This window comes from Hetaerina americana, unplaced genomic scaffold (genome assembly GCF_022747635.1).
Source record: "Hetaerina americana unplaced genomic scaffold, ioHetAmer1.1.p SCAF_31, whole genome shotgun sequence".
Lineage (NCBI taxonomy): Eukaryota > Metazoa > Arthropoda > Insecta > Odonata > Calopterygidae > Hetaerina > Hetaerina americana.
This window is the reverse complement of record NW_027286886.1, coordinates 4,841,413-4,985,591: the sequence shown is the minus strand read 5'-3', so window position 1 is coordinate 4,985,591 and position 144,179 is coordinate 4,841,413. Positions and strand designations below refer to the sequence as shown.

General features: G+C 39.8%; 1 protein-coding gene across 1 annotated transcript; it reads left to right on the top strand.

The window, feature by feature from the left end:
* Nucleotides 1–94,521: 94,521 nt before the first annotated feature.
* On the top strand, nucleotides 94,522–143,030 carry LOC139691249 (leukocyte elastase inhibitor-like). Its single transcript, XM_071588993.1, has 4 exons — nucleotides 94,522–95,210; nucleotides 131,283–131,487; nucleotides 137,854–138,020; nucleotides 142,838–143,030. The coding sequence occupies exons 1-4, from the start codon at nucleotides 94,522–94,524 to the stop codon at nucleotides 143,028–143,030; spliced, it is 1,254 nt and encodes a 417-aa protein (XP_071445094.1).
* Nucleotides 143,031–144,179: the final 1,149 nt, after the last annotated feature.

Here is a 144,179-nt window from a genome sequence, read left to right as displayed (position 1 = left end):
GTGAAAGATAACAAAGAGTTGTATAGGAGGCGGAGTATGGCTCCAGTTTCCTCTTGACTTCCAGCAAATGTAATTATGTTTGATATTTCCTCATTGTGCAGGGGACAATGTGAAGTGCTAAAAACTTATCTATTAATTTACCCATTTGTTTGCCAGAGTTTACCCAATGACAAGAAATTTTACAAAGTCTAATATGTGATTCGTACCAGACCCCATAAGGGTTAAGGTGTACATGCTTTACTTGTTGGTGTTTTCTAACTAATTATTAACCTGATATAAGAAGTGATAATTACTATCTATTGAAGAATAACAAAACATTTAACTTTCATTATTTCACTGTTACACTTATTTTGTGTTAATAGTCATAAACACTGAATTCTTAAAAATTGCCTTAGTAAGGAAAGGCAAGAGTAATTCAAACAATTAACTGTCATAATTTTCAAATATATACATTATTATTATCATCAAAGATAGCCAAAAAAGGTAGAGGAGTGCAAATATGAATTCAGTTTGTGTGTCTACTGAAAAAACGAGGCATTCATTCATTTTTTTTAGACAGAATTTTTATTGTATATAGAACATTCCATTGAGCTTTTCAATTTTTGGCTTAGTTGTTTCAAATGGAATGTGCAAGTCTATGAGTTATAATTGACTTTCAATTTGGTGTCAATGCCTGTCCTTATTTTTTTCCATAAAATCTGAAATTCTATATAAACCTTGTTACCTAAATTTTGAACATTCATTTAAAGTGATTGGAGAAATAATGAAATCACTAAATGTAGATGTTTAATTCAATTTAGTAATTAATATGATTTGGGCTTTTTGGGGCACATTGCATCAAATAAATAAAAAGAATGATTAAGCTGCAGCCACTCTGGGTGATGATGTGGGGTGAGATGAAAAGTTATGACGACTTTTGCATCATATGTCAGTTTAACCAACTTTTCTAATGGTTAGGTTCAACTAGCCGTAATTTCTCCGGTTATTCTTGCCATTTTTTGGGAATGGGTGAAAATGCTTTAAAGATTATTGCTACATGCGCAATAGCTGAGGATAGCCAAAGAAATGATAGATTGAAATCCTGAAGTAGACCTAACAGAACTTCTTAGTATGATATGCATTTATTCCTTAATGTTTTATTACTATTAAATACACATGAATAAATTATCATAAATCTCTTTGCAATTCATGATAAAGATATCAGTTGAAGATCCATGAGGTAAGACTCTGCAGTCATCACCTCACTATCTAAATGTGGAGTACATCTATAAGAAAGCTTTCAAAACTCTCCATTGGGTAATGAGAAACCTCAAAGGGAGCGTTAGAGCAACCAAGGAGAAGGCTTATCAGACCCTAGTAAGACCAATTTTAGAGTACGCTTCTCTTGTATGGGACCCTCATGAAGAAGGTCATATTAAAAAACTGGAAAAGGTGCAAAGAAAGGCTGCCCGGTATGTACTGGGGAAGCATAGGAGGATGGAGAGTGTGTCTGACGTGCTAAAAACGCTGGGCTGGGAACCTCTAGAAACTAAAAGGAAAGTAAGCAGACTTTGTGGAATGTTCCGCATTCTGAAGGGGGAGAAAGCTTGGGCATATCTTAGGAAAGAGGCGGGGAACCCAAATTTTATAGGCAGAAATGATCACAAATTTAAGATAAAATGCCGGGCACAGAGAACAAATAAAAAAAAATTTTCTTTTCTAAATAGAACAATTGTTGAGTGGAACACCTTACCTGCAAAAATATTCGAGCCCTTTCCTAACAGAGTGTATACTTTTAAGAATAGATGTAAGGCATATATGTAATAATTTGATTGATGTGTGGTGTATGGTATTATATGTAATAGCTTAATTTTTTTTAATTTATCTTTTTTTTTCTTGCTGATTAATGGTTGTAAATGGGATGGGGATTCACTTGTTTTGTTAAAGAGTTTTGTGTTTTGAAGTCTGGTTTTATGTATTATCTTTTGCAATTATTTGGGACTTGTGTGCCACCTGACAATGTCTATCAGCACATGTGTATTTTTAATAATAATAATAATAATAATCTACACCACGGCCAAAAGTATGTATGTTCAGTTTCTATCTTTTTTTGATTCGTTAGGAGATAGAGCCATGAGAAGTAACTTATCATCTCATGTTGTGCTTTTCAATAATTGTTACTGAAAAGTATTAGGCAACCTTGAAACAAGCAAAAATCCGGATTTCAGTGGTTTTTTGAAAAACAGGAATTATGGCGTACTGAAGAGTTATGAATGATGTGCAGGAACATGTTTGCACATTTTAATTACTCAATTAGCATGATGTAAATGGGGTCTACTGAAACATCATTTAGATGAATAAATGGTTTTATAATGTAATTGCAAGCTGGAAATAATTAGTGTTGGAGATCAGTTCCTGACCTAATATTAAAATTATCATTTTCAAGCATTATTTTTACATGATTTGCATGAGACAAAATTAATGAATAGGATGGGATAAGTGTTTCTTTTGAATACGTGGCTCAATCTGGACCAAATCTATAGAGTGCAGTACAAATTAATCCAGTCCAGTTTTAAGCCAGCTCAGTTATGGTATTCCAAATACTCCAGAGTTACTGCCCACTATATGAAGGTTAAACACAACCCAGTTTCCAGCTTAGTAATGGACAAAATTGTTTTACCTTAGTCCCTTCATTTTTGTATTTCATGCATACGCATAAGTAAAAGATCATATTGATATATGAATCTTGAGATCTGTGTTTTCATGACTCAGCTTGTGATTGCTGTTATATAATAGATCAGCCTGAAAATCTCTGCGGCCAGTCCCAATCCTGGAAACAGGAGTTGGTCTATATCGAACTGGTAACCTCATCAGGTGAATGAATAAAATCATCTTTACAAACCTTAACCATACTTCCATTGCTGATTAACCTCCATTCAGCATAGGCATTAAAGCCTCATTGAGCATTAATTATATAATTGATTTGGTCTCTTTTGCCCTCAAATGTGTGTGTGTCAACCATGCCTTCAACAACTTGACACAAATCTCTGGAAGTAAGGAACATCTCCCTCCAAAATCTCTAATTGCCAGAGTTGCTCCTTCCATTGAACTTCTTAAGCATTCCCATTCCTCCTTGTGTTGCTACAATATTGCTTGTGCTGTCACTGTATTGGATACATTTCATGTTTTCGGGCAGTAAAACTTCTCAAAAATATCCTCCTCTTTTTATTGCCTCAGTTAATGTTCTGCTGATGTATTTTACAACTCTAGGAGGTTCTGGTTTCTTTTGCACTGGAAAAACCACAAATCCCATAATGCGGTGTGCAATCATATATAGTTGCATTCAAATCAGCCAAGGTCAATACCTATGATTTCTATTAAATGACTGAAGGATGAAGCATTGCTTTCTAATTACTTAAGAGAAAAATCTTTCTTTGTGAGTCATCTGTGAGGTTCTATGATAATGGAGTAATCCTAAATGAAGGAAATCACAAAGTAACCCCAATGAAAGAAGCCATTTCCTTCGCACTGTTCACTAATGATTTTGATACCGTCTCCTGAGATAATATTATCTAGGACCTCTATTGTTTTACCACTAATTCATTATTTATATTTAATGAGAGATCCCTTTTCTTAAAAGTAATCAGTACCTTTTCAAGTCCCTCATCATGAAACTTTTCATTTCTCCATGCAGTACCTCATTAGCAATTAAGTAACATACACACCTTCACTAATCTGCATCTCCTATGAAATAAAAAGGCAGCATACCTCACGAGAACAGCTAATTCCAGCGATCTACCTTTATACACTATTAGAGGCACAGGAAGGTGTGACATACCGAGACTTATTTAAATTTATATTCAATGGTAATTTCAAAATAGGTCAACTTTATAAAAAACCTTAGCCCTCTCAAATATCATTTAGCTATTTTTCTATCATTACTAATGAACAATAATGTCTAGTAATTTGCAAGTTTCCTTATCACACACCCACCAAAATTCATTTTATTTGCTTGGGATTATTTGATCAGAAGAAACCAATGGTGCTGAACTTCCTAGAGCTTGGAATCATTGGAATCATCACATGATTTTCCTTTTATTCACCAGCAAAATTAAAGAATTTGAAGTATTTTTGTTCCCATTGTGAACTCAGATTTTTAACAAAGGAACTATTACAATTTTCAATATATCAAGCTCCATTGAAGGAGTCTTAGAAAAAATATATAGGCACAGCACTTGAAATAAACATTCAAAATAAGGAAGGTTATTACTAAATTCACTTTTGCTCTAAGCACCATTGGAATTTTTTTCGTCCTTTAAAACTTTAGCATAACATTTCTGACAAGTAAACAAGATATACAATTAAAGTCATTTTGCTTTAATCTTGTCCACTCATTTATATCAATCTAATTCACAATGTCACCAGAATTAAGTAAGAATTTTGCAGATTTAGAACCTAATTTGACATCAATTGCCTTTCCTTATTCATGAAGGCAACATAAATTTTATTTAAAGCATTAAACCTTTGTTTGACAGTAATTTAGTCATTTGGGAAACTTTCCAAATAACCTCCTTCAATCATTTTGTTAATAACTTGTTTTTTTGATTAGTTATGACCGTTTATGTGAAGGGGTGTTCATGGAGTGCAGCAAAAAAAAGATCTGTGGAAATGAGCTCTTTGAAGGAGAAGAGTTGTACCATGAAATCTTGTGTGAAACTTTGCAAATCCTTCCCAGAAATTTTTAAATTGATTACCAAGGCTTATGGTGAGGATATAATGAAATGTACCTGGTGTTATTAGTGGTTTAAAAAAGGGTGGCAATCAGTGGAAATGATTAGGGCTCCAGAAGACCGTCAACGTTTACTAATGACCCCCACATTCAGAATGTGAACGATCTCGTTCCTGCCAATCAATGTTTGAGTGTCAGGGAACTTGCAGAAGAGAGTTGCATCTCGATTGGTTGGTGCTATGAGATCCTTACTGACGACTTGAGAATGCATGGAGTCACTACCAAATTCGTGCCTCGCCTGATGACAGCAGACCAAAAACAACATCAAGTTCAACACTATCAGGAACTGTTTGATCGTGCTGAAGAGGATGGAACCTTCTAGTCCAGAACTATTGAAGATGATGAGTCATGGTTTTATGGATGTGACACCAAAACAAAAGTTTAATCTCCACAACGGATCGGAAAAAAATTCCCTGTCACAAAAAAACTTGACAAGTTTGCCCAAATGTCAAGGTGATATTGACTGGTTTTTAGGTGCAAAGAGGATTGTGCATCAGGGATACTTACCTAAGGGCCTGACAGGTACTATCAGGGGGTTATAAAACTCCTAAGAGAAGCAGGTGGATGAGACATGAACTCTGGAGAAGCAGCAAGTGATGCTTTCACCACCATAACAGGTTGGCTCATTCGTCTCTTAGCACTCGTGAGTTTTTGCAATAAACAGGACTTCTGTACTTCTTCACTCACCCTAATCACCAGACCTGGCCCCATGTGACATTTTCTGGATCACCTAACCAAAACGCCACTCAAAAGAAGAAGATTTGCCACCATTCCAAAGATAGAGAAAAATTTGATGGAGAAGATTATGGGCATTCCGGAAGAAGCATTTCAGGAATGTTTCAAAAAGTGGAAACACCATTTTGATAAGTGTACACGTTGGGGAGGATACTACTTTGAAGGGGATCCTGATCAATATTGGTATTGAAATATTTTTATAAATAAACAGCAAGGGAAATTTTTGAACAGACCTCATAATGCACATTAACTCATGACATGCTTCTGAGACTTTTTTACTGATTTTCTTTCAATAGGTACCATTATTGCCACTACCCAATTTACTTTTCAAATTATAGTCTTGATCAACAGATAAACTTGATGCTGCAGGCAACTGTTGAGTAAACCTCTCTAGGGGAGTGAACCATGGGTACGTATGCTTTACATAATGCCCCACAAGCCTCCGCAAGGGCATGTGGCGGCTTTGGGGGTTGTTAGGTCACCACCCAGAGAAGGGAACAACCACATTCAAAACCAACACATACATGCAAACCCATACCCACAGTGGGGTATGCATTCATGCAAAAATCCTTTCATTTTACTCGCATGCAAATTCATACACTATCATCTAACACATTATTGCATCTTAGGATGCAGTTATAAATCGGCCCAATAATGTGCAAGCTAGAATTTGAAAAGCAAGAAGGCGAAATTCCACTAATACATGAACAAGCAACATACAATTGTCTCCTCCGAAAGGACACAGGTAGAGATTGTGACTCAACACCGCAGGTAGCGGGAGGGTCCTCCCACAGAGAGAGATGAGGGATGGAAGAAGAATAATCCTGCCCTCCAGAGGGCATGATTATTCTTCTATGTAGGGTAGTTTGATTGCTCAAACCTGTAAAACAACTCTTTCTACGAAACCATTAATTGTAGCTTAGATAACTAAAGATGGATTTTCAAAAAAACCTAAATGGATATTCGATTAAAAGCTCAGTTTGATTTGAAATTTGTTGATATTAATAGTTCACGAAGGCCACGAGAGATGTCCAAAGTGAAGCATAGGTTGATCTAATAAATAGTAAATAGCCCACAAAACCAGGAGTGATGTCCAAAATGAAGTACAGTGGAACCATGAATAGCGGGCTTGATTCATTCAGGAATATTTATTTTTAAGGGAAACACTTGTAAAGGGAAACAATTTTCCCATATAAATTATAGCAAAATACAGCATATGTAACAAAATAAATACAAAGTATATAAATAATTAACTATTTATTTTCATTCTTTTTGTTTTAAACAAATCGAATTCATATTCCAGGTTCCTTCATTCAGTATTAGAAAGAAAAATGATGAGATTTCATGCTCCTAAACCATATTTAGTTCTGAGATTCGGCCCGGGTTTGAATGCTGGAGACAGCAGATCTTTTCCAGTAGTATCCCGTTCCCTACTTGAGTTGCTTTGTGGAGAGCATTTTGAGTGAGTACCCTGTCTTTCGGATGAGACATTAAGCTGCGGACCCCTTGGCGCCTTTCGTCAAGAGTGGGCTCATGCCGAAGCCGGGTTTCTCTGCATCCCTCATCCTTTCCCATCCATCCCTAATGGTGCAAACCTCAGCTGTCGGTCGCCTCCCCAAATCTACTACTGCTTAAAAGTAAATATAACGTTAAAAATGACTATTGAGTAACATAAACTAAAATTTGATATTACATTTTCCATTATATCAGAAGGTTATAAAAGAGTTTAAAACTGAAATTACAAAACTCACTTCTCTGTAACAACGGCCTAGTGCACTTAGGTTCTGCGATGCACAATGTTGTTTACACATACAGGTGTAACGGCAATGCTTTAAATATTTTCGAATACAATTTACAATATACTTACAATATTTTAAAATATTAATCACTAAATGTTCAAGAGCCTCGTTTTTTACTTAACTCAATGCCATTTGCATCACACAGAGTGTTGTTATTTTACGTGATATGATGTATTGGCATTAGTCTTATTTATTCAACACATTTTTGGGGCGAGATTGAGACTTAATGGTCCCTTCTTTCACCTAACCCCTACACATCACAATAAAGATAATTGCAAACATCCATTCCCCAGCTTGAGGAAAACCAATCTAGACGGGACTCGAACCCGCGACCTTCGGATTGGCAGGTGAGGAAATTACCCCGCCGCCACCGGAGGCGGCAAATGTTTGGAGGCGCCGGCTAACGATCGCGGTACTTATCGCATGCTGGGGATGTGGAAGTTGCGGTGGCTAATGTACTGGCTTCTCACTCAGAGGGCCCAGGTTGGAATCCCGGCAGCGGCAGATATTTTTCAGCGGTATCCCGATCCCTACTTGAGGTGCTATGTGGAGGGCACTTTGAGGGAGCACTTCGTTCGTCGAATGGAACGTTAAGCTGCGGACCCCTTGACGCCTTTCGTTAAGAGTAGGCTAATGCCGACGCCGGGTTTCTTTCCACCCTTCATTCTTTCCTGCCCATCCCTAATGGCGCAAATAACCTTAGCTGTCGGTCGCCTCCCTCAAATACTACTGTCACGTGGTTGGCGGCCGAGACATCATTGGTGGGAGCGTAGCACAAAATGAGAGAGTCGCATTCGGTTTGTGAGTCTTCATTTAACCCTTTTTAAGCTATTGGGTTCAGGTACCAGGGAGTAGGGATGAGCGAGCGGGGCAAGGCTGGGCATCTCTGGTATGGTCGACCGACGGACTCAAAGGTGGCACGGGACGTCTGGAGAGGTGCAGGGCAAGGCTAGGCGTCTCTGGTGTGGTCGTAGGCTCGACGGTTGGACTCAGAGGCGTGGTATCGGGGGAAGAATGGGGTCCTGCTTCAGTTTCAGTTTCAGTTTTAAAGGTTTTTATTTCCGTATAGCACAGTTTTACAAGAATTTATGTAAAATATACATTGAAACATGATAAAAACTATACGGAAACCACGTTTTAGGATATACTCCTCTTCGGGGTGGAAAAATTAAAAAAAGGAAAGGCTACAAAGATGGTAGCGGTTGCGGAAAAACCTTTGATATCTTTTCAGCGGGAGCGGTATCGGCCCGGCATTCTCCCATGGGAGGAGGGAAACCCGTAAAACCTCCGCCAGACCACCGGAGAAGAGAGATTGAAGAAAAGAACAGAAGGATACCAGTAACATCAATGTTAAACAGTAAAATAGAATATATAAGTAATAACAAAAGTAGTAATAACAAAGAAAGTTTTTTAAAAGTTCACTGGCAAATTCACTTTCACTTCATAGTTCACTGTACACTAGCACATTATTCTTTATTTTGTTTCTTCGTTCTTCGGCGAGGGGGGCGGAAGAGCGGCAGGTCGGGGTCAGGGAGCAGACATGCGGGAGTAGGCAGCTCGGTTCGGACCCGGTGAGTTGGTAGGGTGACCTCTAGATAGTAACTCGGGAAGATGGTGTGGATGACGCGTTCCGGCGACTGGAGCTTTGTAACGGGCCGGCGACAGGCAGCAGGCCTCCCATGTTGCTCATGATGGTGGTGAGCAGCTCCACGTTGTAGTCCGCGAGGCGAGCCGCTGTTCTGCTGCGGGTGCGGCACAACCTGTGGAGTATGGGTTCAACATCAGCACGGTCATATATATATTCCCTAGGGGCATCGGGTGGGAGGAGGAGCAGTCGCCGCAGGGCCCTGCGCTCGAAAGACGCATAGCGCTCGATACCATTGCCCATAGGCAGGACCGCGAGCGCGGCGTACTCCAGCACAGGCCTGACATAGGCCTTGTACAGAAGCACCCCGCAGCCCTCGGAAACCCCGTGACCATTTTTCCGGACGGCCCGCAGAAGGTTGGCACGGTGGCTGCACCTCGCCCTCACGACACCCATGTGTTGCCTAAAAGAAAGATGTTTGTCAATTTGGACACCTAGGTAGGTTACGGATTTGGATGGGAGGATGGCTCAGTTCCACAGAGAGATCGAGGGGGGTGAGATGCCAATTCCACGGGTATCGTGGCTCCCGGAAACACCATGAAGATGGATTTGAGTTGGTTTGGCCGCAGGCGCCATCTCTGAAACCATCCCTCGAGGGTCGGAGTGGAACGCTGAAGATGTTTCACGGCCGTCTCAACCCACTGCGCCTGCAACCACAGCGCCGTATCGTCGGCATATTGGGCGAGAGTGACTCGCTTGCCGTGGTTCTTGTCTGTGGGTGATCGGTGAGGAGAGGTGTCTGTTGACTATTACCCTCGCCTGCCTGCCAGAAAGGAAGGAAGATATTAATCTAAGGAGAGGGAGGATCACGCCTGGAGTTAGAGAGAGCTTCCCGATGAGGCCGTCATGCCACACCCTGTCGAAGGCTCTCTCTATATCCAAAAAGAGGGCTGCAACGTATTGTCGTCGGTTGATTGCCTCGGCCGCCATAGTAGTTAGAAGACACAGAGGGTCCGTCGTGCACCTATTGGGGCGGAAGCCAAACTGATGGGGCGGTAGAACGCCGTTATTGTTAAAATGGTCCGTGAGGCGCCGGGTGATGATCTTCTCGAACCATTTACCGAGGACGCCGGTGAGGCATATGGGGCGGAAGTTCTCAGCTCTGGTTCTATCCTTCCCCTGTTTAGGAAGCATGACAATGGTCATGGATTTCCATGCCCGGGGATAGTGCCCTAAAGAAAGTAAGGCGTTGAAAATTAAAAGAAGAGCCTTGTTACAGGCTGGGGCTCGTTGGATGTGGCGTGTGGTGATCCCGTCTATCCCTGGAGCGGTATGTCGGCGGGGCCTGTGTGTTGCCATTTCCTCCTTATCAATAGGGAAAAAGGGGGTCATCCGAATCTGCTCTCTCAGCTGCCTGTAAAGGAAGTAGGGAATAGGGCAAGGAATCTAGATGGCGTCTGCAGGCTTCCTTGTGGCCCTCATCGAAGGCCGGGTCCTCCTGAGGGCGGTACACCTCCGTCAGAGCTCACCGAAACTCCTCCGCCTTATCCCTTGGATCGGCGATAGAGACACCATCCTTATTAATAAGAGAGTAGGGTTGGTCTCCTCGCTTCCCTGAGAGGATTCGGAACTGACGCCAGAATTTCGGCCCGTTCTTGCTATCGAGCTTGGAACAGGCGATCGCCCAGGATTGCTCCTTGTATGCTATCAGCCGTCGCCGGATGATCGCGTTTGAGCGGTTCCATTCTGTCTTCAAATCCGGGTTCCCCGTGCGGAGCCATTGCCTGTAGAGAGAGCGTTTTCTTTTTATTAGTCTAACTACATCCTCGGGAAGGGGTGGGCGGGACGGATCGATCTGCTTCGTGGGTAGTCGCGCCGTCGCATCCCGCAACGCCTCGGTGAGCCGTGTTAGGGCGTCATCGACGTCGCTCGTCGATGGCGGGGCGATAACTTCCCCAGTGGCCTCAGGAATCGTCTTGTTGAATGCTGCCCAGTCAGCGTTCTTATTTTCCGTGACTGTGAAGCTCCCTCTCACTGGCCGACGTGTGCCCTGGAAGGAAAAAGAGAAAGGGAGATGATCGGACGTGATGCAGTCCCCAATGGTCACGTTATGGTGAGGGAAAAAAGGCTAGGGGAAACCAGAGCTTGGTCGGGAAAGGAAGGTCCTCGACCCACGAATGTGTGGAAGGGGATGTCAAGTCGGATTAGGGGATTAGAAAGGAGAAGGTGGTCCAACCGGCGAGCTTTGCCCGTGGTGACCGCATCACGAAACGACTGGCTCCGGGCGTTAAAATCACCGAGGATGATGCACGGCTTCCCTAAAGAAAGAATATGAGTCAGGAGCGCGGTCGGTAGAGGGTCGTCAGTTCTGGAATAGAGCGCGCAAACGGCGATAGTCTTGCGACTAATGCGGCACTCCACAAGGACCGCTTAATTACCTCCTGACATAACGTCCGGAGGTATGAACAACTCCCTGGCTCCGATGTCCTTGCGGACAAGGAGAGACACTCCCCTGACCTGGGCGCAACCTTTGGTTTTGAGAATTCCTGGAACTGCGGTATATTAATGTGTAATGCCGGGTGCAGGAATGTCTCTACCAGACCTAGAATGCAAATTGAATCTTTGGAAATGAAATCAAGGAGAAGCCGTTTCTTCTGCTGGATGCCCCCGCGGATGTTCACGAACCCCATACTTACAGCATTCAACTACAACGAGAAGCGTAGGAGGAAATGGCAGGAAAGAGGGTGTTCCTAGAATATAAATGTAATATGTTGAACCCGAAGACGGACCGCGCAGCCGTATTAAGGATATTCTCCATGGTCTGGCGGTGTCCCGGGGCGGCGTTGGCGTATACCAAGGAGATGAACCTTAAAAGGTCTACCTTGGTAACGGGCTCCTTGGCTTCCGGAACGTCCTCCTTGGCTGCTTCTGGAAGAGAGGGGTCAGGGAGAATGGGGGCTGTTGTGGCAAGGGAGGAAGGGGCGGCGGGGCGTTTGGGACAGCGCCAGTCTCCGGCATGGTGACCGCCGCCGCAGTTAGGGCAGCGGTAGGACGTTGCGGAGCACTCAGAAGCCCGATGGGCTGCTCCGCAGTGGGCGCATTTGGCGGGAACCCTGCATTCTCCTGTAGGGTGCCCAAAACCTTGGTACCGCAGGCATCTTTGGGGTTGGGGAAGGGGTGGGTGCGACGGCTCGGATCGATACATCCGGCCGTAGCAGTCAGTGCAAACCGTTCCCGATGACTACAGATGCGCTATAAGCCTCCTCGGTGATGCAGCGGATGATGGTGGTGAGTTCATTGGTACTCTGGAGGTTATCCGCCACAGGGATGTGACTGGGACTCCAGCGTCGGCAACGGCGTCCTTGATGTCCGCGATGTCCATGTGCAGGTCCTGCTTCAGGATCATCTCGCTTTATAAGGCATCGAGATAGCGCGGCCACCGCGCCTTCGGGGGGAGGGATGACTTCATAGTAGCTGAATAGTAGCTACATTGTAGCAACAAGGGAATTGGGTAGCGGACATTGTCTTATCTTGGTTGCCGAGAAACTCGCCCTACATCACCATGTATTGTCTGGTATGCTGGGGGTACTCTTCCTTGGGAGAGATATCCGTTAGTGGGGGTTTCCGAGAAACCCACACTACACTACTACTACTTCTCGTGTGCTATGCGAGCGCTTTACCATCTGAGCTACGTTATTAATATTGTGGTCTGATACTATATATTTGTATACTGAAGTGTCATTAAAAGAAAGAGCAAACGACACAATATTTTTATCAAATACTACCTCGATCAAAAATTTCCCGGAATTTATTCAGAAAATTAAAAATACAAGTTTATTCATCTAAATCTATATTGTCCCCTTCAAAGTAATCCCCATCGACTGCAACACACTTATGCCAGCGCTTGATCCAATCCTCGAAACATTTTTTATATTCGGTTTTCGGTATGTCCATCAGTGCTTCCTGCGATTTTTCCATTACTTCCTCTCGGCTGCTAAAACGCGTTCCCCGTAATGGTTTTTTAACTCGATTGAACAGAAAGAAGTCACAGGGAGCCAAATCAGGTGAATTCGGTGGCTGTTGGATGGTATTTGTTGCATTTTTCGTCAAAAAATTACGAATAATGATAGCACTGTGCGACGGTGCGTTATCATGGTGCAAAATCCACGAGTTTTCTGCCCACATTTCTGGTCTCTTTCGGCGAATTGCTTCACGCAAACGTCTCATAACGCCCAAATAATACTCTTTGTTTACTGTCTGGCCTTCTGGCAAAAATTCATGATGCACTACACCGTTGTAATCCATGAAAACCGTCAGCATTGCCTTCTTTTTTGACTGAAAACGACGTGGTTTTTTTGGTCTCGGCTCATTTGGTGAACGCCATTCACTTGCCTGATGTCTGGATTGCGTGTCGTACTCATAAACCCACGTCTCGTCTCCAGTAATGATCCTTTTGATGAATGTGGGATCGGATTCAGCCTCGCAAATCATGTCTTTTGCGACGTCAACACGGTCTCTTTTTTGCATGAAATTGAGGTCTTTTGGCACCAACTTTGCTGCTACACGACGGAAACCCAAATCATTAACCACAATGTCTTGGGCGGATCCATAGGCAATGTTCAAGTCCTCCGCTATTTCTCTGATGGTTAATTTGCGGTTATTGACCAACATTTCTTTTACTTTATCAATTTTTTCACCGACTTTCGATGTCGATGGTCTGCCACTGCGTTCATCATCTTCGATTGACTCACGACCACTTCTGAACCGCTCGTGCCACTGGTAAACGACCGTTTTTTTTAGAGAATCGTTGCCGAAACACTTTTCCAACATTTCCAACGTCCGTGCGCCACTAAATCCGTTTTTTACGCAAAATTTAATACAAGTTCGTTGTTGCAAATTTAAATCCATTTCTGAAATTGTAAAAAATCGCCAACACACACAGAGATAGATGTACTCTTGGCTACGTAACTTTTGCAAATGTCAAGTTATGACACTAAGATTTAAAGGGAATATCAACAACAGATGTACCAATTTAACAAAAAAAACAGAACTCAAATCGGAACGATGGGAGCGCCACACGGTGGTTATTCCGGGAACTTTTTGATCAAGGTCGTATATCCATGTAAAGGGTAAAGACGCACGATCACAGAATTTGTTGCGAATAGCCGGGTCACTTTTATTATCGATCAGCAATTTGTAAGCTGGGATAACTTAAAACATAACTGACACATTAAAGGTACAATTAAAGCATTGATATTACATTACAGCGACAATTGCCTTGCCTTTCCTAAAAAACCCCACCTGGCATTCAGCACTAAAATAAGCCCCTCTTCAATTCCGCATACTTCCTTCAAAGGAAGTATGCGGATTTCATTCCGTCCAAAACCCCGATATTATTATCTACCCCTTCCCCGTTTGCCTAACAGTCTTCCATCTTTTACAATCTTCAACATCCCAATGCCAATCAAAATGCTCTGCAGTCATTTTTCCTGCCTCCTTTTGATTTCTCCTAACAATCCTCTTTCCTTCCCCACCATGCATAGCACTTCCTTGCTTGTTTTCCTTCCTGTCCACTTCTCCTTTTCCATCTTCCACATTCACATTTCGAAAGCCTGTCATTCTGCTTTAATAACCATGTTACCACGCCGTACAATACCACACCATCAGAGTTTTATCGAGCCTCTTATTAACATCGTTACTCAACGTCCCTGTCATCAACTCCCTCCTCCCTGTGAAAGCCTCTTTGCCTAGCGCAATTCTTCTCCTCAGGTCCTTACTACTTTGACCGCGTTGGTCCAAAACACTTCCGAGATAGGTAAACTGTTCCACCCGCTCTAGTTTATAAACTCATATTTTAATATTAATCTTTAACTTTCTCTTTCTCGAAAATTGAACAACATTTATTTTGTTTACATTTATTCCCATCGCATACCTTACGCACTAACTTTCCGATGCATTCATCGATGCTTGTAAGCCTTTGGCTGACTGGCAAAATAAAGGTTTATCATCAGCCAATCTAACTGATTTTATGAATTCCTCACTTTCATTCCTATCTCCAGTAGTTCCCATGTCTCTTTAACCACTTCCTTCACATTTGCGCTGAAAAAAACGGGTGATAAAGGACACCCCTGGATGGATGTCTTACTCTTCTTAACACTGCCCGTTTGAACTCTCCATCCACCACTCCCACCTGAGCAGTTTGAGACAGCTCAAGTAGTACCTCTGTCAGCACAGGTTTCGGATAAGTTTCCTATCCCTCCAATCTGCTCCTATTTTATGAGAGACATTCATCAATTCTACCCAATTTATTCTATTGAACGCCTTTTCGATATAAACAAAACAGACAAATACACCCTTAATGAATTATATTCTCGTTTCTATTAGTGACCTCCATAACATTATGACGTCACCCTTACCTATCCCCTTCCCGAACCCAAACAGATCATCCCCCCATTCGCCCGGCTTTCCATCTTCTTATTGATAACCATGAGAACCACTTCAGCTGTATGCATAATCAGACTTATCGTTCGAAATCCTCACCTGTCTGCCTTTCCATTTTTTGGAATAGGAGCTAGCACTTATCTGACGAAGTATTCCGATCAAATGCTTCCCTCATAAATGCTTCGCATTAGTCAATAAAAACTCTACCTTCTGCCTTTTCCTAAACATTTAAGCAGTTCTGCGGGAATTTAGTCTATCCTCACGGCCATATTTGATTTCAATTCCCTTAATGATCTTTATATCTCGCCATCGAGTAAACCTGGATCTAAGCTATCATGATCCACGTCAAATTCTCTTTCTATGTCTAACCCTATTGGCCTAGTGCTTTTACCATAGAGTTCCTCTATACATTCATTCCATTTTTCTTGAATCTTCTCCGGTTCAATTAGTATTTTTCCAGGATGTAGGTTTATTATTGATTGAACTGAGCTCTTACGGCTAATAGTATTGAATAAATAAAAAAACTCCAATTGCCGGAAACAGTTTACCTTTCAAAACAAAGTACAAATGAGGTTAGTTGGCTAACGACACAAGTCAAAGGAAGGGGTAAGGGTTAAAAAAGGAATGGGTTGAGAAAGGTGAATACGAATAAGCGTGTTTCGGCCACAAAGGCTCACTTCAACTTGCGCTGTCGTGACGATTCACCTTCCGTGCGCTGAAGAGGGCTACTTCGTGGCCGAAATACGCGTATTCGTATTCTCTTTCTCATCCCTTTCCTTTTTTACCCTTCACCCTTTCCTTTGACTTGTGGCGTTAGCCAACTAACCTCATTTGTACTTTGTTTTGAAAGGTAAACTGTTTACGTTTATTCATTTATTAATGGTAATTTTATTGTTTTCACCGTTTTACGTTCCAACTTCCCGACCGTGTTTTAACATTCCTACATAACGCCCCAATTTTACCCTTCCTTTGAAAATTTCCATACCTTCGCACTGCGCTTTCTACCACGCTTCTTTTTATCGATTTGCTACCCGCCTCAATTTATTTCTTAGCTCTTTATGCTTCCTTCTACGCATCTCTGTATGAACCATCTTCCATAACCTTCTCTCGTCTACCTTGCTAATCATATCATCTGAAATCTATGGTTTCGTTGCCCTTTTCCTATTTACTGTTCCTATTGTTTGGTTTGCGGCTTTCGATATCCCTCTTTTGATATTACGTATATTATACAGATTTCTGTCATCAACTTAAGTTTCTCTAAAGCCTGCTGATACTCCTTTCTTGGGGTTCCAATAAATGCTTCCAAATTCTTTTTCTGAACAGCCTTCCCTGATTTATGTTTTTCAGTCAGATTTATGCTACACTGCTTTTTACTAAATTATGGTCAGAAGCCGCATTCACTCCCGGGGAAACTGCGAATGAGCCATATTGTTCCTAAATCCCTGCCTAACCATAATACAGTCTAACTGTATCATGGGAATTTTCCATATATACCTATGCCTTTTGTGGTGTCTATACCAAGTGTTCGTTATGATTAACTCATGTTTCCTGCGGAGCTCTAATGGTCCCTCCTCGCGGTCATTTATCGCCCCGTACCTCGCTACCATCTCTTCCTACGCCTACCGTTGTGTTCCAGTTCTCCATCACTCTGAAACGTTTCCCTTCAGGACACCCACAATTATCCCCTCGAATGAATTGTACACATTGCCGACTTCTTCCCCCCGAGGATTGCTTGGTGGTATGTAGTCCTGAACAACGACCAGGTTAGTTATTTTTTTTACATCTACTAATAATATTCTATCAACGGGTTACTCTAAGTTTACTAAGTATTTTCTACCTTTTTTATTAAATACCAACGCGACCCTCTCTGGCTCCCTTCTCCGCTCTATATTACTCCATAGCTATAATTTCAGTCATCCCCGCATTTCTTCCATTTCACCTCACATTGCTCTGAAATATTTATTTTCCTCTTATCATCCCTTTCTTGTGAAGATAACACAATACTGTCGGTGATGCTGCATTGAGCAAGGGTACGCCAACGCAGTGCACACGGCGCACGATGAAGCATTAAATACTCCGGCGTTGTACGCCCCTAGTGCTCCGACGGTGAGGTTCGATAGCATTTACCAATTCCATTCCGATTATTTCGTGCCCGCCTGCAAATCGATTAAAAGCAATGAATCCCTCCTCTCACGTTCTCCTAGACCTCGGCAACGAGCGATAAAAAAGTGCCGGACCACTTGACCCGTATATAATTGGCCCAAGAATAATAATTTGTTCCCAAATCCACAATGATCCTTCATTACGGCGCCGCCGACACGACTCCGTGCATATCCCTCTCCGCTAAATCCGTCATTCAATCTAATTTTATGGTATCTCTGCCACATGTTTGCACGGTTTGAATAGCGTCTTTACCTGTACCGGATGGGCAACTTTTTTGTCCAAGGATAAGAAAATTACAGACCGGGCAGCTTTCAGCGGAGGGCGGGGGTGAGTTGTTTTGAAGAGGGTGAGGTGAAGGAAGCTGGGCGGTAGGGGGTTGGGGAGGGAGGGTGTGGGAGGAGGAGACGGCGGCTTTTTCGGAGTCGCCGCCTCCCCCTCACTCCACCCTCCCCACTCACCCCCCCCCCCCCCCCCCACCCCACCCAGCCCTCCATTCAGTCAAGAAGTCGCCTCTCTACCAGCCAGCCCTCCGGGCGGCCCCGCCACGGCGCGCGGATTGATAGCCCAACGCCGCCTACGCCCCCTCCCCGCGACCCACCCTACCAATAGCCCACCCGCCCACCCACACGCGGCAAGGGGGGTGGAGGGGGAAGGGGGTGTGGGGCGACCACCAACACTACCACCATCATTCACGGCGGGCGAATCCTGGGTGGGGGTTGGGCATGCGAGGGGAGGGTAGCCACCCACCCGCGTCGGGAGGGGGGGAGTGGGAGATTGGCTGCTGAATGTGCTCACGAGCCCAAGAGGCGGGAGGGGGCCCCGCCCCCTCCCGCCGACACGGCTCTCATTTTATTCCGATTGCGAGAATCGGATTTAAGAGCCGTAAAATATTCCCCATCTGCTCGTTGACGAGGGTGCTGCGAGCCGAAAAGATTTTGAACTCTCGGTGCAGGTGGGTTCACGACGAGACGACTCGCCGGCTAACGTTAAAAAAAAAAAAATAAGTCGCGAGTTCGAGACCCACTCGGGGCATGGGCGTTGCTGCACTGCGTGGTGATTCGACGATGGCGTCTGGTGGTGTGGAGACTTATTTATGGAGCAAAATGTCGGAGTATCGAATGAACAGAGTTCTCATAAACAACGACGATGCATATTTATCAGCGGTATACGAGAGTGGATACTCGGGGACGTCTTGGCTCTCCGTTCCTCCTTGTCCCCGTGTTGGTCATTACTTCCTAAATCTCAGGGGGTGGAATATCACCCACTCTGAACGTTTCTTCCTTCGTGGTGGGCCGGTCCTCTCGCCTATACAAGTATGGGTATTAATTTGAAGAAAAACTTCTGTCACTCAAAAACAGGAAATCCTCATATGCTCGAGCACTTTCTCGGTAAAGTTACACCACGGTTCACCTCCGGTAAAGATAAAAGTCTGCGAAAGGAAGAGACTCGATGAACAGTGTTGCAACGGTTTAAAAGTGCATTCGGGTTAAATTGAAATGATTCGTTTACAATTGCAAACTCAGATGCATAGCAATCATAATATAATGTTTATTTTTATCGATTTATTTCCTAACTGAACCAATTACGTTACATTTGATGGTTTCTATCCATTACGTTCATTTCATTGAATAGATAGCTATGAAATGTTTGACGGCATAGTAATAATATGCCCTGCATCATTTTATGGACACGCAGATAACAAAGAGCAAATCCCTACGTCCAGAACACCGCAACTAGGCGGGAAAACAAAACTACGACCCACAAATCAGTAAGCAAGGCCGACACTCGAGTTTTCACTGAAAATCTAAATGAAGTGGAAACTTTGTGTGGAAGTTGTCTGTCTAGCGTTAAATGTTGCGAATATCCTCTAATAACATTAGCATTCAGAGACCGTATAATATCTTAAAATCTTATTCTCCCTTCAATACTGTTACGCAACTATCCTGAGGGTTTTGACACCTTTGTAGGTGCATCTGCGGACTGCCTATTGTGTATTTCTGCCCCTAAGTGCGCATAAACAACATTTCAACCCCGTAACCATATCGGAGGATGAAAATCGCGGACCTGTGATGAAAATGCAAACACTCAACTAGCTGCATTATGACAAAAATCTCTTCAACCATTGAGACTTGGAGAAGGATAGCAGATACGAGTGGACGAGGCAATTAATATTTTGTCTAGTGAAATATTGAAGGACGGACCCGGTCTGCGTGTTCCGCTAGAAAGTACAAGTATTGGCGGGTTTTTCTTTGTAATTATTTTCTTAAAAAAATCCACGGCAGTCTCATAACTTATTTTACTGCTGCCCCATGTTTGTAATTCCTTATTGAGCTTGTCTACTCAATGGATGTATATTCCTCCAACCTTAATATTGTAAACTCGAATCCTTTGGTGACCATTACGCTGAAAAGAGGGATAATAGCAGCTGCCTTTTCATTATGCTCTTAACTTTATGGCTAAGCTATAAAAAATTAGATGGCGTAATATTCTCACATTTATTTCGGCCGAAAGTGATAAAGTTTTCACAATATTTGACCCAGATACTCCTCAAATAGCAACACGCTAAGTTAGGCTTAGGATTATAAGATTTTCGCGGGCCTTGAAATATTCAATGAGACCAAGATGTCACTTTTGTACGCAAAATAAAATTTTCAGTTAATTGGGACGCGTAATCCTCAATCAAGTTTTGTTAAAAACACTGTATCAGTCGTGGAAAACTCGCAATTTATGCACATTTGTATCGTTTCTTTCCTGCATACATTATTTTTCGGTTACATTTTTAATGTATCGTAAGATATTTGTCAACATAAATCTAGGCTATTACAAGTTTTGTCAATTGTAAACGCCTTATTTGTTGCTATATTCTCAAATAGAGAGTCGAGTTTACAACCCGGAGTTACAGGGCCTTCAGTAATTAGTTTTCCTAAGTTTTCTTCCATCACTTAAAACCAGCATCACCAATTCCCGCTCTCCTTGTACTTGACGTCACTTGTAATTCAAGTCAAAGAATATTCAACTGCATAGACTAATACGATCCGTCCTTCGGAATCGCAGTAGTAACTATCAAATTCTAATGTTATTTATTATAAACCATTAACGTATGATACTGTACATTTTAAATCAATGATTTATACATAAATTGACTACCTCCTTAATTTTTCTAAATGTAAAACATCGATGATAGCCAGCTTTTTTATTTCCAGTGCGTTGAGGAGTGAGATGTACTTATTCAATTCCAACTGGAAAATCTAAATAATGCCCAATTTACCAGGCTAGTCTTGGGTCATAAAAATTCACTACAAAGGTTTTCTACGGTTTTTCCTGTTTGTAGTTTGGGGAAGTAGGATAATGTAATTTGTAAAGAGATGCTATTTTAGAAACGATTATCTTCAGACAATCTCTGTGCCACCGAAAATGTGCACAAACACCAGTCGCCAGCGGAAGAATCGTGTAATATTTTCAGCTGTACATATATGTGAGGCGTGTGAGTTGGTCAGCGTCTTATAAGCACCATGTGCCATTTGGTTCGCCGGGGAGAGCCGCAAGGTCAGGTGCCACCACCTTGAATGAAGGCGTCGGCAACTCGGGCCGCCGAAAGTTCGATTCTCGCCTCGGGTATGGGCGTTGCGAGATGGGATTTTTATGAATCAAATGTAATACGTCATGCGGAATAAAAAAGGGAATCCGCCGTGAGCGCAGCCGCCCTGTGCACCGGATTATAAGTTCCACACCCAAGCGAATTTCTCGATTTCACGCCGCGATGTCAGTTATGATCCGCGACGTCTCATTTCCGGATGTCGATGGACATCTGCTGCGGCGCCTTGCAGCCCCCGCTTCTAGTGCTGTTCCACTCGGTTTCACCGTCTACCAGACTTGGTCGACTAATAGCTCCAAGGCTTGTACATTTATAGTTGTCCAGTGCTCCAGAATCCCTAATATTTTTGGAATTAGTATTTGGAGGTTAGGAGGCTGCCAGCCGCGCTCGAATCCACTGAATATATTACTTTGGTTCTTCGAAAGGAGAACGATGCCATCTTGAGGCTTATCCAAATTCGTTTGTCATACATTATCTGACAAACTTTAGCGGTGGCCCCTTTTATTGCCCCAGAAAAGAGATCGTCGAGTGTTTTCAAACTCGTAATGCCAATTATTAATACTATTTCCCATTTCCACTATTGTAATCACAAATATGATGCGTGGTGCCCGTTGAGAGAACTTATAGAGTCCGGTGATATCCTGAAAGTTTAACACGTAAGTATTTGTCGCCCCGTATGATCTTTTAAATCTTCATATAGAACTTATGTGAATAATTGATCATATATATAATTCCTAATGTATAAATGACATTTGATTTTTCAATGAAAATATCTATACTATATATCAGGGTTCCTCCTCCGCAAAAACAGTTAGCAATGTACGCTAGACTTTCATGTAAGGTATAAGCAAAAAGAGCGCAGGTAGGAAACAGGTTTAACTCTTATAAACTGGCATTGTATTTGAGCTAAAGATTACTGCCATAAATCTTCATTTCATCGTAAGTCACCGTCACATAATCTCCCTATTTCAAATATTCCATCATTTCTTGGTCACTTAAGAATCTCTATGAATAAGCCCTTTTATGGAATCAGAAATTCATGCGTATCGGTATGTTATATGATTAAAGACCCTTGCTAGAGTAAAGATTAAAAAGGAATTATCATGCAAATTGATGATTTGCGCTATTTACCAACAGGCCGATTTCGGGGTTCAAGTGTCCATATTCTAGCTTTGGTTCTTGTATTAAATGTCATTATGATAAAGTAAAAACTCTTTCGCTGGGAAAAGTACGGTTCTACTTGAACCTATCATTTTAGCCGAACAAAAAAATTGGAAAAAAATTTTATTAAAGCTAGAATTTTTTAGGCAGTCAAGGTTATGAGAAAACATGAGAGAAAATTTGTGATGAAAAAAAGGAAGGGGTAGGAAATTACGTGATAGAGTCATAAAAGCCGCTGGCGTGTTGTAATTGGAGGAGTGGGCTGCAAACCTGCAAGCTCTCGCACTCACATTCCCAGGGCACTGAAAAATCATGCCACTTGCATGTGCAAAACTTTATGACTTTTCGGTGAGCAAAATTTATAATTTGTAATAAGACAGACGTCAAAGAGAAAGTAGGTAATTTAAAATTGATTTGGTTCGAGGTGAGTTCTATATTCATATTCGTCAAATCACCATTTTAATGGATGCTCACTACTCTTATCGTTTGTAATAATACTAGCGATAAAGTGCCAGTCATAGTTACATGCATTTGACTACATTTATCATTAATTATGTACTGTATTCAAAATATTTAATGGGCTCGCAATCAGGACAAACTTGGGAAAAAAAGTGGGCTTTAAACGGCATTGAAGAGATGGAATCGTTTCATTAAAATATCCCTCTAATTGGATACTAACATCCCAGACGTAAAATGTATTTTAACATCCCTGTAATTTGTTTTATTTTCATCATTTCTAATGCCTTCAATTTAGCCCCGGAGGTAATTGTTGCGCAACTTCTTGGACAACTCAAAATGAGGATGTTTATGAAATTACTACCTATAATTTCCTCTAAAATAAGCCGAGATAATTGGCAATATATAACTCGAATAACCTAGTGTGAAAAGAAATACAGCTATACATATTATTATCTATATCAATGGTTAAATGTGTTTAGGCAAATATTTACACTTACTCACCATAAAAATACAAATGACTAATTATTACCGCATGGACTTTTTAATATCTGAATTAGCAAGTGCAAAAGTTCACAAAACTAGGATTCCTCTTGATACATTGCTCAACAAACCCACCAAGCCTTGCTTTCCACTATCAAGAAAAGTTATTAATTTATCGCTGCTCTACTGGTTAAGGTAGGTTTAGGGTGAACATAGCCTATACAATTGTGCAACAAATGTATACGCTGTGGCTAGCAACAAATGTATAGGCTATAATAGGCTAACAAATGTATAGCCTATACAACTGTGCAAACAACAAACTTACCTCTCCTAACAAAGCACAACATGACATCCGACAGAAAGATCCTCTTCAATTACGCATACTTCCTTCCTCCCTTCATTCCGTCCAACATGCTCATTTTGTCCCTACCCCTTCCTCTAGGACACTATCTCAGGCTGAATTATGTGGCATTCTTCCTTGTTCCAAGGAATTGAGAAAAAACTCTGCAATTGTACAATTTCCAATTTATTTATCACGAGACCATAGCTTCATTCCCATGTAGAATCGTCAGGTGAAAAGTCCGAACAAGGTTACGTTAAATTAATAATATTCCAAGGAGATGGGATAAAAAATGAGTCAAAGCTGCAAAGTAATATAACCCATGACACATGCCAAAGGAAGTAGGGAAGGAGGAAGGATGGGAGGCGGTTGCCCCACGGGGGGAGTGCGAGCGGGGAAAGGGATAGGCTACGCTTCGGGTCCGTACCAAGAGTTAACTATCTAAGGTTGCCTTCGCAATTGTTTGGTGTTTTCTCACCTGCTTCGTACCCAAAGTGGAAAAATCCCCCTTCGCATTCGAGCACTTTCTTCGTTTAAGTTGCCAAAACAAAGGGAACCCTGGGCCGACCTTTTCCTTCTTCGTGTCGACTCCCTTTGAAAAAGAGAGCCTAGCAACTCTCGCCCAGAAATCCTTCCTTCATTCTCGCCTGTGCCTTAGTAAAGGCTCTCTTCGAAGGAAAGTCTCTCGGCGCGGGCCTTAGTGTTTGGAAAGTGGACGAGGTGGGAACGGTGAGGGTATTATGGCTCATTTTGCAAAAATTCCTTTTTGGATTTACCTTTTAACAATATCTCCAACTCCTCCAGACTGCCTAACCCTGGTCCTTTTCCTTCAACCCTGAGTCTAAAATCACTGTTCTGTTTGTTTTTTACCATATTATTTTACAAATTATGAAGTGTCTCTCTTGTCTAAGAAGCACGCCCGATGTTTTTTGATTCTGGCGTGGGAACCTTCCCTTTCTGCCAACTGTAAACGCCATTGAAGTCGTTACAACGAAGTTCGTATACAGCACTTACTGTTGAAATATCAACGTTTCCCTTTGTTGTCCTAATTCCTTGATTGTTTATCGGCTATAAAACGTGATTTTTACTTCCTTCTTGGGGAGCATTCTTTAAATTTTGATTGATATTCAACCCAGGGAAGAGAGCCTCATCCACTTTGGCTCTTCTACTTCTAGGTGCAAGTGTATAAATTCATTTTCTAGCTATGTGCTTGCTTCCGTCTGTTCATGGAGTGAGCCCAAAAAAAGTGCGAGGTATCCGTTGTTTTCCTCTATTTGTTTCATGGTTTGAAGTTCCTTATGTACGCTTATCATTAAAATGAAAATGCTTCATAATCTGTGTATCATTGAGTGGAAGGCGACCAGTCTGAGACATGTGGTGTCTTGAATGAATTTGTATCACTAGCCATTATTTTTTCATATATTAGCCGAATATCTGGCCTTAAGATTTTACCTTTGTAATACTCGGCAGGCAAGAGAAGGACATGGTACAACAGCAAAGTTAGTGCATGCGACGTTTCCTTTGCTCAAGAAAGGGGTAAAGATGAAATGGTGACCTGAGAGCATTTTTAAATAAATTTTTTGTGGCTTCCCAAACTTTGGTAATGCAAATAATCAGATAAGACTACATAAAGTAATCATGAGAAACAGTGAATGCAATCTACAAAACTTACATGTATCTATTGATATGTTAAAAATACATTCAATTATGAATTCAATCTTGCAGTCAGCTATTATTGCTTGTTACTTACGTTTGCTATCGTGATCTTGTTTTAATAAAAGTTTAATTCTAATTTAAAGATCCGAGGTCCACTTCAAAGTTCCTGTTATTTGAAGTAAGAGAGTTTTCGATTTCAAAAAGCTCGAGTTACCAGTATCTGGAGATGAATCAAAATCAGCGAGGAAGATTTGGTCAGATCAGTGTTAGCTCCCACTCCGAAAAAGATGACCAATTTATGCTCAGGAAGGGGAGAGGCACGGGTGATATCACAGCAGTACAAGGTGTGTCCCAAAAGTAGTAGGACTGAGTCGATTAAAAAACATTTTTTTCCAAACTTGATACATTCACTTCAAAATCTTCGAAGCAGCACCCTTACGCATCCACACACCGCTGCCAGCGGGTTTTCCAAGCCTCGTACGCCCTCTGGTAGGCAGCCCCCGTAGTGCTGCTAAGCTCCCTCGTCAGAGGCTGCTGTAACGCTTTCACCTATCCGTGGTGACGTCCTTTCATCATGGATTTGTGGAGGGGGATGGAGAAGTCTGTTGCGGCTGAAAAAAATTTGTATCATCACTCAAATGATCGAGAAGCTCTTAGCAGAGCCTTGTGCGGGTTTTCTTTTGTTCGTTCGAGATCATTCGCGGCACCAGATTAGCACACACCATTCTCATGCTAAAGTTTTGCTCACAAGTCGATGCACATCACTTTAAGAGGGGCCAGGATCATCATAAACCATGCCAACACCTAGTTTGCGATCCCTGTCCAACAACACCTTCACTTTTGCGAGATTTTCGTCACTTTTTGAGGTCGAAGGGCGTCCTAAACATTCGGCGTCTTAACATCTTCTCTACCCTCACGAAACAACTTGCGCGACTCAAAAACACCAAATCTACCCATGGCGTTATCATCATAAGCTGCCTTGAGCATGCCATGACTCTATTTCACGGTTTCACCCCGTTTCACACAACATTTGACGGCGTAGAACTGTTCCAATAACCAGTTCATGGCGGAGCGTAACGAGGTAACGTTAAGGAGATTTTGCAAACGAACGATCCGTACTCCGTAAAGGCTGGGAGCCAACTATTACCGGTATCCAGCCTTTCTTGTGACTCCTCTCCCCGAACCCAGGCATAAATACCGCCACCAATCCAGCCGTCTACCCGGGGAAAAATAAGTCATACTACCTTTGGGGCAGACCTTGTGATTTGGTCACCAATAGAGAGGAATATAGACTATGATGAGGATGTGCATATTTTCTCCAGGAATTTTGATAACTATATGATAGAGTGAATGGGCTCTAATTAATGAATGTATTGCAGAAAACAGAAATAGATGAAAGAGATGGGAGACTAATACGCAATCTGTACATGTCACGGACTGCTCAGGTACGTTTGAGAGATGCAGATACCGAATGGGCAGCGTTAGAAAGTATATTAAGGCATAGTTTTCCATTATCACCTGTGTTGTTCAACGTATATGTGGAGTCAATGATTAAGGAGGCATGGGAAGAACTGGAGGTAGGAATGAAAGTTGACGAGAAATATTTTAAATCATTTCGGTTTCCTGATGATCAAGCTTTCGCTTGTCATTCAGCCAGGGGGTTGCAAGCATTGCTAAGAGAATTAAAAATTCATTACCATAGATATGGGATGAGAATAAATGTAAATAAAACAAAGGTTATGTAGGTTTCCAGGAAGAGGCTAACTTAACGTATCTCGAAAGTGTGTAGGGCCAAAATGTTCAAAGTAGTAGGGAGATAAGGAGAAGGCAAATAAGCTTCCATGAGGAGGAGAACATTGATGACTGGGACGTTGAGACAGAATGTTAACTAAGGATCGTTGAAACTTTGATACCAATCGTAGTTATGTACGGCGAGAATACAAGGTTTTTGAAGCAGCACGATTGGCGAAGATTGGAGGCTTTTGAACTGGACAGAAAGGAAAATAAATGAGGAAGTGCTAGGTATGGTGGGTATGGAGAGGGAATTGTTGGGAGAAATCATAAAAAGACCGGAAAAATATCAAGGTATATCAATTGGCAGTGGTATGTTAAAGATCTTGATAAAGGAGAGAATGTCAGGCAAACGAAGGAGAGGCAGGAATAGGATAGGGATGTTGGACGGAATTGATGGAGGAAAGAAGTTTACGTAATTGAAGAGGGGATTGTTGCAGGGCAAGAAGTTGGGTTGTTTTTTGCTAGTAGAGACTAGAGAATACTTAGGTAGCTGTGTTCCTGCAAAATTTAACATTAATTCAAACCTGCATTAACTGGTAGATTACCTCTAATAATAATTTATAAATCATAACACAGTAATCAACCCGAAGGTTGGTTTGATAAACGATGGTAGTGTTCACCCAATACTAAGCCCAACGACGTGTGAAATTCACACATCGTGGTATGGGAGATGAACCATGTACTTATATAAAACATATGTAAATGAAAAATATACATATATATATATATATATATATATATATTAACAAAGCTATGTGATTTTTCGCGTACCAAATCTTCTTTGGAAACTACAACCGGTAAAGGAAAGGAACTGGCCCCCCTACCCCGATGTGTGAATTTCACACGCCGTATAGGGCTTAATACTGGGTGAACTCTACCATCACCTACGAAACCGACCTTAGGGTTGATTACTGTGTTGATGGTTTATATATATGCACCAGGTCAGTCAGGAAACTATCAAGCCATGCAATATTTTAAGAAAAATAATCTACTTAGAAAATGAGGGCTTAGTCTGCTTCGAAGTACTCCCATTAGGACCTCACACACTTTTCCCAGCGTATCTTTTAGTTTTCAAAACAATCAGCAATGTTCTTTTACGGAATCTCCATCATCTGCCTCGTCACATTCGCCTTTATATTGTTAACCGACTGTTGGGAAGACTGAGTTTTTGTTTCGGGGTCATAGCCGTAGACCCATGAATTCTCTAACATGATATACGAGTACTAGTATCTCTACTATATTCGTATCTAGTTATGACCTTTTTAGAAAACCTGGGTCATCGTTGCAGGGGACTTGATCCAAGCAAGCGATGCCCCAGGCTTGCTTGGAGCAAGTCCCTTTCAACTGCAACACGAAATTCTTGACGTTGACGAGATAAAAGAGAGTATGACAAGGCAGCTGATGATCATTCTGACAATGCGTGGAATAGCCGCTGGATTAAGTGTGTAAGGCTCAAATGGGAATACTTAGGAGGGGACTAAGGCCTTACTGTTATAGGTACGTTATTTTCCTCAAAATATTGCATGGCTGAATCCTTTCGGGATAGACCTCGTATATCTATAACATTTTTCCATTTTGCCAAAACTAAGTGTGTCAAATATTATTATTATTCTACGACAATTTCCATGGAGCAATGAATAGATTATATTAAAGCTTAGAATATATATCGAGGGAAAGGTTTTGAAGGAAATGGTTCTTCAGATTTGAACTATTTTGAATATTATTAGATCTTTTATTAAAATTGATATTCTTCAATATTACTAAATAACCCATCCCAATTACTCCGCCTTCGAGTTGGTCCACATTTTCTTTTGAAACTGCACTTATAATTCTCATTATAGATGAAATATTCCAAAGCAATCCAGGTTCAAAGTATTAAAAATATACCCGTATAACGTTTACTATTGTTCTGCTGTCCAGCGTGGCGTGCTCCAACCCACGTATTTTATACCGCATGAATCTGGGCGTCTATAAAAAGATTTATTTCCCGATTACTATTTTTTAAACTTGTATTAAACGCTTTAAATATTATGAACACTATTATCACCAGGAACAATAATTATTTGTAAATTATTATGTGAATGATCGGGAAAAAGTTGCGAATAAAATTGAAATGTTCCCGTTGAAATGTGCGAGTTATTCCCCAGATTCTTAAAAATTATCACGTAAATGAGTAATTAGCTTTCTTAAAATATTTCTAATGAATGGTCACCACAAAGATCAAACGTTGAATTCGGCGATAAATGAAATTATATAATTTGATAATTGATATTCAAAAATAAAGTACTATGTGATCGCTTCATTCTAATTATTAAGTAGCATTAAAATGGTAATAATTATTTAGGCAAAAATTATGTATGGTCTATTTGGGACTAAGTATCTACACTTTGTAGATACTTAGTCCCAAACTCTGAAGAGAGATCGTCCATTGTATTTTAGGGAAGAAAAACCATACAAATAGCAAGATAGATTGAGGGCGAGATTGAGACTATGGAGTCTCTTCCATTACCTAACCCCTCGTCAGATCAAATCAAATTACTGCAAGTGTTATATTATTAAATTACTGCCATTGTCCTTAATTTTCAGTAATGTTGGTCTCCAAATGTCCTTGAAAGTACTTCGATTGGATTGGTACGCTTTCTCGGAATAACCTTGGCCGATCAATATAAAACACGTCACAAACACAAAATAATGAGTATAGGCAAAGTGAGTCTTTGGTCTAACCGTAAAATAAAGTTACGCAGTGAATTCCTGTTCCTGGCATGTGTCTGAAATCCATGTGTGAAAGAGAACAAAGAAAATGAAAGAGAAAATACATAACATTACAAGTATCAAGGGAATTTTTTGCATAAATTATTTTCTATGAGCAAGCAGTGATTTGGCCTAAGGTAACCTACCTCATCTTGCGGTGTTTCGGTTAAACTTTGTATCGGGGGCGTGGGGGGAGCGTGAACGAAATCGCATGTGTCATTCATTTCTGGAAAGGAGTGGATCAGCCGTAATCCGCTTCCATCACGCACCGACGCTGTCTATTCCTAGCCACACCAATTTTCTCCGTCCAAGTGGGCGATGAACCCACCGGTAATCGCAAGTGTTCACTCTATCCGTCCGTCCACCCGAAAGTGGTGGACTGACGCAATGCGAATCGGCTCCGCGGCGGCGGTTGAGTGTGCCTGCACTTTCCTCTCCCCAGGGTCGTTCATCTTACAATTCCGGTGTTATTCACCCCCTCCGCGCCGTAGACCATAGTGTGCTAGAAGATGGGGGGGCAGCACCCAGACGCCCGGCCCGGCCGGCGAGGGACGGCTAACCACCCCCCCCCCTCCAAGAGGCGCGACCCCCCGGGGCCACACCGGAAGCAGCAGCGTAGCTCCCCCCCGTCTCCCGCGGGGGAGGAGGGGCGGGGCTATTCTCTCTCCCGCATGAGGGAGGGAGAATAGCCCGACCTTCCCGAGGTCGCGGACGGTCGACCCCGTCGGTGGCTCCGGGACCGGATGGGAGGGTTGAGAGGCGCTGGGGAGGGAGAGACGAGCTGGGAGGGGGGAGTACCTACGTGGGAGGGGCGGGCGGCCGGAGCGACGCGCTCCAACCAGAGTGGGGTCTCCCGTGCTGGGAGCCATTCGTCCTTCCATAGTGCACCGACGCCATGATAGATTGTTGAGACAGCCATTCCACCCCTCATTCTAACCTCCCCCACCTCTCATCCTAACCTCCCATCCCCTCCCCTCTCGTACTACCCTCCCCCCCCTCCAACTCCAACCCACCACGCCCGCCTCTTCAAACAGCACGACCTCCCCTCCCTCCTACCTCCAAGAACGAGAGACTGCCTTGGGTGAGGTGGAGGGCGCGGGAGGTTCCGGCGAGCACTCCGGGGGACCGCGGTAGGGCGCGTGTCTTCTACCTTTCACCCCTCCCTGCCCTGCCTACAGGCCAGAGGCGGATCGACTCTTTAAATAAAACGACAGCGGGCACTGGCTCGGCCGCGTGCTGCATGTGTCGTCCCCGACGATGCACTCGACTCGCAATTGGAGGTTCGGATGGCGGTGGCGTGCATGCCCCGAGCTCCTGCTCGCTTAAACCGCCGAGCTCAAGGCTCAAGGTCGTCGTGCGTTTTGCATGCCCTTAAAATTTCCGCTCGATTCGTTTTGGCCGGGCCCCGAGCCACCGACGACCCTCGTTCTCCGTTGCTCGTCGTCATAACGGACGAAAACGATATCGCTACGCGTCGGCACCTCACTCCGCCGGCGGGCTGCTGTGGATTCTTTCCCATATTCCTACCGTAGATGACTTACCTATTAAGAAAATAAAGGTTAGAAATTCAAATTAAAAAGACTTTTCTAAAGAGTTAGGAGGAAGCAGAGATAAAATACGTCACGTAAGCGCTGAGAGACACAATACTATTGGGTGCGCAGAGTAACTAAAACTAAAATGACTAAATAATTAAGCAGAATATATTGCCATAATGGCGCATTTTAAGCAGGATATGGGATTTTAAAGCAAAACTTCTCCTGTTTCATTTAATGGGAAACGCAAGTGAAGAAACTGTTTTGATGAATGTGTAACAAGATGGAATACATTTACGACAGTCACTAGTTAGTGAGAACAGATTTCAAAGGAAAAAGAAAAAATTAATCGTGACTTGACACCTACAAACCAGACTAAGAAAAACGCGTGGAAAGATGTCCTGGATACGGCAACGCTAATTAAAACAAGAGCTGCAATGAGAACAACCACTGCCGATAGCCCATTACTATACGTAATAACGCTAAACTGAGTAGCGTATCAATATTAAACGAGGATCTATGTATTGAATCACTCGCGGAGCGAATTTACAGAATATATCGGAAGCAGCTTTCGTTATTGTTTATATTGAAAATGCATTATTTGCCGCATCTTACTACGGTAGGAGAGATCAAGTAAATAAAATTGGGTAAATTAAGGTCATTATTGGTGCGAGATTGACAATAAATAATTCTTTCTTCCACCTACCCATAAGATTAAGAGAATAAGTGTAGAGATTAACTTTTAAGCTCCTATATCTCCCACGGAATATTAGGTATAGCAATTAATGTATCTAACCGCGCTATGGAGAAAAAAGTATTTTTCGTGCTTGCTTGTGCACACGTGCTTGTGTGTGTGCATGTATAATTCTTTTCTCGGTAGCTCATGTGGTTAGAGCATCGGCCACGCAAGTCGAAAATCCCGGGCAAGGAAATATTTTTGCTCTTGTGATCAGCTCGATTCCGCCCTCCTCACCTCTCCTTTGTTTGTCTTTTATGCGTGCTCATATTCCTTTTCCTTATATCTAAATCAATGTGAATCTATGTGTGTGTGTGTGTGTATATATATATATATATATATATATATATATATATATATATATAAAGGAGAGTGTTTGTTTGTTTGTATGTATGTAATTTGTTTACTTTTTTGCTGTCATAGAAACAGCATTTTTCCAACTATGCCAGCAGGATACTTTTGCAAGAACACTATTTTATTCAGAATTGCCGAGATATTATACGTGGAATACATCAAGGAAAGTCTTTTGTAGAAGAAAAATGGGCACTTTGATCCCGAGAATAATATTTATTCATATGACGCATTGGGCCGAGTCTACACAGTCCATCCTAACAACGCCGAATGTTATTTTTTAAGAATGCTTCTACATACCATTAGAGGATCTCGCTCATTTGCAGAATTAAGAACGGTAAACGGAGAAATATGTGAGACATTCAGTGAAGCTTGCCAGAATTTAGGGTTGCTAGAAGGAGATCAACACTGGGATGACTCATTGTGAGAGGCCAGTTTGATTTCTCTTCCAGGACAAATCCGAATTTTGTTTGCCATCATAATAACCTCCTGTAATCCATCTTACCCAAAAACATTATGGGAAAAATATAAAGAATCAATAAGTGAGGATATACTGGCTAAAGTTCGAAGTGAAAATCCTACATTGGATATTACGTTTAACTCCGACATTTTTAATAAAACTTTGATTATTTTGGAGGAAAAGAGTATCACCATGGTTAAAAAGACTTTAGTGGAACTCGGTCTTTTTGCACCTGTACAAGATCAACAGGGTGTATTTTATCCAGATTATATACGTGAAACTAGCTACAATGTCTTAGACTTAGAAGCATACATCGCGGATAAAAAGCCACTTCTTAATGAAGATCAGAAATTCGCGTACGAAACAATAATGGATCAAGTAGATAAACAAGAAGGAGGTATCATTTTTCTTGATGCTGCTGGTGGCACGGGAAAAACATTTTTAATTAATTTAGTTCTCGCTGAAATCAGGGTTCATGGAGAAATTGTTCTAGCCATTGCATCTTCAGGTATTGCAGCGACATGGAAGGAGGAAGAACAGCCCACTCTGCCCTTAAGTTGCCACTTAATATTTCCCGACAAGAAAATCCCACATGTCATATAAATTAAACAAGCGGCCAGGCACAAGTTCTTATAGAATGTAAATTGATAGTATGGAATGAGTGTACGATGGCTCATAAAAAATCTCTTGAGGCCCTCAACGCAACACTTCAAGATCTTAGAGGAAACTGCAGTTTAATGGGAGGAGCTCTGGTACTCCTGTGTGGAGACTTCCGTCAAACTCTGCCTGTCATTCCAAAATCGACTCCAGCCGATGAAATTTATGCCTGTTTAAAACATTCTGTTCTATGGAATCATGTCCAAGAAATTAGCCTTAAACAAAACATGCGAATCCTCTTAAGAGATGGGAATGCTCAAAATTTTGCAAATAAACTTTTGGAGATTGGAGAAGATAGATTAGTTATTGAAGCATCTGGTATGATAAAATTGTCATCAGATTTATGTGTATCGGTGAAAACTGTCCGCGATATGATACAAGCAGTCTATCCTAACGTTAATCAAAATTATAAAAATTTAGAATGGTTGCGAGAAAGAGCCATTCTTGCTCCTAAGAACGATGATGCTAATGAAATTAACAGGGAGATACTAGCCATGCTGCCAGGAGACGTGATTGAATATAAATCGGTTGATACCGTAGTGGATGCTGACGAAGCCGTCAATTATCCAACGGAATTCCTAAATTCACTTGATCCAGCTGGATTGCCACAGCATCGCCTTATACTTAAAGTAAGATCTCCAATCATTTTATTGCGAAATTTAGATCCACCAAAACTCTGCAATGGGACACGATTGTGTGTGACAAAATTAATGAAAAATATAATCCAGGCAGTCATTTTAACTGGAAAAGGAAAAGGTGAAATAATTTTTATTCTACGGATACCTCTAATCCCAACTGATCTTCCCTTCAACTTTAAAAGATTACAGTTTCCAGTCCGGCTAGCTTTTTCAATTACCATTAATAAATCACAGGGACACTCTTTAAAGTTTTGTGGTGTTGATCTAAGATCGCCATGTTTTAGCCACGGGCAACTTTATGTTGCTTGCTCCAGAGTAGGTTCGCCTAAAATTTTATATATATTTCTCCTGGATATGAGACAAAAAATGTAGTTTATAAAAAGGTGTTAAATAAAAAAGATTCTTAAATTTGTATGAAGTAGTGTATAATTGTACTTTATAATTTGTTGTTTTTATTTATGTAGTATATTTATATTACTGTTTCTCCCTAACCCGTGCAAAGCCGGGTATTCAGGTAGTATATATATAAAGGAGAGTGTTTGTTTGTATGTATGTATTTTGTTTACTTTTTCGCTGTCATAGAAACAAAAAAAAAGAAATTTCTTACTTAACCGACACTTGTTAATTTAGAATTATAAACAAAAACAATTGAACAACAAAAAAAATTTCTTACTTAACCGACACTTGGTAATTTAAAACTATAAACAAAAACAATTGAACATCAAATCAATATTAATAAAAATTTGAAAATCAAATCAATATTAATAAAAAATTGAACATCAAATCAATATTAATAAAAAAAAACGGTTTTTTGATTACATTTGCTTTTTATTTTTTAGATTATAATTGCTTAACAATGCCTCCAAAAAAACGTAAAGCTATTGAAAGTAATGAAGAAAGAGATAAAAAATTAGCAACGATACGTGAAAGAGTTGCAAGATCTAGAAATTCAGAAACAGCAGAACACCGTGAAGCCAGACTCCAAGAAATGAGAAACAGGGCTGCAAAAACCAGAGCCTCTGAAACACAACAACAACGTGAGGCCAGACTAAACGATCAACGAAACCGAGCTACAACATCCAGAGCCTCTGAATTACAACAACAACGAGAGGTCAGGCTGCAACAAATCAGAGATAGAACGAGACGTTCACGAACTGATGAATACTCCGATTTACAGTGTGAAGCATTATTCTATGACCCTCACATAGATTACCCACATCACGCCAGTATCAACATAGGAAAAATGGATTTAATTTGCCGCAATTGCCAAGCCAAAAAGTTTAAATCAGAACCTCCCGATCTTTGCTGCAATAATGGTAAATTAAAACTTAACCATCTGGACCCATTACCACAAGAACTCTTAAAATATACAACTGGTGATACACCACAGTCAAGACATTTTCTGAGTAATATCCGAAAATACAACTCATGTTTTCAAATGACCTCATTTGGAGCCACATCTGTTATTAATCAGCCTGGATTTCAATCCACTTTCACAGTAAAAGGGCAGATATACCATAAAGCAGGATCGTTGTTGCCGTTGCCTAATCAGCAACCAAAATTTTTACAATTATATTTTATTGGAAACGACCAAGTTGAGACCAACCAAAGATGCGCCAACAATTCAGGAACAAGACGTGAGATTGTATCTGATTTACAACAAATGTTCCATGCACACAATATTTACATTAAAACGTTTGAAACTTCAATTGATCATATGCCCACAGATGCATATAAAATTATTATAAAAGCAGATCGAAAACCAGCAGGAGAGCATGAACGGCGCTTCAACGCTCCTGTAGTGGATGAAGTTGCAGTTGTGATATCGGGTAATGAATTTGAAAAGCGAGATATCGTGCTTCAATTACGTAGTGGATCATTGCAGCGAATTTGCAAAACTCACAGGTTGTATGATGCTCTACAATATCCTATTTTATTTCCCTATGGTGAAGATGGGTATCATTTCAATCTGAGGCAAGTTAATCCAACAACAGGTATTCCAACAATTGCAAAGGTATCTGCTATGGATTATTATGCTTACCGTCTAATGATACGAGGTACTAAACAGAACCACGTGATAGATTGCAGACAATTATTCCATCAATTTATCGTGGATATGTACGAGGGTCATCCGGAAAGTAGTACCCGTTCGTGAAATAAAGACACAAAAGTAAATATTAACAAACATAAAAAATTTTTTTTGAAAGAGGATACTTTAAACTACTTCTTAACATAATCTCCAAGCAAATTAAGGCATTTGTCATAACGTGTGACAAGTTTCTGTATTCCTGCTGCATAGTCCTTCGCCGCCAGCTCATTGAGATACGCGAGGGACCCATCTTGCACAAATTTTTGCATAATGCAGATGGTGTTTAACAATTTCATGAACAATTGTTCGAGAAACATTGGGAAAATGCTCACAGATGTCATCAATTGTGACGCGCCGATCGTTCCTCACGAATTCGTCAACTGAGCTCACCAGTTGGTCTGTAATGACAGACGGTCTCTCCGAACGCTCATCGTCGTGTGTGTTCCCCCTCCCCATGTTGAAGATGCGACACCACCGCCGAACAGACGACTCGTCCATTACATTGTCTCCATACACCTCCTTTAATTGGCGATGAATATCACATGGGCGAACGTTTCTTGCATTGAGGAATTTAATCACTGCCCTCACTTCACAACTGGCGGCGTTCTCAATTTTTTTAAACATTGTAAACAATCACAGAAACAACACAGGCAATGCTAGCGTCACGCAACTTGCTCAGAGAAGGCAGACAAGCCACTGAAGCTATCTGACCTCGTCCAGCGGCTACTCGCGTCGTCAGCACTTCATGCGGCACGAACGGGTACTACTTTCCGGATGACCCTCGTATGTAAAGATTGAAAGTGAACGTCTTCAGTTTATTCGTTTGAATCAAAAAAAAATTAGAGTGGACCAATATATTCACCTAAGAGATGCGGTAGCAAATGATGGAAATATTGGGAATCTGGGCACTTTGGTTATTTTGCCAGCGACGTTTACAGGCAGTCCTAGACACATGCATGAGTACACACAAGATGCAATGGCCTATGTAAGGACATACGGGAGACCAGATTTGTTTATTACGTTTACCTGCAACCCGATTTGGTCAGAGATTAAAGAAATGCTAATCAACGGTCAGTCATCCACTGATCGCCACGATTTAATTGCGAGAGTTTTTAAACAAAAGCAACAAAAACTCATTAATATTATAACCAAAGGTCAAATCTTTGGAGAGGTGAGATGCTGGATGTACACCATTGAATGGCAGAAACGAGGTTTACCACATTCACATAATTTATTTTGGTTGAAAAGGAAGATTCAACCAACAGAAATCGACGCTATTATATCAGCTGAACTTCCTAACCTTCCTAAGAAGAAGATCCTGATTTATACGCTGTGGTAACTAAAAATATGATCCATGGACCATGTGGAAATATAAATCGGAACTCGCCATGTATGAAAGATGGGAAATGCACCAAAAACTATCCTCGACAATTAATTAAAGATACACAAACAGGAAACGACAGCTATCCTTTATATAGACGGCGAGCTCCAGAAAATGGAGGTTTTACGGCAATACTGAAGACTCGAAGCAACGTGGAAATAGACGTGGAAAACAGTTGGATTGTACCATATTCACCATTATTATCAAAAATGTTTAACGCACATATTAACGTAGAATACTGCAATAGTGTCAAATCTATTAAGTATATCTGCAAATATGTTAATAAAGGTTCTGATATGGTAGTTTTTGGTGTAGGCAATGAAGACACCAACAATGAAGTAAAGCGTTATCAGTTGGGAAGATACGTCAGTAGCAACGAAGCTGTTTGGCGAATCTTCGGATTTTCCATTCATGAACGGTATCCTACTGTGGTTCACCTTAGCATTCATTTAGAAAACGGTCAACGAGTATACTTCTCAACTGATAGTGCCGCAAGAGTGATTGATCAGCCGCCAAACACAACTTTAACAGCATTTTTCCAACTATGCCAGCAGGATACTTTTGCAAGAACACTATTGTATTCAGAATTGCCGAGATATTATATGTGGAATACATAAAGGAAAGTCTTTTGTAGAAGAAAAATGGGCAACTTTGATCCTGAGAATAATATTTATTCATGTGACGCATTGGGCCGAGTCTACACAGTCCATCCTAACTACGCCGAATATTATTTTTTAAGAATGCTTCTACATACCATTAGAGGACCTCGCTCATTTGCAGAATTAAGAACGGTAAACGGAGAAATATGTGTGACATTCAGAGAAGCTTGCCAGAATTTAGGGTTGCTAGAAGGAGATCAACACTGAGATGACTCATTGCGAGAGGCCAGTTTGATTTCTCTTCCAGGACAAATCCGAATTTTGTTTGCCATCATAATAACCTCCTGTAATCCATCTTACCCAAAAACATTATGGGAAAAATATAAAGAATCAATAAATGAGGATATACTGGCTAAAGTTCGAAGTGAAAATCCTACATTGGATATTACGTTTAACTCCGACATTTTTAATAAAACTTTGATTATTTTGGAGGAAAAGTGTATCACCATGGTTAAAAAGACTTTAGTGGAACTCGGTCTTTTTGCACCTGTACAAGATCAACAGGGTGTATTTTATCCAGATTATATACGTGAAACTAGCTACAATGTCTTAGACTTAGAAGCATGCATCGCGGATAAAAAGCCACTTCTTAATGAAGATCAGAAATTCGCGTACGAAACAATAATGGATCAAGTAGATAAACAAGAAGGAGGTATCATTTTTCTTGATGCTGCTGGTGGCACGGGAAAAACATTTTTAATTAATTTAGTTCTCGCTGAAATCAGGGTTCATGGAGAAATTGTTCTAGCCATTGCATCTTCAGGTATTGCAGCGACATTTATGGAAGGAGGAAGAACAGCCCACTCTGCCCTTAAGTTGCCACTTAATATTTCCCGACAAGAAAATCCCACATGTCATATAAATTAAACAAGCGGCCAGGCACAAGTTCTTATAGAATGTAAATTGATAGTATGGAATGAGTGTACGATGGCTCATAAAAAATCTCTTGAGGCCCTCAACGCAACACTTCAAGATCTTAGAGGAAACTGCAGTTTAATGGGAGGAGCTCTGGTACTCCTGTGTGGAGACTTCCGTCAAACTCTGCCTGTCATTCCAAAATCGACTCCAGCCGATGAAATTTATGCCTGTTTAAAACATTCTGTTCTATGGAATCATGTCCAAGAAATTAGCCTTAAACAAAACATGCGAATCCTCTTAAGAGATGGGAATGCTCAAAATTTTGCAAATAAACTTTTGGAGATTGGAGAAGATAGATTAGTTATTGAAGCATCTGGTATGATAAAATTGTCATCAGATTTATGTGTATCGGTGAAAACTGTCCGCGATATGATACAAGCAGTCTATCCTAACGTTAATCAAAATTATAAAAATTTAGAATGGTTGCGAGAAAGAGCCATTCTTGCTCCTAAGAACGATGATGCTAATGAAATTAACAGGGAGATACTAGCCATGCTGCCAGGAGACGTGATTGAATATAAATCGGTTGATACCGTAGTGGATGCTGACGAAGCCGTCAATTATCCAACGGAATTCCTAAATTCACTTGATCCAGCTGGACTGCCACAACATCGCCTTATACTTAAAGTAGGATCTCCAATCATTTTATTGCGAAATTTAGATCCACCAAAACTCTGCAATGGGACACGATTGTGTGTGACAAAATTAATGAAAAATATAATCCAGGCGGTCATTTTAACTGGAAAAGGAAAAGGTGAAATAATTTTTATTCCACGGATACCTCTAATCCCAACTGATCTTCCCTTCAACTTTAAAAGATTACAGTTTCCAGTCCGGCTAGCTTTTTCAATTACCATTAATAAATCACAGGGACAGTCTTTAAAGTTTTGTGGTGTTGATCTAAGATCGCCATGTTTTAGCCACGGGCAACTTTATGTTGCTTGCTCCAGAGTAGGTTCGCCTAAAAATTTATGTAGTCTTTCTCCTGGATATGAAACAAAAAATGTAGTTTATAAACAGGTGTTAAATAAAAAAGATTCTTAAATTTGCATGAAGTAGTGTATTATTGTACTTTATAATTTGTTGTTTTTATTTATGTAGTATATTTATATTATTGTTTCTCCCTAACCCGTGCAAAGCCGGGTATTCAGCTAGTATATATATATATAAAGGGTCGCGGTAAGTAGAGAGTTGGACTACTCACCGGAGGGGCCCGGGTTCGACACCCGGGCAAGTCTCTAGGCTCCTACAGCTCCGCACAAGCTATGTGATTTTTGGGGTACCAGATCTTCCTGGGAAACCATACCGGCATAGGGAATGGAACTGGGCCCCCTACCCTGATGTGTGAGTTTCACACGCCGTCGGGCTTAATACTGGATGAACTCTACCATCACCAACTAAGCCGGCCTTCGGGTTGATTACTCTGTGTATATGGTTATATATATATATATATATATATATATATATATATATATATATATATTAGTCAGCCAAGGGGCTGCAAGCATTGATGAGTAAATTGGAAATTCAGTGCGACAGGTATGGGAAGAGAATCAATATTAATAAAACAAATATTATGCGATATCCTAGAATGAAAAAGGCTAAGCTAAACATTAAAATAGGAGGGCAAAAACTAGAGCAGGTAGAACAGTTTACGTATCTCGGAAGTGTATTGGACCAACACGGTCAAAGTGGTAGGGACGTAAGGAGAAGAATTGCGCTAAGCAAAGAGGCTTTCACGAGGAGGAGGGAGTTGATGACACGGACGTTGAGTAAGGATATTAAGAAAAGACTCGTAAAAACTTTGATATGGAGCGTAGCTATGTACGGCGCGGAAACGTGGTCATTGAAGCAGGAGGATAGACGTACAGGGTTCGTCCGGAAAATAAGTGTACTGAGCTCAGGAAAAAAAATTTATTACACTTTTACATATCTTAAGCTAATATTCCTCAAAATAGGACCCTTGTGAGTCGATACACTTGTTCCAGCGGCGTTCCCATTCCTGGAACGCACCCGCGAAGGCATCATCGGGAACCTCTCGAAGACTCGTCGTCGACCTCTTCTCTGCCCTCCACGAACATCTTGTGCCACCGAAAGATCATGTTTCTGGACATGGCTGACTCCCCGTAAGCCTGGTTAATCATACCGACAGTTTCGGTAGACGATTTCCCAAGCTTTACCGCAAATTTGATGGAATAACGCTGCTCCAAAAACTTCGGCATCGCGTTCCGTGACGTGGGTCGAAGCGTGGAGGTTCGCGTTAACAGAGCTCCTCACTACACCACAGCTCAGAGCCGACTGCCTTTTTCAGCGTCGCTTGCCAACATACCCCCCTCCAATCGCAGCCCGTCAGAGCGGTGCTGGGCGTGCCTGGAGCGGCGCGTCCAGCCCAGGAGCCAGTACACTTATTTTCCGGACGAACCCTGTAGACTGGAGGCTGTTGAAATGTGGTTATGGAGAAGAATGGAGAAGGTGAAATGGACCGAGAATAAAACAAATAAGGAAGTACTTGGAATGGTGGGCGAAGAGGGGGGTTTGTTGGGATAAACCCTATGGAGGCAGGAAGAATGGATGAAGGGCGTATTGATTGCCAGGGGGATGTTGAAGACTGTAATAGAGGGGAGAATGTTAGGCATACGAGGAAAGGGAAAGAAAAGGACGGGATGAGGGGAGAAAGGAATTACTCAGAGATGAAGGACTTGATGTAGAGTAGGTTGGGGGATTATGGTTTTTTAGGAGTCACAAAATATTTCTCTGGTAGTTGTGTTCAGTCAAAACCTACATTAACATTACATCATATATATACACGAAACCCCGCCGTATGGCGAAGAGATATTCCTTCACATGGAAATAGATGTAAGAGAAAGGGATAAGAACATATTAAGGACGGACACCACCCACCTCTTATGTGCTCTTCCTTTATGTATGTTCCTATCCCTTTTCCTTTTATCTTTTTCTATGTAAATATGTAAATAAATAAATAAATAAATAAATAAATAAATAAATAAATAAATAAATAAATAAATAAATAAATAAATAAATAAATAAATAAATAAATAAATAAATAAATAAATAAATAAATAAATAAATAAATAAATAAATAAATAAATAAATAAATAAATAAATAAATAAATAAATAAATAAATAAATAAATAAATAAATAAATATATATATATATATATATATATATATATATATATATATATATATATATATATATATATATATATATATATATATATATATATATATATATATAAAAGCTTTATTTTCCGTGTTTCATATCCGGCGTTGAATCATCCCGTCCAAAACATCCTAGCGATGTCTTCTAGGGTACCATGTAGAAGTGGAAATATTTCTTAGAAAGGTTAAGCGGGACAGTAAGGTGGCAATGCGATTGTGGAACCGAAGCAGACAAGAATGGTTTATCATTAGGATGGAAAGAAATATACCCGAGAAAGAGAGGCGGATCACAATTTATACGTGTGGGGGTCCGCGGAGGGACGCAGTAATTGCTTCGGAGATGGGCAGACTATATTTCGCTGGACTCCTTCTCATCTGTTCTTGCATCAGACCTTTTCAGAACAGATCTTTTCTTCGGGAGGTGAATTAAAAAAATATTCATGTAATTCGCATCTTGTGTGAACTTCTGAGGCGTAGGTTGTTCAGGGAAATAGTATGTTTTAGGAAAGTACTCTTACGGAAAAAAGGGAAAAGTTCCCAGCTTACATTAACTTCTAAGCCATATCGGTAAAAATTCCAGTTGCATTGGTACTGATACCGACTGTCTGAGTGAGGCTATGACACCTGATGCCGATACCCGCGCCCCTATTTCACAACCTCAAACAGTGAACTTTCCTCTCACCCGCATAATCATTGAAAGTTGTCTTTCAAGATCATCGAAATCCCTTCCTGGGCAATCTAAAACAGTTGCTTCCTTTATTGTTAGTGTAGATACTCGAATTATGGATTAACACACTCATCACCAAAAATCATCATCCCAAACCTTCCAAGCCATCCCGGAGTCGCTTCAGAATAGTCCTTCCTACAACCACTGCAGTAATTGACCCGAGATATGGTATGAAATATGAAGGTAGAGTAATAAAGGGTTGACTGCAGCTAAGAGTGATAATCCAGAAGCGAACCCGGTCCCTCCGGTTAGTTGTCCAGTGCTTTCACCAATATCACGCTCCTCACTTCTTACAACAGGGAAACTATAAAATCTTCCACTGACTACCAGGGTTGATTCAATAGATATCTGGAGATTTGTGGCCGGGTAGTCTAGTGGATGAACCTACATTTCACACTACACACCTATTTGACTACCCATTATACACCTACTAGACTACAACCCCCACATTTTAGGGCAAAAAACAACAATTAAAGTTTTACTTGAACATACTCATGATTTTATTGTATAGACAAGCCTTTGTACGTGTGTAATTTATACATGTGCTTAAGTGTATGGGCAAATATATTCATATCAATGCAACAATTTAGGACTGAAAACATTATTCGTCATGACCGGGGTCCCGGTAAAGGCGAATGATTTTTGCACTCTGATATTGTTAAATTGAAATGCATATTAGCGGATGACTCGGATGAAATGCATATAAGTTGAAAAATTACTGTTGCGGCATCTCCAACAGTTTCTTGGAATTTATATTCTTACAGGCATCTACGCATAAATGTATATTTATTAATAGATGGCAAGATGCTCTAACAACTTCCCAACGCATGCCTTTGCAGCAACTTACGGAGTACTGCTTAAATGTCAATGTGGAACATACTTTCCCATAATGTTGCATAGGTCGATTTCTAGCAAGGAAAGTTACATTTTAATCACGGATTTTTTAGTTTCCATATATTTGCATTTCACTTTCCCTTGATGACATTGTTGAACATACCTTGCAAGCTGTATCTTCCATTATTAATTTCTAAGATTGTTATCGTTGCATCAAATTTTATTCAGGTGGCTGCATCAAAAGTATATTGTATTTCGAGGGGATTTTTTCTAAAACTTGTAAAAATATATTTTCGAAGAAATAACCCACTTGCGATGCTAATATTTAAATATATGTCTCAAAAATATTCCACATATTTTCTCAGTTCTACGAATTCTCATTTCAGTAACTCCTGTCGAGCGCTATGATTTGACTCCTTTTTTAAGTATCAACTAGTGACGCATATAATAGTTCATTTTAGGGCGTCTTTCCCTCGGGAAAACCAACAGTCAGTTTAAACAGTGAATTCAAATTGCATCAATTACGTCTTGCTATGCGTCAAGATATGTATATTTAATGTCCCTAAAATGTTTTCAAGTATGAATTTTTAATGCAATAACCAGCTAATAGTCGAGTTGAATGTTGTATAAAAATGAATAGACAAAACAAGACAGAATAAGATACAGCTGCTACTGTAATTTTCTGACGACATTCGAAAATATGTTGACGTTATACCTGGGGTAGTAGTGTAAAACCCTTACATTAAAAAGCTATAAATAAATTTATTTTCACTTTTACTGAAACTGCTCATGCAATTTAACGTCATGAGTATCTTCTGAAAACATCTTTAACTTGGTTCCCATCGGATATAGGAATGTGGCTGAGGCAATAAAATTACATCGAACTCTATGTGTACTTTTATAGGTAATAAATTTCTTTAGAAATTAGCTTTCCCCTTCGTTGACATCATTAGCAAAATATAATATGCAACCTTTTTTAAAATAATGAATGGATTTGTTGCATTCAATTAATTTGTAGTTATAGTTTCACGACTTGAGTTCACCTACATAAATACCCCATGGTTCACCAAAAAGGTGTGTGGGAGGGTATTCAAGTACGAGGTGGAATGTGTAAGGGATTAGAAAGGGTAGAGGAAGGGAAAAGGGAAAAAGCATTTACTAGAACACTTAAAAAAAATGCAAATTTATATGCATACTGGCAGAAAACTTTATTCAAAAGAAGTGTTAATTTCACTCAATAAAATAATTCTTTGGTGCATAAAAAAGGAGGGAGCTAAAATCAACCACAATCATTTATACGACAGACCTCCTCCGTATCAAGGTGGGTCATGCCGAATTGGAAAATAAGAAGAGGGAAATTCTTTTTATTCATGGCCTTGCAACTCATGGCCCCCACATCTTTCATTTATTGCCATTCCCTTCTGTTTTAGTAATGTTTTTGGACCCGTTATAACTCAGTGAAAAAGTCATGAATGAAGAGATAAACCATAAGCGTGTCAATGTTCTATTAGAAACTACGCGGGTTAATGCCATTTAAATAAAAACTATAAATAGAAGCAAAATGTAGGAAATTACATTCAATCCAGAGTTGAAATCACAAAATGGTGCTAAGTAACAAATTAAATTACAATTAAAAAAATGACATCAATTATTATCAGTCTCATATGCAATAAAAAAACAATTACACTAATTATTATCATTCACATATGTAATTATAAACATCATGGGTGCTATCATATTCAAGAGGATGACCATCACCTAGTAAGAATGAAAGTAGAAAAGATTTTTGGAGAGTAAGCAGTCGAAATTTGTTGTTGCTTGGTGTAGGTAATAATTTATTCTTTGGTAGAATATTGACACGAAACAAAACCACACACCCTTTCCTCTATAGGAGCAATAAGTTTTATCGAAATGGAAGGAGTAAACATTAATTTTTATCTCACGAGTTTCATAAATATCGATCATAAATAGAAAATAAGTTGCCCACAGGGGAATTAAGGGTTACCAACGTAGTCTCTCTCCTTCATGAACAAGATTCCAAAGGTTAATCATGAACGTGAAGCAAAAATTTATATCGAGAACATATTTCTTTATGGGTTTTCATGCAGCACTATTACTCATTTATCCCTTATTATTACCAGTCGTTTTATTGTAAAAGCTCTGCCCACAGCGAATTTATAACACCATCAAATATTGTCGAGTTATAACCTGCTGAAAGGAATCATTACCATAAAATTTTACAATATCGGCAGCGAAAAGAGAATGACAACGCGACAACTAAATAGTATGCAGCAAAATCACCATTATTACATGCCCAATACATTTTTACGACTTCCTGTAATTAGTTTTGGGGAATGCCGATTCCTGCTGCCGTCAAAAATCGGCCTCATCGTGAGGTGGTTTGAGGCGTGCGGCACGAAATTAAAGGGCCGAAGGAAATGTGGAAAAATTAAAAAAAAAAAAACTTCTGCTGGTGGTCTTTGAGACGCCATGATTTCATTACCACCGTTTATTATGTGTTGTAAGTATCAGCGTGCCGAAATAAAATTCTACAAGACTGTGTAAAATACTTCTCATTTGTTAGGCTCTGTGTGCCACTGATCAACAAATTCTAAGGACTGGGGTGAAAAAGAAAGTCAGTTTTGAAAAAAATCAAGAAGTGCTTAATTTACATTTTCACTTAAAAGTTACCAACTTATAAATACACCTTACGCGATAATTTTCTCTTCTTGCCATTATTACTAGTCGCTGCTTTAATATAACGCACATAACAGCACTATTATTATCGCTCCGACAGTAAAATACTAAAACCTCATTAGAAGCATTAGAATAATATATTTCTTGCATTCCATAAGTATCATCAAATGTTCAATACCTAAAGTGCTTTGATTCCGCGAGAGGAAGAAAATAATTTAATATCCCCACCATATTTTTTCCCACACCAACATTTTCTTTTTAAATAAACTCAAACCCTTTCATCGAAAGAGGGCCGAGGTTGACCGTGAGAAAATACCGTCAATATACCGCGGAAGGGAAGGCTAAGGCACATGAGACCTCATGGGTATAAGAGCGGCGCAGAGAATGACGTGATGGAAAAATATTTTGCACTAAGAGCAACAACAAAAGACTGCTCTTTCGAAGGCTAAAATAAGGCGTGAGGAGTATGAGTAAATTTAGCGCGAGCGTCAGACGAGCGTGCGTGTGGAGTGCCTCCTATCCGCCGGCAACACGCGTGAGAGACACAAGGCATTAGCCACGGCCGCTTCCCGCCCACCCACCCACCCACACCACCACCACCACCACCCCCTCCCCTGTCCCACGCCGGCCCACCCACCCTCCACCCCTCCCACCTCCTCTCCTTCCCCAACGCACCACACATCCTGCATCTCCCGCCCGTTGACTAGACTTCAACCCCGTCCCTCTCCTCCCCCCTCTCTCGTCTCTCCCCCCCACTCTTCCCCGTCTACTCGCGAAAAAAATCTTTCGATTTCCTGCATTCCCCGTGGGCATGCCGTATTGCACGAAGACGCCATCTACTATCTCTCTCTTCTCTTTTTCTCCCAACGTCTCAACCCCTCCCGGATCAAGAGATTAAGCGAAGCTGAGGACACCCCAGACTCTTGTAACTCACAAATGTGTGGACGTTTGCTTGAGAAATTGCTTCATATGCCCAGGATTCAAACCCGGATCCCCAATACTTGGCGGCTCAGGTGCGTTTGCTTAAACACATTAATCGAAGAATTTTAAATTCGAGTGAATTTATTTCTTCTTCCTGGTCTCCATTAACCCAGTCCTTCCTAATTCAACTTTTGCCATGAATCATATGTGCTTTTATTCGAAGGCTCCGTCTAGCTTCGCCTTCCGAGGAGTCCACTCGTATAAATAAATAATGGAGGAAGAGCGAAAAACGTTTTGCATAGCATGAAAGAGACCTATAAAAATATTAGCATTTCAGTTTGGTGATTGCACGAACTTGGCATTTCTGACGTTGGTACGTAAGGGATCGGCAGATTAAGACTTATGCCGCAAATTTAGAAAATATTTGTCCTTTTTTTTGCGTAAAAATTTTGCATTTAATTTCTCCAGATACAATATGTGCACCTCGAATTATTTCCCCTCGTATGGTGAGCTGCATTTTTATTAACAACGAGAGAGTGTCATAATTTTGAACTTGATATTTGCTAGAAGAAATATGAAATACATTTTTAAATTGCATTGGAAAAGGCCAATATATAACAGCTGCTTTCCAAAGCCCATATAAAAGGATCATTAGTAGCCAATAATTATGAATTGATCTGATTTTAGTACATTTTGTAACTTGCTCATTGCGTAAAGTCACAATAAATGATCCAATAAAACATTTTGAAGCACGATTTTCAACTTATTATTCCATTTTCCCATTAATTCACAACATAACTTAGCCTTTCAAAGAGTAGCTATCTTTTTTTCGATGGCAGTAAATGATGCATTTTTTATCAACTAGGTTATTTTTTTCAAATACTTCGATCATTCGCTTGTAAAGTACTTTTCAAAGAGAGACAGGACCTTACCCTTTCCGTGTGCATAAAATATTTTTCCTTCCCCTATTCTTGGCCATTCTACCTGCGTACTGAATCGTTTCCTTACATAATAGCTAACGGCAACGGCTGTGAAAGAGCAATATTAGTAAAGCGCAATAAACTGCGTCTTCGAGAGAACGTTTTAGCGACGCATACATGCGAGTCACCTTTAGTCTCCACGGATGACCCGCGTCCCATTTGAGCGAACACCCCTCCTCTTTCCCCTCCTCATCTCCCCATCCTCCGCTCCGCCCTCTTCCTCCTCCCACCTGACTCCCTCCTCCCCTCCCTTCCCCACCCCTCCACTCCCACTTCACCCACCACCATCGTCGCGAATCTCTCCTTTCGCCTCCCCTCCACCCCCTCTTCATTGTCTTTGGATGAATACCCCCATGCACACCCCGCCTTTCTTCGACAAATTTGAAGGGCCCAACGTTAACATTGGCTCGAAAACTTTGCAACGACCTTTATGGGCATGGATGAACGGCACAAGAGATGATGACATTGAAGGCAAGTTTACCGCTAGAGTAGCACTCGGGGAAACTGAGTCGCCGTCCCACGCACGAAAAAGAGCAACCGCCCAGTCGGGTTAAGGCCATTAAGACCAGTGTTTCCCAATCATAGCTAGACTGCGGGGCACCCCTTTGCTTTGCACCAGAACAAATAAGGGTGTGTGCGGGAGTTTGACCATTTTTTTCTCATTTAACTGTTCGTGAGTGTCTAATATTTTGGGCGATTTTAAACTGCCAAGGTATAATGGTATCATGATTGTTTAGAAAACGATTTCATGGCTCTCTATTTTAATAAAATGTTCAATATTAGGCTTGAATGTGGAATTACAGAGGATGGTGGAGTATTACTGATTTTCATTCAAGCTGGTTACTGGTTTCGTCCGGATTGTTTCTCCACGGAGCACATGTTGGGAAACAATGCCTCGGATGGTACAGCATCGATGGAGAGAGACCGCAGCTTTCTTCTCGACCACCGCCGCATGCTGCAAGGAAGGGACTTCAGAGGATGCTGCCGATGAATCTTTCGAGGTACTGGATGGTTGCAACATGTGGCTAAACGCTCGCCTCACGTTAAAGAGAGTGCCTTGAGTAATTTTTCCCATCTTCATACGTTATCTGTGACCCGAAAGAAACGTTGCGCCACAAACTAATCCATGTGCAGTGTAGCCCCACTTAAAAGCTCACTTAGTTTAAAAAAGACGCCGTAAAAGACTAGGATCAACTATTTCTGACGATATGCTCCCTCTCGATGATTGTGTTCATTTGCCAGGAGCAGAGCTCATTTGTGAATCGAGATTTCCCGCCTTGAGAACATTGTTACGCTCTGGCTTTACAATTTAGAGTTATATATATATTTACACACACACGTACATACATATTTAAAGTGCCTGAACCAAATAATAAATGCCATTGAGTATAGCTAATTATTTATGGGTTTACACAAATTTCGAGGTGTACCAGAATATGGAACAACTGGAAACGAATGAACCACTTGAATCAATTCCATCATTCAAAATGGCCTCACAACAGTGTAGATTCACGAAAAACTAAGGAACTCTCTCGCTTGTCTTCCAATTATCCTCCCGTACAAAAACAACAGTCATAATAAGTTGTATTCTGAACGATTTATTGAGAAAATGTAAGGACTAAATTCCGCTCGTCACCTCTTGAATTAATATTTTGTGAAAATTGTCAACAGGAATGATCTTTTTCACTCATTACATTCCAACATTGGAAATGGAAGCATTATGGGCGTGTGGTCATATCCATACTTTTGAATGACTAGCAATTATTAGAAACCACTTTTTCATGAAGTAATCAAAAATTTTGAGTTATGTTCTTTCACCCGTCATTCCCATAGCATTTGAGTTAGTAAGTAAGGGATGTACACATTGGAAGAAAGCGATTCTTATTTGTGAATAATGAAATTAATATAATATCACCCTAATCACCCTACACCATCCTCCATGCAGACTTAATGCGTTATTGGACAATGTTCCAATGACAATACAAGTCGGTAAGGGAATCAAAGCGTTTAGAGGGGCATTACTTTCATCCAAAATTGATGCATTATTCAGTGCTTTTATAAGCACAACCCTTGGTAACAGGCATCATGATTGAGGTCAGTTTATATTTCTGTCAGCGGATAATGAAATTTTAACACACTTAAATAGTATAGGTTACCCCTCATGTAAGCGCAATGGTATATTTAATCCTGGGATAGATGGATTTGAGAGGTGAGATTATTCAGGGTGTAACATTACTAGCGAGAGTCATCAGAGAATTCAGAGTGGAATATTAGACAGAACAGCACTTAGGATGCAGGTTATAAACAAAATTAACTCTCATCGATTTCCAGCATTTGGAATAACTTCACTTTTTAGACATGGTCAAGAGAGCTCTTATTTAGACTGCGTAGGCCTCTTTTCAGAATGATTCTTGTAAACTTTATGTAGTGCCAATATTATTACAATTAATGGAACCGCGGCCCCCATGGTGATGAGTACCGAATTCCGCCCGGCCTCTTCCATTCCACCTCCGTCTCTTACAACCCCTCTCCCCCGGAGGTCAAGCTGGGTTCACCCGACACGGCCCTGCCCGTGGCCCGACCAGAGGAGAGCGAACGACCCTTACACTGGGGCCTCCCACACCTGCCCACCCCCAGTCTCGACACACGCGACTAGTGTTTATAGTGAGGAACCCGTGGTTTGCCACGACGGCCCTTTCCCCACAGAAGGGCGTGGCTTTCTGGAGTGTGAATGGGCTCCCTCACTCACACCACACCCACACCACCTACTCCCTCCTCCTTCCCCCCCCTCCCCATCATTCCCCACTCCCTTCCTCCAGCGTCGCTCTCGGCTCATTCCCCCCCATCTTTCCGCCTCCTTCCACCCTTCGCTCATTTCCCTTCGTGCGAGCGCAAGTGCGATAAAGCGCGTGGGCGCGCTATATATCCCGCCGTAAGAACCGGTTGCGGCGATTTGGTGAGGGCGGAGGGTGGGGTGCCTTACCACCCTCGTCCCACCCCCGTGTGCAGCAGCAGGGCCGTCGGCCGTCACCCATCCCACCCCGCCACCCTCCGCACCCCACCTGCTTGCCACCTCCCCCCTCCCGCACACCCCCACCCGCCCTTGTTCTCACACCGTTAAGAAATGAGGAGAAGTGGAGGTCGAGTGAGAGGAAACGGAGAGCCCACCCACACCACACTCTTCGTAACTCATGCCGGATGGGAATTGCGAGTGCTAAAATGCTGAGCAAAACTCGGTGCCGGCAGTCGCTAAGAGAGAGACGGATTTGGGGGTGAGAGATGGAGTTTGAAAAGGATGAGCTTTGCCAAAGGGGAAACAGCACGGGTCCATTGCAAAGGGCCTAACTGTTCTTTGGCTTGTTGCACGAGGTCAAAGATGACTGAGGATACGTTCGTGGACTTGGCTGACGGTACTAAATGCCTTGTCAGCGGCAGTAATACAGAGTATTTATTAGAGTAACTAATCTCGGGAAAATTCCACTATTGAAATCTCCTATTGTTGTGACTGGGCGTTGAAAGTTCCACAGGATAGAGGAAAAATATGGGGCGTTGAAATTTCCAAAACGCAAATTAGATATTCTTCGGTCAGTGTACGGTTATCGGCCAACAGTGAGCCAGATATTCGTTATTTAATGTGCTTTCGTTTTAATATGCCTTGGAGTAATTGGTAAGCATTAGAGACTTTTTTTTAACTTTGGCATACATTGCGCACATATATTATATAAATATCTCGCAAGTGAAGAGACAGCAAGAATTAATAAGTTTTGCTGTGAATGTTTAACATTTTTTTGGTTTTCATTTTCAGTACTACTCTTTATTGCAGGGTTAGGGTTGTCAGGGTTATGCCTCTTTTCGAGTATTCATTGACTTTCGGATGGTTGAGCGCCTTCTAAATACATAGGTTGGTCGTAAATAACCTCATGTGTTTGATAAAAAAACAGTCATGGATAAAATAAACCGGCAAATGGAAGCTTGAGTAGAATAGAATTAAAATATCACGAGACCCCATATGATCTCGTATATGGCGCGGTTTGGATACCGTCAACGGATTTGCTTGCTAAAACCCGAGGGAGATGTCAGCAGCACTTGAATTAAACATGAATTATCATAGAGGTAGCTACCACAGAATCCATATTACTGAAGTGTTTGCTGCACGTTTTTATTCCAACGCCTGATAACCTATAATGCACAAGGTAAAGATAATTGCCTGGACACTCCGATAAGCGGCAACTTACACTCGTTTCTGTATGAATTATCTCACGATATCTTCTTGATTCAAATAGGCTTCAAGTAAACCAGTTCCCCTATTTGCATCTGTTGTTAAGTATTATTCAAATAAATAGCTTCTAGCTCTAGCGTTATAAAATATTTAAGATTTGAACGTGGAACTTCTGGGTCTTTAATTTACCATAAGTCGCAATTTCCAGTGAAGTCAACGAGCTACCAAGATAAATATTGGTTCTAGCAAAAATTTATTTTAGAAATTAAAAGGATATGGACAAGAACCATACGCTGGAAAAGACAAATTAAGATAAATAAACAAAAGAGTAGTGATTATTTGCCAAAACCCTCTTTCGGAGGAAAGGAAAAATTTACGAAGGAAAACAAAAGTTCGTCGTGGATTTCCACGTTAGCGCGAGTAAGAGATGAACGTAACGAAGATATATAAAGTTATTAAAATGTATCTTGGCACGAATAAACCTATCATAAATTATTAATGAAGCAGAGAAAATACAAATTCAAAACATTAAAAGAAAAAATGAAGAGCAGAATGGAGTCTGTACTCATGAAATAAAAAATCTTTAAGAAACTCATTCGAGTCTGTCCTTTCAATAGACAATTACTGAACGTTTGAAAAGATTGGTAGTTAAAGTTAACTAGATAAAAGTTGAAAAAAGGAGAGTGGACCCTAGATGCCCTAAAGAAGGCCGTACGCAGAGAGAAAGTCGTTAAAAGGAGGCCCTGGACCACGGAGGAATCACTATCACTATTAATAGTATAGAGGAGAGCATATAAACTCCAGCACTAGTGAAGGAAACGGATCTTCAAATGGAAATGGAAATTAATTCACAGGACTAAATAGGCTCGGGAAGGATGGATGCAGAATATGCAAATAAAATGGAAGAGGTGATAACCACCTAAAAAGAATCCGTTTGCAAAATGTTGAGTCACTTAGAAAACGTAAAATAAAAAGGGATGCAAAGTCAAAATAAAATCGGACAAGTCAAATAAACAACAAAAACAGACAAAAAACATGGCAATTTTAAATTCTAAATAAATTCTAAATGAATTCGGAAATGAATTAGAATGTTTTTAATGGGAAATCGACGATTGACCACATGGTAGAATATGAAAATCACATTAAAGACAAATTATTTTTCAGTGACAGTGTTCTTGCATCGCTGTTAAGGGATTAGGATAAATAAAGCACTGATAACCGATTATATACCTTTTAAATCATTACAAATTTAGGAGAGAGTATTATAATGAAGCTTTCGTAAAACAATAGGAGGAATAGAGTTAAAGGAACATAACTATTGACTTGCAAAGGATATTTTTACCTGATTTTATTTGACCTTAGTGCCATAAGAAGGGAAATGCTTTTTTGGGAAGGTATGCAAATTAGTTTGAAGATAAAAAAAATTATCAATGTCATAGTCTACAATAGAATAATAAGGCAAAAATAATACATCTTAGATTGATTAAAATCTAAGAGAAATTTAAGAATTTTACGACTTGGAGGGTAGGAACAGGAGTGTCATGAAATTATGGTAGGTCGTCTCTACAGTCCTGATATTATAAATAAGAGGAAGCACACGTACGAGGGTGTATCGTACCTTTTTGAATTTTACTAACACATAACCGAGGTATAAATTCAATTTGTATTTATTATTCTTAAGACTTGTCTACATAGTCACCATCCAGAATTAAAAATTTCTTCCAATATTTCTTGAACTTCCGAAGGCCGTTTTTGTAGACCTCAGCAGATTATGTCTAAAATCATTGTTTCACCTCTTAAATGACATCAAACCTCCGACTTTGCATTGGCTGCTTGAGTTCTGGGAATAAGAAAAAGTCGCTAGAGGCCAGATGGGGAGAATGGGGAGGACGTGGCAAAATTTCAAAGGCACATCGCTTTGATTCGGATATCGAGATGAGTGAGTGTTTGCTTCTGAAAATATGTCATAAGGCGTGAGACCAGGCGTGTTCAAACCTTTGACATGTGAATAATTTTCCGCATGCTGCCGTAACTAAGATCAGTCTGATTCATGATCATTTAAATGGCAATGGCATAAAGTTCTCCACTTTTTTCAATGTGAGGGAATTGTCCGTGAGTGATGGTCTTCCACTTCTTGGATAGTCTTTGCTAGGGACATGTGCCCAGTTTACAAATTCAAGCTCACAACTGTGTCACTTACTTTGCCACACACATCCCACATTTCATTGTGGATTTGTCGAAGACTGTAGCCTTTCCAATGAAGGAACTTAATCTCCACTGTGAACCTCTTATTTTCTCCATCAAATTTGTTGATTCCTACGGCTTCCTAAAACAAAACAAATTGACATTAATAGCTGTAAATTACAACATTATGTACTTAAGGATAAATTTATATGCAGAATAAATTCGTTGGCACGGAGGGGAGGCGCAAGAAAACTGAAAGATTAGTTTAACATATATTTGAATATCAAACGACAAATTATTAATTAAAAAATTAAACGCATAAAATAAATAGAAAGTTAAACCATGCTATGCCATCAAAATGTGAACCAAAAGAGCGCAAACGTCAGTTCCGTGTTTAATGCATACTCAACGCTCAAGGATATTAGTACTATTTATAGGTATGGAAAGTTAAACGCTGAAATCAAAGGGAATAAATTAGAATAGATAGAATGATTTACCTACACTGAGAGTATTTCGGATCAAGATTGGCTAAGCAGTAATTAAGTAAGAAGGATTCCGTTAACCATTAAACTTTTGCAAGAAGGAAGGAGTCGATGACGGATTTTAAGTAAGGATGCTAAGAAAATGTCAGCGAAATCCTTGATATGGAGCGTAATTTGGTACAGCATTTAAAACTTAAACGTTGAGCAAAGTTGGTACACGTACGAGTAGATCGGAGATTTTTAGATGCGGATGTAAAGAAAGATGAAAAAAATAATCGTATTGGAGGAAAGGGAAGTGAACCCAGGTTTTTTGGTTGGTGAAAGAATTTTGAAGCCTGAGGTAGAGGGAAGAGCGTTGTGTGTTGAGAGGTAGATCGAGGAAAAAGATGAGCATGCTGTGGACGGTATGAAGGGAGACATAAACTATGCGTCATTAAAAAAGGGTTTATCATAATGTCGGTTACACTATTGGATCTTATTCAACGACGACGCTCAGAAATGTAGCGGTAGTAAGTTTGTGTGCCCATACAAAACCTACCTTAAACAGTAGACTACAATAATTATAGACCGGGGGAATTGCAATGATTCGTGAATAGGATTCATGCACATCAAAAGACAATACTGTCATTAAGACGATTTAACAGACACCAAATGGAGCAGTTGAATAAATAGCATGGACGATTGAAAATTGTGTAAAGGACGAATAAAATACTTTTTCAATATTTTGAACAAATGACGATTGAAAAACGTAGATCACTGACTATAATTCGCGCTCATACCTCTAACTCATTAAATGTGACCGACTTTTCCTTCTTCTCGTCAGACTTCATCGGGGTGTCAGAAGGACCCTCTTCGGAGTGTATTCAAACGCGACGATATCGTATACTTACTTGAGGAAATATATGAGTATTTAGGAACGAACAATACCTCAACTTGAAAGCAAAAAAACCTTGCCTTTCGGAGGGGCTCTTGAGTTGAATAGGTCTAAATGGAGTAAACATAAAAAAAATTATAGTTTCCAAGAAACTGCGGGAGATGCCGAAACAGTAAAATTTGGCGGAGTCATCCGCTAATACGCATTTCAATACAACAATTTCAGAGGGTAAAAATCATTCGCCTTGAAAAACTGGCTAAAGCACTCGGCCGAAAATCGAGGGATCTCTGGGTTCGTATCCCGGTCAAGGAGAATGAGCTAAAGTTGTTCTCAGGATCATAAACAAAAGGATAGAGAGTAGGACAAATGATTACTTAGGGGATGATCAGTTTGGGTTCAGAAAGGGGAGAGGTACGCGTGATGCCATTGCAGTAATGAGATTATTAATCGAGAGGAATATAGAACACAAACAGGAGGTACATGCCTGTTTCGTAGATTTCGAAAAAGCATTTGATAGAGTGAATTGGGAAAAACTAATGAGTATATTGAAGAAAATAGGAATAGATTGGCGGGAAAGGAGGCTAATCCGCAACTTATACAGGTCTCAGACTGCTCAGGTGCGAGTGGGGAACGGGGAGTCCGGATGGGCACTGTTAGGAAGAGGTGTAAGGCACGGTTGCCCATTATCATCATTGCTGTTCAACCTGTATGCAGAAGAAATGATCAAAGAGGCATGGGAAGAACTGGAGGTAGGAATGAAAGTGGGCGGGGAATTCGTAAAATCAGTTAAGTTTGCTGATGACCAAGCTTTAGTTTGTCAGTCAGCCAAGGGGTTGCAAGCATTGCTGAGTGAATTGGAAATTCAGTGCGACAGGTATGGGATGAAAATCAATATTAATAAAGCAAAGGTTATGCGATTTTCTAGAATGAAAAAGGCTCAGCTAAACATTAAAATAGGAGGGCAAAAACTAGAGCAGGTAGAACAGTTTACGTATCTCGGTAGTGTTTTGGACCAACACGGTCAAAGTAGTAGGGACGTAAGGAGAAGAATTGCGCTGGCAAAGAGGCTTTCACAAGGAGGAGGGAGTTGATGACGGGGACGTTGAGTAAGGATATTAAGAAGAGACTCGTAAAAACTTTGATATGGAGCGTAGCTATGTACGGCGAGGAAACGTGGTTATTGAAGCAGGAGGATAGACGTAGATTGATGGCTTTTGAAATGTGGGTGTGGAGAAGAATGGAGAAGGTGAAATGGACCGAGAAGAAAACAAATGAAGTACTTGGTATGGTTGGCGAAGAGAGGGGTTTGTTGGGAGAAATCCTATGGAGGCAGGAAAAGTGGATGAAGGGGGTATTGACCAGCAGTGGGATGTTGAAGACTGTAATAGAGGGAGAATGTTAGGCAAACGAGAAAAGGGAAGGAATTGGATAGTGATGTTGGACGGGATGAAGGGAGGAAGAAAGTACTCAGAGATGGAGAGGGGTCTGATGTAGTGTAGGATACTGGATTTTGTATTTTGTTAGGAGTCACAAAATGTTTGATTTAGTAGCTGTGTCCATGCAAAAACCTACCTTAACCGGTAGATTACCTAATAATAACATACATAGATGATTTCGTTGACGTAACACGGAAGTGTTGAATAATAAATTGGACAGCAACAAACAATATATAAACATATAAAAAGATCACTCACACGTCATTTCTTGATCATTTCGACGGAATTCGGCTCCGTCTTCATCGGAAGATATTGAAGTAACTTTATAATAATAATTACTTCTATATCTTCCGATGAAGACGGAGTAGAATTCCGTCGAAATGATCAATAAATAACGTGTGAGTGATCTTTTTATGTGTTATGCCGCGAAACAAATATTGAACTCCTACCTTTCGAATGACAACTGTATTAATTCTGTGCGTTCATCGGAAGACTGCAGTCCCTAAGTACTAAATTACGCTAAACATGCATATATACAAGGTCTGTCTAAAAAGATCCAACTACGCAATACTTTGAGAAAAACGGGTGTGCTTTTATTTTCTATGTATGTTCACATTTTTCCATAGATTTTTTACACGTAATTACTGCCCTTCATTCTTCCCTATAACATTCCGATTCTCTCAAACATATCTTGTTTGCTCTAATGTCCTACATGCCCCTTTATGTATCCGATGTATTAGTCCATTGGTCATCATCGAAGGGCATACCCATCTATTTTCCCCTTTTGTGTTTCAAGATGTGCAAATCCTGCTGGTTCTTCTTTTCCTTAAGATGCTCCTCATGATGTTTTCCTTCCTTTCCATGCCTGTTTAGTCTTCAGCATTCACCTCTAACAAAAAGTTTTTCAATTTTCATTCTCCCGTGGTCTACACATTTGATAGTCAGTGTCATTGATTCTTGCAATGCCCAACTTCTAAAGATTGTTTTCACAAACTCCTTCCCCTTTCACTGTTGTATTTTTTTGAGCTTAGGAGATGGCTTTTGGTAATAAACTGTATCTCATTATGAGTAATTCTGCAATTTATACCCATCGAGTTTCTTTCAGCCCGTGTTATGGTACTGCCGAGGCAGGTGTTTGCCTCCACTTGTCTCATTTTCTCTCCTGCTAGCGCAATATCAGCTTTTCTTTTCCACAAATTACGATTTTGTTTTCTTCTCATTTATTTTCATGTCATATTAAAAAATTACCCGGTGTGTTTTCTTCAAGAGTGCTTGCCAAGAGGCCTTCCTGGTTCTTATAATAACGACGATGTCGTCCGTTAAGGGTAGCATGTTAATTTCTCCTCCGTTCAATCTTACTAAACTATACTGTTATATACTCCTTTGATACCGATTCCTTGTACTTTCATTATTGCTTCACATAAACACGTGTTGAATAACTTAAATTAGGGCTTCCATGCTTTACTGACCCCTTTATTTATTTTAGATTCCATTTCTCTTTTTGATTTTATTTTAATTGTAGTGACATGGACTTTGTACAATTGAGAGATTATTCTTCTGTCACTGTATTCCATTCCAAGTTTCTAGCTTGAGCATCTTATTCAGTCAACGGTCTGGAAATCTTTCTCTGAGTTTACGAATGTTACGTGCATTAGATTGTTGACATTTAACAAACAATTTCTCAACCAGAATCCTCAGAATAAGGTAAGTATTCCTCGTACTCGTTTTTTCTGAGCATGCATTATGTTCTCACAGTCTCTCAGGAATATATTCTTCCAACGATCGATTGATTTTTCTAGTTAGGTTTTGGATTCATGTAAAATTGGACTCGACGTTCTATTTTCATAAAATCAATAGGCACCCATTTTATTTTTTATTGCAATCATATTAGTCTACTCGAAGTCCTCGGGTAGGTTCCACTTTCATTTTCTTTGAATATTTAAAACAGAACGGCTTAAACTTTTCCGTCGAGTGCTTAGATGATTTCTCCGTAGATATTGTCGACCTTTCTCTACTTTATTGAATTCACTTCGAAATTTAATGGGTATTCTACCATCCCAGCTATAGTTTTTCTTGTTGCGTTTTTTGACACCGCATCGCTTCCTCTCTCCAGTTTGGTCTATTTTTACAAATGAGAATTTCGACTAAATTGATAGGCATACCCTAACGACTCATGACACCCGTCCATTGTCATTTTTATCAAATTGAACTTGAGCCTCGGTCATCTTCGTCCAGCTCAGCCTTCTTTCCTGGCACCATCTTGCAGCCGCTTCGGCCCTCGACATATACTCAATCCATCTGGTTTCCACGTCGATGTTTTTTATTAGTATGTTCCCTCTTTCACCTCTTATGTTTGATTGATTTTGGATTTTTCTCCGAATTCAATCTTCTCTAGTCTATATGTTCTTTTGGCGTTTCCTTTCTTCATGCCATCGCAGATTTCTTCGCAGCAGTTTTCAATCCGCTATCCCTTCGCCTCCTTTTCCTCTTGAATGACTTGGTTCCGTAATTTATTGTACAGGGCCTTCTCACCTTCATTTCTTGGGTTCTCGTATTTTCTCCTTTCTACGATTCCCTCTCTTATCTGCTCAGCTATCCAAGGCCGCCGGGTTTCAGTTCTCTTGCAAGCGAGTTGCTCTTCTGCTAAATCTGCAATTGGCTTCTCAGATCATTCCATCTTCATCGTTAGCTGCTCTCTTTGTCTCTTTGCAATTTTTCTTCGACGGTTGAGCTAAATCTCTCTCTGATATTTTCTTTCCCTCTTTATGTTTTAATATCATTTTCCATGACCACAAGATTACTTTCACCGTTTATATCTGCACCGGGGTAAGGCTTGCTCTGTTTTACTTGATTCTTATTCATTTCTCCGAATAGGATGTCATTGGCACACAGTCATTCGCCCCCTGGGTCTACTATTAATTTCCTCTATGCCAATGTTGTTCAAAGAATACGTCTGCCACTACCATTTTATTTTCGTTGCAGAACTCTCTCTTTTGGCATTTCTTTGGCGTTGCTGCCTTTATCCTTTTGGACTTCGCTACTTCTACCTTAACCTTCTGCAGCTATTTGTTTCAGTGGTCCATTTGATTAGGCTTCCTTTAAACTTGTTTCTATGAGACCTCTTCCAGTTGCTCATGTGCAGCCTCTTCTTTGAGGCTGGCCGTCGGCGTATACCACTGTACCATCAATGAATTCGTGACTTTCCTTTTAACTTGATCATCAGAATCCTGCCCTAATACTACCAATGCTTACACCCTTCTTCCTTTTTTCTTCCTTATTATGATGCCCACTCCTCCTATCTTCTGATCATTTCCTGCTCTCGCGAGGACAACACTGTACCCGTCGCTCCAGAAGTCATCTTCCTTGGCCCATTTTATTTCGCTTACACCTTATTTATCTACATCCATCCTTGCTATTTTTAATTTCAAATGTCTCCAGATTACTAATTATGTACTCCTAAGGGACTGACGTTTAGCGTGTATATGCTTCATTTTTAAGTTCTAACAGAAGCTCCCTTCCTCCTCCGTAGTCGGAGTTCCGACTGTGGGACTACTTTCCCTCCGGTATGTTTCAACTGCGAGAAATGCCGTCATGTCATATTTTGAATAGTACAGCATCATCTAGGGAATCTAATCTGATGGGTTCCCGTTGTCTTTCTCATCGTAGTGCTTCGGTGGATCCCGTGGGCTCCACTTACGCCAGTAGGCTAGGAAGTTGAGATCGGGCCGATCCTCCTGATTTTCGCCACCAGTGCTCTTTGGTGATACTGCTGCGGCTCATATGCATATAATATAATATTAATCAGGATCCGGGGCCTCAGCGCTTTCAAAGTCACTTTCGTCTCATCTCGTCACATACGTTTCCCCTCAGAAAATTCCTAGCTATCTACAACGCTAGCAATACGCTACCATAATATTATAGAAGCAACATTTACCAGCCCGAAGTTCAGTTTGACAGGCTACGGTAGAGCTCACCTAGCACTGAGCCCAACGACGTGTGAAATTCATACATTAGGGTATGGGGGCTAACTCCTTGCCCTGTGCAGCATTTTGATTCCCAGGAAGATCTGGCACCCAAAACATCACTCAGCTTGGATTAAGCTGAGGGTTTCCAGATGTGTTCGGGGGAGACTTTAGTCCATCTCGATCCCAGAAATCAATTGTTCAACGCTCTACCCACTGGACTACCACGTCCCCCCGTTACATGGTCGTCAACTGTTGAAACTCGGGATCTGACATGAATTAAAATGCGAAATAAACTAAGAAATAGTTGTTAATAGATGTATTTCAGCGTGGAAAGTTTTAGCAATGGAAACCCAGAATAAATTCACTAAGCAAACTTTGCCCTTAGACAGCATTAAATGTTCCAAAGAAACTGCGGGAGATGCCGCAACGGTAACTGTTAACTGGGTCATCCGCTAATATGCACTTCAATGCAATAATTTCAGAGTGTAAAAATCATTCGCCTTGACTTCGCCCCTCAATCTCCGATTGAGTGCTTTAGCCAGTTAAGCTATCGAGGCGTCCTCTTAACCTCTCAAATTTTGGGGGCTTTTAAAGGAACAAGATGTTGTTACGAAATACCGTACATACAATGGCGCAGGTATTCGTAGTCGTGCGTGACGCGCCACAGTCCACGAGGTTAAAGCCAACTATAAACATTAAAAAAGTAAGCAAAGTTTAAAATTCCATAGTTTAAGAGGGCGCCTCGATAGCTTAACTGGCTAAAGCACTCGACCGGACATTGAGGGATCCGGGTTCGAATCCCGGTCAAGGTGAACAATTTTTAAACTGAAATTATTGCATCGTAAATATTAAATGCGTTCCCCTGTGTAAATATTGGCACAAGGCGAAGCGGGGCTTTATCGTCTCCCATATAATGCAAAGGGTGGTATAAGGCGCAATCAGGCGCGATTTCAGGCTTTTAGATTTAGAATCAATGATATTTTGTGAGTGGAAGCATCATCATAAAAGTATCTCTATTGCTATGATTTTATATTTTTCCACTGGCTTTATAAATAATACCTTACCCCAAATATGAAACCCACTTTTCCCCTCATTCTACCACGAGTGACTCAATAGGTCTATCTTCCTTCCAATTTCGCAAAATCCATGCCCCAAGTCCCTGATTTTGTATTATATTCGTATTAATTAGATCCTATAGCCAAGTTTCACCTAGAGGCATAACTAAAGCAATGAGGTTCCGTCTTGATATGATATCTTCTACGGATTTTTAGATGCAATTCAGAAATAACTTTATCTTCTTTGAGAGGAAATACAGCTTTTGATGTAAGAATGGACGAGTAAATTTAATATCATAAAGAGCAAATACTGAGGGCTATTTTAAAAGGTTATGAAACCAATAATGGGAGGCGCGCAACTAATAAACTGTAGTAAATGTTAAAAGTGTACTCGAGGATTGAACTGAGTGGATAGCTGTGTCAGAACATTCCCATAATTCAAGATAATATTAATATGCAATGGGCTCCTATCTATCATATTGAAGCAATAGAATCATGTATATCTGGATAATTAAGTTAAAATCAGATTGTTGACTTTAAGCGATTATCCGGTTATTTGTAGTATTTAGAGAAAACGAGCAGGCCATGCGTGCTTATAAAACTAGGAATAGTTGAGTAATTCGGTAGAGATTGGGTTTTCAGGAAATAAGGTTGAAGCGAAAAATAAATTTGGCATTTAGCCAATTCTAACACGAAAGGCGCCTGGATGTCACACAATTTAATGCGCCGTTTCATTCCTGTTATCTACTTGAAGCCCTCTCCGCAAAACCCCACAACTAGGGATCGGGTTGACTCTGAAAAATCCTGCCACCAAAGAGATTCGAATGCGGTCCTCAGAGGTGGTAGACCAGTTAACTTAGTCATCCTGACACCTGACCCTATGATTATTCGGATGTATCCATAGTGTGAATTCAGTTTGGCCGTAGCAGTAATTAATTTTTTCTGTGAAAAAATTTCGCGCAATTTGAAAAATAAAATTATTACTAATGTTTTATTGGCATTTTAAAGTTCAACTTTCAAGTTCAAATTCTTTTAAGTTTTGGGGTAACTCCGGAATAAGTTATAAATGAAAGAGAAGCCACATTACTCAGCAAACTTCACATCTACTAAGTTACCATGCACTGAGCACAAAGTAATTGTTTTTATTCGTCACGTCTGTCATCACAAGTCTGAGCCTGAATTCCTAGGGTTTTGATTAGCGAGGTATTACTGCCTGTTCAACGAAAGCATGCCATGGAAACTCGGAGCATATTTTCCTCGTTTTTTCATCTTTTTCATCTCATTAACTTTTCAAATTCAAGACAGCTGGAAAAAAACGCCTTTTACCTCAATGTTCTTTATTATTTTGTTTTCACTTTGAGTCTCTATGATGGAGATATCTAAATTTTTCTCATTTGATGAAGTGCTGCATCATAAATTGTGAAAATTTTTGAGAGATGAGTTGGAAATTTGAATTTTCTAGAGATTAGAAAAATTCGGACCATGGAGACTCCATCATCCTCGCCTCTCGTCGTTCAAATCAAGTAAGCTGCTGTACTCTTGTAATGGAGCGCATTTCTTGAGAATGCAAATAACTTGGATTCCGGCGGCTCTCTCTTACGCCCAAGTAGGCGTACATGAAAGTACATATGTCCATGCATGCAAGTTTTACTTTTTCTAACGATACGCTCATTAGTTGAGTTCTTCGACTTAAAACAAATTTTAGTACCATTTAATGTTAAGTAACATTAATATTCAATACTTTAAAAAATTTAGCGTCAAAAACGATAATGAATATCTGTATACAAAGTAAACGCTATTGAAAAATTAACAATCTAATGTATCAATACATACATTCTTGAAAGAAAACTATTATTTATATTTTCCGTTTACAGAGTTTCGTTTTGCTCTAAGAATATCAATTATATTGTTGAATGGCAATTCAGCAGTTACTCATTAAAATCAAAGGTGAAACATGAAACGTGGTAAGAAAATTGTTCAACTCACTAAATGGAGTAGGATTTGGTACATTACCATACGCTTGTAAAACAAAAAAATTAACCTACATAAAGAACACGAGTTGCTTGGCCCATTTGATGAAGACGCACAAAACAATAGATATTTTCGAAGGAAATTTTTAACAAGTTACCGCGAAAAAAGACATCCAGGATCGGTTCCTCGATGCACGCAAAATGAATCGTCCATCTGCTAATTTTTTCATGTTCACGTGTTTTACTGCTTCGTGGCCTCAATTATTTTTTTTCGACGATCGCCCTCGGAAACTTACTATAAAAAATCGTGCCTTAAGCTTTGTCCGATGAGTTCATTTCTTGGCCTTTAGGGTATTTCTTCAGACTTCGCTATCCACCAGTACTTCACAGCATGTATTTTTGGCACCCTTCATTCGATCAATTAACCTAAGTCACTATCCTGTTATAAAAAGTCGACCATGGGGAAGAGGAGAAGAAAAAGGCGACATTCCACATTATAATTAAATATTACATGGGTTTTTGCCCCCGTGTAACATCATCATGTGAAAAAAATCGTTACATGATACCTTTTTCACCTAATAATGCGTCAAGGCGACGAGAATTTTACGTCCCATTCAATTTCATGGTCATTTAATAATTCAAAATTCTTAATTGAAGCGTTTTGTTTCACCTTTTCCTTTCTATGGAAAAATTCGTCCAAGAGAAGCAAGAAAGAGTACAATGTCGACGTCTTACTTTCGAGAAATGTGCTTACATAATTTAAACACCATAACGAAAAATTTCCTAGTTCCATTCCTTATGAGTATATTTTTAAAATTGACAATACCTTATAGATTTGGCTATATACTGGTATATCATCATTGGTGTATCATAAGTATATCATCACTGATTTTTCACTTCCGAAACAACAAAGTATATTACTTCATGATTTTGGCAACTCAATTTTGTACTGGGGGTGCGTTATCTTCTTCTATGTTATGTATATATTTTTTGCCATTCGCTCTTCTTGCTCACCTTCTCTTACATTTATCTTTTTTACTGCCCATTATTTCCTCACTGCTGCATTGCTTGCAAATTAGACAATGCTGAGTTTATTTTAGCGAGTTTGAGCATATCATGATTCACTTTTATCGAATTCTAAATGAATCAGTTAAAGTAACGCTTGAATGTATCACCATTCTCTCTAGTTATACGACTAACTAGAAAGAGCATACACGAGTGATCTCGGGGATCCGGGATGGTGCGGGGGCTAACGTACTGGCTTCATACCCAGAGGTCCAGATTCGAATCCCGGAGGTGGATGATATTTTTCAGTGGTATCTCGATCCCTACTTGAGGTACTTTGAGGAGGGCACTTTGAGTGAGTACGCCGTCCGTCGGATGGGACGTTAAGCTGCGGACCCTTTGACACCTTTCGTTAAGTGTAGGCTAAGGCTGACGCCGCGTTTCTTTCCACCCTTCATCCTCTTCTGTCAATCCCTAATGGCGCAAATGACCTTAGCTGTCGGTCGCCTCCCCTAATAACTACTACTTCGAGTAATCTCGTAGCTACTTCCTACTAAATCCTGATTTATTTACAAACATCTACGAGTCCAGAGAATGGATAGAATGCTTAACTACCGATTGTAGTGTCTCGTGTCCAAGTTCTTTATCCACTTTAATGATCCTATCTGATAACAGATGGAACTGTTTTCTGGGTACCAAAACTTTGTCATAAGTGACAGGTGACGCATGGAAAATCATTGTCAGATTTACCATGACTGTGTGAAAAACATTAATCACACAATTCAATAGGGCACAGAGAAAAGCCGCTAGGTTCGTGAAAAACTCGTGCCAAAGGACATTAAGTGTCGCACATTTAACAGATAATCTGGGGTGGGAACCTTTAGATATGCCGAGACTCAGGGCTATATTAAACTTATTACAAAGATATAAATCGTGTGGTTTTGCATCCGGAATTGGAGGTTTTATTATGCCCCCAACTACATTGGCAGGATCGACAACTGTCATAAAATTAGAGAGTTCGACTGTCGAACTGATATATTCAAGTATTCATTTTTCCCGGGTACTATGCGTGACAGTAATAAAAGGGGGAACACCCAAGAAAATAATCGGCGCACACTGTCGAAAATAGGGGTACACAAGATTAAATTTCTACAAAACACTCCAAGTGTGGCATCCTAACGCCCCTCGCCGTGTGCCCTTGTCCCAAGTGGGGTGTAGGCGAATGTATGTAAAGCCTATTTAAATTATTATGAATTGTCCGTCCGGAATGTGTAGAATATTAACCGAAAATAAGAGTCTAAATTGCACGTGTGGATGTCCTCTTGTGACGTATTTTTCCCTCTTTGTGTAGGCATCGTAATAGCTGCTAACCATGTAAAATTCTTAAAATATGTAAGTATGTTGCATGATTGGTGTTCGGTACACCCCTTTCACCTCGGTGGATCGCGGTGTGCTAGGTTCATGAAGAAATAGAGGGAATATATATAGAATGGCTGGTGACCTACCACCCCCTGCCACACGTTCCTTGCGAAGGCTGGTGGGGTGTCCTATAGATGTACAAGTGAATGTCAAATGACTTGGTGTGAGCTGTACTTGAAAAATAGTATCTTTTCCTTTCGTTGAGGATTACCAAATTTTCCCTTAATTTATGATCGAAATGCAATATTATTCAGAGCTTCTTACAAGCAAATGGTATGGGTAATCAATATATTTATTCACTCGCTAACATATCTTACCACGTCGCAGCCTATCAAGGGGGCACTCCAAGAGGGCACGTTAGCCGGCTTGTCATCTTAGACAATTTATAAAACAATTTTTCGACGTATGTTGGTTAAAATTAGAAGATGAGTAGAGAAATTGAATTTAATGGAAAGAGTTTAAAATGTTATTGAAGGTGGGTATTGAACATGAAATAGAAAAACAGAAACGAGGAACCATCTATCGAAGAGTAGGGGAGAGAAAGATGAGATAGGGTATGATATGACCAAGTGGGTACGCCATGAATGCAAAGTTTTACTCAGGAAAATAACGCAAGGAAAAATGGAGGGAGGGTTCCAAAGATTTCTAGCTCAAACCAAATATCTTTCAATGACAACACCAGGTGAAAAGTTATCCATAAAAGAGAATCTATCAAGGACTAAGAGAAAATGATAAAGATAAGGGGAAATGATTTGATTAAATTTATAATATCAATGAAAACCTATCATGTGTCAATGGTACGAATGGAGTTACGAGAGATTTTGCATCCCAAATTACTTAATGACTAATAACAAGCTACTAATTACTATTAGACGTATCTCCTCCATTTAGGTAATTAGCGGGAAATCAAAGAGATCTTAAGATATTTATTTGTAACTTAAACCATTCATGTAAAATGTATGATTTCTCTCTAGAAGTAAGCAATGAAGCACCGCGGAAGAGTTCACGAGAACTATATCAGGAAGGTAATCCTAGTTCCTATTATAATTGGTACAAGGTACTCATAGGCGTGTACAATTACACAAAAAAGTACATTTGTTTACATTCTAAAATCTTATTCAATCTGTTTCAATACTAAGGAGAAAAATCCACTATGATTGGTAAAAATTCAAAGGTAAACATTTAATGATATCAATTGATCTTCCTGTACTTTATTCTAAGTAACAGGATAGTATATGGTACGAAAAAGTAAACTTGAACAGGATTTTTCCATAGAACCTTGACATACCCATGGTCTAATTCACCTTACAGTTAGGTTTGAGGTCGTGGAACAAAATAATGCGAAAAAAATGCTTTTTCTGCATGATCACTCTGACTTCGCCTTTTCTCTGAACAGATTTGGCCTTGTAAAACCTTTTAATATTAGAGTGAAACTTCCTCTGGTAAATATATCTTTCCTGAATTAAATGAAATGTTTGTATTCAATACTATTCCCTATGCTTATTCATACACTTATCATGTGACTGCTCGAGTAAATTCAATTAAAATATTTAAAGACACCGCATTTCAGATTTCCTAAATGCTGAGCATATTTGGGAACCAGAAAATTTCGCAATTCGATAGAAATAACTAAGGAAGGTAGTTATAATGTCTCATTTAAATAAAATATCTGCATTGATGTATTTTCAACCGTTGTTTCTTCACTGATTGACCCTTTCCGTTGTACATAACAATAAATTTTTCACCTGTTGCGCTAGAGAATACTAGTATTATATTATTTTAGATGCTGCGCACTAAGTCAATTCTCCTCGATCTCTCAGTGCCTCTCACTCGTTTCATAACGAATATCTGTGTGGTCAAATATATCTACTGTATTTGTGGACTCTTTCTCTGACAGAATGACTAAGCACACTGAATTAACAAGGATGTGAGTGGCCTTGTTGGACCCCCAACGGAATTCTGCCGGCTCAAATTAGCATTATTCTGAATAATCGATTACGAAATGTAAAAATTCCACTTCCTGTAGTTTACAAATAGTAATCACCAAACTGCACCTCAACTAAACGATCGAAATGTTCAATGAATGCTACTAAGGATCGGGACGAAATAAACTGACGATGTTGGGAGGCGTATTTTTGAATAGCCTTATGCTATTAGGTGTAGAATTAAAATGTGTCAATCCTATGAAATAACCTGAAAGACTAACAGAAACTTGCCAACATGTTTGAAAACACGATGTCTAACGTGAAACGCATAGCGTTTCCTGGAACGTAAAGGATAACTTCTCAAACCATTCATATAATCGAAAACTGCAATAATTTTGCTTTTTATATCAGGAGCAATTTTTAAATAAATTTAAAATAACTGTGATGGGGATAAGCTTCCTAGAAATCCCTATCATGCCAGGGACACCAGAAGATTTCTCGCCAAACTCTAGTATAATTTATTTTTAATTGGATAATTTTTGCAAAATTTTTCTGCTCATGAAATTCATGATCGTCATTATTGCATATAAAATTAGTGATCAATATATTTTATTCAAAAAGCGTCTCATTTCAATGAATTTTTAATATAAGGATTTATTGGTATCAGCTTTAAAGCTCCCTGCTGTACTCATATAACCTGCAAATACTCCCTCTTGTGTCTCTGCCTCGAAAATGACCACACCTAATGCACCATGCACTCCGTTTTCATCACAGACTAACAAATTTAGCGTTAATTGGTTCCATCAAAGAATACGTATATCATGATAGAAATGAGCCTATTAAAATTCAATATTTGCATCGGTTCATGGATGGAAATCATTTTCTTTCGAACAAATGAGGATTTTATCAACAGAACTAACTGTATACGTACTTTATACGTGGTTTACAGTAACCCGACGCAACTGCTCAGATGACGAAGATATAGGCACAAATGGTGATTGTTGCAAAAATGTTGCGCCGTCGTATATATTTTTCCCACATGGCTTAAAGGGACAAAGTAATCACAGAATAGAACATACTGCACCTACAAATTTCAAAGTATGCATTTGTGACGTGGGATTGCACATTATATGGGGTCCAGTCAGGTATTTACACATTTCAATGGACAGGCTTCGGGACACGGAGGGGAAAGATGACTCGTTCGCTGACTGCCTTTATTTAAGTGGGACCAGGCATAGATAATGAAGTCTCGCCGTCTACCGAGATGAGGGAAGGGGAGAGAGTAAGAGCGGGAGGGGGTAGGAGACGGGAGAGGGAGGGCTGGTGCAGAGAAAGTACCCGCCGCGTTCGTGACTCAGGTGGGCGGACGACCCACGATGTGTTGAACCCTGCAGCTTGGAGTCGGCCGTCCCATAAGCTCACCGTCAATCACGGCGGCGGGGGAAACGGCAAGCGGGGGGGGGCTTACAAAGGCGGGAAGGTGAAGGTGGGTTGGGTGAGGGGGAGAGACGGCGGGGGCGGCGGGAGGGAGGGAGCAGACTCCTCGAGGGCGCGAAGACTCTCAGACGAGCGACCGAAACTAACCCGACTGCATTCGGTTTATTGAGACGTCTGACTGTTTTGCTTTTTAGGGATAGCCCAGGCGACTTGCCCGCTCTAATCGTCTAGCCTGAAGGCTATGCTGGGTCCGGATTTCGGCCAAGGGAATCCACACGGCCGACATGACTGACTCCCCCGTTTCTGTGGTTGCTGAAATTCAATGGCTCCGACTGGTCCGACTGAATGTTGCGACATTAAAATTGACGGGCAGTGTTTGGGATTTTTTTATTAGCTTTTTAACAGTAAATAACTCCACCGATTATGTTTAAACATGAGGTACCAATTGTTGAAGATTGCCGAATTTCCAGATAAACATTAAATTGACGAGGAAATGTGAAAATTTCACATCGTAAAAATTGAGCGCCTCCGGAGATTAATAGGCTAAAGCACTCTGTTGGATATCGTGGGAATCGGGTTCGAATTTTGGTCACGGAGAATGATTTTTATGCTAAGGAATTCTTGCATTTTGCTGCCACGTCAGCAAAAAACTCCACTCAAATAATTAGCTTGGTCTGCACCGCAGTTCATTGAATAAACTGATAACAATTTATATAAGTGCCAGAGGTCTTATCTCTAGTAGTTTTGGCTAGAAAGAGCAATGCCATCGAATATGGCATGCTTAAAGTATTCAGTTTTTTAGCTGAAATTTTCGTATCGAATCCAAGTCTCCTCTTCCCTCTTGGTATCTCCAAAAATTTATCAGTGGCCTGTTTAAATTAGGTATGTAAAGAACAAATAATTAGGGGAGAAATTGCCTACCATGAAGTCGTGATTTAACTTACTAGAATTTTGTGTTCTTGACTCGACCAAGAGTGGAAATGAGAGAACAAAGGTTTGTTTTGTAATTATCAATTTGCGAATTCTGTGGTTGTCTAATCATATACTGAATATGAACGGAAATAATGTGGGCCGCGTCATTTGTACGGATTTTTATGAAAACTCTATCACTGTTTAATTAACCTATTACCTCTTTACCATCAAATGTTAACTTAAAACCCTTTTGTGGTGGTTGTGGAGAATAACTGAGAAAATTAGTTGGATAGAGAGGAAGATGCGACTTAGTTGCCAAAAATTATGGTAATAAATATGTAGAAAATTTCACCTAATATTCATAGAAAAGGTAAATATGACCGAATTAGAATGGGTACGCTAGATGTGCTGGCTAGAGGAAGGAAAATAATTGGATATTTAGAATGAATGAAGACGAATAAAAGGTACGACGAATTATAAGTACTAAAATTATAAGGAACGAAAATTATATATATATATATATATATATATATATATATATATATATATATAAATCCGCATTAGAAAGTAATATAAATGAACAAGAAGATATCTATGCAAAATGTAACATTTTTTAGTTAACTTCCAACGCCTATCTATCAAATATCATTTGATTGAGAGGTGTAATACACTACATACGTATATTATTTCATGTTAAAAGCATGGTAGCCAAAATAGCGTGGTAGGGATTGCTATGTGATATCAAAATATTTTTCAAATAATATCATTACAGAAGTACGTCCAAGGTGAAATTAAGGGAAAAAATGTTTAAAAAACACGGAATGAAGAATGAGAGTAGGATGGAATCTGGCTGAAAATTGAAAATAATTACCAAGTCTCTAATTCCCAATTCCTAATATTCTAACAATTTTTCCAACAATGACTTCCCAAATATTCGAAACATTCCAAAGGTTTTCAAATTTTTCAGCTGCGCAATTCTATAAATGGGTCAATCTGAGAATTTAATATGAAATGCCTATACGCATAGCGCAATACGGTACTTTGCCTGTGCTTTCACAATTCAAACATATATAAGTCAAAACCCTGACGTTTATATTATTTTATATGAATGAATACCCACAATTATTCCTTAGGATAACTATTAATGAATCAAGTGAATCAATCACGTTTTATTACCTTAACGACTGTAAGTTTAATTCAGGTTTTATGTAAAAGTGTCCCTTTAGTCATTAAAAATACATTTTTATCGCGTTTCCGTTCTTTTATTACTAGTAACTTAACTTATTACGAGATATTTATGATAGTTATAATCAATATTTCAGCCCCTAAACTCATCAAATTCAATCCAACATCTTATAGTATAATGAAGGACTTCCTTCTCTAAATCAGCTCTGATACTAGCTTGAAGCTTTCTACAAGTTACCGAAGAGCTCTAATTCTGCGATTAACGGTTTAGGCACTTAGACAGCGCAACCTGATGACATTTTGACGATTACGGCTACACATCTAGTCCGAAATTACCCGTGTTTTCACACACTTAATTTAAATGAAGGGTTAAAATATCTTTGCTGGTACCATCAAATATTTATATTCTAGCTCGAAATATTAATTTTGCCATAGGAAGAAAATTTCGTTAAGTTCGTGAAAGTGCCATGAATATATTTTGTAACGTCTCCTTTCCGTAAGCGCCATTATGCAAACGATTTTGCAGGATTTATATGCTTTTGAAACATGTTTTCCTTCATACCCATTATTCATTATTCAATTTATCCCTTGAAAAATCAGCGTGAATCATTTCTGTACAAATGAAATAAATAACAACTAAGAGGAGCAAGGTGCTGGGTTGATTCAGAAATTTTAATTAACCATCGGGAATTTAAGATGGGAACACTGGGATATACATTAGGAAACCAAAAATTTCTCTACCCGATCCAACGCCAATATATATACATGGCGGTAAATTGCTTGCCTAAGTCCTCAGCGGTTCTGTGTATACAGAGTACTTATAGAGCTCGCACCCGATATTTCATCCATCTTTGAACACATGTACATACGATACATAGCAAATCGTTATTTGAAGGCCTAGTTCCCCTGACCTGGAAAATAGCTAATATCATATCTTTCTTTTAAAATGGAAATAAATAAGACGCCAGTAGTTAACGACCAAACACTTTAACTTTCTTCTCCTGTAAAATCCTAAAGCAAACGTTGGGGTACCATTTTACAGTAATTATTACTAAGAAGTAACTGGGATATCTGAATAAAATTTACTCTGAATATTCATTGATTTTTATGTACTTAACATTGTAAATCATTGTCATTAATGTCCATTTTTATTGTTTCAGGAAGCCATCAAATTGAACTCACTCGCAGTATGGAGATAAGAGAGGCATGCAGTATGATTAAGGTGCTTCATTTTGAAAGATTACAGTGATGATTGAAAAATCGGCCGTAAAATAATGGCTATTTATAGCAATATGGATAGCTCGTCACATGGCACAGTTGCAATGTTAAAAAGGAATTTTCAAACTTACCACATGTCCCTCACAGACGATATAAGAAGTAGAAGATCATCACTCAAGGACGGTGCTGCCACAGTGAAGGAATTGGAGGACTTTATCCTGCTAGACCGCAGAGCAACAATCCAAATGGACATGAATGAGACTGATCTTAGCTACGGCAGTGTGTCACTTCCCTTGCTACCCTACCCATCCGTACCCTTGATCTCGCTCATTATTTTATCAGCTCCTGGCACTAATCTCTTTTCGCCTCGGTCATTTTTTCCTGTATTTTTCTTTCTTGTGCTCTTTCCATTTCTCGTGGTCTTAAATTTTACATTACACTTCATGACCACTAAACTAACTTTTAACCAAGTCCGTTATCTGCCACTGTAAAATTTTGTGAGTTGACCACTCCACTCCTAAATCGCATGCTTAGTCATAAAATCATTTAACTTACGTCTCCCTAATTCTCTAAAGATTTTCCATGTGTATTTTGTTCTACTATGGTCTATGAACCTGGAGTTAGTTTTAGTTAACCTACTGATACTGAAAAATCTATAGTACCCGGTCGCCGCCGGTTCTTTCTCCTAAACCGTACCATAAAAATGTGATCCCGTCTCTCCCTTCACCTATCGCCAAATTCGATTCCGCCAAAGTGTTTCATTTCAGGCACATTTACAATCATTTAGTGTAACTGATCGTCTAAAGTATCGACTTATTCCTCGCTGTCGGCTTGTCGCATCCACTCCTGGATTACCATTGGATTGACCAAGTCTGCTGTTATTTCTCCTAATGCCGTTATTCACCTGTTACACCCTCACCACCCTTTTACCCAGGTCCTTATTCAGCATTAAGGCTAAATCAAGTTAACTTTCAAAAAAAAACTTGGCAAAAATAATTCCCTGGAGCTTTCTTCTCACTTCTCACAGGCATAGCATGCCCATATTTCCTCTAACCCACTCTCACTTCATAATGCACTCCTAATTTCTTATGCAAAATGAAACTCAGAATTCTCACAGGAGTACTTATCAACTTTCTATATTTACAGGTGGCATAATGGAATAATTTTTAGAGCAACCTTCTCTTCGGAAGGGTTGGTTAAAACACTTAAAAAACTTCTTTTCATTGCAATTTTTAGTCAGTCAAAGCAAACATTAATCATGTCAAATTTAGAGACTTCAGCTATAAATTTGTGTGTTAATATGCAGCAGAATTGAATAGCATTGTGCTAGGTAATCGCACGAACACATCGTGTGGCAGCTGATACATCAGAAAATCTGCATCTGCGTATTTATTGATTTTTCCCACCATCTCTCAAAAGGAAAAAATCAATAAACATGTAAAATACATTTCTTTCACTTTTGATGTAAGGACTCCATTTTTGTATCATTCATTAATATACACGTTGAGAGAGATGACAAATTTAGGCGCAGATATGAAAGACCGTAGAAGTAGAAAAGTATGTTACACTGCTAAAAGTTTATCTATCATCACAAAAAAAATTAAGTTTTCATTTAATTCTAAAATAAAGATTATTAGAATAGTTAAATCTGGATGTGAAATTTTCTGTATGAGATATCCGCGACTATTTATTTGCAGAAATGGTTTATAGATGTTTCACTGTTTATGCATGCATACTCCTAGTAGTTTTCAAAAATTGAAGGAGGAAGCTTACTTAGGTTGTATTTTTTTGCATTTTTAATAGTGGGATGGAATTAGTATGACCATACATTGCAGCAGGTATGTAAGGATTTAGGATAAAATAAATTATCATTCACAGAGCCATGAGGAAAAATGCAAGGAATGCGCTGAAAATCAGCAAGAAAATATTAGAAAATAAAGTAAAATACCACTGATGAATGATTTACAATGCACACAAAATAACATAAATTTGATTTTTTTGTAGCCGTTCTACCTTTGTCGTAGTGAAAGAGAAGGAGAAGTCATTGTAGAGAAGGGGGCGCGTAATGAAGAGAGTTTTTCGTCAATTCGACAGTGGCTTTTGAGAGGAAGAAAAAGGGAAACGACTATTAGCGCTTCTGTTATTTAGTCATATTGAATCATGTTAAGCTGGGGTGGTCTATACACCAGATAAGATACCTGCCATTTCACGAGTACTCACCTCGATTCGGCACGCGCATTGTCGGAGCTTTTCGACTCCTGAAACGGAGAAGTAGATGTCAAACGGTTGGCAATTGCACGTGATACGTGGATAGTTTAGAGAAGACGCCGATGTAATGGAATAGCCGTTTCTAATTAATAGCTCGTTCTACCCGAGTGAAAGTTGTGCGGCACATTTTCCGATGTAACAGTAAGGACAGAAGTTGCGCAATATGATATATTTGGTGGTACAGGCAGCTTGGGATGACTGTTCGGAGTATATGAGAAGTTTTTCTTGGACCGAACTGGAGGGAGGGTGTTACAGGTGAGCTGTGAGACAGGATATTAGCGGTTGAGCGAGATAGGGGACTTGTCAATTTTAATGGAAATATATTACATAATATGAAACATTTTTCTGAGCTTTATTATACCCCCTGGATCTGAGCAGCTGGGATATTATTTTTTACGTATGCACATGACACGGTTATCTTTCAGGAAAGTCTTGAGAGTTCGATACGACTAACGCCTTCTTCGCGTAGTTAAAGCACACTGCCAACTTCTCATACAAGGGCTCAGTCAAAAGATTTTCCTAAAAACCACTTTTTACTAAATTTATTGAAAGTTTACGATGGTGTTGGTATGTTTATAATTAAAAATGTCCACAAAAAATGAGGAGATATTTAGGAGATGAGGAGAAAAGAATTTATACTTTTACATGAGGAAAAAATAATACAATCTTTAATTTATCGTTACAGGCGTAACTTTGTGGAATCGTTTCATGAGGAATAATGCCAAAAAAAGCTTTGTAAATCCACATGAAAAATGACCTTTAATATGACCCAGGTTTCCCTGTGGTGGAGCATCATCAGGCCAGATATTTTTGCACAGCTGTTAAACCTGGGTCGCATTTTAATTTTGTTGCATGCTAAGTTTATTTTTCATGAGGATTTACAAAGTTTTATTTTGACATTATTCATAATACAATCTAACTAATACTTTGCTTTTATTCCCTGATAACGTTTTCACCTAGCCATTTGCTACGGAGTCACGCACCCATTTTGGTATTGCAATGAAACTCACACGGACCATACATGATTCGATTTAAGTGACAAAATTGTTCCTCAAGTAACAGGCGAAACAAATGTTTCTGATATTTGCTGAACGAAGTTGTTAATATAAGCACTGATATGCATGAGTTTTCCTTTGGTATATAAGTTTGTTCTATAATATGGGCACGTTTTGTGTCTTGTATCAACGTTTGGAAGGATTTTTGGGCTCTATGACAGAAATTTTCGATCTTACGATTCATAAAAAAGGCATTCTTACGAGTAAATTTTTGGGGGTTTATCCAACTCCTTAAATTCAGCCATGTAAAAAAATGTATTCAAGCTAATTTCGCTGTGTTCTTGGACATTCATTTGGATTCTCAAATAAATTCATACCTGTGTTCATAAGTATACGAGATACCAGAATATACACATGTATACGGAAGATCCTAGGGCATTTCGAAATTAATGATTACAAATTCGTCATTTTGAAATTAATGAGTTATTAATTTTGCAAATTATGACGCAACTACCATTATTATTCCCCCCAAACGACTTGTCACACTTGTTACGGCACACACGCAGCAGAGGGAACATAATATCTTGAATAAATTGGCGCCTTGAGGGCATTAGTAATATGAAGCCACGAGGGAAGTTCACTCCCATAACTAGATTCTCCTAACCTTTCCCTGCGCCTCACCTATAATCCGCACTTGCCACAGCTCAAATTTCCATAGTTGCATGAGGTATCAAGCTCGGTGTTAAGCGAGTATAAGTATCGTAAACTGGGATTGATGACACATCGGAGTTTTTCCCTGAACCGACTTCCTGGACCAATATCTCTCCTCTTGTCTTTCACCCCTGCGGGCGGAATCTGAGTTCTCGAAGGAAAATATAAAATGGAAACACTTGTGGGCATCACTCTGATGGTAAGTTAGCCACACGGAGACGCAATAATACTTTTTGATACCACTCTCAACTCACGGTGGGGGACCGAGATTTCTATTGGACAACAGTTGGAGATTATGACTTCAAATGTTGCGTCATGTTCCTCGCATTCTAAACCTTGCCATCACGCAAAACTGACACGGACGTCCGACGGATGTTAGCCCTAAAAAATTTTCATACAAACGGTTTGAGGAAGCCCCACCTCCTCTCCTCCCCCGTCTTCGAGGAGAACCGGGGGGACGGCGAGGGGAGAGGACGGGGAGGGGGGTATGGCGCGTGCGGCCGGAAGTACGCGAGCAGTCGTCATGGGTCACACTGGACGGCGAGTGCCATGAGGACGCTTGCTGGAAGATGGGAGTGGCTGCGCCTGCCTGCGATAGTCTTTTGTCTTTGGGAGATAGCGCCGCCCGCCCCCAGACACCAAACTCTCTCCCTGAACCCCTCGGCCCGGTGTCCACACTTGACTTGCCGGCTCGCGTCCACTGTCACGTGTTTCGGTGGAGCAGTGTGTTGGCGCGAGACAGGCCCCTGAGGAACTCCCCATCCCACTTCCTCCTTCCCTTTCCCTCCAGAACGCGTGCGCCTTCGAGGTTTCAGCGGAGTGGGATAGGAGGGTCGGCGGGCACCGGGGTTATATCGGCAACCATGTTTCACGGTGAATTATTGCTTTCCTTCCTAATAATACATGGCATTAAACGTGATTGAGTTTGACGTGCTATGGTGAGTGCGGAGATATTGCACAATAAAAATGCCTCTGGAGGGATATAATGGGCGCAACATCCACTTCTTTAAGCTGTACTTCAACACCTGTCTTGGGCGTCTGTTACTTGGTTACACAAAAAATACGTCTCCCATTTCGTAATGCATAATGTTTAAACAAAACCTAGTTACGAAAAATAAGCTTTGTTGCGAATTTTTCATCTGGAGCTACAATGTTTTTTTTTAACATTACTCATTAAGAAACGCTTCCTCAAAGTTACGCCTGAAACTATTCATTCCATTTCGTCATCGGAATTCAAATACAAGAGTAAATTCAGTACATCTCGTACAGGTACAATAAAATAAAAAAATTCAAGCTAAGGGCATATGTGTATTAAAATATAATGGCTAATTACAACATATATTTTACAGCAAAATTACATTGATGCTTCTGTTACTGCAGCAATTGACTGGACGTAAATAAATCGTCGAGAGTTTGGGTTGACAATGTGGGATGAGCTATAATATGAAATAAAAAAAAGCAATGTACAGTTGCCTCACAGGGAGAAAAGCAATACTGACTTTTCCTCCTTCGCAAACTTCACTAGTATTAGATTAACTGTCGGCACTACATCAATCATCAAAAACTATCATATAACTAAAATAGTATGAATGGGTAAAAAAATAAATATTGGCATTGAAATTTCATTTTAAATGATAATTCTAAATATATTCATTATTCACTATGAAAAAAATGGTACCTTGAGATTTGTGATAATTTTGACATTTGAGGAGTTGAATATAAGCACACACACATACACACACACACACATATATATATGTATATGTATATATATGTATATGTATATATATTCATAAATATGGAAATATATTTAAGGAAAAGGGATGTGGACACATGTAAAGGACGAACACAGGTTAGAGTATCGGCCCGGCAAGTCGAAAGACCCGGTTTTGAAGTCCCGGTCAAGGAAATATTTTTGCGCTGGTGATCTGCTCGATTCCGCCTTCCCCACCTCTCCTGTGTTCGTCCTGTATGTTTTCCTATCCCTTTTCCTTATATCTATTTCCATGTAAATGAATATTTTTTCGCCATATGGCGGAATTTCGTGTTTGAATGTGTATTTTTGTATATACATACATATATATATATAAATATATATGTATATATATATGTGTATATATATATATATATATATATATATATATATATATATATATATATATATATATATAATGAGCTTGGGTAAGACCAGATGTTTGCATGGCATTTCCTGTCAATACCCTTCTCCATATCAAGGCTCTTCTATATATACCTCAATATGAACACTACGGAATTTTATCTGATGATGCTACATTAAGACGAAAGGCATACCAATTACCCTTCCGTGGAAATGCTAAAATATACATAGTATGGAAATATGATACCTTGATTCTTTCTCATACGAGTCTCCTCGGGAGTATTTTTCTGACCCTCTCTATATTTGTACAATTTTCTCGTCCCAAAATCAATATGCAAAATTCGTCATCTTTAAATTAATCTCATCTTTCAGTAAACAAAAAATCTCTTCTGCAAGTAAAATTTTACTGCCGGCAACTGGTGAGTGGAATTTCTACGCAAGTTGCTCGCATTTTCTTTCGTACGTAGCAGTGGTGCTCAGGTCCACATGAATCCACCGCAAGGACTCGTGGTGGTTTGCTGTGGGTGAAAAAGGGCAATGATGCAGTGCGATAACACTATTCATTATTTAGGTTTAGGAGATATGATTATGTTTCATGGCGTATGTGGACAGGTTAAAATAATGTGTTATTTTCTAAAAAAGGTTGGCCGAAACCAGAGGAAGATCTTGATTTTGTTGTGAAGACAAATCTTTCGATTGAAAGATTAGTGTTTGAGTGAGCCAGATTGCTAACGCTTTTCTCATATCATTGGGACTGAAATTGAACCTTTCAATAGTTTGCAAGCTTCTAAAAGTTTCCTGTTTAATCGCAGCAGTAAAAGGGTATCAAATATATATTGAAAAGATCGATTCACTTGAAGTTTTCCCGTCGTGTTGTAGATTCAACCCTTAGAACTTTATTGTCCCATCAATTTTTGACAAATCCGAAACTGTGGCGAATTATCAAATTTTACTGCATCAATTGTTGCTTCCGGATACTTGCTATTTCCTTACTCAGAAAGGTGAAAAATTCGTTTTAGCCATTTACTTGCCTTTCCATTACATGTGTTCATTTTTTCTCGCACCTCCGAGACCTTTCTTTTCTACCACCTTTATCTGCCTTTCACAAACTACTCAATGTACCTAACATACCGTCTTCATATTTTGCCATCACTTTCTCTTTCCTGTATCCAATCCAACACTTGTCCTTTCGATTTTTCGTTCCCTCAAACTCACTCTCTCCAAACTCACATACGAAACTACACTTCCAGTCTCATCACATCCTTCTTCCTTAGCGAGCCATAAAACGCTACACTCCATACTAATGCCTCAGCATTTCTTTACCTCTCCGAGCAGCGCCCCCATCATTAACTACTCAACTCTCATTGATGCTTTTCCCTAACTATTGCCACTCCATTGCTAACAGAATCGAAATACTTGGCCATCTCTTAGAAACTGAAACTATCAATTAAAAATTTTTCTTCGCGGAAACTTTTACAATAAAATAATTTATTCTCAACCAGATTTAACAAATATTGTAATTCCTCAATGTCTCCTCCAAGAGTTCTCAAATGACGCCATAATTACATTATTTTTTCTAATCTGAAGTGGAAATAAATCAGTTTGAGTGGAAATGGAAGGTGAATCCTCCTCTACTCCGTGAAAACCTTGTTTTCTTTGTGCTCGTTTCAATTTTCTTGATTCTGCTCACTTTTTCCCTACAATTCGACACCTTTCGATGACTTTTATGCTCCGCTGATTGGGTTACTCAGGTCCCGCGCTCCAACTAGAAGGTTTTTGGTTACTTCCCAGGGCGCCTGAAGGGTCTATCCAACATCAAAAGGCGGGGAAATTCTTTATTTCAGTCCGCAAAATGCCTTGCTAATAAATGAATAAACAATTGGTTCATCACCAAAGTTCAAATAACTAACACGTGATTTTTAGGAGCTTGTGCGAGACTTAAAGTTAGTCATCAAAAATTCTCTACTCCACAAAAAGGACAAAAAATGCACTGTGATATTCTTTGCACGCTGGCTTTAAAATTTCTAAATATAGTATTTGAAAAGGGAAAACATTTTTATGGACTCGGATAATTTTCAAATTACTAAATTGTGACGTTCTGTACACAACTGGTACCCATTAATATAGGTAGCTGACGCTCTGCCTTCTTCGCCCACAAACATTTTGCAACTCTGCAACTCTGTGAAGTAACCTCTGGTGACTGACCAAGAATAAGCAGAGGAATCGTGGTAACTTGTGTGATAACAGCAAATTCTCTTGTTACAAGGTTATCACATTAGCGGCCATCATATATGAGTTTATATCTTTTACTTAACATCACCGGTACTAACAAAACTAGAAATGTTACACTCCTTCTTCAGGCATAAATTGAGGAAACAAAATACTGCTCACCCGTGATGAAATTAAATAGCCCCGAGTGTAGGGAATGGGAGACTCTGAAAATGACTTTGGTTCCTCACCTCTTGAACTGAGATTCATCAAACATCGTAGCACTGGAGGTAGTGAGAGTCGTCTGGGATGCCAAAATAACGCCTCGGGTCTATCCTGAACTTGCCAAGGCGAAATTTATTCACCCTTCCCGTTCCATCTTTGGCATTTCTCACTCCATGACGTTAGCCAACGATGGAGATAACGAACATCCATGCCTCGTTTACTTGCATGTCGCAGTCCATATTTAGTCGCTTTCCAGACTTCACTTGAGTGCTTGCTGATCTCTGTATACACGCATATATATATTTAGTATCCTCACGTACACCAGAGTGATTGTAATCATCATCTATCATTCCAAGGAGTGATATAAAAGCAAATACTCTGCTCTCTTCCACGTTGCTTCATTAAGATTCACGAAGCTTACGTTTATGGAATTCTCCTCCAACTTGAGTATATGTACCCTCAGTCTTATTTTCGTTGCATTTCCTTAACCATTGCTCTACACTTGCGATTTCTTGGAATATTTCAATTCCAATTACATACGTGCATCAATATATTTTCGACTTGCAGACAATAAATGGGAAATAACATTCGGTTATATCGAAAGGGGTGCGTCTTTTAAAGACTCGGGCTCATAAATTTATATATATATATATATATATATATATATATATATATATATATATATATATATATATATATATATATATATAATGGGCGGAACAATATAACACAAATAGAAAAGAATAGCAACATTTAAAAGAACACTCACATTGTAAATTATTCTTTTGAACAATTTACCATGAGTGTTTTTTTAAATGTTGCTATTCTTTTCTATTTGTGTTATATTGTGTCAGCCCATTATTGTGCCGCTCGTGTGAGTTAGTTTTTCCTTAAAATCGTTTTATATATATATATATATATATATATATATATATATATATATATATATATATATATATATATATATATAAACCATAAACACAGTAATCAACCCGAAGGTCGGTTTGGTAGGTGATGGTAGAGTTCACCCAGTGCTAAGGCCAACGGCGTATGAAATTCACACATCAGGTTACGGGGGGCATTTCCTTTCTCTGTGCCGGTTATGGTTTCCCAGGAAGACCTGGTACCCGAAAAATCACAAAGCTTGGGTGGAGCTGCAGGTGCCCTGAGGCTTGTCCGGGACCCCCTGGACTGGAAGTGAGTCTTTGGAGGAAATGTATTCAATGTGTTGGTTTTCCATCGAGTAATTCACGGTTTCGGCACCAAAAGAAGATAGCAATAAAATTGTATTGTTCTTACACATATTTTTTCGCCATTTATTATTAATACCAGTCAAATTCCCCCGGGAATGGCTTGGGTGCTTCTTGGGCGGTATCATGCAGATGTATAAACGCGTTGAAATACTACCCATTAAGATAATTGAAATAATTTCACCCTGCAAGGTGCCTTGGCTATATAGTTTTACTTTACGAAACACTTACATGTGAGAAACTCTTCTCAGAAATTGCAAAAGTGCAGAAACCCATTATCATACAGCAAAAATGTCTAAGCATACTGATAATGTCTCATAGATGCAACGCTAGCTCAATTTAATCAATATTCTTTCCTCGATAGTTTGGTGAGTAAATAAATTCTTGGTGTTTTCACTTTCCAGTTACTAATTGTTTCCAGTCAAAGGTTTCTAGCTTGATAAGCAAATAAAGCCAATCAAGGAATTCGAAAATTTCATAACATTTTCGGAAACCAGAAGTCGTTGACGTCTAAAGGCATTTTGAATAAATGCTATAAAAGATTATCCACGGATCATACCATGTCTAGAGTTTACTGCGACCACCACTGCCTCGTCTTCATCATTTATGGTCTAGCTAATCGAAAGGAAGTGATGGACTTATGTACCCTACCTGACAGCATTAACTGTTTTTTCTATTTTATGAAATAGATTTTGTATTAATAATTTCCCATTGGGTGTATATATAAAGCAAGATTACATTAGATTATAGGGCAATTGTGGGAACTTAGATACTTTGGAAGGAATTAAAATTTGTTCATGCATACAGGGTCGCACCCAAAAGTGGTAGGACTGATTTTTTTACAAGAATTTTATTGACGATATACTTACATCGACTTAATAATCTTCAAAGTATGATCCTTGAGCTGCTACACACTTAGTATAACGTTGCTCCCATTCCACGTACGCCCGCTGGAAATTTTCTTTGGGGATGCCGTTGATGACCCTCGTCGAAGCCTCTTGAACGGCCTTTATCGAGTCAAAACGTCGTCCCTTGAGCTGTCTTTTCATCAGGGGGAAGAAGAAGAAGTCCGGTGGTGCCAGATCGGGAGAATAGGGCGGGTGCGGCAATGTGGCAACGCCGTATTTGGCCAGGAGCTGTCTGACGACGAGCGCGCCATGGCAGAATTTTCGGCAACATCTTGGCGCACACCTTGCGCATGGCGAAATCCTGTGAAATAATACGTTGGACGTTGGATGCAGACAGACCCAACTGGTCTGCAATTTCTTCACTGGTTAAGCTTCGGTCTGTGTTCAGCAGTGTCCTCACTCTGTCCACATTCGTATCGGTTCTTGCCGTCGACGGCCGTCCGGAGCGATGGTCGTCTTCAACTAGCTCCTTACCCTCTTTAAACAACTTGTGCCACTCAAATACTGTGGAACGGCTTAAGGCAGTGTCCCCATAAGCCTGCTTGATCATATCGAGGGTCTCAGTTGCCGTCTTCCCGAGTTTCGCACAAAACTTCACGAAATAACGTTGCTCTAAATTCAGATTAATTTTGTTTCTCGACGCGGACAAAAAACTTGCTTCACTAAAAACGGTGTCCTCACTCAACGACAGCCCGCAGGCGACTGAGGTTGGTGTCGGTCTGTTCTAAGAGCCCCCTCCACCTTACCCTGCCAGGCAGACCCCCCTCCACCGCTCCGTTCGCGCCAGAGAAAATCAGTCCTACCACTTTTGGGTGCGACCCTGTATAAACAAGTTTACATTTTGAAACAAATGAAGTGCATAATGCAATGTAAAAGTCTATTTTTATTAAATATGTGTTATTTAAATTAAAATACTTCAGTTAACTGAGATACTGAACTAAATATTATTTATTTTATCTAAAATATAAACTAAATGTATTTATCCGCTGGTATTAATACGACCATGAACTAGAATTTTCTCACACTAACATTTTTTACGGCGGTAAATAATCATCATATATTGAACTTATGACATGTTATTATTTAAATTATTATGATTTGATTATTCAACTTTGAACTTTTTATATAATTCAGGTGAACTTATATTTCTTTTTTTCTTCTTCAGTACTTGGGTTGAATATTAATGAAGCCAAGATTTGTAAATCGGTTGTGAATGGATATTCTTCCATTTGGCACTTTATTATGCTCTTTAGCAATAGAGTTTATTAGCTGTTACATAATATTTTATCAAACTCCAAGATATTGCTGAAAGGTCGCTTCCATTTTCTTCTCTGTGAGATGCGTAGTAGGAGTTTGGGCAGTTACTGGTTTCTCTTTATCAATTTGATCTTGATTTACGAGTCCTCCGCTCCCCTCTTCTTTCTCCCCAGAGCAAAACGCATGCCCCGTGAGGCGATGAATTTCGAACTTTATATTTTTGCTTTCCTTCGATTCCTATAGGTAGGTTATACTTTCCTGGAATTCTTCCAGCATTTTCCTCGTTTACGGTCTCTCTCTCGTAGAAAATATTTACTGCTGTTAACATTAATTCATGACAAACGTAATAATTGGTAAAAGAAATAAATTGGCGCGCGCATGTTTCATTCTCTCATGTGACGTCGAATGATATGTTCCATACGAATGATATGTGACATATGATACCATATGTTCAATAAAAGTTGATACTTTACCATTTCTATAAATGAAATTTCATGCTTCTTTCCGCTCCATCACAAATACGTTCGCATGAACCTAACGAGCTATACACTCAGTCGTCATTAGATTTGGAAGTGCTCATCAATTACACATCATCCATAATTATTGTCATTGGCCTGCTTTTTATGCTATCAGTAACGCTTCTTTTCTGTAACCCTAAAAAAACAAAGCCATAAGGCAGAAGCGCTAAAATGAGTAATTAATACTGACACTGAAGATGTTTAAATTTGATAAGTTCACAGACTGTCCAATGCTAACATTAGCTCTGCTTAAGAACTCTGCAATTTAGCAATTTGTTGCAACATAAATATCCTAATATTCAAGTGAGTAGAAACATTTTCATATTCCTCGATGTGCCGAGCCAATTCTCCTCATTATTTCAATTTATGTCGCCGCGTCCATTGAGACTACATCTCGATAACGCACCCGCTGGGCAGCAGCCGAAGGACCCTCCTAAGCCCAACCTGAAATGATGTTTTACAGGGTGAGTTTGGTCTCCAGGATTTTTCCTGGCCAACCAAGGTTTAAACACGCAGATGTTTAATCATTCGCGGAGCAGCGCCCCGCCGACTTGTCTCCCAGGCGGGCAATTTCCTCGCCCTTTCTCGGAACCGCCTCCCCCGGCCACCCGACCGCCCACCGCTGCCCACGCCCCCCCGCCCCCAACATCCCGTGACGTGCAGTGCAATGCAAGGCGGCCGGAGCGGAGGCGGGGGAAGGGGGGGGGGGTGACGGAGGAGGGAACGGCCTGCGCACTTGGGGCGGCAAAGGAAACTTGCTTCCCGTAATTTCGCCCCTTTTCACTCGCCGCGGACGCGCGGAAGGTTTGGACTTTCGCGGTGTTTACTACGCCGACCGCTTTGATGAGTTCTATAGCTCTCCGCGACGTGCGACGCACAGGTAACCACTGCCAATGTCTCTCAAATTCGAACACCCCCGAGCAAAATTGCACTCCTTGCTTGCCCGTCGCGACGGTTAGAGCGTAGACTTGTTGGCAGAGATGGAGCGATCGAGGGAGCCCCGAGAGAGAGAGAGAGTGAGAGAGAGAGAAAGAGCATTGGCTCTTTCTCTCTCTCACTCTCCAATGAGCCAATGCTCTTTCTCTCTCTCACTCTGATGAATACTCAATCGGGTTCCAAACGACTTTTCACTTGGTACTTGGTATCGATGATTCTCTCGTACCATCCATTATATGCATCAGGACTGAGTCAGGAGATAATTAACTTTTTCTTCTTATGTACTCATTTAGCACAATTCCATATTCAAGTTCAAAACAATTTTTCAAAGGCGATCATAATAATATTGCTTTGTTTTCTGAGGTCATATTTGAAATGGGGTTTCAATCGGATCTTTTGATTAAGAGATGAAATTTTCCTGCGTGTCTTCCGAAAAGTGGCAAATGGATGGCCACCAAGTCAATTTCATCATTTTAAATTCGCTTCAATCTGTTTCGAGCCGCTTCCTGGTGAGCTCTGTGACTACTACCCCGCCCAATTCATTCGGTGGCTAAGAGGGGACCATCGCTGGACTCAAACTCCGAGCGATCGATTTCCACCTCGGACTTAAATATTGTGTAATCATTTATTGCTTTTCACTATCCGAATGTTCGGTGCGATATGACCTCTCCTATCAAAGCAGTTTTAAAATAGATTTAATTATATCACGCGGATTTCACAACGGGCAAATGGTTCAGAGCCTCAGGATCCAGGTAAGTAGGGAATATTTAAGAATTTTTGCAAGCATATAAAACGGAGGATTGTCAGAATGCTCTCAGACCGCGCATAAATAAGGTGGTTTTCATATCCAGCTAATAATCAATAATGTACAGGGTGCCGATTATTAGTGGTATACAGAGCACACCTAAATGGTCAAATCACCTACCTTGGCAATATATTTCGTGCGAAGCTACTGCACAACTTCACTCGCGATGCCATTCCAGTTTTATCCTCCTTTTTGCATGTTTTGGCCTTTCTGTAAAAAAAATCTTGACCAAGTTGCGACATTGGGAAATGATTTATGCGTTTTTTGCGGACCGTTGTTTATCAGCAAAATCAAAGATTCGTATTACGAATATTAGGGATATTTACAAGAATAATTATAAGATAGAACCTTAAATTTAGGGTTCTCCAATAATTATTATAACATGGGTTGATCCCAAAATAATTTAATTAATCGCTGCAGACAGCAAAGCATACGGTTTGGTTATGAATGCCGTCCTTTCATTTACTGAGTCTATTATGTATAATTTATTTACTATGGAATGCAAAAACTTCAATGCGTAGCTTAAAATCCTCATTGTCTGTCTTTTTTTCTCGAACCCTGCGTTGGTACGTATTAAAAGGACCCTTTTCACCAGCTCTGGTAACTGGTGACCTCTTCAACATGCCACTCCAGCTCTGAATAGGAAAAGATGTGATGCGAAGCTCAAAATCACCATACTCATTACAAGATGGTTTTTATTCTACTAATTATTACCTTACTGATTTTTTTCTTTCCCTTCCTCATTCGTCTGCTTGTAGTCCACTTATTTTTTATGATCCCAAATTCTTGAATTTATCCATGTTAAACCAACATTATGGAGTCTGTTTCAAAGCCTTTTTATAACTTTTAGGGAAATATTATCAATCATTTGTCAACCTCTGCTGCTGTATTTTTATAGAGTTGAAGTGTCTTCTAGATTATCATCCTCTACAAATTACGCGGGCTATTAAATAAAAAGGGATCATACTTATTACATCCACATAATTTAGACTGCAAAATTTTAACTTAACTTTGTGCATTTACCATAATATGCCATGTATATGTTGTGCAAGTTTTATTGACTTGACTTCAGTATTTCGTCGCCAGTCGTTCATGAAACATGTTCGGTTCACCCACGGTAACGATGGTGGTAATAAGTGGCTAGTAATAGGCTGAATTGGAGTTTTGCTTTCACCTGAAAAAATTGCCTGGTGTGTCTTACCAGTATTTATTACTACAGGAGGTTTATGGAAAGTCTGTACTTCCCTAAGAATCGTCAGAAGATGGTTTTTAAGGCTTATTGAAGGAAACAATCAAATTCAGAGGAAGGTGGACCTGGAGCTTTGGTCACCACCAATACGGAAGTATATAGACATTAACACTGCTGGTGCCTTTATGAGAGAAGATCGCCAAATAACGTCAAGAGTACTATTAAAAGTAGTCAAAATTTTATTTGGTGTCACCCACATGTTGGTAAAAATAATTACATATGAGATGTGTTTGTCTGCGGTGAGTTCCAAGAGTTCTGACACAACAAAATGTTCGTTTATTGCTTGCAGTTACAGTTAATGTTACTGGAAGATGAGGGGGAATCTTTTGAAGGTTATCACCGCACATGAAACTTGACAACATCATTTTTAGCTTCAGGGCAAACAGCTAAGTTCTGTGTACAGTTAATTTTGAACGGTTAATGTCATATGATTTCTCGATATTCATGGAATAGTGTATCGCCGAGTCGTACCAGCATACATAACTTTAAGAGGAGCATAATAATTTAAGGATATAGATACCTCATATTTTCCAAGGCTGTATCAATCGTAGAAGGACATATTTCAAAGAAAGGGGATGGATACTACACCACATTAATGCGTGGTCGCCCATCGCAAATGTTGCTTGCTGAATATCTTGCGAAAACCAAAATGAAGAGTGTTTCTCGTTCCCTATTCTATAGAGAGGGTAGAACTAGTCTCACGCGACTTTTCCCGGTTCACCAATGAGAAGAAGCACCTTCGCAGAAAGCGCTTTTTATCTCCCGAAGCAATGCTGACGGATAGTCAGGTGATTTTAGAGGAACTATATAAAAATGGCTTTCTGTATGCCTTCAAAGACGGGAAAAAGTGTAAGAAAAATCCATAGCATCCTATGGGAATTATTTCAAGAAATTTCATCAAAATTCGGACGATGAGCTAAGGTGAACAGTTTAGGGTATATTATTATACTTTATTAAACTGTCCTTATTTTATGCTACAATTATTTTTTCATATAAAAAGAGGACCTTATTTTTTAATGCACATAGACGAGGACCACTAAAAATGTGATACGAGCCAAATAGACGCCCCAGGACCCGGTATCACCATTGAAGTTCCATAAAACATTCAACTTGACAGATTTGAGTAATCTGGAGAAATAAAAGATAAGCTACCACGAAAGGAGGGTTCAATCAAATATTTTAACTATAGAGCATATCAAAACGTGAGATTCGAGACAAAATTACAATGTATAAGTATATAAACAAGTATATGGTATATGTTTACCTCTGAAACTACCCGAGCCCATGAAAATAAAAAAAATAACTGACTTATTATTAACCTGCTGTATGGTCACATTAACTAACATATGTTTGGTAATCCATACCTTACAACTCCACACATGTTACACACCATTCTGAGATCAGATCGATGCATGATCTTTCACATAATGGTCTTGCTCTTAGGTTTCCAGTCACATTTAATTGATTTTTATTGCCAAGGCTCCACTTAGAAAATCCAATTTCCTGAGAGCATCGTCATATGCTTGATTCGAACCTAGGATCTTCTGTTTAGCCGGCGAGTGGGATACTTTTGCGGAGTGTCAGGTTTCCTTAGGCGGAGTAAAAGTGAGAGGTACTTGACTGATTAAGTGTCAGTTTATTTCTTTAGTTTTGATACTCCCGTGAATTCGATCGAGAACCTCATCGCAAAATTCACCCATAAAACCTTTCGGCAAAGATCAAAGGTTAAAGACTCATCATTAGTCTTTAGGGTAATATGCAGCGCATTATTTTAGTGTGTAACAGAACGAAGGAAAAGCAAGAGGAAATGAAAGACGTCGAGCACTGTGATGCTTTAAAAAGAAATGCATGTAAAAGGATTGAGAACGGTGACTCAAGGGTTGTCCGTGCCAACCCGCTTTTCCTTTCACAGAATTGGAGCACTTCCCCAGAAAGCGAATTACGGCTTGCCTCTTAAAAGGGATCCCATGGAAATTGGCTGTTTGCAATTATAGGGTGCAGTTAAAAGGAACAGTGATTTTTGAGACGCCAGACTCCGCTGGAAACTTTTTCGAAAAAATGATCCTATATAGAAACTGACCACAACGTTGGCAAATTGTCTGTATATACACATAGACATTAAGAAAAAATTCAGAAGACAGTCATGACGAGATAATGGTCTTTATATTTTCAGCGTAATCTGAATTCCTAATTTTTTACCTCGTTTCTTCTTGCTTCCCACATATCTTCATTTTACACCTCTGGATAAACTCAGGTGTTGTAGCATCATATTTCTATTTATCTTCAAGTGCCATGAACATACGGGTGCGGACGAGGGTACCAAAGGAAATAATAATAAAATTGTTACAATTTTAATAATCATTATCTATTAATTGTTTTAAGTTTTTCTAAATTTCCGATATATGTCTGAACTTACCATCAAAACTTTCCTTTAGCTTAAATCCAATTACTTATATAAAAAATCCGTATTATTTTACTTCTCATAGAGAAATTGGTCACTAATTCTCGTAAATAGACTACTAATCTAAACCAGAGTTCATTATCTAATGCCTGAAGAAACGCGTTGCCACATAAAATAAATGCATAAAAGAGACCTTTTGAGACCCTATCTTCCGATTCAGCCATCGAGTAATTTTCGGAGACAATAAGAGGACGAGGAAAAGAGTGCCTCAATATGTACAATGCACATAACTACTGCAAGAATGGTATATAAATGTAATGACCAAAATAAAAATCAATAGAAAAATCGACAAAAACTAATAACACAACTTCTCCTCATCAACATATGTGGGATACCTTGAGATCTAGCTGTCAAAGACTCCGATTGAAAGCAAATATTTTGTGAATAGTACTCCTTCATAAGGCCAGCAATATTCCAAAGAAAGTCATTCAATTTAACAAGAAATTACATTATTATGAACCGTGTATTCTCTTTGGAGTATTATCAGTTTCCTTCCATCAATAATATTCCGAGAAAAGAAGGGAATAGGCAAGCCTCTGAAGTTTTCAATACATTAGCTAAGGGATGTGGCCAGATTACAATTCACCATTACAAATAAAATGTAACAATTTTACCTCAGTCTTAGCTATTCTGAGGCAATTTTTATGGCAACATTCAAATCAATAAATTTGAATCGGAAAGGTGGTGTAACGGACGAAGTCATTACGTCTCATCCACGACGTTTGCTCTTGTGCCTGTAAGAACGCAGTGAATTTTCTTCCCATTTCAGCATGGCAGAGGTCTGAAGAATTTAATGGGTGTAACCAAATTTAATTACGTGGATCGGGCATGGAAAATAAGGGAAAAATTTAATAAATACTAAGTTAACGAAAAATATTTTGCCTCATGCTAAATTTTGTTGTTGCCGCTTTGCTTCAATTGAAGCAACAATAAAATGTTAATATGCTGAAATTTCAATGTGTTAACATCATTCGCCTTGACCGCAGTTCTTTGAATAAAGTTTTAAAACAAACCACGAATCTCATCCATTGACTCGTTACCGTCCTCTGACTTTCCCACCTGCTATCAGTTCCCTAATTTAACTTAACTCGCGATTCTGTCTCTTGGATCACACTTCTTAATCTCATTCCCTCTTCCCGAAAGGTCTCAACAATTATTTTTCGTGTGTGAATATCAACACCTCGTGCATGGGAAAGGAAAAATTATCGCGTATATTTTTTCTCTGCCGTACGACACTGATGCTCCATACATCGACTGCGACCCCGAGGAGTAGTGCTATTTAGTTAAAAAAAACTCCAGCCACTAAGTTTCTATCGCCTAGCCAGAGTAACCGATAGTGAGAAAGATAACTCGCACTCGAGGCAGAATTCATGCCTGCAATCTTTTGAGTTACCCTTCAGATGTGTCGCCAACCGGACGAACTGTACTAAACTAGCATCGCGATAGCCAGGGGTCTTGTTTCTCAGGGGTGCAAACGCTCGTGTAACACGATGCTTATGCCCGAGGTGGTACTCGTGCACTTGACCTATTGGCAAATGAGCGGTCGCAAAACCCAACAGACTAGACCTGCCGGAAAAGCAATACATGACGGTTGCACCCGCGTTGGTGGGGGAATCGAACCAGCCGATTCAGAGGGGGGGGGCGCTTAGGCGTCTGGCTGCCTCCGCCGTCACCGTACAGAAAAAAGCCAGACCGGCAAGGGTAGGTGAAAGGTGAACAACTTCTATGAAGGCAGGTTCAAACAAAATTATCATCGCCCACAGACCGCTTGACATCTTCAGTGAACCTTGTAATCAAAAATTCCGCTTAGGAAATTCGCCGAATAAAATTTAATGGGGACAAGAGGTCATCTCACCGAAACGAAAATCGTTGACTCTCGCAGAAATAAATGATCAACTATTTCTTTCGGCGAGAAATACATGTAATATAATTTTGGTGGATTAATTCGCCACACCGACGTGAATTGCGTGGCGTCAAGGAAATTCTGCGGAACGAGAACACGTTTCCTCTCTCCCGCAGGATGGGCTGTTCCACTCTTAAAACGCATGCGGAACGATTCGGTTTTTTTCCCTTCTCTCTCTCCCTCTCTCGCCCCTTTCTTGCAACCCCCATCACCCCCGCGAGGGGAAAGGTGAGTCTGCACTGCTCGCTCGCATCACCGCGGCTCATCTCCGCCCGCCGAGCACCGAGGGCAGGGCCGCACCTCGCGGGGACGCAGTATATGCGGGGAGTAAATATTTAGAGTGAAGCAGGTGAGAGAGGTTGAGGGAGGCGAGCGAGTGTCCGGGGATGAAGGTGAGGGAGTAATGCACGCGTTTCCTCCGGCCTCGTCGGGGGAGGGGTGCTCAGGGGGAGGTGTGCTCACGGGGAAGGGAGAGAGGGTGGGTGGGCTTCGGAGGGTCGAGGGGTTGAGAGGGGGGTGGGGTGTTGGGGGCGTAGGAGGGAAAGGGGGTTGGCGGTGGGGCGAGGGCGGCGGAGTCGGCCTCACTCACTCATCGCCAATTCACTCCCGCCCCAACCTCCTCTGCCGCCCCCCAAACCCCACGCATCCTCCACCCATCCCTCCCCGCCTCCATCCCCGCCCCTACTCTCGCACCATTCCCCTCCGCGGCGGCGGCCGGGGGGGATGGGGCGGGAGGCGGCAAGGGCGGACGGCGGCGTGGGGTGGAGGCGGGGACGTTCGGAGGGGGGTCGTCGGGAGGGGTGGCTCATGCGGTGGTGGCGGACGGCGGAGGGAGCCTCTCGCAGCCCCAGTGGTGCCCATGCGTCGTGCTCTTGCGTGTGTTCGCTGGCGAGTGAAGCGTGAGTGGCTCGTGGCCCGCCGCACAGCGACCGAGGATGTGGCCGCCGGCCGCGCTGGCCTCTACGTCGCTCGTCTTGCTGCTCATCCCCGGCGCCACGAGGACACCGGCCACCGGGCTGGTCGCCGCCACCAACGTACAGCGCCTCTCCCGGGCCCACTTCGAGTTCACGCTGGACCTTTACCGGCACCTCATGGACGAACCGGGGGGCCGGGAGAATGTCATTTTCTCCCCGTACAGCATCACAACGGTGCTCTCCATGCTGTTCCTGGGGGCTGGCGCCAACTCCAACACGTCCCGGCAGCTCCGGGAGGCTCTGCACTACAACAACCTGAGCTACTCCGAGGTACACAACGCGTTCAAGTTGGTGCTGGAGAACTTTCACGACTCGTACTACAACGACACTGTAATGGTGGCCAATGGGGTGTTCAAGCAGACGGGCGTGCCCGTGTCATCATATTACGAGCGCGCCCTGCAGGAGTTCTACAAGACGCAGATGGACGTGGTGGACTTCAAGAAGGACGAGGGATCGGCCCGGAGTGCCATCAACAGCTGGGTGAGCCGCAACACGGGTGGCAAGATCCCCGAGCTGCTACCGCGGCCGCTCCCGCCAGCCACCAAGCTGCTGCTCGTCAACGCACTCGCCATGAGGGCCCGCTGGCTGCTGCGCTTCGAGGAGTCGCACACCTTCGCCAAGGGGCTGTTCTACACCCACGCGCAGAGAAGGTCCGTGGCCCTCCGCTTCCCTCCCTCCCATCCCCCTACCCCCGCGCCGCCTCCTTCCCCATGACCGCCCTCGCTCGCCCCCGCCGCGCGACCCCCTCGCGGAGGATGAAAGGGGGTGTCGGTGACACCCGTGGTCTTGACTCCTTGACCTCCTCCCACCCCTTCTCCTCCAACAGCTATTTAAAGCACCACACGGTCCTCCAGTTCCATACGGTGCCTGTATTCGAGAGTATGAGAAAAACTCTACGGCCAAAACGGAATGAACACCTTTCCGTTGTGATACTTTGAAGCGCACGGCTGTCCGTAGAGAGTGTGATTTTTTAAGCAATTTACCGCCAATTTTGATCAACCCGCGTTTATGCCGGGTCTTCAAAGCGTCTGGAAACTTGAATGACTGCACCTATATTTATGTAAACACAGTATTATATGACGTTTGAAGGAGTTTCGGAAAGTCCTTTAAAAACCCTGCTTCTTTTCACCATTTTACTTATCTTACTTGTTCTTCTCCCAGTTTCTGTTGAAAGCAGTATTTTTCATGCTAATGGGTGAATAGATGAACTGGCGGAAACAAACCAATAGCCTTATTCATTTTTCTATTTTAAAATTTGGTTTAATGTACTTTTGTGATGAATTTTTTCATTTCTCATATCATATATACGTATGGTATAAGTTTGTCCGCATTAAAATTTATACATTTAAATTTGGAAATGATGCTGGATGACTACTTGTATATCTGTACTCATGATGGCAGTGATTAGAAGATTCTCCCCATTGTATTTAAGTCCTGACTAATGGCCATGTACGTTTCGTGGCTTTTGATAAGAGGCCCCCATTGGTTTCTTTGGGGAGGATGCCTCAATTATCTCAGTTTAGGTTTAGCTCCAAGCAAGGCTTTAATTTAAGGACATGTGTTTATGGCTTTAGATATCAATACTTTTTCTCACAAGCAAGTCGTATAATATCTATATAATAGCTGGTAGATAATATTGTTGGTTTCCTGAATGAGCGAAATACTCGAATTGTCCGCAATAAATTGTGACTCTATTCATTACTTCATTCTTACTTACGAAATGGCTCTTTCACGGGATATTCGAAACACGAACCTATGAATACCCAACAGTCATCGCCAAATACCCCAGACAATGACAATCCGTCAAAAAGATAACTCAGTTGTGTGACCGTTTTTCTAATGCTTTGATCACACAAACACATGCATGTGTATATATATATATATATATATATATATATATATATATATATATATATATATATATATATATACATACATACATATACATTATGCACAAACTCATGAATTACCTTGAAACAATAAATTCATCGAGACGCGAAAATATTTACTGCTTCTGAGAGGGTAGCTAATAGCTATAAAGTAAGTGTATTAATTCTTTGTTAATATTTGTATTTCTCTAATACTATAATAATAATCTTTTGTCATTGCCAATTAACCACTTTCCGGTCATCAATACAAAAAAATATGGCTGTACGATATTATGGAGTCCAATCGAAAAGGCGTTTAAATTACATTTTACATAGAAAAATCACTAAAAAGAGGGAACGCATACATAATACAATGACGTTTTCCTCCGAGTTTCTCTGAAAAAATAAATGATGATATCTGTCCTTAAAATATGAAAGATGAATTGATAGCAAGTCCTTACTACAAACACCCGAAAAAAGTAATAATTAAAGAGATGTAGATGTAAACCAATTCATTATTCAATGCATGCAGAAGAATATTTCTTTTGATTTCAATAAAATATTGAAGAACAACCAAAGAGTAAATTTAAATTTTTCATTTCTGAGTATTAACATGGATGGAGGCCTAGTAAGCAATAAAATAGCTAGAGAACTTCGTCACTCCATGTTCATAAGACAAAGAATATGAAAAAACAGAGAGCATAAAAGACTAAAAAGCTTCCTAGATATATGCCCTCCTAAAATTAATAAACTAGTCGAGGCAATATGTCTACTGAAAAATCTGGAGAAAAAGTTACTGAACCTTTCTAATAGGACATATGGTTCGAAGTCACGATGAATTTTAACAAACTCTGGCTCAATCTAAAGCCTATTTTTTTACTAGAGTGGTTTTATCTTTCAGACCAATCTCTCACCTAAACGTCCTAATTAAACGCAATCGGTACCATTAGTAGATGAAGTACCACGATCGTTTCTATCATTATGTCGCTAATATTAATAAATTTTCAAGTAGATCGGTTGACTACCATGGCATTTTTAATCAAAATTTAATGTTGGCTATGCCAGCGTGAATTCTTTGTTGAGAAAATTACAACTATTTTGCAGCCTTCCTGAGTTATAGTGCTAAAAATCTGGAATCGACTATTTTAAAGTTTAAGCTGCTTAATTTTTACGGCGACGGCCTTCATATAAACCCCCTAAACGAAGCTAAAAAGATACGAAGAGCGTCAAAACAGCATTCCCCTACCTGGGCTAAGTTGAATTTTCATATTTACCCTCCCTCTATGTAAGAAATGGATAATAAAATCTCTTCGGTTGAAATGGAATCTAAACCTTTCCATGGTGGTACTTTCAAGCTCACGCACCCCGAAGGCTTAGTTCTGTCTCTGTTAGCAAAATTCAAGATAGCGTTCACCATTACGGCTGTCAAGGCGTAAGATTCGACTTGAGATAAGCCAACGAAAGGGCTGCACACTTCGTTCCTCTCTCCCACCGCACCCTTCGGTCAATGTTACACTGCCAACCGATAATTTTCCACGATCTTGGGGGTTAACAAGAACTGCAGGTGCAATAGACCCAGGGATGGGAGAAAAGATATTGGATAGGAAAGTGCGAAGGTGGCAGAAATGCATGAGCCGGAGAATTCTGAGAAGGGAATATGTGGAAGAAGATCATGGGGAAGGTATATGTGTAAATTGGAGGACGCGAGTAAATATTTTGATGCAGCATTACGTGAGCAGTAGAAATAGGCAGCATTGAGGAAGGCAACGCGAACGAGTGACAGGAGTTTGCAATTTTCTAAAATTTTCTGGAAACTAGGATTATTTTCCGTGTACTTAAAAGCACAATATGTCTACTATTTTATGTTAAATATATACCTGCATAAACCATGCTATGTGTGTATGCATGCATACACACACACACACACACACAAACGAGGGTAGTCCGAAAAGTTTCCGAAAAGTTATATGTATGGTAGTCCGAAAAGTTATATGTATGTATATATATATATATATATATATATATATATATATATATATATATATATACATGTATATATCGATGATATAGAAACACTCACACGAGCAGTATAATATTTATACGGCATAATGGAACACAAATAAAATAGTAAAGCTCAAACTATCTGCAATGTGAGTGTCCTTTTAAGTGATACTATATATATGTGTATATATAAAATGTATATATATATATATTTATATATTTATATTTATGTAAACACATAATTTTAAAATTACAATTGGCGACTGGAATGTATTTTGGTTTTCAATTACTTTATTTCAATTATTTTATTTTAAATATTTTTTATTCTGATTCTCTCTTCAAGCGAGTACTCGTACATTAATTATTGATTATATTTCCTTCTATCATGTAAATAATTAAACAGAATCAAATGACTGAACGAATTTGTGTAGAGATGGCAATATTTCACTTCGCATTTCTCCACAAATTACTAAACACGAGATAGATACTTTTCTATGTATTCCCTTGTGAGAAATATTTATTCCAAACGCTTTTTCGTACCTTAAATCGATTAAAAAGAGTAAAAAAAACAAAAAAAGAACAATTCATTCATGAAACACAATCGAAATAAATAATTTCTGATAAAAACCAATTCATCTGAATAAACTCTTCACCATTTTCCCTGAGAAGCCGCTGACCTATACTAGCATCAATTTAATGCCTATTCATTTCCAAAAATCCCGGATGGACATTAAAATCGCGACTGTAAAGGTTAATTGTGTGGAATATTATAAATTCCTATTTATTTATATTGTGGACAGGTTTGCAAACTGAATTTAAGGTTTATGAGTGCAGTGTCTTTATGTGTGCAGTGTCCCAATCTTTATCTCTAACCACATTTAATATTTTATTAGAACAGTACTTTCGAGGTCTCCAGCGCACCCTTTCGTGAAACTAACAATGTGGTAACATCCAAGAGGGGAATTGAGGAACCAGATATTTTATTAACCATAAAAATACAACAGTTTTGGTGCCCAAAGTCGGTTTTGATTTGTTAGAGTATTTTGGATGATGTATGAAATTCACAAAACGGGGAATGGGGGTTGATCCTGTTCTTCCTTTACATCCAGCGAGTAAACACCGAAAATCACAAGTCTCCGGTTTGTTATGGAATGCCCAAAGGAACTCAGAGTTGAATCCGAGAGACACTAACGAGTATTAGAAGGCTCTTGGATATCAATCAGCATAAAAATAATTATTGAATGGGTTTTTATGAATACTGGCCCATAAAAATACCCCTTTATTTGGGCTGAATTGTATGTTTGATTTTGTCTTGAAGAACTGGCTTTTTCCACAAGATCAATAACCGTAGATATCATGGTACTCGCAAAAGATCCCTATAAACCCCACCCAAGAATCATCTGCAGATTTCAACGGGAGTGACAGGCCTTACAAATAATAGATATGACCGGTAAAGTCAACGGGGATTTTTCTTTTCTCACGGGCTCCCAGAAAAACATCGTCCTTTTTAGTACATAGTCTTTTATTCGTGAATTTGGACATAATTGGCCCGAAATTAACTGACAGAAGTCAATAGAATGCGCCCAATACTTGAAAATACTCTACTCAGTTATTTGCAAGTGTCTTCTCAGCTGAGGATATCTTCCCGTTTATCAATCGATCCTACTCTGGGACCCTTTCATTTCCCTCGAACGCCTCAAAACGTGGAAGGTGTTGTATTGGGAAGGTCATACCAGTTTCACACCCGATGAGGGTTGAGTTGCCGTTTCCTACAATGAGGTTGTTCGCACCTCTAATCATCATTCATCTGCTACACCAAATCCGTATATGCTAGATCAGGGCGCCAGACGGAATCGATTGGTTGGTCGTCAGCTCATAAATTGAATCACAATTTAGCTCTTCTATTTTTCAGATTCTAAAAGTTTCAAATCATGAGAGTGCGCGGGAAGCCTTAATACAACTCAAGAATATTTATTATTCGCCAAGGTAGTGGAGCCAGAATATCCTTTCTCAAGAAATTTGAAAAAAGAAAATTGTTCCCAAGCCAATTTCTTAACTCTATTCCAAAAATACTCACAACACGGGGGTCATCCAGGTCCTCATCCCTTGGAATTGGTTAGTATTCTTTCGGTCTCGAATTCATCACGCTTTTTAAATATTATATGCATTACCTCCCCCTCTGCACCTCGCAAAATGTACATCATTATTTTGTTTCGCTGTTTTTTTAGACCAAAATTTATTTGAATGAGGTCCAAGAGTTCCTCCGCACGCCTATAAACGCCGTACGTCCAATGCAGCCGGTCCACTCTGAGGATTCACCCTAAAGACCTTGGCCACTGCTCAAAGGTAAAGGAGAATGGATAAGGTTCTAGATTCGCACGGAAACTATGTCCAGTAAGAAAACACATATAATAAAATTATCCTTTGACTTAACCGACCACGGAAGTAGACAGTTGCACCATATTTAATGTAGGTGTTTTATGCAATTCGAAATCAAATATATTCTTCAGAAGAATGTTGTTAAACTACGAAATATTTTCCCTGCTTATTATTTAAGATATAACACCAAATTTCATTATGATGGAAAAATTTTCTTAATTCAGTTTTTTTAAACTTCATCATCATTCCCCAGTAATTGTTTGAAAAACGTTTAGAACAGTGTACCCGTTGCAAATAGAAATACTTCTAAGGCGCGGCCAAATACGATGGCCACAAAAATTCTTTCCTATTCAGCGAAAAACACAAGGGATAACATATGAGTTTGGAGTGAAACGTACGAACAAGCATGCAATGACCCAAAAGGCTCTGAATCTACATGTGGCATAAACGTCGTGCTATGAGGGCCCCAGCTAGCGTTTATTTTACTCACGAGAATTTAAAAGTATTTCACAGAAAAATTCCCAAATACAGAACAGTCTTATTTGAATTCCATTCATTTTCTTGATTTGATTGAACAGCTTACGCTTATCTTTCTAAGGTCTACGAAGTCCGATGCACCGTAAGAGGGGACCCAGCCCCGTCTCTCAACGAATCATTGCTGCAGACAAACAAATGGCCCAAAGAAACAAATCTAATGGGACTGGAAAAATTTTAGAATGACAACTTTGAGAAAAAGTTGATATTTTATTCAAATTTGTGTGTGTGTATATATATATATATATATATATACATTCAAACACGAAATCCCGCCAAACGGCGAATAAATACTCATATATACAGAAACAGATATAAGGAAAAGGGATAGGAACACATATAAAGGACGAACACAATAGAGGTGGGGAAGGCGGAATCGAACGGATCACAAGAGTAAAAATATCTCCTCAACCGGGACTCGAACACCGGATCTTTCCACTTGCCGGGCGGATGCTCTTAACCACTTGAGCTATCGAGGATAGTCAATTTACCCTGAGATCCGTGGGTCTAATATGTCGCCAAGCGCCCCGATTCTTTCAGCCAAGAGATGGCGTCAGGGGGCTGTTTCACCCACCAAAGGAGAAATAGACAATACACAAGGAAAGGAAAGGACAGTGGGTTAGAATTCATACAACATCATACAGGAAAGGAACAGTGCGTTTCGTGGCACGCATAGCCAGAAGAAAGAGATGAGCCACATTGGCCAAATACACATTCAAACACGAAATCCCGCCAAACGGCGAATAAATACTCATATATACAGAAACAGATATAAGGAAAAGGGATAGGAACACATATAAAGGACGAACACAATAGAGGTGGGGAAGGCGGAATCGAACGGATCACAAGAGTAAAAATATCTCCTCAACCGGGACTCGAACACCGGATCTTTCCACTTGCCGGGCGGATGCTCTTAACCACTTGAGCTATCGAGGATAGTCAATTTACCCTGAGATCCGTGGGTCTAATATGTCGCCAAGCGCCCCGATTCTTGATCCGTTCGATTCCGCCTAATATATACAGAAACAGATATAAGGAAAAGGGATAGGAACACATATAAAGGACGAACACAATAGAGGTGGGGAAGGCGGAATCGAACGGATCACAAGAGTAAAAATATCTCCTCAACCGGGACTCGAACACCGGATCTTTCCACTTGCCGGGCGGATGCTCTTAACCACTTGAGCTATCGAGGATAGTCAATTTACCCTGAGATCCGTGGGTCTAATATGTCGCCAAGCGCCCCGATTCTTTCAGCCAAGAGATGGCGTCAGGGGGCTGTTTCACCCACCAAAGGAGAAATAGACAATACACAAGGAAAGGAAAGGACAGTGGGTTAGAATTCATACAACATCATACAGGAAAGGAACAGTGCGTTTCGTGGCACGCATAGCCAGAAGAAAGAGATGAGCCACATTGGCCAAATACACATTCAAACACGAAATCCCGCCAAACGGCGAATAAATACTCATATATACAGAAACAGATATAAGGAAAAGGGATAGGAACACATATAAAGGACGAACACAATAGAGGTGGGGAAGGCGGAATCGAACGGATCACAAGAGTAAAAATATCTCCTCAACCGGGACTCGAACACCGGATCTTTCCACTTGCCGGGCGGATGCTCTTAACCACTTGAGCTATCGAGGATAGTCAATTTACCCTGAGATCCGTGGGTCTAATATGTCGCCAAGCGCCCCGATTCTTGATCCGTTCGATTCCGCCTTCCCCACCTCTATTGTGTTCGTCCTTTATATGTGTTCCTATCCCTTTTCCTTATATCTGTTTCTGTATATATGAGTATTTATTCGCCGTTTGGCGGGATTTCGTGTTTGAATGTGTATTTGGCCAATGTGGCTCATCTCTTTCTTCTGGCTATGCGTGCCACGAAACGCACTGTTCCTTTCCTGTATGATGTTGTATGAATTCTAACCCACTGTCCTTTCCTTTCCTTGTGTATTGTCTATTTCTCCTTTGGTGGGTGAAACAGCCCCCTGACGCCATCTCTTGGCTGAAAGAATCGGGGCGCTTGGCGACATATTAGACCCACGGATCTCAGGGTAAATTGACTATCCTCGATAGCTCAAGTGGTTAAGAGCATCCGCCCGGCAAGTGGAAAGATCCGGTGTTCGAGTCCCGGTTGAGGAGATATTTTTACTCTTGTGATCCGTTCGATTCCGCCTTCCCCACCTCTATTGTGTTCGTCCTTTATATGTGTTCCTATCCCTTTTCCTTATATCTGTTTCTGTATATATGAGTATATATATATATATATATATATATATATATACATACACACACTATCTATACATATACATATGTGTGTATATATATATATATATATATATATATATATATATATATATATATATATATATATATATATAGTATATATATATATATATATATCTCAGATCTACTCAAAAGCCATAGTGAATACAGTTAAGAGATTTTATTTAAAAAAATCAATGTAGTACTCATACCTTTAAATTATGCAATATATCGTGGGAATTGAAACAACCTAAATACTTTCAAATTGCATATATTTTTTTCCCTTCGCTTTTATTATTAATTGATGTAAGCTCACGAAAATGTCTAATTTGCGGAACTCTACATCACAGCATTATGTCTCGATCGGTCTTGTCGCGATATGGTCCCGCTGTGCCCGTGGGAGAGAGCAGAAATGTCGTGGTCCTTACTTTAAAATGGCAGGAATGTAACGGAATCTGCACCCCTAGCAATTGGCAAGTTTTTTGATGGAAAGAGAGGGAATAATGGCCCGACGGTGGACCATAAGGCCACTGAATGTTCCACTAGATCAATGCAAAAGCAAATTTGAGTGAGATCTCCAGGGAACGATTGACCCAGAGGAATCATGATACACAAATGGCATTCATTTGCTTAGTGTTTCTACTCATTGACAATGGGTCATCAAGTAGTTAAAGTTATTTAATTTCCCATGAATCATAATTGATAGCCAAACCTAGAGTCCTCATTCTTTTTCTATTCTTTCCGGCACTCCAATGTGAGGAAAAATCTTCGTGGAAAGCGTTTATCATCGAAATACGGTTTCGTAGGACCTATAAAAATATTTGCTTTCTGAATGTCTTCAATGATTGAAAAAAATATGGGACAAGTGTATTAGCACCCTATTGAGACTACTTTAAGAAGAACCAGCAAAATATGGACGATGAATTAAGGTATAAAGTTAAAAAATACCATATTTTATAGTAAAGCACTCATATGTAACAAATTCTTTACTTAATCTCATATTTTCTATTTATTTTCTGCAAATTATTTCCCTTCGAACTATTTTTCAAAGTTTTTTTTTTATTATATCTGTGGTAGTCATTCATATTCTTCCATACGATAGTCTATGGGTGCGTTAAAAGTATTTTTATGTGGTTTTTGATGAAGGGGAAGGCTAAGTTAAATATTAAACCCGAAGTTCATAAACTAGAGCAGGTGGAACAGTTTAATAGTTTACAGGGCTATGGACCAACATTAGTGGTATGGACGTAAGAAGGAGAATTACGTAGGCCAAAGAAGATTTCTCACGGTGGAGGAATTGGATGACAGGGATGTTGAGTAAGGATGTTTAGAAATTACTAGTCCAAACTTTGAAATAGAGCGCAGTTATGTACAGTGCGGAAACATGGTCACTGAAGTAGGATGATAGAAGTAGATTGGAGGATTTTGATGTGTGGGTGTGCAGATGGATGGAGAAGGTGAAATGGACAGAAAGGAAAACAAACGAGGAAGTGATAGGTATGGTGGCCGAGGAGACGGGATTGTTAGGAGAAATCATAAAGAGACAGGAAAGATGGATGCAGAGGATTTTGATTGGCGGTAGAATTTGGAAGAGTGTAGCAGACGGGAAAATGTTTGGCAAACGAGGGAGGGATGTTGGATGAAATGGAGGAAAGAGGTATTTGGGTAATAGGAACACAGCAATACCACAATTAATATTTATCGACGACCATGGTTTCGCCGCTGTGCGGCATCATCAGGTGCAATCATCATCACCACCCTCACAATAAAAATTAAGTATGGAATTTCTGTGAAAACGGAATAGCCGAGACCGTAAATTTGATTGGTACAAAGTTGAAAGGAGGTGGGGAAAAAACAAATTTACAAGTAAGGGACGGGACAGGGAACAAACACTAGGTCACTTGGGAGGGTTTAAGAAATAGTGACCCGCGTATACCTGAATCACACACCAAAAAGGCAAAATAAATAATAAAAATTAATACAAACTTACAACGACTCGACCACTAGGGTGGGTTAAGGAACCACAGCACTCTCGTAAATAGCATTCACACACACACACACTTAGGGTTTACAAGGATCTCTCCTATGACAGTGACCCGCCAGTCAACAGATGCAAGCCATATTATTAAAAAAATGTAGCGAAGCAGAACGGATTTACTTAAACAGTCAATCACTCCGGTGTGTTAGACCTTCGTGAATCGCATTTACACACACTCAGGGTTTACAAGGATCCCTCCTACGGCAGTGACCCGTCAATCACCCAGGTGAATGCCAAGTAGCAATACAGATGTAACAAACCAGGACGGACCCACATAAATAAGCAATCACTCAATCACTCGGGTGTGTCAGACCTTTGTGAATCGCATTTACACACACACTCAGGGTTTACAAGGATCTCTCCTATGGCAGTGATCGGCCAATCAAACAGATGAATACAAAATAATAAAACAAATGCACGCACGCTTACGCTCATTCACTCAATCACTCCGGTGTGCTTTGTCTGAAAACAGTGACCTTTGCGATTCACAACTACTCACTCTTTCAGGGTTTACCAGGATTCCTCCTAAGCCAGGGACCCGCCAAACATACAAAAGTAACAAACGAAACAGTATGGACGTACGTAAACACGCAATAACTCAATCAATCGGGTGTATCAGACCTTTGTGAATCGCACACTCTCACTCTTTCAGGGTTTGCAAGGATTCCTCCTATGCCAGGGACCGTCAATCACACAAACAAAAATTAAGGAAGTAGGAATCGGGGATAGTTAAGTGCCTAGATAAAACCTGCGGGTCACTGTTTCTTAAACACACCCAAGTGTGTGTTCCCTGCCCCACCTCTAACTTGTAACTTTGTTTTTCCCCACCTCCTTTCAACCCTGTGCCAATTAAGTTTACGGTCTCGGCTATCCCGTTTTCATTGCTTCAAGACTGTAGGTACGTTTATTTTATATTTACATTGGAATTTCTGTGTTTATTTTATCCAAACAAAGGATAAAGTCCACCGAGTAACTGCAAAAGTAGTGTCACGAAGTATTTGAAATTATAGTGTGGCTTATTATAATGTTGGATGTCTGGTTGTGTTTTTTTGTTTGAATTGTTGTGCATTTGTCTAGGTTGTGTCCATTAAAAACCTACATTAACCGGTAGAATGCAAAAAATGATAATTGGTCATAAGTGCTCTTGGCTGTTATGGACCATCGTAATGTTCACCAAGGTGGCCCTCGGAATATGATAATCTTAGTGCTAAAGGAAATGGCAATTAAATTCTTTGGTGAAGTGGTTTCCATATGGAAAAAATTAAATTGATATCAGGAGACCATAAGTAAAGAGCCTGGTTGAACGTACATTATGCATAGTAAATACTGAAAGATACACCAAACACCTTTCAGTATCTGCCATAAAGAAAGACATTAGGAACATCTAGAAAACACTAATTTAATTTTAAAGAACAGCAGTATGAATCCGGAAAAGGCCATGTAATTGGTTTTTAGGATCAATGTGGTCAACTTCGAGGATCAGCAAAATCAAATCAAATAGGTTTCACTTAAGGTGTGACTTTTGTAATAGGCATCGTTTTGAGAGCCCTAACCATGAGTATCTTCCAAATGGTAGCCCTAACGTATCATGTTGGAACTCCCTTCTAAAGGAAAGAAATGATAACCCTCCGAGATATTTATTTTGAATAATATGGCCTATTCAGCAATACTTTATTTTCATACCGCTTAAGTGTAACTCACGAAATAAGCAGCATCAAAAATATCTTCATTTTTTTGAATCACCAATGGCCTAATTTAAATTATCTTTTTTTTCAACAATTTTTCGTACGGTGAGATGACATAGAGCGGCCTAATACTATTGCAAAGTGAAAACTGGTTTTGAGCACCCCACTTTATTTGAAATACGATCCGAGAGCAATGGAAATCTTTATTCCATTCAGTCCGACTTAAAGCCTCTTCACTCTCCTTCTGGCGTCCTCAGCTCCTCACTGCTCCCTATGTTCCCCAAACCAAAGTTTTTTTTACCTTTTCCATACTTCAAACCACGTCGAATTTATCTTACCTTCGTTTCCAAATTTTGCAACAGATTATGTATTCCTTCCTTGATGTGCTACTGAAATGATCCCACTATTCATCTCCAAGCCAAATCGAATACCTCAGCTCTAATACCTGCATCTTTTTGGAAAAGAAGCAATGGAAATATGCTCTTTTATGCTACATTGCTACTTTAAATAAACTTGCCACTTTATCATTTTACCATAATTTCTAATCTTCTTGTCTTGTCTGCTGCTACCATCCGCGTCTCACTGATATTGAAAAATGAATTCTCTACTTAAGTTTTTCGAGACCGTTCCCTTATATGTACTTTAAAAAACCACCGTTATCAACCCGAAGCTTAACTTGATAAAAGAGGTGATTTTTACCTAATACTAAGCCCAATGGAGTGTGAAATGCACACATCAGAGTATATAGCGGGTTCAGTTCTTTCCTCATGCCGACAATGGTTTCCCAGGAAGATCTAGTAGCAACACAGCTTGATTGATGCTGAGGGAGTCAAGAATTGTCACTCGCAATCAATGCAGGGCCCTCCGGTTAGTAGTCCATTGCTCTACCAACTGAACTACCATGTCCCCCCGTAACGTCAAAAGATTTTTGTTATAACATATTTCCTTTTTGATAGGAAATGCTCTCACTTGAGCTGTACAACTCTCTGTTTTCCATCTCATTCGACTCTGATGGCTAAATATAAACGTTTGTCCACTTGTTGAAATGTACGTTTTCGTCCCTCAGCAACCCGAAAGGCCATTGCTTTCGTGAATTGAAATTAACTTTTGAAATAGGCTGAGGATACTAATTTGGGACCCAAATTTGAAACGAGAAAGTTTTTTTAGGGTATTTAATGAAATTTGGAGAAATGTTAGCCTTCTGAATAAAGTAGGGAAGTGATTAAAATAGAGGCTGACGTGGTAATGTGTATAGACATTGATAGGAATTTGCGAAGACATTATGGGCTAAAGGCATTTTTTTGACTGATTACATATAATGATGACTTCACGAAAAACATGCAAGCGCATAAGGCGTAATAATTTTCAAAATAAATGGAATAATTTCCTAGAGAACCCATAATAGAGATTAAGTTTACATATTTTTTGCATGTGTATTTTTTTGCCTGGTTCGATTATTTTTTGTGATAGAGGTCCTACGAGCATTTGAGATGCTCATTTTATTTTTTCAAGTTTCAATGTGATTCTAGGGAATTGTGTGCTACCTGACACTGTCTATCTGAACATGTTTATCTTGATAGAAATTTTCATCAGGTTATGTCCGTGAGATAACCATATTATCTAAACTCCACGACATACTACTCTTTAGGAAATTCCTCAATTTTTTGGAAAAGAATACTCAAATTTTATTTAAATTTGTCCGTGTATTAAGCATTAGTTCCACCTACTGAATTTAATAGAAAGGAAAATTTTTTCATGTCTCGGCAATCCTTTGTTTACTCACCCACTAAGGTGGAAAAGGGGTCGAATTATTTCCTCAGTATCGGAAGGGAAATGCATGATTGTGTTGAATGAATTCAGTCTTAATCAAGAGGAATTCTAACTATCAAAGGCAGCAGAAAATATTATTATCATTGCTATCCACTGTCCCTCCAACGAAATAGGAAGCTTTACCTTTGGGATATAGTTTAGTTCTCAAAAATTGTTTCAGCATTTGTAAACAGATGGGAACATATATCTTAAAGATATATTTCAACGTATTCATATAAACCAGAAATGAAACTGGTTTATCGGTTAATGGTCGCTGTTTGAATATGATTAGGTTGTAAAATCTTGATTGCGGCAATTTGAATAATTCATTTTATGATATATGCTAACATGGTATAAATCGGTTGATTTGAAGAATCACTTGATTAAAAGTGTAGAAGCATGATTTTGTATTGGGTCCCGGCGTAAACATCATGCGAACACTTTCGCGCATTCTGAAGATCAATGGAGTATAAAAGAGTTCGCAAATTAAGAGACTTCAAGATTCAATGATGTATTTCCAATTTAAAGAGGCAAGAATAAAATTCTGAGAGGCGCCAAGGATTAGTTACAAACGCTTTCTCTTGGGATAAAATGCTCACAGCACTTCTCTCCTAGTGAGAAAACTGCGACAAATAAGACCTACCTAATTTCCGTTAGGGAGCACCGTGATAGTGCCAAAATTGACCCACGTCCATGTACAAATATTAGTCAAATATTCAAGGTCACTCAATTCAACGAACGGATTGGTACGGTTGCTAATATTTTGAGTTTAAAAGCAGATTGTACAAGAGAGGGAGGTATCCAGCTATCTATCTACCAGCCATCTATCCAGCCCCGACTCATGTTACGAAACGATATGTGTATATATATATATATATATATATATATATATATATATATATATATATATATATATATATATAAACACAGTAATCAACCCAAAGGTCGGTTGGGTGGGTGGTTGCAGAGTTCACCCAGTACTAAGCACGACGGCGTGTGAAATTCACACATCAGGGTAGGGGGGCCAGTTCCTTTCCCTGTGCCGCCGGTTATGGTTTCCCAGGAAGATCTCCCCGGCCCATGGGTCGGGCGGGTTGTGAGCTCGGGCGGACTCCCTAGACCCGAGCAAGACTCTGATTAGCGCAAAATTATGAGGCTAATAATTAATTGAAACTAGGCGAAGCCTTAAATCCTAGTTTTTTTTCTTTTAATTTACTGGTTCAGGTAGGTTGTGAATGGAAACCAACTAAACAACACGTCAACGATATATCTTATTGCCTCTCTCAATACAATAAAACCTGATTCCAAACACTACAAAGCGCTTCTCTTCAATTCCTCATGTTTCCTTCCTCCCTTCATTTCTTCCAACATGCCTATCCTATTCCTGTTCCTTCTTCACTTGCCTAATCGTCTCCCTTCTATCATAACCTTCAACATCCCATTGCCAATGAAAACGCTCTGCACCCATCTTCCCTCTCTTCCAAGGATTTCCTCAATGATCGTCTCTCTTCTCCCACTGCGCCTAGCTCTTCCTCGTTTCTTTTCCTATCAGTTCACTTCACCTTTTCTGTCCTTCTTCATACCCGCATATCAATAGCCTCCAATCTTTATCTATCGTTTTGCCTCAACGGCCATGTTTCAGCGCCGTGCATAACTACGCTCCATAGCAAAGTTCTAATGAAGCTTTACTTAATAGTACTGATGGAGTACGACCAATCACAAGTCAAATGTAGGAAGCGATACAGGGTTTAAGATGTTGATAGAAATAAGATTCAAAACATTATTTCTTTCACTGGAAATATTTGTGAGCAGTGAGCCACAAAATGGATAGTGCATTTCCAGCATCAGATTATTAAGTACTCATGGCATTGGGCTACATCATCAAGCTGAAACGTTCTATTTGTATCCTAATTTTATTGTTGAGCTTACAAATTTTCGTTATCAGTAATTTGGACTGTTATTCATTTAGCAAACTGGCATTTATCAATAATCACTGACATTCTGTGGTGGAACGATATGTTTAATGGTCATGTGAGTCGTGCAAGAGACTAGGTGTCACTAGGCATTTTCTTTGACAACAGATAGGACACACAGAGTCGTTGCACAAATGATGTAATCGTTTTTTGGTTCTTGCCTTTTTTATTAAAAAGAAAATATTTTATTGGAAAAGAGCTTATTGTAACATTTCGCGCAATATAATGTATTGTGTTGGGCTATGGTTACTGAAATGAAGAATGCTGTCGACGATTAACTATCAAATGCTGAACACTATTATTTTCATCGATTTTAGTTTGCATGAGAAAGGTATTTTAAATCTGAAATTTATGACGATATTCTTTCACCCAAAATGCTTCCTCTAAGTCTTCTAACGGCTAATTCCGAAGCAATAGCAATACTCGATAATTTTCGTGAAAAAGCAAATCGGGTTTAAATAGTTCGCTCAATTGAAATCAAAGTCTGACTTAAACCGAAATTTTAGGGGCGGTCCAAGAGCAGGTGGAATTGGAAAAATCTGACAATTGCATGTTAAATTTCTTATTTAGGAAAGAGGATTTTGCTTTTTTCATGTGTGTGTAACGAAATGCCACACCATCGATACTTTAGTACTGCAATGTTCCATCATAATACTATCTATCGGGGCTCTGAAAGTAACACAAAAAATGGATTTTCCAAGTTTTTGACGGAGAAAATCGATTTTTTCAGTATTTACATTATTTTAAAAGGTTTGTATCTTTGAAAACCCAAAGGGATACCGAAACTTGAGAACCAAAGAGAACGATTTATTGCGTTTCACTGGAGCAACATTCATTGATGTGAATCCCCAGAGCTTCTCGGAAGAATGAATCCACCAGAGGAGAGATCGATACGATGGGATAGCGTTTTTCACCTGCCCTTAAACCAACTCAAAGATCAACTCAATTGAGTACAGGTGCGGTAAATAATGTGAAGAATACGTTTTCCAAAAATTCATGGACATAATTCATTTTTAGTGAATTAATTTGAGGGATAATATATGAGTCAATTTATACACTTGAGACCATAGATTGGGTGACATATTATAGAATTAAATATTATTTAATTTCACAAAAATATTTTAGGTTTTTAGGCTAAAATTTTATTTCCTAGATAGATTCAATCGATTGTATACTTAAAGCACTAGGTGTCACTCCGCTAGCCTCTTCTGGCAAGCTGGGTTACAGTAGCTCCTCTTTTTCATCGACGTGTGCCACATTGAAGAACGGCTGTGAGATGAGGGTGAACTGTTTATCACTGCTGTACATGAATTAAACATATTTTTACAAAATATATCGAGAATAATTCATTAAGTAATGGGTAATTAATAAAAAAGACGAAGACTAATACAATTTTCCACTTAATAAAGATTTATTTTCGACTAGTTTTGATGTACTACATCATTTTCAAGTGAAGCCCTCATTGTACATTTTCCAATGAATACATATTAAATGTAGGAGGTGGGGAGACCAGGCCTCCACATGTAGGGGTGGGTTGGGGGAGAGGTGAGTGGGAAAAGCTTGGGTTTTCCACGAGCAGCAGTTTCAGTACAAGACACCCTCATTTCCCCACCTATATTTATACTCCCGACTCAGTTTCCGACTCAGAAATTTTCAGGAAACATGTCTTGTATCTTTGTTAGGTCGGAAACTTTTCAGACCACCCATATATATGTATATGTGTGTGTGTGTGTTTGCGTGTGTGTCGGTGTGTGTGTGTTTGTGTGTGTGTGTTGGACTCAGTACAGTGAGAGATTCACTTGAAAATGATGTAGTACAAAGAAAACAGTCGGAAACAAATCTTTATTAAGTGGAAAATTATAGAAATATTTGTCTCTGTTACAATGGAATAGTGCCACCATATCACACCTGAATCTGTAATTTACGAGTATAATGTTTAAATACATAAAAAATTACATTGTCACCCGGTAAATTTGACTTAAACGTCTCCTTTATAACTGCAGTGCTGGATGAAGTTGAGCAGTGAGAGGGATACGGTGAAGGAATAACTTCTACTACGATTTGAACAATTGATCATGCTTTTAAAAGTAGTTATAATACTAGCATTTGATATTCTTCCAACAGTTTAAAAGTTGTTTAATACCCTATTGCCTTAACGTATTAAAGCAGCTTTTCCTTTCAAGCTATTTTCAGTGATTCAAGGGCTCCATATTAAATTTCACACCATATTGTCCCCATTCAACATATTTCGCGATGGTAATATGCACACATTAATGTCATGCATGGAAAAAACAAACCACAGGCAAATTCTTTGGCAATTATTCGTCTTCTGGAGAAGAGATTGGAGTGAGGACTAATGCATTGGCTTTCCATCTCGAGGGTCCGGGCTCGCATTACATTAGAATTTTTCAGTGCTATCTCAAGACCTATTTCGGTTGTCATGTAGGAGAGCCCTTCAAGTTTAATACGCCGTCTGTCGAAGAAGACGTGAGAATGTTTGACCCTTTGGCCCCTTATCAACAATATATGCTAAAAATAGCTACTCCCCGCCTTCTAGACTGAGAAGAGAACAAAGCCGCGCGAACTTCGAGGAGATGGGGGCGAGAGTGTGAGGGCGTGGATGGATGGAGACTAAGTGTTCCAGGTTCTCCCCAGACCTGAAATCCTCCTTTGAGGTGGCTCGGCCACCCCGAAGTGGGGGAGGGAAGGGGAAAAAGAGAAAGGTGGGAGCAAATATGATGGCAGCAGTGAAGAATGAATCTGAAGTTTAGGGAGTAAGTTGTGAGAGTGGTAGTTAGGTTTTAAGAATGAGAATCCGGGTGGCAGAGGGATGATCGTGAGCGTAGGATTAATCCACAATATTTAATTCCGGGTGACTGAGTTAAGGGTTTATTTGGTTACTATCTTTAGAGCGCGGATTATGATAGAAGGCGTGATGTGAAATATAGATAAGATGAAGCAGCCGTCGAATTTCTTGTGCCTTTCGGTTCCCAAATATGAAAACAAGGTAAAGTTGAGAGGGCAAGGTGATAGGAGAACTGAGTGGATAGATGTGTTAAACAAATCCAATAATGGATGGAGCTAATTACCATGATTAGGGAAAACATATGATTAATCCGGTCAGTAGAGAGTTCTCAGGGCACTGCTTGCCAAACCGAGAAGGTACTCACTAGGCTATGAGTTGCTTCAAAATAGCAATGCCTGCCTATTGACGTACTGCTTGTCTTTGCACTTGGAACCGTCTAACATAAATCGTACTTATTATTCTATACTGAGTTTCCACCAGTTTGGTGAAATGGGATGAGTTTTATATGTTATCGAATTAAATATCTATTTCCCGTTTTTCTCTCGTCGACGTAACGACAACGATATACTCCTATATGCCTACTTGCTGACTACAGTATTGGAACAAACGTGGGGAAACATAGGTCAAAGGTTTACTAATTATGGGAATCGCCATTGGTTGGTATCATCTTGTTGAAGCGAAGGGGAGGACTTGAACCAAATTTTTCTATTCATAAGATGTTTACGTTTTTGTTAATATTCTTATTTGTAGTAATATGCCATGGATCACAGTACTGTGAAATAAAGTCTGTGGAAATTACAAACTCATTTAAGATGTTCATAAATTGATTTTGGAAAAAATCTTTTTGGGAAGAACGCTAAAAACAGAGCCTTGATCAGAGGGGAAACTAAATTCAAATCAGTTTCGTGAAGAGGGTGGAGTGATTGTGGTTATTTCATGATGCAGGATGTGTCGCGTCGTCAGCGCGCTGCGTCTCAATTCCTTATCTGAGCAATAACTCATGTCGCGTCCCGCTAAGCTAACGTGCGTGAACGCCTCGGCGTGATCGTTCCTCCGTCAAACACATCCGTGTGGCATACTTGAAGCACGTCGCCCAGCAACGGGGGCCGCGAGGCCATGTGCATTTCTACCACCGAAGCGAATGGAAGACTGTATGAGGAGAGATGACTGAGGCAGCTCACACAACCTCTGGCCAAGCCTTAAGTTATTTGCTATTTCATTTAACGAACTTGGTCGGAGTACGCCGTGAAAAATATATATGACGAGTCCGGTGACTTCAACGCGGGAAATCAGGTTCTCTTTTGTCTCTTTCGTAAGGCTGATAACATATAACTGTATTTAACCCTAACGATTTTTAATAAAAATTCGTTGCTGCCGTTGGCCATTTGCTAAAAAAATACTTCATAATTCTATACAATCAAGTCTTTGAAGGCCCAAATATTCTCGTCCTGCATAACCCGCGAGCCTCGTTAAGACTCCCCGGTAATGTTGTGTTTGTACATGTGTGTGCGCGTAAATATTGGTATTTTATTTCTGAATAAAATTTACATCTGCACACCGTGCATGTGTTCACCAAATTTACGAGTATAATAGGTTGGTGGGGCACCAGTCATGAATATATAGGGGAAGAAGCGTGTTAAGTTAATGTTACTATTCTGCAGTGAATTACTACATTGTTGCGATTTCGAATTTTTCAAGGGAAAAATGTACCCTTTAGTGTATTGGTTCAAGCGCAGAGCTTTCTAATGTTGAGATTATTTTTATATTCAAATGGAGTATGTGACATGGATAGTTTCTTCGATGCCATAAATAATGCCGCACGATTGAAATATTTGTAATAAACATTATGTAGCATTCAGCCTTCAAGTCTCCAGTGACTCTCATTACAGATTAAATCTTAATTAATTAACTCCTTCATGGTAAATCGTTTTTCATGAATAAGACAAATTTCCTATAATACATTCAAGTCTTAATTCATTGCTTTCTCGGTTAAGCCTTAAATTATTACTACATACATTATATTCCATTTGGTATATAACCAGCGAGTAATTCCTGATGTCTTAACTTTTTAAACATTATATTTTCCAATAATACTTTTCGTTGACGCGTCTTCAGGGCAGCGCCGGATATTGTACATATGTGTCATTTCTCTGTATTTTTATGCTTAATGCTAATCTCCACTTAAGATTCTATTCGTGATTATTGCTTGAATAGTATGAAATTATTCGTGAAATCATACACTATGATGAGTTTATGCTTCCAATTTGGGCACTTGCATGATCTTACTGTGCTTTAGGCAATCTCCTATCGTACATGAAGTACCCACGAAATTACCTTTAGCAACAAGTTCTGGTCCCCGTTACCTGGTCCCTGATACCTGTGAGTTGTCAGTTTTGCACAAAGATTTCTGTAATTGGATTTCCAGCACTATTGAACGGAAGGAACATTCATTAAAATTTAAAGAAAAATAATTAATTTTCCTCTAAGCTACATGCATTGTATAATACATTACTTTGCGGCATCGTCGTATTAAACAGAAAGCATTTCATTTCCATGTGTATCTATGTTAACCTGTATTTTTAAACCTCGAAGTTTGATCTGATTCAACTCGATCAGAACCAGCCGGAAGGTTGGTTTGATAGGCAAGGGTAGACCTCACGTACTAAGCCTATTCGGAGTTTGAAATACAAGTATCACGGTAGATTGGGGTAAGTTCCGTTCCCTGTGCCGCCTGTGGTTTCTCGGGAAGTTCTGTTACCCAGGAAATTATGCAGTTCAGTTGAAGCTGGGGATCGGAATGGTGCGATAGTGCCCTGGTTTGAATACCGGTAGGTTTTTCAGTGGTGTCCCGATCCCTACTTGGGGTGCTATGTGGAGAGCACTTCAAGTGGGTACGCATCCCGTCGGATGGGACGTTAAACTGTGAACCCCTTAACACCATTCGTTAAGAGTAGTATCCAGATTCCTATTTGAAGTGCTTTGTGGAGAGCACTTTGAGTGAGTACGACGTAAGTCGGATGAGACGTCAAACTGCGGATCCCTTGGCGTATTTCGATAAGAGTTGGTTAATGCCGACGCTGGATTTCTCTCCACCCTTCCTTTCCCATCCATCCCTAACGGCGCAAATGACCTTAGCTGTCGGTCGCCTCCCATAAAAAGTACTACTACTCTTTAAGAGTAGCCTAATTCCAACGCCGCGTTTCTCTACACCCTTCTCCCATTCGTTTAATTTTCTACCCATACCAGATTACACACCTATTCTTTCTGGCTCAAATGACATCTGCAGTCGTTCGCCTCCCCTGATAACTACTACTCGGATGAAACTGAGGTTACCCAGGGAAATCCCGCCGTATGGAACATGGCTCACACTTCAGCAGCCCTGGGCTCTGCCCACTGGACTAACATGCCCCCTTAATCGTATTTTAAGCTACATACGAGATGTCAATGGTATTCATTATCAGTTTAGTGGTTTTGGTAGGAAAATGTGGATTAAAATTCTAATTTTTATTTCATCCTGGTGTAATAAAATCTCCTGCCAAAGAAATTTTTCGAGTAATTTTTTTGTCTTTTTCATTATTATTAAAATATTCGTAAATTGGGCTAGTGCCAAATGAAAGAAGAGCAAATCGCCTAAGCATACAATTTTTGCTAAGTTTTTTCATCGATATCCTTCTGAATTTCAAAACACTTGCCGAGTATATGAAGGTACCACTCGGGTTCCTGCAAAAATGTCTTGCGTATTCAATCCTGTAGAATACCAGTGATATATTGAAAAAATAAATGAAAAGTGTTACCGCACCATTGCCACCCGTCCTCAGCATTGTTTGAGTTGTTCTCATTTTACTAATATCGGAAGGTCTGAATTCAGAATAAATGAAATTAAAACAAATTCTATTACATTTGAAGCCATGTAACACCTCTAATATTGCATAACATGCTTTTTATTACAACTGCAAATAATTTCGAACTCATAACTTTTATTCAAATCTACTGTCAAAGGTACATATCTTGGGATTTTTCCATCGTTAAAGCTGTAGTTGAAATAGAATTTAATTGATCGAATTGAAATTTTCATTAGAATATCGAATTATTTTTGAGTTGATGCAAATATTAAAGTACAAAATAGTTCACTTTGTAATGATGATAAAGTAATTCAGCTTCTAGGATAACATAAAATGTTGGAGGCGAATCATTGCGGTCGTAGTCGATACTTGTTAAGGATAGGTAGAGATTGAGAGTTCAAGCAGCAGATAAGGCGTATTTTTGGGGCGTTTCTAATAGCTACTTATTTTGAGAGAACTATGAGAATTAGAATGCACTAGATGGGCTTATAGGCACTGGATAAGCCTAGGCTTAGGCCTCAGGTGTCACCTTGTGGAACAAATTTGGCCTTCTCAAAATCGCAAAATGTTTGCATAGTCCTCTTAAAAACGATTTATTGACCCAAAAATAATATACATTTTTATTTTATACATGTTCTATTGTCAAATTATGGAACCAAGCCAAGTGTTCCCTTCGTTTGACCCTGGTAAGTATTGCAAGCTAAGCATGTTATTAAGTTTAGTTGGGCTAAAAATTATATTTTCTTTTTAAAATTACAAGTAATATAATAATGCTGAGAAATTTAATTAGCGAATAATGAATTTATCATGAAATTTAATCTCTTGCAGGGGTACGAGATTAAATCAACCTCATTTATTTTTATGCCAGAAAGAATTTTTTTACTAACGTTTAAAGTTTTTCATGTTCGTCATCATTTTAATAAAACTAAATGACTAAATTTTATAAATAAGATACAACTTTTCATCTATTTATAATTTTTATTTATAATTTCTCCCAAGGATTTCGAATTATTTTTGCATAAGTGAGTTTCTGAAAATATAATTTATTCTACAACATGGTTAAAATATTGTTGGAAATATTCTCAAATATGCAGTTGGAATTTTGTTCTTTTGGCTCCTCTAGTGAATAATGCTCTAAAATCGGCACTTTTGATATTCTTGTAAATGTTGAAGCATTTTAATATGCTTAGTTTAAATACCATGGTAAATGACTTGTAGTATTCTAAAAATGACTAAAGGCTTTGGCCTACTGCTGTTGCCCTACCCTCGTGGCCCAAAAAGGAAGCTATAAGGTACTGGGGAGAGGTCGACACCGTTATATTAGGAAACAGGAAAAACACGGGCAAACGTGATACCAGCAGTCCTAAACCATAAATTTTTAGCATTAATTTTTCAACTTTAGGTCACCTCACTTTCCCATGTGCGGACCCAGTGAAATAGTAAACCGTTTTGCTTCATTTCAGAAGTACAAGTCCTTGATCTCCTAGAAACGGCGTACATTTGATTTTCGAAACAAAATACGAAAATCTTACTTATAACGGAAGATTTCTGATGCGGGAACTCGCGTGTAGATGCAAGTATTCATAAAAGCTGATAATTACAGTAGTTCGTCGTTATTTCGGTAATCGTTTGATAGTTACCTTTTTTATTTCGTCTGCTTCCTTGCCTTGCGAAATTTGTCGAAATGCCCGTCTGATGAAGTCGTAAAAATATAATAATGCAAATGTAATGACACCTTCTTCTTTGATGAAGTTTAATTCCACTTGACGGTCGATGGGAACGGGAAATAAATTGGCAATAAAGGCGTGTGGAAATTGCATTATTGCGTTACGCAATGTAAAAAAGTTCCCGTTCGTACCTCCTCGTCACATGGGAGTGGACTAACCTCAATTACCGAAGCCAGACGATTCCCGGCGCTCATTCAGGCCAATTGGCCCCACGGGTCATCAAGCTATTAAGGAGATTCGGGGGCGCCGGAGGCCATCCGAGGCGCTCTTAATTGCTTTTGGTCAAGGCGGTCTCCAGCGATACTCCACGCGCCCAGGGTTCTCGTCTTATGTGACCTCAAGTGCCCCCGCCGGGGCTGAGCGTAACAAGACGGTCGAAGGAATGGGTGTCTCTAATCGAAATGATGCTTCCAGGAGCTGAACTTAGGCCCAATGTATCCCTTGAGGGCGCTTCGAGGAGAGTCGAATTCTTATGACACTCCAGGGGCGTCATTCTCCCTCAAGCCACCACAGTGGGAGGGAGTCACTATCCATGAAGGGACATTTTTTGTTTGATAACGACATACACGTATAACCATAGTTATCAATTCGTATATGATGGTTGAAGGGTAGGGCACACTTAGCACTAAGCCTAATGTTCCGTAAATACACATAACAGAGTATGGCGGCGTGCTCCTTTTTCTATATCGTCTATGGTTTTCCAGAAAGATTAGGTACCTGCTAAACCACACAGTTTGAGTGAAATTGAGGTACCCCCGCGAATCGAACCAGGGCCCATTGGTCAGTTGTCCAACGCTCTATCCACGAGACTATCACGGCCCTCACAACATTTACGACAAAAATATATAGCATTTTGATGGCGATTAGCCAGGTACATCTACACGATTACCCGCAAGCCGCCGCAGGGGCGTATGGCGAGGGGTGTTAGGACTCCACGCGAGGCACACTTAGCACCGGCGCGTGTTGCCTTTCGGCTTTTATCCGCACAATAGTGTTTACGAGAAACAATAATCTATGAATAAATGGACAGTCTATTTCCTCGTGATTTCTCATGGTAATTCAACACATCGATGTAAATTGGGGCTAAATGATAAAGTTTCAAGCTTCTATCTAGCAATCTTTCATTTTCCCGTTGGCATGAAATGAACATGAAATCAGAAGTTGTGCATGGTTTTTAATGCATTCTATTATTTATCGATAGTATGACTTGGACTCATTGAAGTAAGAGAATGAGAACAGATGGGAGGCTTTTGAGATGTGGGTGAGGAAAAAGACGGAAAAACTAAAATGGACAGTAAGGAAATCAAATGGTTTTTGGAAGTGCAGGGGCTCTTCCCCAAGAAAGTTGGCGTCACCGGCGGCAGACTGACTGACAGATATTCTGTCTGTGCCGGAGCCGGGGTCGGATTTTATTCAGCACCCAAGTTCGGATAGTGTTAGGGGGGCTAATGAGTCCTTATCCAGTTCTTTTTGCCAATTTTTCGAAGCGTACTTTTGAATCATGGCCAATTATAATTTTTTTAAGGGACGACACCTGGACGTAGAAATTCTCCGGTGAAACCTCCTTACGCAAGAGCTCCTCCGACGCCCAGCGGCGTATAGTCTCCTAATGACGTAGAAGGAGATGGTGAAATATTTTTCTCTGAGCTACTCCAAATTTTCCCTTTTGATGTGAATGACAGTGCGGGGTTTGAACACATCGTCCCACCATACGGCGACATCTAAACCAAGGCAGAGTGTCGCGATCAATTTGCACGCCCTAATTGCGGATGGAGTCACGGCGAGCCCGTCCGGGTACATAACGCTCATGGCAGCGCGCCATGATCAGGGAAGGACTCGGAAAAGTGTCCACTGTCCATATATCATTCTTTAGTGACGCCAAGGAAAAGATATAGTCAATCTGCTTCCGAGATATGTGCCCAGATCGCATGAAGGGGGCGAGGCCGGGGCAGAAAAAACGCACTATGTCAGTCGCCACAATGGAGTCGAGCATCGGTAAGAGCCCGGCTGGGATACAGGTAGTATGCAGTATGATACCCTTTCCTTGTACGAGGTCCTATGGTAGATTTTTAGAGTTGTATTCCCCACTATAGATGACCTTTTCCGAGAAGGAGTGATGACAGGTGAGCTAAATACCCAAGGAGAGGAAGAGAATTTGTTTGAAATTAGCATTGTGCTATGCCCTCGCGCCCTCGCCGTAGAGAGCGTAAACATAAGTGACGTAAATATGCCATTCACAATGACTAAAATTATTGAGTCGACGTGTGGCGGCGAACGTAAGAGAACGGGATACTATTCCGGACGAGAGTGGTGGTGCCAGTCAGTAAAATTACCGATAACCTGAAATACGTCGGCATCCCAGTCTATGTCCTCTACCTCCTGGAGGAGGATTGCATCGGCCCTGAGATCGCGGAAAAATATGAAAGGACTGAAATTTTTAAGGTGCTGTAGACACCACCAATGTTTAGAGTATTTATTTTCATCGGTGGAAGGAAGGAAAATCTATGGGTACCGGGAATTACTTACCAGAGTTCTGGTCGTGGTTTACGTCGCTCCCATCGCGGCTCGATCCCGGACGACGAGTGCTTCGCCGCTTCCTGGGACGCTTCGTCCGACGGGTCGACGAGCGAGGGCGCGGAATATCGCCCCATTCCTCCTACGACCTCGTCCGAGGAGAAAGAGCCGTGGTGTCCATGAAGCGGGTAATTCAATAGCGTTCCACGGGGGGCCGGAAGTGACCTCAGGGATGGTCGGAGTGGCGGACTGGGGGTCATCTGACGAAGGGGCCGATCGGTCGGGAAAAATCAGGGGAGATAGGTAGATTTAGTTCTCCTCTAGAGGAGCCCTGTGAGGATCCTCAACACCTTGGCTGTCCTCAATGGAGAAGGAAGATGGGGTTTGGGATGGAATTTTTTATGTCGGGAAACATGTACGAGTGTTGAATTCCGGGGTCGTGACACTTTCTTGATTGTCAATGATAAAGAGGTCGAGGAGTGAGCCGTTGGGAACGATAAACAATCGCCATCAGATGTATCCTTCCCCCTATCACCAGGGGTTCTCGGGGTGTTGGAAGCCCTTGATCCAAGGATTATGAGAAGAGGGCGTCGGTGACGTGGGCGGGGTAAGGAAGGACAGTGGCCCGAGGTCACGTGGGAATAGGCGAAATGGTAGGGACTTGAGCTAGATTGATATTCAAGACCAGGTCATCTGTCCTCTTCTTTTTCGGTTCGCCTCCTTCCATTGACGACTTTCCCTCCCTCTGGCATTTACCTCCAAGCTAAGGGGGTTGCGGGGACCGAGCAGCCGGGTTCGTTAAACGGGTTGCTGGGGCATTAAAATGGTTGCCGGAAGTCTCGTAGATAGTGAATGTCGTCATTTGGTCACTTAAGGACGAAAATGGCAGCTTTTTCAGAGTATTGTCTAAAATCCTATTCATTATAGCTTCGGTTGCCAAGTTCAAGAATACCATATGGTGATTATATCCAAAATGGATCGTCTCTATCTTTTCAGATACAGCGAATCTTGCGTGAAGAGGCGGACCTCCAACTATGGGGCTTCGCCTTCTCGTCAACTTGCAAGGCGAGCATCTCTACGCACGGTACAACCATTTAAAAAATCAAATTCAGCACTTGAAGAAGGAAAGCGAACCAAATAACAAACACTGTAAAGCACTGAAAAAATCACTCGTGTACACTCCCTCCCCGCTACGAGCACCTGTCGGTAGCAAAAAAAGGAGTGTAAGATCTACACAAAGAGATAAGGTCCGTCTTAAACCAGTAAACAAAAGGAAACAAGGCAAAACGAGAGCATGAGTTCGGCAGTTCTGCTCTCCAAATCCCGGTGGCCGACGCATCGGTCGCCGGCGAAAACATACTGGTCCTTCCTCCACAAGCTATCGAGAAAACGTATATAACATTGAAATCTGCGGGGTTTGATGCAAACAACTGCCCCGATTCTTTGGCCAGGAGATGGCGCTAGGGAGGTTTCATCCACAAAAGAAGAAATGAACGAGGACACAAGAGGAAAGGGTATAAGGGAAAGCAATCATGACATATCATAAAGAATAGGAGCAGCGCGTTTCATGGCACGCATAGCCATAAGAAGGAAATCAGCCACATTGGCCAAATATACATTTACGTACGAAAACCCACCAAATGGCAAACACACATTCATCTACATGCATATAGTTATAAGGCAAAGGGATAGGAACACTTTTAGTTTTTTCTACACAAATATAGTGGGAAAGAAGCAGAGATTCGTATTCTGTTGTAAGACAGAGTTTTATTAATATTTGGCCTACCCTCATGGAATTCATAGGTCGGGCGTTACCAAAGGAAACGGGGGGGGGGGCAAAGCCAAGCCATAAGCTAAGAAATTGTATGTCCTTCATCAATGGTCCAATTGCTCCACGGACCAATTGGACCATTGATGAAGGACAACCTGGAGAACAAGGACAGTAAAAATTTCCCTGAGATCAACTTTTCCTTACGGATCTATCGTACTTCCCATTTTCTCACTCCAATTAAATGGCTTTTTTAACTATCGTAATGCGTTTGCTATATTTTTATAATAATCTCGTGGTAAAGGCGCTTCCCATTTAATGATGTATTTATGGCGGGTTACGCTGAGATAAGTTTGCTTCATTTCCTGCTCACTCGGTTTTAAACGATAAAAATGTTGAGGCAAATTGGATGAAAAGAAAAATAAGACCCGAAAAGAAATCGTTAAAACGGGTTAATATAGAGAGAAAAATACGAGAGAGGGGATGACAGGAGATAAAAAGGGATTTAAGGGGAACTTTTAGATGTGGGGCTTAAAATAAAATACTTCGTACATAACAAGGAGGTATGGTAGCCTAATGGATAACAGGAGGAGAATTAAACTGCAGATGCGAGCATCTCTGACTCAAACTCCAAATGAAGCCATTTGACACACTCGGAACAACACAAGCAGAACGATTAATCTAAGAATACATGGGCTGAATAAAAAAATTCGCCTTCACACGCGACCTCAAATGAGGGAAAATGTGGGATATACAAGAAAAAATGTTTAAGGGATGCATATTTGAGTTTGCTGCGTGTGTGTACTCTCTCCAGCGCACGTACGTCAGTAAATGTTATGCCAGACAATCATTTTATTAAACAATGATTTTTCATGTACATTTTCTCATGGTGGTTAGCAATATAATTAGCATATTAGGTCATCATCATATTGCTTTTGAAAAAGCAACTAAAAAGAAGCACATATGTTTCTTTGAAAATTATGAATTTAAGGAGAATAGGGGGTATTATACCAGTAAGAAGAATGGGACACTGATTTCCGGAGAGACCAATACATAAAATACATTTTCACGGTCATACGTTGTTATCAAAATAGTAAAAAAACATTAAGTAAGAAAATTCGAGAAACCCAATAATATTTGTAAGAGCTGGAATGAAAAAACATCTATCCCTTGAGAAGGTGACCTCCCACATAGGTTCTAGGCGCCTTACCGGGTACAATGTTGGCGCATCTGCTACGACTGAGTCCCACAGATAATGGAAGGAGACAGAAGCGGGAAAAGTCAATTAAAGCCAACGAGGTACATAGTCAAACTACCATTCCAATTCACAGATAAATCCAACTGTACTGAGTCCTATACATCCACCAGATGCTCAGGTATATTGCATTAATAAACCACATTACCTCGACCCGAAGGCTGGTTTTACAGCTAAGGGTATAGCTCATCTAGTAAGCACTAAGCCAAACGGCGTATGAAATTTACACATCAGGGTAGGGGGGTCAGTTCCTTTCCCCGTCCCGCATTTGGTTTCCCAGGACTCATATCGTACCCGAAAAAGCACTCAGCTTTGGTGTAGTTGAGGATGCCCAGAGTGGTCCTCATACCTGGGCCCTCCGGTCAGTAAGCTAGCGCTCTACTCAGGGAACTACTACACCCCATTATAATGAGTTCATTATTTTGCGTTAAAGTTTTGAATTAATAAAGTCGGAGAAACATCAAAGAGCTAACTTCTGAAACATCTAATTGCTGATGGGAGAAATGTGCACCTAAAAATCACTCTAAATTGTAACAGAGATTGGAAAGATGTAGGTTTTTCTAGAGTAAAACGTGATTCATTGATACCTTTTTGTCCAAATCGAAGAAGAGTATATAACAAGTTACCAAGGAAATATTGTAATAATGGCTATTCTTTGAAGAAGATCACCTGGCAGTCAAAAGGTGATTCCTCCATTTGTTATTTGCATATAACATCCTGGATTGGACAAAAGATGTCAGTGTAGAATTATGAAGGCCAGGAAAGATGAGAAGGAAGTTGAATTGTGAGATGAGATGCTCCAAGGCAATCCTAGAATTGGAAATGTAATAATAATATGTATGTAAATAATGCATTAAATTTTCCAGACACCTTTCCTAGTTTTCCGAAGTCATCTCAGGTCTTCTTCTGTAACTTAGTTCTCGCTTTGATAAAAGTCTCCATCTAGCCGTTGTACCTAATATTACTACGTACCCTGCCCCTCTAAAACAAATTATCTAATATCGATCATATTCCCCATTTTCCGGTTTAATAGAGGAGAATCAAACTGCGTTTTCCAGTTTTGGTACAATACAGCACGAGTTTTGACCAAACGTAATAAATATTCCGATTCGATATTGGAGCTGCAAGGGGAACAAGGATATCCAAGGTGGGTTGAAGTCAGCGGAAAGTACGCTCTCATAGGGAGCCACAATTACTATTGCCTGGAGCATTGCGTTCAATTCATGTCTCCCACAGGGATGAATACAAACATTTTTTGCCTCGTATATAAGCACTTTTAAAGAGTATTCTCTGAATAGGATATTTTCTTGAGAAGCAGGAGGGAATTTATGCATTGCGTGGAAAGGATCTCTTTTTATAGACTAAGTAATCAACCCGAAGGTCAGTTTGAAAGGTGATAGTAGAATTCGCCCATTATCAAGCCCGACGGCGTGTGAAATTCACTCATCAGGGTAAGGGGACCAGTTCTTTTCCCTGTGCCGGTTATGGTTTCCTGGCAAGATCTGGTACCCGTAAAATCATTCAGCTCGGGTGTAGCTAAGGGTGCTCAGAGAGGGTTACACTGGAATCGAACCCAGGCCCTCCAGTCAGTAGTCCAACGCTCAACCCCTCGACTACCCCGACTCACACACACACACATACATTGTATATAAGGAACTGGACCCCCTACCCTGACGTGTGAAATTTACACGCCGCGGCGCGCCGCTGGGCCTAGGACTGGGTAAACTCTATCATCACCTACCGCACCGACCTTCGAGTTTATTGTTGAGTTTATGTTCGATGCATCATTCATCAAAGTTATTTGATGAATGATGCATCGAACCTGACTGAACTAGGGAAAAATTTCCCCAAATGGAGAAGAAAGGTTTTGGCCAAGGAAGACGTGCGGAAATAATCCTTGGAGAAAAATATTTCACATGGTTTCTGCGGAATTCCTATGCCATTGCTATTTGTTTCGTCACAGATTGAGAATGAGAAATATGATAACAGTCTAAGAGTAGCCTATCGGATCCCGAGGACCCAATGACTATCATGGTTGTTAAAAAATATTTAAATTACTGTTTGCTTCATAGTTCTACCCGAAAAATTTAAGGGATGCTGTGTTCACTGATTATAGCCTTGCCTTAGTGTAGGTCTCCTACCTAAGCCAAGCGCTATAGTTTTATAGTAGTTATTTGAAGTAAGGTGTCGTGGTAGTCCATTGATAGAGCATTGGGCTACTGACCGGAAGGCCTGGGTTCGATTCCTGGACGCACCTTTCTGGGTACCCTTAGCTTCATCCAAGCTGTGTCGGGTGCTAGAACTATCTGGAAAACAATATGGGACACAGGGAAAAGATCCGTCCCCCTAACTCTGATGTGCAAAGTCACACATCAGGGTTGCTGAGCACAGCATTAGGTAACTCTGTCAACACCTGTTAAACCGACAGATGTTGGCAAAACCTTCGGGTTGATTAGTGTTTATGGTTTTTCTATTTGAAATAAGAGGCACTTTTGGATTACCCCAATGGCCAGCTGTACAATGTCGTGATCTATCAGTGTCTAAGTCTTCCTCAACCTTCAATCCCCGTCTAATAATAACTGAAAATCTTAAAAGGCTTTATCAACATACGCTATTTTTAAGAACCACGTGCACTCTATCTCCCATCTTTTATTCCAAATCATTCATTTTTAATTTCCTATACCTGACCCTACATTTTCTTGCCTTTCACAGCCTTCAGCATGGCGTTGTTTATTAAAAACTTGAGAATTCACTTTTTCCAAATTTTTGGGTTTCCCTCAAAAATTAGTCCAGCTATTTAGCAAGCCACCTGAAAGAAAACATGTAATCATAAATGTGTACATGGGCTCAACACATCAACAAGGGCTATACTGACAAAATATCAGCAAATAGTGTTTAAGGGTTACGATACGGAATGCTTTATTATATGACGCAATTCCTTCCTTTTATGCCCTTCATTATCGTCTTAACTATCGTCTTTCTAGAGTTTTTCTACCTGCCCTAATTTGTGTTCTTTCTATCTTATATTTGGCGTTAGGCCTGGTTGAGCATTATTACTCCAGATGTTTAATGTTTACATAAGTAGGGTAATTGACGAAAACAAAGAAAAGGCAAAAGGTAGCTTAATAAAACACTGGAAAAGGATGAGCGTAAGAAAAAACACTATACAAGAATACTGGTGGAATGGGGACGTTAATGAACGAGTACAACCTCAAGTGTATTGCAGTCAGAGTGAGGATAAAAGTGCTCAATAGGACTAAAGAAAGACACCATTGAAACACTAGGTAAGTTATATTACTTTAGGCAGTATTACTACGGCAGATGGGAGAAATAAAAGAAGATAGCCAGCAGAATGTCGAAGGCTTTCCACACGAAAAAAACCCTACGAACGTAAAATATAATCGTTAACATTTTAGGAAGAATGTTACCCAAACTAATGTATGGAGCTGAATTTTCAACAGATATGAAGGATGTTTAAGTTGAAATATTCTGAGAGCGCTGGGAGGGATAAGTAGAGCTGAAAAATGCTCAGAATTAATAAAAATATGCTCCTATATGCTAATAATGAGCATGAAATGATACATAAAATGAAGACAATTCTTAAGCGAGAGAAGAGGAAAGTCTAGAGAGAGGACTTATGAGAAGAGAGCACACGTATTGGACACACCCTGAAGCACAACTGTTCATCGAATACCATTGCTGAAAACCCGTGGGGGAAGAATTACGAGAGGATAAGGAAGGATCAATTACGAGAAGAAGGTGATGAAAATCGTCTAGGAAAATATTTTATTGTTTAAAAAATAACCCAAACTACCATAGTCGACCTTAGCCATTGGATAATAAACAGTTAGGTCAGTAGCATACACCAAAGTGCTACGTGGAAGGAACACACACAAAGCTGGGAATCTATGATCTTTGGGTTGGCAGAGGACGTCACCACACCGACATAATTAAGCTAAGAAAAAACGTTTGTTTCATTGTGATTGATTGCCATCCATTACCACCCACACTGATTCTACAATGAACTAAGTAATGCTTGTATTTTCCTCCAACATTTCATACATAATGGGGAGGGATATATTCTTAAAGGTTGTATTCTTCAAGGCTATGGAAGGAAATGGGCTGAAGAAAGCCGTAGTGGGTTGAAGTCAATGAATGAAGGAGTGAGCAATGGGCCGGGGGAGAACAAGCTTCCCACCCCCATAAGCCGCCCTCAACCAGCTAACTCATTTACTTAAACTTATCACCCATTTCCTAGCCCATGTACTATAGCCCACTGCCATAAAGAACATTGCCTTTCCCCCCTTCTTCCTCTCTCCTCCCCCGTCTGTTTTTCTTAACGGGACATAAGCAACATATTTTAAGGACACTTAATGACGTGACGCGATGAAATCCGGTTTGTTCGCCTGAAAAATATAGGAAACGTTTCTTCGTTTATTTCAATCATGGAAAAGTTCCACTAAGTGACACAGGACACTATTAAATTAAACATAAAATTAATCTCTCGAAAAGTTCATTGTCTTGATCAGTTCTAAACTCACTTTCATGTCAAGCCCCAACTATGACTACCATTCCATTTACTGCACGCATAAGTTAATCAATAAGTGTGGCTATGTTTAACCCTGTTGTACGATTTCTCGTATTTTGGACAACCTTTCTTATGTAGTGATATTCAGCTTTCGAATATATCGCTTATCCATACAGTTCATTACGATTTTCTTCAACATGATCATTTTCATAAAATTCCGTTGCATAATTAATGGCCCATTAACTCATCATTTGACTTGTATGACTTAAGAGGAAAAACCTGTAGCAAAAGTAAGAGTTTCATCAATTTAACATTTTTTCCTTATCGTCAAACGGTATATTTATTTCAGTTATCTAAAATATCGAGGAAGCAAGTTAGTTCAGTGATATGCATATACACTATGGATTTCAAGCTCTCCTTAGTCTCACTTGACACATTTATTGCCATTTTGAACGAAATAATCGTTTTTTTAAATATCTATCAAATATAAAGGGTTTCAATAAGCTCGCAGGAAATTAGTGTGAGATGTTGTATAATCTCTAACACAGAAGAATCAGTTTTGATTCAAAAGGAAATTCCTTTTTATTTAGACTGGAATTGATGCGAAGCATTCAAACTGTCTTATTTTTTTGACCCCCGAGGAGAAAAAAATCTACTGAAACACTTCCCGTAATTTTAATGGATGTTAATTTTTCCGATATTGAATTTATTTTCTAAAGTGTCTATATATTTTGTACAAATTAAAAATCCCTTTTTGAGGCTTCGATTGTTCTTCAGAATTTAGGGATTAAATTTGATGGATGGACTGGATGCACATCGTACACCTTTTGCGACGAAAAGTTTTTACATAATCAAGATAAAAATAATTTAAGGGCGATTTTTAAAGTAACATGCACCTAATAACCTACAAGACTAACCGTTTTCAATCCAACAAATCTGCACCAAAGCCCTTTTAAGGTTTTCATCTTTGTTTCACTGATACTGGAATCAGGATTTTTTAATAATTATTTTAACACAATTAAAAAATGAAATAAGGTACTCTTATGACCAAAATAAAACCCAAGATTTCTTTGAACATCCAGGTTAACGTTTGTCATATTTTTTTTAGATAACACGCCATTTTACTTCTGCAGGTAGAAGCATGTATGTATAATGCGTCTGCTATATCTCTGAATGCTTTATACGACGTGAATAACTGAGTGGAGATTATCTAAAAGGAAAATTAAATAAGTATCTCTGTTCAAGTAGCAACTCTCTAAACTAAGTTGCCCGTCTACTCAGTGTGAGGCAGGCTAGCTGCCCACACTGATACCACAGGGGGATAAAAAGAGACGAGAAGAGGATGCCGGTGGCATCCTCTTCTCGTCTCTATTTATTCTGTAGCTCCTGGCGGCAACCATGTTTAGTTCTAAATCGGCATTCCATGAGGTGTTATTGCTACTAGCCTTAGCCATCCAGGATTTCAGACACTTTAAGGCAGTATGACGAATGCAGTTATTTTTAATTCAATGCACATTTTCTTCAATCATAGAAACCTATTTCTATTTTCGGAGGTTTTAACGCTCGAAAATCATGCATTCGCCTATCAAAGGAATTTATAATTCGAGATATAAATCTAACCCCTAAATCTCTTCTTCCTGGCATTATCCAAAGAGACCAGCTTAGCTGTTTTATTAAAATATCACTCTAATACCATCTGTTTCTTTTCACTTGTACCCTAGGTTCGAGATACCAATGATGATAGGTAAATTCAAGCTCCCCCTCGGGTATAGCCAAGATTTGGAGTGCCGCGTCTTGGAGATCCCGTTTAAGGAGAGGCGGATCAGCTTGTTCATTCTTCTGCCGGACGACCTGGAGAGGGGCCTGGCGAGGCTCGAAGCTCATATGACCTCAGACACCATCAAGGCACTTTTCTCCACATTAAAGGTATTTTACGATTGGCCTGTCTCATCAAGACTTCATACTTCTCAATGCGGAGAAGTGAAGACCTCACTAAGCCCTCGTTGGAATTTAATTAGAGTGTGCAGTATTTTGTGTCGATTAACGAGGGCAGTCAGAACTACTAGTCATAAAATAAGTTTCTGACCTTGTGAGCAAAGATTACATTATCATATTGCAACGTACTGCATTAATTTCGTTTGATTTAGCATAAGTTGATATTTATAAATTAATTTTTTAAGCAATTTGAATCAAAATTCTGTAAAATTAAATTAACTGCGCTGCGCTTACTCAAATGCATATGCAAGGCGTAAGTTTACCGCTCATTGCACTGTGACGGTTTCAATTCAACGTCACGTAATTTTTAATTATGTGCAATGTCTAGTATCAAAGCGCGTTATTCCCTGGATTTTTCATTGGTACAAAAATTTAAAAAGTTATAAAAATATGCCGAAAAATGTGCAATTTTTGGCTTTGCAAGAATTGAAAGATTTATAAAGTTGATCTTAAAGAAGAAAAGAAATATTTTAATTAATTAGATCACATTTCACGCGTAATGAATCATTCAATATAAAGTTGTCATTGAAATTTAAATGAAAGATAATGAAAAAAACTACATTATTTAACACTAAGGTTAGTTTGATAGTCAAAGTAGAGCTCACCTCGTACTCAGCCCTATACGGCGTGTGAAATTCTCACATTAGGGTTTGGGGGGTATTACCTTATTAGTTGGCTACTTGTGATCTCCTTGGAAGATCTGGTACATGAAAAATGCACCCAGGGTGACAAAAGAAATCACATGGAATCAAATGTGATCCCTCCGGTAAGTAACTTAGTACTCTAATCACTGATCTACCAAGACCCCGTAATAAAACATTAAAAACTACTGATAGATTTGATAACTCATCAATTCTCTTTCCAAGTATTAACACTTTTGACTATGAGACTTGCATTGAGTACTAAGGTACTCCCTTATGGATCTCAATTCAGAGTAAGAAATAACCGTTCACTTATTTTACGCCATTGGTTGGGAGCTCAAAACACAGATTTCTCACCTTAAATGCCGTAATTTGAATCTTGGGATGCCTATAATATTTCACAGTGATCATCAGTTTAATCAAGGTCAAACTTTCTGTGAATGGTATGGTATGGTATGGTATGGTGAATCATGGTATTATAAACTTAATGCCAGGATCCTAATAGTGGAGTGAAATGCAGTTTCTTACATCCAATATGAAATTACTTACTGGGAAAGAAAGCTATTCCTGATTGGAACCCTAAGAGTTCATCAAAAGAAGTTGAAGTATTCATATCATAGTTTCAGAGTATCCTTTCTCTCATACGTATAGCCATAATTCCATTCTATGATTTACCAAATTTCTCTTTCCAGTATCAGCAGTGTATATCTTTTATGGGAAACTTGAAGAAAAATATAGCAACCATTAGATAGAACGTTGAAGTATGGAATCAAGGTGTTAAGACTATGCTGTGTGCTTATGTGTATATTTGTGTGCATGGTTACTCAAAGGTCAATTGTGTGTTCCTTTCTGGTCGCTTCATATCCAACTAGTGAAAATTGAAACTAAGGACGTTGCCATTAGTTTAGTTATATCAACTATGTCAATTAATTGATAGTTAGATTATTGAAAATGGCTCATTTATCTGAGATCAACGAAGAATAAATTGGTTAAGTAATTGTTAAACATTCAGCTTGACATTGGTTGTAAACATTCCATAATATTTGTCTAGTTTACTAAAGAGAAAAATCCTTGAAATTCCAGGTTTTCGGCAGTGTCATCAACGCATCATTAGATTCAATCCTATCAAACCAATGTAATTTTGTTTTTTTAGTAGGAGTCACTGTTTTTATTACCACGAATAATAAGTATTGGAGATGGGTATAAAACACCTTCAAATTTATGGAAATACCTTCTGCCAAATCTGTCGAAATATTAAATATTGGGATCTAGTACTTTTAGAAATTTTCCGTGAATATTTATTGATAATATATTCCTTTAATAAAAACCTTACATATTACGAGAACATGTAATACCAGAAGATGTGAAGATTTTAAAGGTAAAGATCACAATAAACTACTCCCTGATTATTATAAACGTTGGTTGTATTGAAAGAAGAAGTAATTTTAAATACTTTGGATGCGTATGTACTTGAAACAAAAATTAATTCAGAGAATTGGGTATCTGCTGAATAAGCATACCGTTGATGCTTTGAAAAGAGTTGTTATACTTAGGTTAACATAAGGAAAATTCCATGTGCTAAGTTTATAAAAATAGAAAAAGTACGCATCAGAAAATAAAACTGATACTCATTTGGAGAATTTCTGGAGAAGTGGAATTGGGAAAATTAAATCGAAAAACATGGTTATACAGCAGCAATTTGACGTTATATCCTATAGTATAGGCAACCCGAGGTAATGAGAAAAACTAACTTCGTGCTGCTTGAAAACATTTCCCGCCACAAAGTTCGCAGATGGGATGACGGCTGAGTTTTAGCGCCCACTAGTCGAACTTGTCGTGTATCTCGTGGCGGCCAGTCTCGCGAGCATTTCTGCGTCCTTTCAATTTAGTGGGGCGTCTGAATATGTAGTCCTTATCATCACAATTGGAGACAAAATTTATGTGCCCCTGAGTTTAGCGGTTATTATGAACTTCATTCATTTGAAAAGAGCTTACAATTGAATTCAGGTACTTGATTCCAAACTTGGTTTCAACATTGAAATCAGTTAAGAATAATTGGAGTAGCTGTTACATTGGGAGTTTCTTCAGTCAGTGCCATTGCGTGGCGAGGAAGGGATTGGGCTATTTTACTCCCACAGGAACAAATGGCTATATTTAAGATTTGTTTCTTTAGTTAATTTTCGATTGCACTCAGGAAAATGTCATATATTTTCTTCAGAATCTTTCTTTGCACTTTAAATTAAGAGGTTGTCCACATTTCAGACATTTAAACCAAGATAATTGGTAGTTATGTAGCTAAATTTGCTACTCATGAACAGATATTCTGTGGCTGGGGTTAGTATTGATGATAGTGCTCATACTTGTACGTATACGGCGGATTTTTCCTAGAAATATCTTCCCTGCACCTTGCAAAAACTATTCTACACCCTATTATGAAGAACAGCGCCGCTTCACAGATCGTAAATAAAAGCAATAGTGAAAGAGATATTATCAAATATATTTTTAGTTATTTTCAGCAACAGTGTATCAATATAAATCAATCAATATGAATCAATATAAATATCAATTATGAATATTTCTTTTTCAAACATTGATTAGCGGTCAAAATCCTTTGCGCTACTTTCTTAGGAATATCTTTACTCATTCAGTTGAAAGCTTGCACTAAATCATATACCAAGTTTGCACAAAATTTCTTAGCTTTAATGTAAACTCACTTCAAATCAATGAAGCTCGTAGTCTGGCGCTCAGCTTCGAGGTACAGAACATACTACCATCAGAGGTGATATAGAATTCATATTCAGGCATCCCACTACATCAAACGGACACATTATATTAGTGGCTCGTTATACTAGTCGCTGTCAGATATTCAGCTAGCTCGTGACATGCTTGGAGGATAGCATAATACAAGAGTCAACCCACTTAAAAAACATTTTGACAGGAACCTCCTGGGTTCGAGTTTGTACGATGGCTAGCGTACAAGCTAATCACCCGGAGGGCCCGGTTTTGACTCCTAGAGGTGACAGATTTTTTTCCGTGGGATCCCGATCCCTATTTAAGATACTTTGTGGAGAGCACTTAGTGAGTTCGCCCTCCGCTGGTTGGGACGTTGAACTGCGGACCCCTTGGCGCCTTCCGTTAAGAGTAGGCTAATGCCGACGCCGGGTTTCTCTCCATTCTTCCTCCTTCCCTATCCATCCCTAATGGCCATAGCTGTCGGTCGCCTCTCCTAAATCTACCACTGCTAAGAATCTCCCCCTGCAAGGGCACGGACATTTTTACATTTGCTCGGGTTGCCTATAATTTAGGATATCGTTGTGAATTGCTCTATTCCTAAAATATTGAACTAATGTTCTCTAACCTGTTAACTCTTGAGCTAATGCGCGATTTTTTTGCCACAAATAAGCTCATGAGCCGCAGTAAACCATGCACTTAGGATAATTTCAAATGCTCTGCAGCTGAGCTCTTATGGTATAACTGTGCAGGTTCAATCTACAATACACACTTCTCACACACGTAGCGCACCTCTTTCGTTTAGTCTCATCTCTAAAGATCCCATTGAGCTCGCACTTAATTTTCTTAGTTTTAAGGAGAAAAAGAAACCATCTGTAGCTATGCTGGAAGGCATACATACATGAAATTGAATTTTTCCTTAAAGTAATACCACGGAGATCTTCAAGTATTCCCCGATTTTTTTGTAATCTAAACTGAGACACTATCCTCATTAGATGAACTACTTACAACATATATGCAGACAAGAATTAATTAACATAAGGCTATAAGGGTAATGTCAGGATATTTTAGCCAACACACCCTCGTTCATTTGATGAACCCAAATTTTAGTTGTCTGTGTAGCACTCCGTTGGATCCTTTCTCGTTGGTAGATGGATGTTAATCATTTTGTAAATTAAGTTGATGAATCAAGGCTGCTATTAAGGTCTCTGAGTAATAGGCCTACTAAATCAGAGATCAAACCATGGAAAAAACGAAATATTAATGCATTTAATGGGATCACCGAACATATTGCCTTAAATACTTGAACATTACCCTTTAAAATATTCATAACTTCAATGCGTTAATTTGCCTTCCTAATACTTCAGCTTTATCAATCGATAAAAATTCATATACGAAACACTTCATCGTCACGAATAAGTCCAGTGATATAGGGGGAACGTGGTAGTTCAGCAAGTGGAGCCCTGAGCCTGGAGACCGAAGGTCCAGGATTCTATTACGGGTGAAGCCTCTGGGTGACCTCAGCTTCACCAAAGCTGTGTGATTTTTCGGAGACCTGATCTTCCTGGAAAATCATAGGCGGCAAACTTTCCCCTCCTCCAACCCGACCCTTATGTGCGAATATTACACGCTGTTGGACTTATCCGTCGAGTTAATAACCATGGTTTTTAACACTGATATGAAATATTCAAAATCCATTTCTGACCACCAAAATGGTCCTGGTAACTTATTAAAATCTCATAAATCAATTGTACCAATACAATTTCTTTTTTACATTAAATGCTGAATTTTAAATAACTTTGATAGGAAACACCATATTAAAGATATATGAGGCTCTTATTTTAACCTTGTAAATAATATAATTTTTGTTCCTAAGGACTTCGTTATTCATTCACGGATCATTCATTTGTTCAAAGTAAAATGAAAACAGCCTTAAAGTATGTATAATATAAAAATAACTCCATGACAGATGGTGCTTTAAACTCTATTTTTACCCCTGCTAACGTCTAGGGTATATAGTATAATCCAAGCGTTTTATCGGTTTGAAAAATATCAGCTCCTTGGTTCAGCAATGTATCATAGACACCAATATTACTTCATCACTTATTCAATTTAGAATCGGTGAAATAATGGTATCAGTAAGGATACATGGAGAGGAGGAAGTTGAGATGTCTTCAACTTTGGCCTACTAATAACAAAAGGCAACTGGGAGATAATGATTCTATGAACCAGTCAAGGGCCCGTGTTTCACAGATTAATCGTTTCCCATGCAATAACACATCTGAATGTCACTGAAATTTCTCAAAACCTTCGGTTATTCCATCCGACTCTCCAATACCCGAAATGGATTATCCCATTTACCATTTAAATTGAAACGCCAAATACATAAATGAGTAAATAACTTGATAACCATCCAGCAATATAATGAAGTATTTTCGAATTTTACACCATATCACCACCGTCGTTCTTAAAGCGATGGGTGACACTCAACACCTTGAGAGCTATAATATACTTAGCCTTCGACAAAATACCTTACCTGATGGAATAGCTGATAAAACTTCGCAAAAATCCATAATTATAGGTGATAATTTCCCCAAATATGTGAAGATACAGCTCTTATAATAGTGAGCCCTAAAGGCGTGTGATATTTGCACACGTCCATTACTAGGCCCAGTTATTTTTCATTTGCCTCCTATGGTTCCCAGGAATACCTAGTAGCCTACAAATCACACAGTACGGGTGAAGCTGAGGGTTCTCAGAGGCGTCACCCGAAATCGAATCCGGTCTCTCTGGTGAGTGGTCTAGCGCTCTACACACTGGATCTACCTTACATACAGAATTAGCCGGGCAAATTTGAGTTATAATTTCGATGTCCAATGAGTATCAACCGCTGTGCTGAAAGCAGTGGTCGTGCACTACTCCTCAGGATGAGATGGTGAATATCCGATTGCCTCGCTTCCGGGTGGCACGTGGCGCGGAGTTGGAGAGCACGCTGGTGGCCATGGGAGTCACTGACATCTTCTCTGCGGCGCAGGCGGACTTATCCGGGATGTCCGAGGACAGAGGCCTGCACGTCGGCGGCATCGCACACAAGTAAGCTCTGCAGAAACCCTTTCAATCCCTAGCCGCTCCCCCGTGATGACCAAATGGCCGTAATCACTCACTCCCCATACAGCCGGGCCCAGTTCGATCGCACCATATTGGGATCGGTGGGGAGTGAGCGAACCCTTCTTTCGGTGAAATTCGCTCATTCTGGGTAGGGAGGTCGGGTGTATTCCCATTGCTGCCAGGGGCTGGCTGGCCAGCTGCAATGGGAGCCCACCCACAACCACTGGTGGGATATAGTTGGTTGACTTTAGAAGCCTGAAATGTGTGAAATTTTACCTTAATATGGATAGAAATAAAATGATAAAAACTGAAAAAAGAACTAAAATATTCACAATTTATTTATGAGCACGACGCGTGTCTCGGACTTGTAGACGTCTATAAATGAATAAGTCGAAACATTTACAGATTATTTACACAATTTTTGCTCAGTATGATTTATTACGTTTTTGGGCTTAGCTGAGTTTTCACTACTGCAATTTGGATCCGGGTCCCTTTGGACGGGTTCAAAGTGCTCTTCTCCGATTGGCTACCATGCCTCTCACACACATGCATGGGTTTACGTCTTTTGTTAAGAGTGAGAAACTTCAAGGCAATAAAATGGTATACCTACTACAAGTTTTGAGCATAAAAAATCATTTGCTTCTCAAGATCATCCAGGGAAATATATATTTGATTTACCTATCATTATTAGTATTATTAGATAAATTTAGGTGACCAATTAATAAAGCCACGGTGTGGTGATAATTATGCTTTTCAGATACAAGGAAATGCAGAAGATTTCTACTAAAAAGGTAAGAGGAATGAGGAGGGAAAAGCTAGGCCTACGATAAGTAATAATACAGGGAATTTCTTGATAAAAGAGGGTAGAAGAGGTTCAGGAAAGATCTAAAAACTTTGTGATTAGCGTTTCACTAAAAATATTTGGCAGATCAGTTTAGAGATAGGGAATGAAACATGGGAAAGGAAATCCTGGCTCAAGGTACACAAGCCAGCAAGATAAAAAATCCTTAATAGAGATACTTTTTAACAAGGCAGAAGGAATAGATAATATTATCCTGCAGAATCACTGAAGTGTTCAGGGAAAAATGGAAGGAGTGGGTTATTTGAGCCTATGTGCATGTCCAGAAGATCTCCGCAGTTACATTTCAGTCCTGATCCCTAAAGAGAATCCCGCAGCTGCATTTGGGGACTATAGGACGCTAATTTATATTTTATAAGCAGAGAAGGTAGTGTTAAGAATTGCTTGTATCCATAGAAGGTTACAAAATAGTTATTAGAAGATCAGTTAGACTTCAGCAAGGTGAGAAAAACTCGTAATGCTATTGCAGTGATGAGAGTATTAGTAGAAAGGAACATCGATTATAATTAGGATGAATTGGAATGCGTTTTAGATATCGTAAAAACATGCAAGCATTTAGAGTGGTCAGAGTGAATAAAGGTTTCGTGGAATATAGTAATGGGCAAGAGAAGTCTCTAATAAAAGGTATGATAGACTCACTCAAAACTTGTTCATAAATTAGGATAGGGAAGAAGAGGTAGAATTAGGATGGGTAGAAGTTGGCAGGGGAGTGAGGCAAGGTTGCTCGTTATCAGCGGCGCTTTTAAACATATGCCGTGGGAATGAAAGCGGGCAGTTAGATGATGTAGTCAGGTTTGCAGATAATCAAGCGATAGTGAGTAAAACAGCCAAGGGAATGCGGTAATTATTGATTGTTTTACAGGAACATTGCGAGAAGTATTAGGTGAGGAATAATCACAAGAAAAAACTAATTATATTCTTGAGAATTCGGAATGATTTTATAATTTTTTAAGTAGGAGGTAATCAAATAATTCAGGTGAAGCAGTTGATGTATTTGATTTTCTATGAATTACAAATGAGTCCATACACGATCTTCTTTCCACTTCCTTGAAACCTTCACTATTTATGAAGGGATGTGGTCTCTTCACATAGTTATGTGCGTTTTCATTTCCTCTAATGTTATTTCGATACCCAAGTCTGGCAAGCTTAGACTTAAGCTATTCTTATTAGTTTTTTACCCTTATCCTATGCCTAAGCCTGCTGGCTATATGAATTTACTTTATAGTTCTTTTATGCATTTGTCCATCAATCCTGTATTTCTTGTTTCGATCAAATGATTGAGAGGCTCTCAAAGGCTCCCAAAAGATCAGGCTCCTATATCATCAATAAAAGTCTACCCGAAAATTTTGTCTTACTTCCTAAGAGTGTGTTTTTGCTTTACTGTGAAGCGCACCCATTTCCACTGTATTTGCGACCTCTCCATCCTCACCTTTCACTTTCTATCCAATTACTTTCTGCCATATATCTTACTAATATTTTTGTAATATATGTGCTTCCTTATTCTTTGTACATATATTTACCATTTCAATTATATATCATATTCATTCTAAGGTGGACTCAACTTTCTTCTAATTTATCCATCCCTTTAGCTTTTCTCAGAATAAAATCAACTTTACTCTGCTTTATAAGATAAATTAACGAAATGGTTTCCCGTAGACTTTCTCACAATTGTTTTTAACGTGACACTCACTTTAAAAAGCCGCACTGCTGACGCCAGAACTCTTTGCAATAGCTTCATTGAGGAACATAAGTCATTACGCATCATATTGATTTTCAATGCATCCTTAGACCAATAATTACGATCCTTCAAGTTTTCTGTGAATGTTTTAATTTGATTGAGCCTAAAGTCATATTTAACAAAAAGTCAATCTAAGGCCATCCATCTTCATGGAGAAGAGCGGGACCGTATCACACTCTGCTTTCTGTTATTTCTTGTCTCGAAAAATCATTTACACCCGCACGTTTTTCTTGATTTGCTTTTACTTCCTTCTTCTAGCTACAAATTTACGTTTAAAGACTACTTTCATGCATTATTTCAAGGCATTCTAACTATAAAAAGGTCCAGCCTCGTTTGACTAACTTTCAGTTTACCTGATTTTCATTTATTCCTCAAGTTTTCATTATATTGTTTTGGCGTTGAGTTAAGCTATCACTTACGAAATTAGCACCAGGGCAATTTTTTTGGCTACCTGAATTGAGTGCTGAATCTTTTGATTAGCTATCATTTAATAAATCTGTATTTATATTCTACCAATTTCCATGTTTTTTTTCCTCCTCTGTAGTATTGAAACCGGCTATTTTCCACCATCGAACTTTGTTGCCAACATTACTGTACTAACCGTTTTCCTCTTTTATTCATTGTCTCAACCCGCGTTTCACAATATTTTTTCAATTTTCCTCTCTCATTCTAGTACTGCTCTCTATTAGTCTTGTTTAGTAAAAAAATACCCCTGAATTTAATTTACATTTATTGATTCAGTTTGCATGAACGTGTAGCTTCATCTCCAAAAGCCTTTTCCGGGCCATTTCATTTTAATGATTCACAAAATATCTAAATATAAACTCCATTTTTAATACCAGCCTCTAGTCTTTCGCAGGTTCACGTTATCTTGCGTTCCAATTTCAAAATCTATACTTTCAGTCGAAACAAACTTGATTGATGCAAATTATTAGGTAGTTAACGCACGGATTACCCGGAAATGCTTTAGTCGAGAGGGTTTCATTACGCCTTTTTTCCATAAAACTAGGAGTTAATCATCAACTGTGTGGTGATTGTTCGTATCATTCCGTATCGCAGAATTATTGCACGCAAAGAGAAATTTGTCACGTGCGTAGTAATCTTAGCGTTGATTTACTTATGTGTAGGGTCCAATTTCACTAAAAGTGCTGCTTTCCTTTCCTTGGGATGATTACAAGGATATTTGGCAGTTGCAGGCGTCCATTCACGGCATTGGCAATTGGACACGATATGATTTTTGTTGAGTTTGCTCTCTTATTTATAAGCTGATCAATTAGCCTACCCACCACGCGAAATCTAATGTAAGTTTGCTAGGAATTGAGTCCAGCTTCATTTGTTTACAAGAAGAACGTTTTTGAGTCAAAAAAGTTTTTAAGTGATTACGTCTGAAACGTACTCCTCTAAAGTTTAACGCAGATGATTGTTTTAAGTTTAGTTTTACGAAATTTTAATTATTTCAAGAATATATGTCCAAATAATATGGTCCTACAGTTTTCCAGTACTATCCATTACGAAGAATTTTTTCAGGGCGAAATTGGACCGTAATTAGTAAAAAATGTGAAGTGCATGAAAGTTTTATCATGACCACTCAAAAATAAATTTCCTAAAGAATGTATTGAACTCAAACAAACGAAGGATGAGATGATATTGATAATGAGATGATATTGAAAATGAGATGATATATTCTGCTTTAGTTCTACAAAGGAGAAAACCTAATTTACCAGAGAGAAATATTTTTGGAATAGATTGGCGCGACGTATACTTCCAGGAAATGCACGAAGATATGTCGGAATGAACTGATGATTTTGAAGATGAATCAATTGATCCATCCAATTAACTCTTTAAAAATGTATTCGTCTGCTATTAAGCATCCTTTCCTTAAAATAAAAAAGTATTAGTTGAATTCCAATGAATTTTAATGGTATTTAAAGAAGTACAGGGCATGAAACTCGTGCCAAATATGTTTTAATGTTTTGGTTTATTTTCTGTATACTCATGGGACACTAACACCCTAACGCCTGTACCTAATTTACAATGACTGATGCACCCCCATAAAATGTGTGGCCACTGACCACAATCGGTTTCCTGTTCCTAAACCCCTACGCCGAGCTAAATTCTTCCAACTTCTTCGAACAAGATGCCGAGATTCTATATCTTGCTTCTCTCTTCCGCTCCTCCTTTGAGTTCTCCCTTTCCCTTCCGCAGGACAGTCCTGGAGATCCGCGAGGACGGCGCCGAGGCGTCGGCAGCCACCGCCTCCGGCCTAGAAAGGATTGGGACCTTCGGCGACAAATACTTTGAAGTGGACCACCCGTTCATATTTTTCATTTGGGACTACCGCAGTGGTATAGTGCTGTTTATGGGCCGTGTGGCTGACCCCGCACCTCTAAACGACTAAAAGCGAGAAGACTTGGAAGATGTGGGCCGCCGCGACCCCGTGCAGCCCCAGACGAGGTGCCGTTGACTCGAGTTTGAGAGTGCAAAAACCTATGCAGGTGGCGCGCGTGTGGCGTGAGGTTCGTTTAACGTGTGTGCTCAAGAGGCGAAGAGCCCACTCCCTTTTCTCCTATCAACCCCCCTCCCTTCCCCCATCAGTCGATTTGCTTCGAGAGAGCATCACGTGCATAAGGCCCAGGGTACCGATGGTCGCGAATCCCGCGAAGATCCCAGCACACGGAATCGTCGGAAGGAAAAGGACTCTTTATATCAAATCAGTCATACAAGACGAAAGGCGCCCCCTCGTGGTGCTCCGACGACCTTTCTGACGTCCGCCAGCGGGATTCCTTGTACCAACTCCGGAGAGGATGACCCCAGCCTCATGCGGAGAGGGCGATGATTCGCTGCTGCATTTGCGCGTGTGATCCAACGTATTACGAGGATTATTCAGCATTAACCCGACCTCTTCGTGTCGTTTTGGCCTAATATGCAGAGTACTCCAAGAGGGAATATGTATACTAACGGATGAGTGTCACAAGCATCCATTTCTTCGTTGACTATTGATTTCTTTAAAATAATGCAAGGTGGCCATAAACGTAAAGGACTTAACGAAAAGTATAAGTCATTGCTTTGTGAGAAATTCATTTTGTGGTCGGCTGTATTTCTCGATGAAATTCATTGCAATTATGTAGTTTGCTCTTAAAAAGAAGCAGAAGAATGATCGTAAAGAATTCTATTGCGCTGATAAACTTAAATAAAATAACAGAACATTCGAGGATGACATGGAAATGATAACTTTTAGGAATGAGGGGTTATCCTTTGAAAATATTTACATAGCTGTCGAATTTTGCACTTTTTAACCTCTTTTCAGTTGGATTTTGGATCCCCGAAGAGAGCCATCTTCGCCCGAAACCGCCCGTGGGATCAGCGGATGAGGGAGGAGTCTGATGTCCCAAACCCACTTCTACTAGGGCTCTGTCCACCAAGGTTGTTCGGATGGGTTACTCACTGTCGATAGAATTTTCGGCATTGAAAATCCTTAAATGCCAAGACTAGGAAGTTTCACCGTTCCTGTATTCACAAGGCCACGTTGTGGTTGTCCCAATGAAGA

Excerpts from the sequence above, each read along its gene's own strand:
- LOC139691249 (XM_071588993.1), top strand. The coding sequence starts at position 94,522 with ATGTGGCCGCCGGCCGCGCTGGCCTCTACGTCGCTCGTCTTGCTGCTC. Across the intron at positions 131,488-137,853 it reads CACTTTTCTCCACATTAAAG|GATGAGATGGTGAATATCCG; the intron begins GTATTTTACGAT and ends ACTACTCCTCAG. Across the intron at positions 138,021-142,837 it reads GTCGGCGGCATCGCACACAA|GACAGTCCTGGAGATCCGCG; the intron begins GTAAGCTCTGCA and ends TCCCTTCCGCAG.